We start from the raw sequence: 143,662 nt of genomic DNA, 5'->3' as shown, positions 1-143,662 counted from the left end.
TATGTTCTATTGTGAATAAAATATTGGCTCATGTGATTTGAAATTCTTTTAGTTTTCATTTTATTCAAATTTAAAAACGTCCCAACATTTCTGGAATTCGGGTTGTAATTTCAATTAGAATCCTGGTTCCAAATTCATAGATGTCAAGACATTCTACTGAGTGTATTAATAAGTTATCCTAAACATATTCAAGCCCTTCATCAAACATCAATAGCTTGTTTTGATATTATTCCACTTGGCAGAGAAAGCAGACATATCAGATTCAAGGGTGACCTGAAGCAAGCATTAGCAGTCTCTAGAATGCTAGCCCATATGACTCTGGGCTGCCATGTGACCAACCTGGGAGGAATTCGAACCTCGTTCTCCTGCTGTCTGAGACTTCTGGCATGTCTAGATACTTGGATCTCCTCTTCCCATGAATCAGATTCCTGCTTTTTGTATGGAGATAGAGCATTGAGGATGGCGTCACAGGCTATTGTCACCTGAAAGTTAAAGGGACATGTGAACATTATATTACAGCTGTTATATTGCTTAGTGTGATATTATGGAAGCCCGTTTCCGCCACTGAATAAAAAATAAAACAAGTTAATTATGACTTTTTATCTCGCAATTCTGACTTTTTTTCTCGCAATTGCAAGTTTATATCTTGCATTTCTGACTTTTTTTCTCGCAATTGCGACTTTTTATCTCACAATTCTGACTTTTTATCTCGCAATTCTGAGTTTTTTTCTCGCAATTTCGAGTTTATATCTCGTAATTCTGACTTTTTTGCTCGCAATTGGGAGTTTATATCTCACAACTCTGACTTTCTCGCACCATAGGAAACCACTCTCTGTGTAAGGCTTTGCAGTGCTTTGTTCAATTTGCACTATCAAAATGAACTAGATGAATGTTGCATAAAACATAAAAATGACTCATTATTCTCCATTTCTGTGTTTTGCGCTCACGGTTGGACAGTACCATTACCGCCGGGCAGGGTGCGGGAGGGGGGACGGCGCGCACAGCTTTCAGACACAACATTCTTCATTTCTTTATATTTCTGAGTTTGAGGCAGCTTATTTTATTATTTTAATAACAGCTGTCAAGTAAGAGAGTATTGTAACATGAGAGTGGATATATGAATGCACGCAGGTGGATTTCCTTCATTCTCACATAAAACGCACTTTCATCTCTATGTTCTTGCTCTAGAATTATCTTATCTCCTGTATTTAATGTTGTAAGATATCGACCAAGCAAGACATCCCGATGAAAATTTTAAATAAATTAAGGATTCATTATTTATTAGTTAGTATTAGTTATTATTTTAAATATTTTTTTTTAAATTATTTAGTCAATTATATATGAAGGGTTCAGATGCAAAAGCCTCTAAGTGCCATCTGAAATTTTCTTCTAAAATGAGCATTTTTCTCAGGCTTCTATGTTTATGTTCAGTTATTTCACTATAATGACAATGAAAAGAACCTGCAGGCCACCTGAGAAAAATGCTCATTTTAGAAGAAAATTTCAGATAGCACTTAGAGGCTTTTGCATCTGAACTCTTCATATATATATATATATATATATATATATATATATATATATATACATATACATACACAATAATAATGTAATAATGTTGTATGTATCTATAAGTTGGTCTCGTTCTGGTTGCAGTTCTGGCTGTAAACTAGGTAGTGTAAAATCTAAGAAGCATATTCAGGAAAACGTTTATGAAAATGTACAAACACAGGAAGCCTATAGCCTATATTCCAGATAAATGCCATCTAATTCAGGGATGCAAAATTCAGTTCCTTGAGGACCACAGCTCTGCAGAGTTTAGTTCCAACCCTGCTCAAAAACACTGTTATTTAAAAAACAAAAAAAACAATTCAGATTTATAGCTGAACCGTGTGTATTTGTGTTGATGCTAAACTTTGCAGTAGGCCTATAAAATGAGTTAGGCTACTATTATAGTATTATAGGATTATTATGGCTAGATGAAATAAAGCGTGACGTACAGAGTAGGCCTAGTGATGTTCTGGTTTGGCATCATCAGTAACAACATCTACTCGTAAGTCACTTAGTTCCTGAATGAAGTATTATGTTCTTGAAGGACAGTCGGATTCTGCTGTACCAGAACATAAAAGGATTTCTGGAAATAAAGCTGCCGATGAGCTAGCAATAATGGTGTTACAATAATACGTTTTTGACCTGATAGCTGCTAAATACAACATTAAATACAGGAGATAAAATAATTCTAGAGCAAGAACATAGAGATGAAAGTGCGTTTTATGCGAGAGTGAAGGAAATCCACCTGCGTGCATTCATATATCCACTCTCATGTTACAATAATACACTCTTTACTTGACAGCTGTTGTTAAAATAACGCGATAGTTATAGTGCAAATTGAACAAAGCACTGCAAAGCCTTACACAGAGAGTGGTTTCCTATGGTGCGAGAAAATCAGAGTTGTGAGATATAAACTCACAATTGCGAGAAAAAACGTCAGAATTGCGAGAAAAAAAGTCAGAATTGCAAGTTTATATCTCGCAATTGCGAGAAAAAAAGTCAGAATTGTGAGATAAAAAGTTGCAATTACCTTGTTTTATTTTTTATTCAGTGGCGGAAACGGGCTTCCATATGAAAACCCAGCAAGCTGGAAAGTAGTGCAGATTATTAATTAGATTTAAAAGCCTTGAAAATCCTGGGAATATAGGTTAGATAATGCAACTATTTTCTAGGTAATAAATATAAGTGCAGCAGCAGTAAGTAAGCACACCATGCAGTTGACAAATACAAAAATGTGTGTTTGGTTGTGTGCTACTATATGTGTTGTATTAATAACTGAAGTACAACATAAACTGTAAAAAATGAATCTTTTTGCATCATGTGTACTAAAAGAACAATATATCGACAGGTAATTACTCAAATATTTGAGATATCTGTTTGCACACTACTGTTAAAAAGTATGGGGTAGGTAAGATATTTCAGTGTTTTTGATAGAAGTTTCTTATGCTCACCAAGGCTGCATTTTTGTAACCAAAACAAGAGTAAAAACAGTAATATTGTGAAATATTGTTGCAATTTAAAATAACCATTTTTTCTTTAAAAACATATTGAAATATAATTTATTTCTGAATGGCAAAGCTGAATTTTCATTTTTATAGTCTTTACTGTCACATGATTATACTAATATGCTGATTTTCTGCTCAAGAAACTTTTTTTATTATTATCAATGTTGTGCTGCTTAAAAATGTGGAGAAATCGTGATTCTTTATCAACAAAAATTTTAAAAGAACAGCATTTATTTGATTTTTAATTTATAAACAATGTAAAAGTCTTTACTGTTTACTGTTTTATCAGCTGAATGCATTCTTGCTGAAAATAATAATTTTCTTTCAATTGAAAAAATCTGTCCAAACTTTTCAACGGTAGTGTATATTTTGAGAAATTCACAAACAGTACTGTGAAAAATACATATTATTTATTGCAAATATTTGTAGTAAATTTTGTGTAAAATAAGCTTTTGCCATCATTAAGAAATTATGTTAAAATGTATCAGTATTTTAAAAGCCATCAGCCAACTTGCTCTCTTGGTATCTTTGACCCCTAAAAAACCTGTATCACTAAAAAACATTAGACATGCTGTGTATTCAGGCAGCAATGACTAATAATTGTGCTTTAAAGCAAAAATAATTATAAGAATTTGGATCTAATTTAAAAAAAAACTTCTTTAAAACAAATGAAAATTAAATAGGAGTACAAAACTAAAACTCGTTATACTGCTACACCACATGACATCACTTCACACAATGAGAAGCATGAACAGTGAGTTTATAAAGAATAAGGTCATCTGCAGACAGAATAACATGTAATGACGTGACAAGCAAGCACTGAAACTGAAAGGCAGATCAGGCCTTTGGCATGCAGGGCACACAGGGCACATGAGCACACACACTCACTAACCAGTGCGGGCAACTCCTCAATATTTGGTAAAGGGATCTCAAAGTGGTCTGGAAATATGACAAGCTTGGCTTCATCTTCATACTCATAATCATCTCCGTTAAAATCACGGTTAAGCTCTAAATCTTCAGGAAAGGAAGCAGAGAGAGATATTTTTCATCGAGAGCTGATGGGATGATTGCACTCAAAACAAGTGCTTAAAATGTCCCCAAAAATTAATAAATAAACACATGATGAAATTGCACAAAATGTACACAATCAAACATAGATTTCTATTTATGTCTATCTTTTAGTATGTTCTGATGAAACATTTTCTTGAGCTCCCTTGATCTAACCACAAACATTCAAATCTGACACTAGAATGTATATCAATGTCTAATAAAAAGTGTATATTTTAGGGGCAGCAAGTTGTATTTTGCCTTTTTCAGGTTTTTAACAACCTTTTAAAATGGCTTTTTTACACTTAAATAGTCCTGCAATGCAAATTTTAGTCTCTCAATCAAAAAAAATATGTCATAAAAACTGCAAGTTTGATAGAGTTTGTCACATTTAAAGTTTTTTTCTGCATGATAACATGGCTACGAAAACTGACAGACTAAAGAAAACATGATCGCATATGTTTGTGCTCCAAGCAGACACATTATCCTTAATAGAACAGAGTTGTCTAAATGACATATTTGGGAAAGCATTGTGGGTTTACAAAATGACTGGCATCCTTTCTGACGTATCGCCTTCAACCAGAGAAGGAGGCGTTTATATTGATTGGATGCCTGAGAATAAACGGCCGTCTGTCCCCCACCTGCTACGTCACACCTCCAATGGCAGAAGTGTGTCAGCCTGGGGGGTTGATAGGGCACAGCAGCTGACAGGCATAGTCGGCCACTGTAAACCAACCCTCCATAGCAGAAGATTAGGCCAGGGCAAGCATGTGGCACTTTAGATTTAGAACGGTTACTAACTGCATATACAAATAAATTAGCTAAATTTAGCCCCAGCCAGTAATGTCTGAGACTGCTAAACATAAAAATACATGGTTTATTAAAAAGGGTTTGAGGTGGAAGTTTTAGTCTAGGATTTATTTATTTTTTTACTTTAAAACAGACTTACCTAAAAATACTTTTCCGTTCCTTCTTCTTGGTATGGCACCCCCTGCAGCACCTGTGGCTTTCTGTAATTAACATCAGGAAACAACATGGGTCATAAAACTGTAAAGTGCTTTGTACTCAAATATTTTTATATGTGACCTTGGACCACAAAACCATAAAAAAGGGTAATTTATTTATATCTATACATCATCTGAAAGCTGAATAAATAAGCTTTCCATTGATGTATGGTTTGAAAACCTGGGATCTGAGGGTGCAAAAAAATCTAAATACTGAGAAAATCGCCTTTAAAGTTGCCCAAATGAAGTTCTTAGCAATGCATATTACTAATCAAAAATTAAGTTTTGATATATTTACAGTAGGAAATTTACAAAATATCTTCATGGAACATGATCTTTACTTAAGATCCTAATGATTTTTGGCATAAAAGAAAAATCAATAATTTTGCCCCATACAGTGTATTGTTGGCTATTGCTGACTTATGACTGGTTTTGTGGTCCAGGGTCACATATGGTATTAATATGTGATGTGGATATTTTCCATATTTATAAGCAGTGCTGACAGAATCTGTTCCTTGTTTGCATGTTTGTTGTGGTGTATTTTAGTTCTGGTGTTTTGAAAATTTAATAAAAGAAAATCATAAAAGGAAACAACATGGGTAATAATGCCATGTGTGTCTATACTGAACAACAAATATTACTGAATCATGTTGCAAGTCTGGATAAAATCCAATTTATGTGCATATGAAAACTTGACAGTTGTGAATGATTATTCTGTACAAAGCACATAATGGTAAAATCAATTGATTGTAGAGTAAAGAGATTGTAGAGTAACGACTGAATGGGTAATGCTGACAGGCTTCTCATGTAATCCCAAGTATAAACAGCAAACACAAAAGCTACAGCAACAGGGCCGGCTGTTTCTGGACAGATCCAGACATGAAAATAGGAGCATTTAACCAGCACATCCACATTCACTTGGAAAGAACAAGAAACCATTACACAGTTAGGTTCCTATTCTAAATGACCAACAAATCAGTCATCATTAGGCCAGTGTATAGGAGCAGGCTGGGATTCAATAGAACTGCTATAAGGAAAGACTGTCATGGTAACATTCAAAAACGATACAATACCTTAAAATCTGAAGATTTCAAATCTATTATATTGAAGTTAGTACATACACTGAAAAACAATATAAATTGCTGTTTTAAATCATGCAGCACAGTTCAGTTTTCTTCTGTGTACCATGCTGTTTTTTGTTAATCTACCATGCTGTCTAGTTATCACAGAAAATAATTCTGACATGTCGCTCAGTTTGTGAAAAAGCTCAGAAAACACATTTTCTGTAATTATTGTAAATATCCAGATGTTCTTTTATTCTGCTTTTTCTTGCTGACATTTCCCAAGAGGGATAGCGCAGTAGACCCATGCTGGGCTCATCATTTATAAGCCAAAATGTCAAAACCACCCACTGAACAGCCTGTTTCTTTCTAAATTTGTGCTGAAGAACTGCCACATCAAATGATTAAACCATAACATTCAAAGATGCTTTCAAAAAAAAAACAGTTCTGAACATGGACATAAATTTTCTAAATCCAAACAGACCTCCTGCTATGCAGTCTTCATGAATTGTGTAAATTTAGGTATATGAGTATAGCAGACCTCTAAAACTTGAAGAGGAGGCAGGCAAAAGCCATCTGCAAGAAACGGAACTCACAATGAAGAGTGAAAAATATCTCTCTCAGGAACCCTTAAGTAATCATCTCAATACTCTTAGCTGCTTTCTAAATCCAACAGTCATCAATGTCTGCTAAATTTAATGTTTCCACATTTTTGGAAGCTATAAGAAAATAAAGTAAGACTAAAAGAGGACAAATCAAAAGGATGTGACCTCAACAAGCTACATACACTCTGACTGCAACAACTCATTTATAAAATCGATAATGATAATAATTGACTAATTTGATTGGCGATTAAATTTGTTTTTTGCACCTATGATAAGAAAACAAATTCTAAAATTAAATTCTACATGTAACACAAGTAATTGTATTTTTTATGAGAGCAGTAACTATTGTAATGGAATATAAACGTAATATGTTTAGATGAGTGAACATGTGTTCCTCTTACCTCATACCAGGTTTAGTCTTTGCTTTGGTTTTTCTTTATCATTTTCAATTTAGCGATTTTAACTTCTACTTTCAAATAGTAAGTAATCGGTTTAATTTTAATGCATACAAAGTTTAATTGCACATAGGTACACTCACTATATTTGTTTTCATTGCCTTCAAATTTCACATTGTTTGGAGGATAATGTTGATGTGAAATTTGAAATAATGGTTTAAAATTTATTCATATATATTTTTTAATAATTAATCTTTTTTCATCAAATTAATCAACAGTATAACTGTCAGACTAATCAATAATCAAAATAATGATTATTAGCTGCTACATACACAGTCCCAGTAGCCTAATAAGCACATCCGCATTGAATCTGCTGACAAAAGTCCAAAGAAAGATCCACAGATTTTTGCAGAATCAGAATATCTGTCGTTCACGATCCACACATCCTCCACCCCTTGCATGTTTAATAATTATTATTGCTAATTTGAAAATGCTTTGCAATACATGTTTAGTATTGTTGGCCTTATTTAGCACAACTTATTTTTAAATCTGTTCCACAGATTTCCTCTTAAAATCAGTGCAGTGCAATCTGCAAATTCTAACTTGACCTAATAAGATACTGGCCTCATCTGTTCTGGAAAGGTTTACTCATTAATGATATTATTTACTGGCACCTTATGTTTGTGGTAATACTTTTATGTTACTGGATGCACTAAATCTCTTTGTACACAAAAGATTAAGTCAAAAGTGTCAATTGCAAATTAACATTTACTGACAGGAATCCATCTTCAACAAGTGCTGCACTACATTACACCAATGAACATTAAATATTACTTTGTCTCTTTTGCTTTCTTTGTGTTGTTGGATACAGTTCAGTAAGTTTCCATAACGCATTCAATATGTTCAGGTTTCTTTAGAGTGTGGAATGAAACATATATTTACTTTTTCTGTCAAGTTTACAAAGAATCCAACAATAAAAAAAGCTTGGAAAATGTTCCATTGCCCTGTGTTGGAAAAAGTGCCAATTACCAATTGCCCTTCCATTGGACTATGGCTGAAAAACATAATAACATGTTTGGCTCTTGAAAAACTTACATATGTAATAAGAAAGAAACCCTTTGATTTTTTTTATATTTGGGAGGTGTTTTTAGACTTTGTTAAAAATGGAGATATTGAAGATGCTTTAGATGTGTGAAGTTATGGAATGTAAGAAGTGTATGATATTTTATTTTATCCTTTATTTTATTTTTTTAATTGATTGATTTATTTGTTTATTTATCTTTTTTTTATTTAACCTGTCTGGGGTAAGTTGTGGGGAAGGATGGTGTGTTTTTTTTTTTTAAAAACTTAATAAAGATATGTTATACAAAAAAGCTTGAAAAAAGTTTTGTCCTCTTCTTACCTCTTTCACATGTCGTTTTAAGTGCATGTACACACTCTGTCCAGTTTTACGGTAATGTCTCTCCACATGTTCTCTTCCGAAACCCAGGAATGAGTTCATACACACATACAGACCTCCTTCCGATTCCTAAAAATAATGAAACATGATTTAATCTAAGTCAAATGTAGCCAAGTAATTTTATACTTAATGTTAAATATAAATAATTAAAACCAACTGTACATAATGTACAATTTCATATTTCTAATAAGCTACATTTCCAAAACAAATGTGAACAAAACTACTATTAGAGATTAGACTGCTGAAGTCATAAACACCAACAAACACATACATGAAAAGAGAAAACACTTTAACAGCTTAACTCAATCGAAAACACCTGAATCCTTTTTACAATCTACAGCTTTTCATTTTAATGCAGAGTATCTGCTCTTTATTATTAGACATAAAAGTAGAATTATAAATAAACATCAAATTGCATAATTCTCAAAATAGTACCTTTTACTTTTAGGCTATAACTTAAATTACTACAGTAATGATGCTCTTTTTTCTTGCTGCAATAACATGACTTTTTGGACATGTGGTATCATGATATATATTGACGTAAACCACCTGATATCATCACTTGGTACAGCCACTTTTGGTGGCGCTTTTGGTTTTATATAATGGCAATGGCATAATGCTTGTTTATGCAAGTTATCAAAGTTGTTTTCAGTGGTGTTTTGTTCCTTTTAAATTGAAAAATTCATATAAAACAATAAGAAAAACTCTTTTCAAATCTTTTAGCAATAAAGAACAAACAAGTAAGCTTAATCTGAATCAAAACACTGAGTTACAGGGCCGGTGTGTGTGTGTGTTGGTTAGGGTGTTGAGGGCCCACCAGACTGAAAAACCTGTCACTAGCTTCTGGTGACACACGAGCTTGAACAGATAGTGTGTAAAAATAACTTGTCTTTTAGTCTGACATGATGAACTCCAAACAGCTGAGTCACTTTTAAAACTTTTACAGCTGGGAGCTAGTTGTGCACTTCACCCACATTTCTATAACGGTTCCCATCACCGCTCTCCAAATATATATGGTTATTATATATTATTTGTGGTCAGAGCTTGTACACTTGAATATGTATAACAACCAACATTGACCTGGATTCTTTTTATAGGTCATGGCTGCTTACTGCTTATAAGTGTACATTTAGGAAATCACAGTTTTCACATTTATCAAGCTACACAACACTCGTTCGTCTATTAGTGTCAAGCAATACAGTCTGATCTCAACAAGTTGATGGGAGGATGTCGAATGCATAAGAACGGGGAAATATTATTATTGCTTTGACACGCCTTTAAAACAGAGGACAGAAATGCTCTGTGATACAGACCAGCGTTCAGACTTGCAGTGTTATTTATGCTACCATTATACATCTGTAGCTCGTATAGCGCCATTTGAAGTAGGGAAACCTGGTCCCACTGTAAGATGCAAACACCCGTGTGTTATTTATTTATTTACTTCTGAAAGCTGTCACATAAGTTGAGCTGGAGAATGGTGGCCGAGGATCCCCCATCTCTCTTACGCGCTATACGCAGATTTTCACGTGTCCGGGAGACGCCAGTTGTTGTTTAGCGTTCATGCATGAAGTATTTGACATAATACTCACAGGAGAGTCGTAGGAAAAAGCGCATTCGCTCTTGAAAACCCTGTCTCCTGTCCTCGGTACTCTAATGGTGGGCATGTACGGGACCAGTAGCTCTCCCAGATCTGTAGCCATCTTCACATTCCTGCTGCTCGCACAACTATGAGCCTCGCTGGAGCAGCGTGTCAGGCAGAAGATGAGATGGGGCTATTTTTAAATCATACAGAACCGACATTCCTCATGGACCGAGGGATGTGACGACGAAAACATTGGGACATAGAGCGATGGAGGGTGGAGGGTGGGTTTAGGGGTGGGAAACAATGGGTGTCCCCTTGGACAAACAGACAATATTTCACATTATTCACCAAGTGGTGGCGTTTTCAGATCTACGTTCAGTGAGTTTGATGTGTTTATAATGGCAGTGAGTGGCATCAGTCTGCATGTAGTGTACTTCATACTGAATAACTTAACGTTATCCTTTTAATCTTTTAACAAGCATTTTTATGAAATATATGTATTATGTTGTCCTTTATTATTACTTGGTTTTAATTTCCATTTATTGTTAAGTATTTTATGTATAGGCCTACTAAATTTATCCTCTTTTATTATCATTATAAAATTAGCTTCATCTTTAATCTGTTATGTTAATTTAGGTATTTTTAAGTACTTGGTGCTTACTGTGATGTTTTTTATGAAAGGTGCTATAGACAAAAAAAATTGTTTATTTATTTATCATTGGTGTTATTATTATTGTTAATATTGCTGTTGTTATAAATTTTACATTGTGTCAAAGTTTTCTGCTAATTAAACTTTATGCAGTGTATCATTTAACCTACACTAAATAACTTTGCTCTTTCGATAATAACTCAGTAATAATTCTTATCTAAATTTTAATTTTTTAATTATAATATCAGTCAAAACAAAATATATTGAAATTGATGTTTTACAACGATAACTTTTTTTGAAATGCGTTTTTCTGGATTTTTTTGTTGTTATTCTGTCTTTCACTGTTCAAATAAACCTACCATTAAAACTATAGACTGATCATTTCTTTGTCAGTGGGCAAACGTACAAAATCAGCAGGGGATCAAATAATTTTTTTCCCCACTGTATATTAGGCTGAAGACAACAGACTGATATACAGTAGTCGGGTTGTTTGCTTGGAGAAAGAATTTATGAACTGAAATTTAATTTTATTCACATAATTCTGAAATTATCTTTTAACTGACCATATCTTGATGTAGTACTTCAGCACTTTACCATTATGGTTACTGGAAATTTCTGCTTCTAGTGTGACTGCAATAATAAAATTTTTGTAACATTTAGGTTTTGATTGCAATTGTTTCTTTGGTATTTGTTAACTTGAAAGCCTAAATGGCTTTCCTACTTCTGTGAAACACAAAATAAGAAATTATGTGTAATTTGTTTGATCTTTTTCATGAAAATACAAAGAACGGGGACAGGAGCTTTCAAGCTTCTATAAACATAAAAGCAACATTAAAGCAGTCAGTACGTGCTGTATTCCAAATCTTCTGAAGCCATACAATATATTTGTGCAATGAACAGCCTGAAATCAGTGAATGATGACATTTTAATTTCTGGGTAAATTCTTCAAGCAACACTCAATCGAATACACAAGATCAGTAACTTATTTATAATCATTAGTTTATTGGTGCCAGAGGCAAAAAAAAAGGAAAACGAAACATGATATTTTTCCATTTATAACAATACATTATACATTGTATAATGGCTGAATATTTTGGACAGGTATGCATGACCACTCCTAGTTATCAGGGGATGACTTGGGGCTGTGGTCGATGAGATTCTTATCAAGTGTCTGAATCTGGAACCAGGGTCCATCTCCCTTTTCTCTCATGTGTCGGCGGACGTCAAGTTGTAATTGTCTACAAGAAAAATAGAGGATAATAAATTAGAGATGACAAATTAGGCTACATAAAAACAAGATACATATCTGTGACCAGTCTACACAACAAAGTGCCTTCGTTGTTGTGGTACTGACATTAAATTGCATCCCAAGGTTTGACAATTCCTTCATTTTTTTTTTTACCCTACAGAAGTTTTTGCTATTTTCTTCTAATCTTTTAGTACATGATTTATTAATGACATTGTGATATTTCTTTACTTGAAGGCACCTCACACTTGAAATGAACTTACATATGGTGCGGAATGCTTTAGTGAGCAGAATTTTGAAAGGTCAATACAGAATGTTAAACTAGATAATCTAAACCTCTAGACCAGGGGTGGCGAGCCGCAGCCCTGCAGAGTTTTGCTTCAACCCTAATCAAACACCTGAACAAGCTAAATCAAGGTCTGAAGGGTTACTAGAAAGCTACATGCAGGTGAGTTTTGGGTTGGAGCTGAACTCTGCAGGGCTGCGGCTCCCCAGGACCGACGTTCGCCACCCCTGCTCTAGACCTTCAAACTTTGATTCTAATTTAATCAAAATAATTAAGGACACATACAAGTTCCACCTATTCTTATATTACAAATTAAAATATTTGGTAATAAGTAAGGCCCCGTTAGTTAAAGGGACAGTTCCAAAATGAAATTTCTATCTTTTACTCATCCTAAAGTTGTTCCAAACCTGTATGAATTTCTTTCTTCTTCTGAAAACAAAAGAAGAATTAACCAAACCATTTCCCTAATTTTTTATTATATGGAAATCAATAGGTACCATCAAGACTTTGGTTACAAATATTCTTCAACAATGTTCAGCAGCAAAACGAAATTCATACAGGTTTAGATCAAATTTGAGGGTGAGCATTTTTGGGAGAACTATCCCTTTAACATTTCTTAATGCATTTATTAAAGTTCACTAACAATGCCCAAAACATTTGTTACAGTATAATCTTTAGTTAGGTATTATAAACACAACCGTTCATAGTTAGTTCATGTTAGCTCAGGTCCATTAGATAGTATGAACAAATCCATCATTAATGCGATTTAACTTTAAACCGTTCCTTCAGGCCAAAATATCAGTCCATATTCCATAATGAAGCCTCCTCCAGTGAAAAAGTCCATCGCCTGTCGTCCTCTCAAATCAAGACCCATCAGCATATTTTAGAACTGTTTTGGACTGATTTTTTGTGCTTGATCTGTGCATATGTCTCTCCTGATTCAGATTAAATTACATTTTCACTAGAGAAAGCAATATTATGGATAGAGTATTTGCTTTTAGCAGGAAGCAGCAGTTTGAAGTAAAAAACATCTTAATGATGGTTTTGTTTATTACAAAAACACATCTTTTCACTTCACAATACATTTATTGATGAAATTAAGTCAAGTTAATTACTTGTGGATTATTGTGAAGTTTTTAGCAACTGTTTGGACTCTCATTCTGATGGCATCCCATTCACTGCAGAGGATCCACTGGTGAGCAAGTCATGTAATGCTAAATGTTTCCAAATCTGTTCTGATGAACAAACAAACTCATCTACATCTTGGACTGCCTGAGGATGAGTGCATTTCCAGCAAATTTTTGGATTAACTATTCCTTTAACTAATGTTAACAAAATGATACCTTAATGTAAAGTGTTTCAGAGTATTTAGGAAAATAAAAATCTAATTCTTAAAATATATATATATATATATAGGCCTATATGTCAATAAAACGTACACGTGTGCATTTTCTCATTGATCCCAATTAGCTGAATCATATAAAGACAGCTTACCTCATCTCAGCCTTCTCGGTCTCCATTTGGACAAGTGCCATCATTTTCTCATAGTCCTTCACTGGGCTGTCATAAAAGGTACGAGCAATCCAACGGGTGATGGGATGCTGAGATATAATGAAGACAACCAATGAAAGGAAAGACCAGAAGCATTTATGACAGCAGCGACACAATAAAAAAAAATTACAATTACAATGTGCAATTCTTACTGGCATATAAGGTGTATTTGATGTTTTTTATGCAGTTAAATTTTAGAATACCTTGTAGTACTCCCAGTGCTCTGGTTCGTAACCTTCAGGTATCTCCGCTAACTCAGATTCTCCTGTTTAGTGAATTGCAGATGTTACTGACATTATTCAAGTTATTATGGCAGGTACAGAAACTACAGGAAGAAAAACTGCCAGTTACATGAGAAATTTACCTATGAATATATTAACAAACGTCACAAGAGCTGCCACAGGGATGCCAGTGAGAAGAATGTAATATTTCTGGTGTAACAAAGCAAGAGAGGAGAGAAAGATTGGAAAAATATTTCGAATTATTATTTGAATAAGTATTATAAATAATATGCAACTGAAGCAAAGTATTTATAGCAAGTTTTACCAGCAGGTGAAGAAATCTTCTGTCATAGAAGTCAGTGGGCTTGATGATAAACATCCTTTTCCCATGGCTCCCATGACGGACAACAACTGTAAAAAAAACAAGGTTAAAATAGGTTTTTAAAACAAATAGCAAAAAAAAGGTCAGCAAGTCAACACACATTGCCACAGCATTACTGTCTGCAAAACACCCTTTTTATTCAACAGGAAGTCAAATATAATACAAAACTAATCTGAAGCAATAGTAACACACAGCTACAGCTGCAAATCCAACTGATAAGTCTGAAGTGGAAGTAAAACTGTTACATATACAATGAGGGCCAAAATACTGTGTTTGACTAACTTGGTAAATGAACTGCTTGCACATCAACACTTACAAGCACAACGGGCAGGAAACTCAAGAAATATTTTTAATCAGAAATTGTTACAATATGACTATGTAAAAACAGTATATTTACGTATATACATAGCTGAACAGCTGTAAGTTATGCGATAGCTATAGGAAGGTTACAGAGGGGATGGTTGTAGAGGCCAGTTGTTACACTTGACATGCTAAGCAAGCAAAGCAAGGTCACTGCTAAAAATAATCCTTCTCAACGGTCATATCGCTGTGTTTAGTAACAATAAATATTATTTACCTTGTTCTGAACGTGCAACAGTCCTGGAGAGCAGATTTGAAGATTGACATGTTCGTTTCAGCGGGTTTAACCGGGCTGTAAATGCAGCCGCCGTCCGCAGAATGCTCATGCCCACCATGACTGTTGATGCAGTGCGTGAACAAGGCCTTCACTGATTGGCTCATCTAAAGCAGAGTGAAGCCGTGTTGTCCATTCATACTTAGGGCAAAATAAAGGTTCGTAGATGGCGCTCAAAGATGGCCCTCAAAACAAAACAAAACAAAGCGATAAAAAATTAAATTAAATTAAATTAAATTAAATAGAATATAGGAAAGTAGACCATTTAAATGAATAAAATGTTAAAATGAGAACAGAGAAATTTATGAATGCCTGGTATATTATTCACATTGAGTAATTTACACTTCAGTTTGCTGAACTACTCTTATTATTATTCCTTATGGTTACAATATTAATAATAGTGCTTATAATATTAATTGGCTGAAATTCTGGGTCTAAAATTCTACAACAATAAAACCTATACATTTAGATATTTTATATGATCTTATAACCAAAAGAAAAATATGCTCGTTTAATAACAATCAACACTCGATACGTCTCAATTTTATGCTATTTTAAATAGCTGAATTTGTAGGGTAACCTTTTATTGTTTGTTTATATTGATGTATGCTGTGGTGCTGAACGTGGAAAAAAAACACGTTGGAACTTTTAACGTGGAGAAATGTGTTGTTGTTAATACTACTGTCCGGCAGGTGGCGCTGCATGCTTCCGTTCGTCGTTTCGTTTGACATTGTCAAGATGGCTGCGGCCTTAACGAGCCGCCTGACTGCCGCTGTCTGCAGACAATTTCAGCGTGTTGTTACTGTCTCTTCACACACACAGACTCAATATGCGACTCAAGCGTTCTCCAAATTTCATTCGTGTCAACGAAGGTATCTTTTTCTTGATTATATGTCGGGCTTAAATTTCAGTGCATCATGATAGTGTCTTAACCAGAATGAACGAAGCATGATTTAATATATCACCAATTAATGTGAACTTTTTTCATATCTGTCGGAATTTAGACAAATGTATGACTCGTGGTGGTTCAGAAGCTCCATGAATTACCGAGCACTCCACACATCCTGTGTCAGAAGAGGACTGGATGAATTCTTTGACCTGCCAGAGAACTGGGGTGAACAAACGGTTAAATCAGGTACCAGCAATATTACATACCATTTCACCTAAAAATTATTCTTTTCTTTTTTTTCCTGTTACTATAAGCTGTTGTCTTTGTCTCAATACAAGTGAGCTCCCTATCTAGACAGCATTATATCCAGTGCCCAAATATTCTGTCAAGATAAGAAGCCTACTAGGTTTTGAGATCCAGTCATATTTATCTACCATCTCACTCTTGATAATATATTGTGTTGATAATGATGATTTTTTTGTAACCTCAAAGGTGCTCCATGGACTGCCAAACAGCTTAGAGTGAAAAGTAATGAAGACTTACACAAACTTTGGTAATTGAGTAGTTTTAGTTTGAAGACTTTCAAAGTTAAAATTCAGTAAATATTAAAATACTATTTGTATTTTGCAGGTATGTTCTTTTGAAGGAAAAGAACGTGTTACTCACTTTAGAACAGGAGGCAAAACGACAGCGCCTTCCTATGCCCAGTCCAGAGCGCCTCAAAAAGGTATCGAATTGAATTGAATTTAGTTTCCTTTGATGAAATGATATAACCTTGAAAAAATGACTGTGGTGTTACTATGGTACAATAACCATACAGTACTTTGGTATACCGCTTAAAAGGATATTAAATAAAGACCATGTTCCATGAAGATATTTTGTAAGTTTCCTACTGTAAATATATCAAAACTTAATTTTTGATTAGTAATATAAAGACTTAATTTGGACAACTTTAAAGGCGATTTTCTCAGTATTTTATTTATTTGCACCCTCAGATTCCAGATTTTCAAATAGTTGTATCTCAGCCAAATATTGTCTGATCCTAACAAACCATACATCAATGGAAAGCTTATTTATTCTGATTCATTTCAGATGATGTATAAATCTCAATTTCCAAAAAATTGACACTTATGACTGGTTTTGTTGTCCAGGGTCACATATCATGGCTTTCATAAATTAACTAGCACAACTTTTTTCAACACTGATAATAAGAAATGTTTCTTAAACACAAAGTCAGCATATTAGAATGATTTCTGAAAGATCATATGACACTGAAGACTGGAGTAATAGCTGCTGTGGATTTAGATTTGCCATCACAGGAATAAATGATATTTTAAAGTATAATAGAAAACAGTTGTTTTAAATTATTGAATGATCAAATCTATTTGATCAAATGTTTTTCATAACCACTGTTCTGAAGGGACATATTGGCACAGCCTGCCAAGTTTTATCTGCTGTATTCTTGGTCTCATGATTCTCTTTAAGGAAATGACAGCCAGAAGCAGCTATGGGTCCTAAAGTTTAAACACAGGGTGAATCTGCGCCTGTTCTCTTCAATTTGTCAAGTGTACATGGATTAACCAATATTCCACTCTGAATTCTTCTAATAGGTTGAAAGGTCAATAAAGCGTCTTGACACAGTTGTGACAGAACGTGAGGATGCTCTGCGTTTACTACAGATGGGACAAGAGCGAGGTAGACCGGGCGAATGGCGCAGAAATGTTTTTGGCAAAACCTTCTGGTAAGCAAGTCAGATGAGTAAACGTTTTGCAGATTGTTCTCCTATGCACATCTATTTCATGTTTGTGTAATGTAACTTATTACAAGCACGTTTGTTCATCAGGTACCGTTTCAAGGAACATCCAATCCCCTGGTACCTGAATTCCAGATACAAAAGGCGGCAATTCTTTGAACCATCACATGTTGCCCCTTACACAAGGCAAGCCTCAGATTTTAAAATTTTTCCCCATCAGCGTAACAACAATTGTAACTGAAAAATGTATTTTATGGAATTATATTTTAGATAAGAATGCAAAAGTTTTGCATTCTTTGCAAGCAACTGCAAAGCGTCACGTGAACACAAAAGATTTGAAATGTATTTTTTTCCATCATGGGTCTCCTTAAAATAGTTATTTACATAGATGTTGACACTAATAAATGTTATTACATTATGTAAATGACAGTAATGTTTAACTCTGCTGTTCTGTATTTTAGGTTGAGCCTTGAAAAATACCTGAGGAGTAAGATACGGAGAGAAAAAAGAGAAACGAGAAACCAAAAGAGGCTTGCAGCAATGTTTTCAAAGAAGACTGCACATGCATAAAACCACTGACAAGACTTTTCGCATTTAATATTGTCTTTTCATCACGTCATTTTTTTTTCCATTTCTCCAGACGTTTTGGAGATTCAAAATATGTTGTACAGTCAAATAATAAATTCAAACCTGTAACTGAGACTGTTTTGTATGTATTTACCTAGTCATTTTTACATTTCATGTCTGAATGCGTAAATTATTATTACAAATCATTCTCTCTTTTGAATAACTTTAATAACTGTCTGAATAGACAAGTTGAAATGTACTAATTATTAGAACAAAAGTTTAAATACAAATGTGCACAATCACTACACTGACAATTTTATCTCTTTTAAGTAATATGAGAGAAATTTAGACCAGTTTAACAAAAAAAAAAAAGAAATTTATTCCCAAAAAAGCCCATTAATTGTTAAAAGCATAAACATTTGGTTTCCTGCAGTGCATTTTCTAGGAAATGGCAAAGTGGTGTAAATTAAAAAAACTCTTTCAACTGTTCTGAGCACTGATACATTTGAGGGATATAATTCCCATGTTCCAAAAGACATAACCTTGTCACTGGTATTTAAAATTATTCAGGTGGTCAGAAACATTTTTGTCAGTGGATATATGAAAATATTGTGTTGAAGAGTAGAAAAAAGTACAACCATGTCAAACTGTTTAAAATATGGTTTGTTTGCACTAAAAATAACAGTAAGTGTCCTTGTTAGTTCCTGAGTCCACTAAGAAGGCTTTTTCTACTAGGTGGTGTTGTGTTGTTTTATTTTTTTCTTTCTTCTCCCTCTGAAGGCAACCAGGTGTTGATGGAACTGGTTAAGGGCACTTCCTGTCAACACACTGTTTCCCACCTTCTTCATACTCCTGCTTTGAAATCCACATTTGCTGGAAAGTTCCCTAAAAGTAACACCACAGAGTCATAATTAATGTATCGTGTTGTTAGACTTAAATCAGGAGGTGAACATATTGACAGTGATATTAAAAAAACTAAATATTGATACTGTGCTAATACTAAAGGCTACATCTAATAATAAACAATCGTGCAGTTAAAATCTGATCCCGTGAGAGCCCTACTGAATACTACTTACCAGAGATGCAAGGATAGAGCCCCCAATCCAGGCGCTAAATCTGCGCTCCACAGTTGTGTTGTTGGCTATCAATTTCAAACGCATACTCTGCACAAAAGACACAGAACAATCTATGTTATCATTAAAAAAAGTAGCGTAGCAAATCAATATAAAGCAAACCAAAATGTGCCACTTACTGGTGGCGTCTTCTGCGAGAGCTCTCTGTTAAGTCTGTCTGTAAAGCCTTGGATGAGAGTGTTTCCTCCTGTAACTACCACACTGCCATACAGACCCTGTTAAAAAAAAAAAAAATATATATATATATATATATGGGAAGCATAATGTCACCTGTATTGGCATCAAAGACACAGGACATGTAGATGTACAGCAGAGTTTTAAAATCTTACTGGTCGAATGTCTATGTCACACATGCCAACGCTGGTGGTCACAACATGGCCGACTCCCAGCATGGTGTTCCCTGACAGACCCTGTGAACATGTTAAGTTGCCGTAAGAAAAAATAACAATATGAAAACATGACTTGGCCAATGTAAGAAGGATATTTCTTGCCTTAGCGTTTGACGGGTCAAAAAGACCCTCTGGGATCTTAAGTCTTTCAGCTCCGAAATCACAGTTGTACCCATTAGGCAGCTCATAATGAACAGTGGGCATCTGGGCAGCTACTCTGTATAAGACAAATTGTGACAATGTGGCATTTTTCTTTTTCCATTAAGATCATAAGCATTGCACATACCTAAAAGCTCAACTGATAAAGTTAACTATGATATATAAACTTAAAATGTTATATAACTACCGTTCAAAAGTTTAGGGTCAGTACAACTTCTCTTCAAGTCTCTTCTCCTCACTAAGCCTTTATTTATTTGATCAAAAATACAGTAAAATCAACAATATTGTGAAACACTGTTAAAATTCAGAATATTTTTCTGTCCTAATATACGTTAATAGACAATTCATTCCTGTGATGGCAGCTAAATTTTCAGCAGCCAGTACTCCAGTCACACATGATCCTCAGAAATCATTCTAATACATGGATACTGCGCTCAAGAACAGTTATGCTGCTTTATATTTTTGTGTAAACCAACATACATGGCAGAGTGGTACAAGGCATTTAAAATGAACTTACTTCAATTATATTACTTGCATAACCTTGGGCCCTAAATAAATCATATACAAACAAAAAAAATAAAGCACTAATGATGAGCATGGATGCTGAAAAAAATAGTTTTACTTTGGAAAAAGGCTCAAGACTGGGCTGTACATGGTCAAGTTACTCTTTGTACTTGAACTTGGAATTGTATTTGGAACACCTCTCTCAACACATTACACAAAATGAGGATATTAAGGGGATTAAAATGAGAGAAAACAAAATAAATGAACTTATGCGGACAATATTTTGATGTACCCATGGGAACCTACATATTCTTTACCTCAATTAATGCAATCATTAGAACAATTCAGAAAACTGTCAGGATATAAAATGAATATAGGTAAAACCCAGTTGCTTTCATATAACTATAGTCCACCAGAAGAAAATGGAATGGCAAGGGATGCATCATTATACCAAAATGCACCTATTTTCCAACAAATAAAAAGAAAGAAAGAAAGAAAGACACAGCAAGATGGAACTTAATTCCTTACTTCATTTTCAGTTCAAGGATTGAATCCTTTATAATTAACATGTTGCCCAGAGTGTTATTTCTATTTCAGACCATACAGATAGCGATTAACCAAAATCAACTTGATGAATGGGAAAAGATGTCATCAAGGTATATATGGCCAGGTAAAAGACCAAGGGTTCATCTTAAAACCTTAAACCTCTGTTTTAAGAGGCCCAGTGGAAAAACACTGAAGAAAATATATAAGAAAATATCCTTAACTCCCATACAGGCAATCCTAGCTGATAGCAACTTACAATATTATATAAATACTACTGATAAACCATGAGCAAAATATGGAAATTCGGAAAACTATTATAACAGAATATAAATCAGAAGGAAATCTAGTGCTTCTCAAATGGTGTGCATGTCAGATTTTATAACAAATAGATTAGATACTTGATTTAGGGACTGGACAGCTTAAGGAATAACAGTTCTATATAAAACATTAAAAGGAGATTTGCTACTCAGGTTTGAAACATGGGACTTCTATTGGTAACCTACAGATACAAGATTGTGAATATGAAGATGAATAATACAAAACGTGTAATAGATTTGCTTAGAAATGCCCATAACTTAAATATTAATAGTAGAATTCTCATGCATGTATAAAAATTGGTAATTCTGAAAACACATTCAACCTGTTATCTTAAAACAAAATTAGAGAAGGAAGGAGGGATTACTATATCTGAGGAAGAATGGGAAATGATGTGAAGGAATCAATGGAAGTGCACCAGTTCACAGAAATGGAAATTGAAGGCTGGAAAAATCTGCTAAGATATTTTGTTACACTCTCTCAGAAATCTCACTATGTTAGTAACACTGCAGTTTGCTGGAAAAATTGTGAGAACCAAAATATTTTTGGGGACTGTCCAGCTATCTTAGATTTTTGGAGAGAGATACACAATGCTTTCCAAGATATTTTTAAATGTGTATTACGCCTAGAAAGTAAAACCTATATACATCTACCGCAAGATTGAGGAAAAATACATAATTCATAAATATAATGTAGGTGGTTACTAAAAAGACTCTCACCAGGAAATGGTTTGGTTTGTCACAGGAAAGTCCAACTATAAATACATGGATGGAAATTACAACAAACATTTACAAAACGGAAAGGTAACAGCATTTGTTAACCAGGAACTAGAACAATTCACATTAAAATGTAAAAAAAAAAAAATGGGTTAACCATGAAACACCCCACAGGACTTATTTTACTTTCACAAGCTAATGTTTATAATGTATAGAAAGATCACTCCCTATGTACATTGTTCTTCTCTATGTGAATAATCTGATGAATACTACTCTCTGGTTTATGGTAAACATGAATGTATGACACACACAACATTTGAAATCTAATTGTTTACCCAATGTTGAATCTGAATAAAAAAATAAATGACGCAAAAAACAGGGTTTCTACAGATATGAACAAGTTAAATCTAAGACTTTTTAATACCACCTTATATGAAATTTAAGACCTAAACCTGTAATAGAAATATACATTATACATATGTAATATTTGTGTTTAATGTAAAAAGAAAACAAAATATCACTAGTCAAAAATGCTATTTGTTATTACGAGATACAGTGAACTTTTCATATCAGCAGACAATATTTCATACAAAATATTCCCACAAAAGTACTGCATCACCAAGATTTTTGGTGGTGTAAACAGTTTATTCTGAAGCAATATTTTCATCAGTGTTCTATCAGTTTTTACATACTTAAACCTACATATTTTTATTTACCTTTACAAAGGCCTATTTTAACCTTTTTAAATGTATGTATAATTTTTCATGTCAAATTATTACAATTTATCAATAAATTCAATATACACTATAGGGCCGTTACCAGTTAGAATAAATAATTTACACTGCAAAATTACAACTGCAATAAATAATGTTATGAGATTAATGTTGTAAAAACATTTATGAATATACAAAATGTTGGGGGATGCATACGTTAACATACTCAACCACCAGTAGGTGGTGGTAAATCACCTAATAGGCGAGTCATTGAGTCATTCAACCGATTCGTTCAAAACGCTGAATCATTCAGTAACAAAACACCACCAAGTGTAGCTTGGAGATTGTGCAATACTTCTTCTGTGATGTTTGTTTGGAACTATTCTCGTTGGTGAAATAGGACAAAACAGTAAATATTGTGTCTAAAATATAAGTACTTAACCAGCCTACTTGTTTATTGAACTAAAATAATTTGCAATCATAAGAATATTCCGCAAAAGAGCTCCCTTGCCATGGTATACTTAGCATTAACTATATAATGTTATGAATAAACTAAGCATTTTTCATTTTTACCTCAGCGTGCTTCTTCTGAGTTTCTTTATGTGTGCTGTTATGCTCGTTTGTTTTGAAGTCTCGCAAAGAGATACCACTATCCATAATCAATCACTGTTTATGCTGAATGTAATAAAATCAGAAGAATCATTCACGCGTTTCCTTTTAATCGGAAGGCTGGTCAGCTTGCTGTAGCTCGACCTTTATTATTATTGAAAATATTATATAAACAATGTAACTTAGTTCGGCCTGTATTCTGCTGCTGCAATTCTGTCTGATGACACAGTAACTACCGTGGGGCAAGAAAAAAAACAGACTGACAACAGACCGAAGATGTTTTATCAGTAATGTGACCAAAAATTTAAGACCCATCAAATCTGAATTTAAGACATTTTAAGACTTTTTAAGGACCTGCGGACACCCTTTTGATGAATTTACTGTGCACATGCTGAATAAAAGTATTGATTTCATTTATTTGAAAACTCACTGACCCAAAACTTTTGAACGGTGGTGGTGTATGAAAAGTAATTGAACTTACTGTTCATCATAGGGTGAATCTGACACCTGCAGCACAGAGGCCTGGAAATCTTGTATGACAGTCTGAAAAGACAGGGAGCAACAGTCATTACATAACACATGATATAAGTTCACTTCTAGTTTTGATCACTTACATTACACATATAGTTATGCCATGAACGGGTAACTTGAGGTAGTTTCTCTTTCTTCTTCCAACTGGCTGGAGATCCTTCACGAACTGAATCCTTTCATGACAAAACACTGACATTAATTTTTCATTGAACATTTTATCTACTCCCCATCACCTCAAAAATGTAATGAGCATCCCAACCTCCAAACATAGATGATAATGACTGAAAAGAATGAACTTGAGTAGTCCTCACCTTTGATGCAATCATGTACGGAGGCACTATTTCAACACCTAACTCTTGAAACAGTTCTCTACATTGCATACTCATGAAGTCACCAGCAAGAGGAGACTTTACGATGCCTGGAAGATCATAAAACATACATTATAGAGATATCAGCAACATACATAATATATTTTACATTACCTTATTAATCATAGATAAAATATACATAATGTACATTAATGTATATAATGTATATCGTGCACAATTCAACTTCAGCATTACAATATCTACAACAGTATATTAAATCACTCAGTTTATATTTGATGAATATTAAAAAAACAACACCAGTGTTTTGAATTACCTTGTTGCAGGACATAACCATCATGCACAGGAATAGCAGTTGTGTGTGTTGATCCACTATCTAACACTAAACCTGTGGACCGTCCATTGGCAAACCTGGAACGCTGAGTTAAGGATTTAACATTTCATTTATTTTCTATAGCCTATCAAGTATTTCTAAATTAGTTGAAATCTGTCTCAATAACTCATAACTAGAAAAATTCATTATAAAAAAATCCAATGGATTTTATTCATTTACATGTCTTTTCCAGGGCTATAATTTTCAATTTGTTTATTATGAATAATTTTCAAGTGTGTCCCAACATACAATAAATAAAAAAAATTAAAATTAGGATACCTCATATATCAAGAGAATCCTTTAAAAAAAAAAAGAGGTGTTGTGGGGATGATTTAATATAAGAAAAATCTTGTTGTTTTGGCTTATTTTAAATCATTTTAAGTCATCTTAAGGCCCCCTGGTTACAAAACCACTGATCTAAATGCAAGACACTGCCTTTCATAAAGATTTGGATTTTCAAATCTTCAGGCAGCCAATTAAAATAAAGGATACGCAGACAGGACGGCTGATTTACACAAGAAGAAAGCAGGAATGTTGTAATGCTCAAACATTAACTCAGTCAGCTTCTCTCTCTTTGCTCGTGTGTTCCACTGCAAGATGAACAAAACAAGATCACATGGAGTCGGCTGAAGCATCCCAGCAGATGGCAAGTGTATGATCCAATCTGCAGATTGGATTTATGTCCGAAAATCAACATACCGAGGCCTCTGACATCAGGACTGGATGCAGACTGGGCTCTGATTTGAAGTGCATTTTGTAGGTGTGATCTAAAATGGCTTGGAAACTGTCCCAGTCCTCAACTTCAGAGAAAAAAGGAAAATGTGTCTAAAACTTGGTTTTCATATGGGCTGCACAAATAATTCTGATTCTACTGGACATCTAATAATACTGGTTTTACAATATGAACTCCTGTTAGTTTAGTTTATAACAGATTAGTTCTAATGTATGACAAAAACATTTAAAGCTGTATTAAACTTTTATTGTTTTGATACTTGAAAATCACTTTCGACCCATTTAAAATAACTTACTCATTCCATTTTTGAGAGGTGACATGACCTCCATGCTTTCTCTAGGGACCCTGAGCTGGTTGGTGTCGATGTAGTAGGTGGTGCCACTCTGCTTTCCCTTCTCTCCATCGGTCTCCATTGGTGTACTGCCATCCTCCCGGTCCAAAGTTACACCAATCACAGTAGGAAAGTCTGCCTAGAATCCACAAAACAACTTTATGCTTAAAACACTCTTTTTTTCAGCTTTATCACCAAAATATGGATTCATATAACTGCTCACACCTTGGGACAATCCTCTCCTGCATATCCAGCTCTCACTGAATATGAGCCCATGTCAAAGACGAGAGCTCCAACTTCATCTGTGAAGGACAAATAAATGTCCAAAAAGAAACAGATGAGGATACAACTAAAACACACACACACAGCATCTATAAACTCTCGTAATAAAAAATGAGAGTCCGTTACAATGCGTAAATAGTCCACTACGCACTTAATATTTTATTTTCATTAACAGCGCGCTCAATATTCTACTGTATGCTTCATTCTACAAAGCATCTTAAACGTGGACTTTGAGCTCATTTTCACTAAATAAAAGAAATAATCAAGTCATGCTAGTTTGATGGCTAGCGAGCTCATAAACGTGGCGCACTCATTCATTTGATTCTCCCTCCAAAATCGTACTTACCTCCGCCATACACTCCGCCACTCATTTTTGCGGCTGGTCAATACTGACAGAAGACAACTGTTTGATTTTTTATTTTAAAATTGGGGATATCAAATAAGAACCGTACGATTTGTATTTTCACTATCACAACAAAGGAAACGAATCAGACATCTTTGTCTTGAGAGGATTATGGTGGCCTGTGGTTGAGGTGCTTTTAACAGCGCCACCAGTCGGCATGGAGGATGAAATGAGACTGAGGCGTAAAACTTCTTCTTCTTTTAATTTTATTGGCGGATGGCAAACCAACTTAAAGGTGCATTTACCGCCACCTACTTGATTGGAGTATGGGCAGCAGCTTCATAGAGAGGAAGGAGAGGAGAAAAAATAAGAAAAAAACACTCCAAAAACAAATTAAACTTATATTATCTATATATTTCTATTAAATTCTTTCACTTATCCCATTACTTTTCAAATAATTCATCAAGAGACTATGCATTTTGGACATTGTTTTCCCTAGCGTACAGAGTGTGAAATTATATTTGAAAGTAAATAAAAAAGTGTAAAATAGTGTTAAGCCAAAAAAGTAGGCTAATGAAGTAACCAATGAGGTAGCCAATAAAGAACAATGGAGTAACAATAACGTGACGTTTATTCACATTTTTCTAAGGCACTAAGACATCTTCTGTAACCTTTGTCCTGAAAACCATAGACATAATAAATACTATATTTATTATGTCTATGCTGAAAACTATTTGGCTACCTGAAATTGTTATACTTTTTGATTATAGTCTAGTATACCATGTTTTGTCTTGTCACGTTCTGTCAAGTTCATCCAGCTTCAGCAAAGAACAAATTAAAATGTATTGCTGATTTGGTGAGTGGTAACTAATGAAAATTCTCTTTAAAGAACCAATACAGATTAAACTGAAACTGATGTCATTGGCAGGAAAAATTGAGCCTGGAACATAATTTGATCAGCTCAGTTAAGTTGACAAAAGAGAAAAGATTTGTTATGATGATGAACAGATATGATGATATGATGAAGAAAATATTTTGAACTTTGACGTCTAAATGAAACTATATGGAGTAAACCAGGGTTTACCAGTTTACCAGGGTAAAATTATTCTCTTTTAGTAATATAAAGTACAAAACAATCCAAAATAATATTTGTTTGTTTGTTTGCTTGCTTGCTTGTTTTAGTTTTTTGTAATTGTTTAGTGTTTTGCAGTTGTTTATATAATCTAGTTCCTCGGAATGTAAACATTCTGTAGTTCAAAATAAATCAAAATATAAAAACAAACAACTTTGCTTTCATATACTTCATTTTTACTTTTATAGGTATATTTGTACTAAATATTAGGAAGAGCAAATGTTTTTAACCAATACCTTACACCTTTTATTTCATTTACTGTGTAGTAACAGGAAGTGTTAACTCAACACAGGTAGTAACTCAAAATGTTTTTTCTTCAAAAATAGATCAAACAAGATTATATAAACATATGGGGGTGGGGGGGGGGGGGGGGGATACTTTAATGTTCTTTCATTGTTGAAATTCTTAGAATCACTCCCATTCATCATGCCATTATTGTTCATCACCTATTTCTGTCCAAAAAATTTAGACATATATGTTGACTGACTAGTATGTCTAGAATCCTTGTGGTTGACATTTCTCAACCTTCGTACTATTGGCCTATTGTAACAATCCACTAGTTTAGTTATTTCATATATTTGTACTCCAGACAATGATTCATAGAATTTTGAGGGGAAAAAAATGAACACAAAGTTACTAATTCCACATTCTGAAAGTGGAAAATTTAAAATGGATTTGTAGAACAGCCGTTTTTGATTTATGAGTAAAATAAAGTCTTTGGTTATTAGTCATGTTTTCCAAGCTGCTTTCTGTCCCCAGATTCAGATCTCAGGGAGGCAGTTCTCAGGACTCACCTTTTTTCCCTCCATTCCTGGTTTTGGGGGACTGTTATGATTTACAGTTCCATTATTTGTTGATTATCTTTACATATATACATAAAAATATATTACATACAGAAACTCACAAGATGAATCAGTCACTGAACAGTATAAGGAAATAGTTTAGGGAAGTGTTCATTTGCATCACTTGCAAGAGCTCAATTCTGCAAAGAAATTTTAGTTTTTGTGTCTTCAATTCATGGAGAGATTCAATGAAGTTTAACTGTTGACATGAGTATAAAACAGAATGTTGTAGAACTATGAAAACGTTTAGCAATCATATATTTCTCATTTGCACAAACACATACAAACTTAATTGTACACATGAACTTTCATTGCTCCACATGTTATACACCACTCTGAAGGCTGAATGACTCAAAAGTAAATGGTATTTATATTTATTAAGTTGATAAATAGAGCAGAACACAAAAGCAGTTCTCTGAATGAAGTCACTGTGTCTAAATAGATGTGCTACATTCATCCTTTGTTTTTTTACAGCCCTGCATGGGCCCATTATGAACTGAGATGTCTGTGTCCTCAATCACATGGGCAGCTGTTATCAGTCTGTGGAGAAAACATCTTAAGCCAACAATAAATATTTAAACAGGGAAAAATATAATGATCTGCATAGATAAGTCAGTGGCTTGCATAGTTCTTCTGTCAATGCACACACAGTGGCTACATGAAAACTTTCTCACTTTATATGCGTGCTAAGAGGATGCGTTGTGCAGGAGGAAGTAGTGGTCAGCAAGGATGAGAACATTTTCATGTAGCAGTTTTACATTTTAGACAGGAAACAAACGCTGTTTTGAACATAATCAAATGTGGAAGGTGTTTGAATAAACCAATCGCTATCACGTTTTCAAGCTGATATTCTGATTTCACACAGGCTAAACGACTAGCCACAAGTAGGCAGCACATATAGGACTATTTCACAACAATCTACTTGCCGTCTTCTGTCCTTACATAAAAGCTGACATTATTTTTTAGAGTGGTTTTGATATTTAAATGCAGTTTATCACATCACCAATAGAAGAATGCTTGACATTTAATTATGTTTGGAAAAGAAGCTGAATAGGTGCACCTGGTCTGTGTATGCTTGTTTGCATATGTTGTACTTTCATCGGGGCCTTATTTGCATGACGATCTGGGAGGTTGTGTATACAGTCATAGTATAAAAGTAGAAAGACAATTCATGACTGTGATCATTTCAAATCTATTGGTGTACTAAAGTCCAAATAAAACTTTCAAAAAGTGAAACTTTAAATAATACCTAAATGGAGGACGCTAAAATGTACATAAACAATACTACATGAACAAATTGGTGATTATCAATCTTTATTCTCACCATTAAATAGGCCCATTTATAGTAAGAGTCATACTGTATTTACTATTACACTAGATGCTGTTAACCTGGGCTCAGTAGTTGCACTGTATCTGATAGTGTGATATTGTTGCTTTGGTATAGGCTACTTTATGTTTATTCTTATTAATAATAATAATTACGGTGGCTGTGTTGCAACTTCAGAAAACACATGCAAACAGAAAAAGCACCAGCAAAATAAGAAAACATCTTCATCAGTTTGACAGCACATGTGCTGCAAATACTTGCAACACAACCAAATACAAAACAAACTCTTCACAACACAAACAAATAAAGAAACGCGCTGCAAAAACCCAACCAAATAGACCTACAGAAACGCGCAAGTAGCTCAAACCACGACAAAATTACCTCAACAAAATTAAAATGAACTATGCTGTATATTTATATTTGCAACGTATGTGTACGCATACATTTTATTTATTCAGCTGTATGCATATTATTATTGTTGGTAAAATACAGTTTTTATGGAAGTAGGCCTATAACAACAACAATAATAAAAAGTATTAAAATAAAACGTGTAATTTAATAATAATAATAATAATAATAATTTAGGTTAAATTAAATTAATTAAAACGTTTATTGTTATTATTAATTCTACATGTAAAACAATATATTGTAAGTCTTATACTTCATGTGAGTGTACATCGTTGTGTACAAGGATTATTTTCAAAACTTAATTTTCTTTAGCACAACTGCAGTATTGCACCGAGTGCCCAGAATGTAGTGTCTGTCAAATCCACTGTGTGTCTCTCCTGAGTGACTAGTGAGCGCTGTTTATATGAGCTCGCACAGCTAACGTTAGAGAAACAGCAGCAGCAGGATGGCGAGCAAGGACACAACACAGAGTTCCCCACATCCAACACGAACAAAATCATCATGTGTTGGACTTCTACGCCTTTTATTTATTGCATTTATTCACGTGGCACAGGCGAATAAACAAGGTAACCTCTTGAAGCGTGTTGTGTGTTGTAGCTGGTTTTCGTGAGTCTGTATGGCTGTATACATACCGCGGCTTCACTGCAAGCTAATGACTGTTAGCTTCGAGCCTTAGCGCGTCAGCGAGCAAAATAAATATTTAGTCAAGCCTTATCCATAATATTGAAGTCACATGTCTAGCTAGGTTAGATGACATGTGGCCGCTCTTGCCGTTTTTATTTTCTTGACGTAAAGCTGCTGGATAATATTGCTCAGAGATATTAGTTTAGCTTGAGTATTGAAGCTAACAGGCTTAGTCATATTACATTAGCGAACACCTTAAACCTGGCTGAAGTTACTTTTACTCCTAAAAACAAAACAATGGATAATGTGTTAAAAACTCAAACCCAGTCAGGAGAGGTTATCGCCTTTGTAATAACTCGTTTAATGATTATGTTCACTCTCCACTGGTGACTAGTTCATGTCTTGGGATTGTTTTGGCTAATGAATGCCGGTTTAGCACAAGTTTTTCTCTATGAAAATAACGTTCATAATGTTTCAGACCTCGAAACATCATATTAAAGCAATGTCAAGTGGTAAAAGAGCGGAAGGTTGAAAGTAAAGTGTTAATGTGAGAGTTTTGTTTCTGAGGCCCAGTCTGTCAGTGACATGTCAAGTTGGAGAGGGAGGAGGAGGTGGTGACTGCATACTGCAAGTTCATGCAAGTTTTTACTATATTTCTTCGTGTTGCTCAAGCACAGTTAAATACAGTAGTGTTGTATGTCACTGGGAGTAATTAGTTGTTAAGCACTAAGCAGTGTGTTATATAGAAATTGTTGTCTGATTGCATTTGAGGGATTTAGCTTATTGAATAAAATTTTGAGGTTCTCAGACATGACACTGTAAAAAGTCTTATCAAAGTGCAGAACACTTGGTTGTGTTTACAAATGAAATAGACAGGGTGCTATGGCATAATCCAGATATCAACTGCTTGATGACCTAATAAATCCAGTGCTTGTTTATTTTTGACTATTTCTTGACTAGTTTATTACCTGTATTAAAATTACTCTCAATGCCAACAGACAATTAAAGGGTTACTTCTCCCAAAAATGAAAATCTGTCATCATTTACTCACCCTCATGTTTTGTGTGAACACAAAAGAAGATATTTTGAAGAATCTTGGTAATCAAACAGTTTTGGTGACTATTAAATTCCATTGTATGAACAAAAACACTGAGACGTTTCCAGAAAAAATTATAAGTTATACGGGGTAACATGAGGGTGAGTAAATGATTACACAATTTTTATTTTTGGGTGAAGCAACCCTTTACATATCAGTTGTCGTTGGTTGAACAATGTGGGCTTTTCTGTGACCAACGTCAATGTCTGTAGAATATTTTGACTGAAGCACAGTATGTAAAAAATGTTAAAACGCTGTGTTACACATTTTGTTGAAATCAGTCTCTTGGGCTGTCCTCTGTTCTGTGAGAGGTTTTTCCTCAACTATGCACTGTGGGAAACTTTGTATCAAAACAGTTAAAAAAAACATTTAAGCCCTTTTCCTCAGTTCTAGTGTTGGAATAGATACTGCGTTTTGGCTTTATAAGGAAGATTCATCCATTGACAAGATTGTTGGGAGATTTCACTGAGAGAAAACACAGAGGCAGCAATTAATCAAGCCTGGCCGATGACTTTTTATCACTACTTGTGTCATGTGTAGGTAGTCACATTAGTTAGGACACACCACGCTCTAAATGCTTGAGGGCTGTAGATCAGTGAAGGTGTGTGATCTTTGCCCTTCAGAGACAGCATGTTTCTCTTTTCCATAATCCCTGGATTACACTGCCTCTTTCGCCTGGACAGTGGGGCAATCCAATGGTGATTTTAGGGCTTAGATGTGTGTTTGCCCCGTTGTGAGAGTTTCTTATGTTGTTTGTTGTCAGAAATGATGCATTTTGATGAAGTCAAAAATCTAAAGCTTTTGGGTCGAATGATATCCATTTCTTACAAAGTCAGTTATCAGATCTTGCAATTGTAAGTTCAGTGTTTTGTTGTAAATGAGAAATACTTATAATGGTCTTTGCCAAATGACAGAGTAATAAACCTATTTCTCACTTCTTTTTCTTAGAAAGTACTAAATGGACCTAATAGCTACAAAGAGACCACACAGAGGCTTGAGCAGATGGGTTACTGCTCTTTGGGAAGCACGTGTGAGATGTTAAGTGTTCTCACTCTTCCCTCGAAATGAATGCACCACTATTTCATTTACTGTGTCAACCCAGTTATTGACTGGAGGGACTCACTGAGCACATAGAGTGTGTGTTTTTTTTCTTCTTCTTTTAAGTCAAGCAGGAATGTTTTTAATCTCTTGGTTCCTTCTTCCAATAAGACAAGAATTCAGTTATCAATGACCTCACACTAGGCATGTCAGTAAAGCACTGACTAGAAAATTAGCAATGACAAGCATGTGTGTATTTAGGAAGTTATTAAGTTGCTGTGATTGCAACAACAATGAATATCCCAAATGCATTATATACTATTATCAAATATAAAAATATATTTTTATATTTGATAATATAAAAAAAAAAAACTACAACCTTGCTGATTTAAATGATCATTTTCTTTATTCATTTTTACTTTCTGGTTGACTTCATATCTTATCGTGACATATGGTTCAGCAGTTACAGCAGTTGTAGTAGCAGATTTTGTGTTCAGAGGTCAGCACTTATTTAAAGTTGAAAATCAAAATGTGAGAAATATATTTCTCTTTTCCAAGATCTGTCTGCTCAACAGATGCCTGAGAGATGAGAAGGGAAATGGTTGATGCTTGATCGAGAGATGCTCAATTGCTGTTGCATAATTCTGTTCATGTGTGCAAGAGCACATAGTGTTCTAGTTCTTCAAGGCCTAGATCTCACTCAGCATTAAGGTCTATAGTTGAGCATGACTCCCAACGTTTAAACAAATGGTTTCGTTCCAGTGCTTCTGGGATTGAGTAGTCAGTGTCTCATGCGATAGCCTCAACTACAGTTGACTATAGGTATGTCTGTGTTTAGCTTTAAGGAATCCATCAAGGTGTGTGTACATGAGCAAGAGTGAGTTTCCGGAGTAACATGTTGTTTTTACTCATTCAGCAGCATATGGCTCCCTCCCACTGGTTCTCTACAAAGCCAGTGAAGGGTCTGAAATGCATTCCTCACAATACAATATCCATGATTGTCTTTTGACACTACTTGACTTCAAAAAAAAAAAAAAAAACTTTCTTTCTCTTTATTTATAGACTTGGTGTTGCGAGCACTTCCTCTGTCTGATTGCCTTTTCAAGATGAATCGCTTTGTATTCCCCAATTGTAAGTCGCTTTGGATAAAAGCGTCTGCAAAATGATTAAATGTTGGAATTTAAAACGTGTGTGTAGAAGCCACCTTAGTTGAAAGGAACACAAGCTTTCGCTGCATTTGTTTAGTATCCTATTAAATGATGTGGTATTGTTTGACCAAGCCTAAGTTTTAAGAACTCGAATTTCCATGAAATTTCACTATACAAGCTCTTCGAGTGTAGGCATTTGTAATATTGTAATATAGATGCTGGTCAGATCTTGGATGTTTAGAAAGTTTTAAACCTCTTTGCAGGTGGTTTTGTGCGTTACTTTAAATGAATCCTCTTGTATCTGTGGCTTTTTTAAGAGAAGTTTCGTGTAAATGTGGTAAGGTATCTCTTATGTATAAAGATGCTTTTAAAGGGGTCATATGACGTTGCTAAAAAGAATGTTTATTATTTTGTGTATTTGGTGTAATGCAATGTGTTTATGCAGTTTAAGGTTAAAAAACACATTGTTTTCCACATACTGTACATTATTGTTGCTCCTCTATGCCCTGCCTTTCTGAAACACGCCGATTTTTACAAAGCTCATCGTTCTGAGAAGCGAGGTGTGCTCTGATTGGCCAGCTATTCAGTGTGTTGTGATTTGGCCGAATACCTCAAGCGTGAGACGGAAATGTTACACCCCTTACCGTATTGTGACGACACAAAAACAATAAAATCCATTATAAGCGAGCCATTTGTTGCATCCAGTGAGGACATAATTGCTGATTATAATGACTTGTACTGTCTTTTTACGTTAGCATTACCATGTCTGCATTTGTGGTCGGAGAAACGATAAACAAAAAGCACTACTCTACACAGCTCAAAACTCGCGTTTGAATAGTCAGTGGCAAATTCTTTAAATAAGAAAACGTACTTGCAGTCTGTGAGTCAGAATCGCCAGACTGTCCTTGCAAAGTTGGAATTGCCCCACTTTATAGAAACAGTTTTTGAGCCCAGCTAGGCTACTCCCAGGTTCAGGAAATAGTCCTCCGTTAAAATCCGGTGCACACACTCGACTATTTGGGTTGAACTGTTCTGGAACAGTGTTGAAAATACAACTTAACCACTGATTTCTAGTTGTGTCCTCTTTTGGAAGCCAAAACAAAGTAGTTTCACTTTCACAACGAAACAGCATCTCCAGGACATAGTGCCGGCGGCAGCAACAATACTACAGCGAGAATAAAAATTTCTTTGCGTATACATTTGGGCAGTGTTGCGGATCACAGTTTTTCACAGTTTTACGGAATTCCAAAAACCTTGCAGCATTATTTTTTTATTTCTTGATTTCTTATGAGAAAAGCAAGAAAGAAAAAAAATAGAAATAATAATGCATGGCCTCTTAGGGCTTCTGTACTTTTTTTTTGACTGGATAGTAACTGAAATAACAATTGGGAAATTCCTTCTTTTTGTTTCACAGAGACCTATACTTGGCAACGGACTTGACCACACTATCGTTACGAATTTTTGTTATATATCGTTACGATAACCCATTGTTCCAGAAATATATAGTTATCTCGATATATAGTTATCGGCAATGCTGATGTATATTGCAACTCTTCCTGTTTTTGAGACTTTTTCGGTCTCAAAAACAGGGGTATTGCATTTATGCAGCCCACAGTTATTGGTTGATTCCGTCTTGCCCAAATAAAAAAAAATGATGGGAATTGGTCCAGTTGACACTCAACTCAAGATTTAATTAATGTTTGTTGATGAAATGGACTCTGCACCTCTCTAAGTTAATTATATGATGTAACATGAAGTGGTGTGGAAAGTGATGTGTGTTTTGTGTACCTCTGAAAGTGTATACGAGGGAGCGTGACTGGCCTCTATCACTATAAACTTCACTAGAGTTACAGAACTGCAGACTAATAATAGCACTGCAAGTATACTGTGAAGCCGAATATGAGAACTTAGCAGCTCTGGGAGGACTTGCCATTAGCCATCTGTTAATCTGTAAAAAATCTGCTTCTACTCAAAGGGCTTCTGATGTTATGTGTTAGTATAGGCGCACGAAAAAATTCATTAGGTGACAGTATGGATGTCCCTGCACGCGTTTATGGTTGACTTATGTATATTTTGTGCCCATACTTGTGCATTGACTGTCATCAGTGGTTTCCTGTTTGAAGGATATTGATTTTACATTGATAAAGCGATTAAAAAACCATTATAAAAACATCTGAAATCAGATTGAGGTAAACTTCATGTTGACCACATCCATTTCTGACATTTCCATTTCTGATTTGCTTGCTTTTTTGCTGTTTCCTGGCCTCAAAAACGTCTTCCAGGAAGCCGTGGCAACTATAGCTTCTCTAACACCGAAATGCATGAGACAGTAAAACTATACGTTTCTTCAAAGTCCTCAATTAAGAGCTCACTCGAGACAAATCCAGACAGTGAATGATCGCAAAATGACGGTAATGATTCCCTGTCTCTTCAGTCCTTTGTGTTGTCTGATGAGTAATTGTGTCCAAATCTGATACACTCCCAGAGAGCCTCTTACACACACTGGGAACTCTAATCATCAACCTGCATGGCATTGTTTGCAGATATCCAAACCTCATGGGAATTTTCTGTTTCTGTCTACAGCTTTCATACAGTCAGACAACATCCTGGAGGTACTACACTTTGGGGAAGGAGGCCTCTTGCAGGTACATTTTTGTGACTCTGATGGCTGATAGCATGAAGCTTGCATTGCAGTGTCAAGGCCATATGAAATTCCTCAAACACCATTTTTGGATGAGCTGTGACTACACTAAATACCACAAAGCTTGATGTTGTCAATAAATGATGAAAAAATTACTGTTGTCACTATTAGTGGATGATACTGGATTCCTTTATTTGAAAGGTAGTGAGACAATCCACAGAAAAGAGTTCAATTAAAAAAAGTTCTTACCACAGTTGTTCAATTTCATATTTTAATAGTAATATTACTATTAATTACCTTAATTTTATGTAAGTTATATAGTACATGCTCTGCTACCGAAATTGTAGAGTGTGATGAGATGTAGCACATCATCTTTTTTCTTCGTCTGAATACGTAAACATACAAAGCAAAGCATTTGATTCCGTCTGATGAACAAACTGATGATCTTATGAGATCTTAGGCCTAAATGATCTTGTTAAATCTGTGGGAGCAGTTATTCATTTAGCATCTGGGTAACTTACTGAACTGTTCAGTACTCAAAACGTACTGAACTTTGTCTAGTCTTACTTTCTGTGTCTGTAAGGGTTATGATTCTTATATCAGTATAATCAGTATAATTTATTTTTTTAAAATAAACTAATTATTATAATAGTATCATTTTGTGTATAGGCAGGCATGTTGAGGGTGGAACATTGTTCTTCCCTTTCTGTAGGAAACAATTATTTACACATAAAACAATTATTTAAATTAAGTTTAAGGTACAAGGTTAATGCGAGGTTTTGCAACAGCTTTAAAGGCTTTATCAATTCATATATTTTAATAAGTCTCTGTAAAGGCTTCTTTATCTTTTCTAGTACTGTATGTGTCATTCTTTGCAGTACTATTTATGGTTGATTAGGCTTTAAAAAGGTGTGACAGCCTTTAATTGCCCAATAAACTATTCTCAAATAATAGAAAATATCTAAGCCGTTTTTTTAAAGCATAGGTGTAATCGTCCCTTTGAATGGGACTCTGAACTCTATGATCTTAGTGGTTTTGTGAACATGTCAGTTTGGACTTTTGTTGAAATGTTGAGGTTTATAAATAGACTAGACTGTACTCCCCATCCGGCTGTTTCCATCTTATTTTAGGCCTACAAAAGTGAACCTCAGTGAGAACATCTCTAAGACCGTCTTCTGACAGTCTAACACAAACTCAGTTTACTCAAACAGAAGCCCATAGATATAGCAAGATCCTTGTCCAAAGGATAGACTTTAACAGTTTGGTTAGATGTGTTTGACCTAAACCGTCTGTCATTATAACCTGCTCTTTCTGCTTTAGATGTTCTGCATGTTAGTACTACTAACTTTTAAAGGCTAATTTCATTTCATTTCTTCTTACAGACAGAGTCTGATATTGATCTTAGCTCATATCGTCAAAAAAGGTAAGGTTTAAACTTTCATACACCCAGAGATTTTCTGCATGCATCGTTTTGTGCGTGCTTGGCCAGAGTCAGCATGTGGTTTATATTAGATTGTCCAAGAAACATTTGTTCAGTACTTAACGAGATATGTGAACTAAATATTCCCTCCTAAACTTTTCCTGTTCTCAAGGAACAACAAATGAGCAAAAAATACAAGCATCACAAGTTGTCATTTCGCATTTCAAATGATTTAATCTGATTCAGATACTCTTGGCAGTCATTGGCATTCGAAGAGAATTAATGAATCAGTGGATGAATGCATGAGCAGTGTGTCTTTGCTGTGGCATTTTAAGTACTTCAGCAGTGATTTTTACTCTTTGGATAAGTGGTAAATTAGGCAATTATCTTCAATCCTAACACCTCTCATAGCGAGTTTATGAAGTTACGCAACACTGTCTTTTAAGTTTGTAAGCAGAGGAACTCGTATGAAAGCAATGAGTCAGAGATGGAAAAGTTATTATTCTCTTAAAAGACCAGAGGAATTTTGATTTGCACATTTCTTTTTATAAGTTAAAGTTATTTCAGACTTGTTTTGAACTAATTCCAGTAGATCAACTTTTTTTGGTACCAGGTGGCCTATTAATTTGCTCAACCAGTCAAAGCTTTCCAGCTTGAGGGATTGGCCAGCCTACTTATCTGCATATACTAGCGGTGGCTGGATTTAATTGGCCGATTGTCTGCATTGACTCGTCATCTCAGCTGCAGGAGGACACACCCTTAGTCGACACCATCAGCATGTTGCATACAGCTTAGCATGCATGGCCAAGTGTAGCACAAGTGAGAAAATGAGGAAGCAAGCAAACGCTGTTTAGTGTATTTTTATTACAAAAATGTATAGCTTTGTGATCTAGTGCTAATAGATTTCGAGTGTTTCCTCTTTTTCTGATGGATAGACAGATTTTCTGTTGTTTTTTCAGACCTAGTATTGAACTTTGTGTCTACTGATAGTGGTGTTTTTATTGCAACTCTTCAGTTTTTTTTTTTTTTAAAGCACATCACCACACATACTGCAGTTGGGAAGTGGTTGACACTATTTTAGCTGTGTTAGGGACTTTGTTGCAGCCTTTTTTATTCGGTTTGTGCCACCAGACCAGTTAGGCTAGTTAATGCCTTGGCACTTTTTTTTATATTTGATCACAAGGCATTAACTGTATCTGATCACACCCCACTAAAACATTGCATGACACACTGACATGTTTTATGGCTCCTTAAAATGGCAAGTTAATCTGCTGTTGGTGTGGTTAACTCACACTTTAGCTCTCTTCTAGTTCATTTTAGCTAAACTGTGTCGCCAGAGGTCATGCTGACACTGTTTGAGTCAGGCTTTAAAATCATCCAGATTAGTTCATAACAGTGTTTGTGTTATCCTTAAGCTGCAGTAGAGAGATTCACAAGATACTGGCTTTATTTCTCTTGAACACATTGCTGTGCTACTTGATGTGCCACTTTCTGCTGTTAATCCAGTCTTGCTCCTATGAGACAATGTCTTTAGTCAAGCGGCATGACTAATTTGTCTGTCACTCTGACACTTTTTGAGAGTTTATTTTAGTGGTTTAATGTAATCTTTGCCTCGTGCAGATGTTTGGTCCTAGTATGAGTCAAACTGTTTTAAAATGTTACCCCTCTATAGCCCTATTCGGACGGGACTAGTTTTACAGGGGGTCGTTAGAGAAATGTGTGTTTCACAGACGTACTTGGTGATTTTAATCCCGTCCGAATCTGCCATGTCTGTGTTTTTCTCACACAACCTCTGTAATAATTCCAGAGCAAATTACCTACTGTTTTTCAGCAAACTCAGTGATCCTCTGAGAAAACTAATCCCGTCCGAATGCGATGTCTGTGATTGCCGGTGAGATTTTTTTTCACAATGCCTTTCCTTGTGTGTTTTGGCCAATGTGAATTACCGTAGACGCTCTTACCACGCTCATGTTTGATATATTTGCCTCCCGGCAAGGAAAAAATAAGTAAATAAATTTAAATTAAAAACAATAATAAAATCAAGAGTCAGATCATGTAAACTGGCTATTGTAATATCTGCGTCAGGTAACATTACTCGCGTTCATTTCTGCTCTCAATTACATAATGTTTTAATTTACATATGCACCTTTATGAAAATTAAACACGGGTTTACTACAAATAAATAACTAAAGTAAAACTAAAGCAACCACACATTAACATGGTTTTGCTGTACTTCACCATGGTATTTGTAGTAAAACTGTTATACTAATGGTAATCAATCCGAATGACACGCAATGCGCGCATACAGAGCGTGTGACCCCTGAAACGCCCAGATGTACAAAACAGACCCTCCCACCTCTGTAATAAACACAGAGATGTTAGTCCCGTCCGAATTGGTACATGAAAATCGCAGACGTCAGGTGATAAGAATCGAAACTCAAACGTAGTTTAGAAAACTAGTCCCGTCCGAATAGGGCTTATGAAAAACATTAGTTATACTGCCAATGGAGTGAGTGTGATGGAATGGATCTATTGTAGAGTTGCACTCAAATCAAAGTGTTGAGTCTGTTGTCTGTCTACACATAAAAAAAAAAAAAAAAAGATAATATTGTAACAGTAATTTGTTATAATATTGGTGTATGTTAAATTATACTATCCATTATCCATTTAATTATCTGTTATTGTTTCAATCAATAATTAAATAATAAGTGGTAATATTCATCATCAAATCAGGAAAAAAAAAAAAAAAAAAAAAAAAATATATATATATATATATATATAGTACTCCCATAAAATCAGCCAACACCTATAAAATCCATTTTATTTTTCTCTAAATTCCGTTTTCAGTTTTAATTCTTCTAACTTTAATGGTTAAATTAAATTTTATTAATCAAAAAGTAGTGTTGTCACGGTACCAAAATTTCAGTATTCGGTACCAATACCAATGAAAATCCACAGTTCTCGGTACCAATTTCGGTACCAAAGCAAAACACAAAAACATGCTAATTTAAAAAAACATTATTTTTATTAATAAAGTTAAACAAAAATAAACTGTACAAAAATCAACGGCATTATTTATGCTTATTTAAAAAAATTTCAAGTTTTTCCATAAGTAATAAAAGTATGAAAAAAAAGTTAAACAAGTTTCACCCAAATGTTTGTTATATTTCTACTGCTGCTGAAAAACAACTGTAAACTGTTGTCTGTTTTAGGGTTTGCTGTGGTGTCATGATCTTCCTCAGCCTGCAGCTGTAAAAGGAAAATATAATATACTTAAGTAAAGAAATAGGCTGAGTCTGACCAAATGCAACATTAGTTTAATGACAAAAGCCAAAATATAAAATATAACATTTCAGTAAATAAGAAACTTTGACTTTTATGATAAATTTAGATAAGATTACATATATTTTAAGACAAGTGTATATCAAATAGAAGGAAACTGTAGTATTAAAAACACTTTACAATAAGATTCCATTTGTTTGATAACATGACCTATCAATAAACAATAGCAATTATTCCTCTTGGGGTTAATTTCGAAATTTACTAATACATAAAATCAAAAGTTCAATCTATTAAAATTATTTAATGAACAAACATGAATGATCAAGTGTTTTAATTAAATAACATTCAAAAACATTAATTATGTAAAAATATATTGTTCACTCAGTGTAAGTTGATGTTCGATAATAATATGAAGTCATGTCAATGAATGGTATCTTATTGTAAAGTCTATACAGGAGATAAAATTTGACCGTACTTTCATTTAATCCAAAATGTGTACATATATAATTTTAAAGGGCTTTCAAAACCTGCTAGAGTTATCCAGCCAAGAATAACAACTGTTATGTTAAAAAAGACCAGATCTGCTTTTCTGACAGAAATATGGAATAATAATCATAACAGAAGATCTAAATATTAAATAGAAACTTGCCTGCTTGGACTCTTTCATTTGATCCGTGTGTCGGTCTTTAAAGTGTTTTGTTGTGTTTCCTCCTTCGCCTGAGGTCGCCATGTCTCAGTGCTTTTATGAAAAGAGCGCATCTGCGCACCTTTCAGATAGCGCAGCAGGAACCGGGTTGACCGGGTACTCGGTACCACCGGTACTAAAAGAAACCTGGTACCGTGACGTTTTTATTTTTTTTAGTACAGACTTGGTGACGAAGTACAAGGTCTTTTGACAACACAATCAAAAAGCATGTCTAATTAATTGAAATTATGAAACTTGCATTTTAAACAGTATTTTATTAAAAGTTTTATTTTTACCAAGTTCTGTTTTCCATGAATTTCCTTGATTCCATTTTAATGGTTTAATTAAATATTAATAATCAAAAACATCTCTAATTAATTGACTTTTCTGGTAAATATTCCTTTGAAAATAATGTTTTAATAATAATTGTATCATTAGTAGTAGTATTATAGTACTATTATTATATTAAGTAATATTTCTGCCATGGTTTCTTCAAGTTATACTGAACATTTAATTTGACAAGTTGCTGTGGAGCCCTTTAAGTTTCTGTTTGTATATGTATGTGAAGCAGGGCTCAACATTAAGGATTGTTTCTACTGATCGGGCCAGTGGTTCATATTTTTACTTGCCCTGCCAACATTTTCACTGGCCCTGCCACAAAAAATAAAATGGTTGCTGTTATCATTGTTTTTGATCTATGTTATCTTATATTCCAATAAGTAAGCTTATATGACACCAATATTTTATATACCAATGAAATTTTACAGTTCTTGATTTCAGTTTTGATACCACAGCAAAAACCACTAGCTATAAATAAATATATACTCAGGTGGAAAACCCATTGACCTTGGCGCACTTACTCCATATTGTACCTCAGATGTCAAGGATCTTGGTTTCTGCCTTGATAAGTCTCAAATTAGACAAACAAATTAATGCAATAGTTAGTACCAGTTTTTATCATATTCGTCGGTTAGCTACAGGTTTTGAAACTGCTATCCACGCGTTTATTTCCACACGTCTCGACTAGTGTTGTCACGGTACCAAAATTTCAGTATTTGGTACTGATACCAGTGAAAATCCACGGTTTTCGGTACCACATGCTAATTAAAAAACACACTATTTTTAATAATAAAGTCAATGAATTCATTCATTCATTCATTCAAACAAAAATAAAATGTACAAAAATCAATGCCATTCTTTATACTTCTTTAAATTGCGTTTCAAGTTTTTCCGCAAGTAATACATGTATGAAAAACAGTAAGTTTCACCCAAATTTAATTTGTCTTTTAATTAAATTTAAACACATTTTTAAACACTATTAAAATAAAAATATGGAAGAAATATTGCGTGTTTTTTTTTTTTTTTTTCAACAGTAGTAATAGTATCACATACATTCTACTAAATAATAGTAATATATTTCTGGCACAATGTCTTTAAGATAAAATGCCTTTACATTTCTGTGTGTAGCTATATGATATGACGCTGGTTTTACTCAAATGAAACGGTAAAATATCTGAATCGACTTTTGCGGCTTAATATTTACAGATACTAGTCCATGTCGCGATTTGATTTAAGTGTAATGACCTACTTTTGATTAATTCATCCAAACTTTGACAAATTCCGTGACACGCCGTGTTAAACTGTAAATTCCGTTTTTATTACTGGATTCCGAGATTCTGTCCGCGTTTTCTGCATCGCGGAAATCATAGGGCCGTACGCGTCAAGAACCAGGTTGACTGGGTACTCGGTACCACCAGTACTTAAAAAAAACCTGGTACCGTGACATTTTAATTTTTTTAATACCGACTTGGTACCGAAGTACCGGGTCTTTTGACAACACTAGTCTCGACTACTGTAATTCTTTGTATGTTGGGTTACCCCTCTCTTCCATTTCTCGCCTTCAAATGGTCCAAAATGTGGCTGCCCGTCAACTCACAGGAAGTCGCAAACGAGACCATATCACACCAATTTTATGCACACTGCATTGGCTACCAGTCCAATATTGAATCGACTACAAAATTCTATTATTTGTCTATAAATCTCTTAACAACTTAGCTCCGCGGTATCTCTCCGACTTACTCTCCATCTACAACCTGGCTAGGTCACTTAGATCCCAAGATGGCCATCTTCTGCGAATACCATGGTCTCGCCTGCAACGCAGGGGCGACAGAGCCTTCGCAGTAGCTGGTCCTAAGCTATGGAATAGCCTGCCATTATCTGTCCGAACTGCCTCCACTTTAGCCGAATTCAAATCTAGGTTAAAAACGCATCTTTTTTCTTGTGCTTTTAATTCTTCGTAATGTGTACCTGTTTATCTGTTTTTATCCTTACTGTATTTTACCTTACTTTGTACAGCACTTTGGCCAACAAAGGTGGAATTTAAACGTGCTCTAGAAATAAATTGAATTGAATTGAAAATATTCAAACATAGTTCAAACACTATTAAAGACAAGTGAACCGCCAGTAAATAAGAACACATGAACAAATTACAAGTACTAGCACAATTAAATATAGGCTTATAGAACAAAGATAGAAATTAAATGACGCTTTAGATTTTTAGATGTTCAGGTACAGAAATTGAAAAATCACATAAAATAACATTTTCTATCAATAGCATATTCTTCACTCTGCACCTTTATTTTTCATAGCCATTTGAGATTAGAGGCAACCACTGCATTTTAATGATGAATCAGTCAAAACAAAAATACGCAATCTTTGATTTATATTAGACTATATAATTTCAGAATCTGAAGCAAAAACAGAATGGTCTGACTTTAGCATTGTGAAATTATGCTGCATAAAACATTGCACGAAACAGCAGATGGGCTGAGATGCAATTTCACTCTCTGACAGCAGGTGGCGCTTAACAGCAATAATACAGCATTTCCTTGGTTACCACTGTTAAACACAGCAACACTGTGCATATTAACACTAATTTAAATGCGTTATACGGAGGCAAGATGAAAATAAATGTAAACTTTTCTGAAAACAGCCACTTCCACGGCCGTTTACAGACTAATTATAATAATAGCGTAATATTTCCACACAAATGGCATTTTGGAAAATGATTGCAGTGCAGTTTGTGTGCAAGCACAGAACAGAAGATAGTCTGAAATAGAACATAAAATGTCTGGTCGATCGGTGCATATGTACTCCACTGTATAAATTAAATATAGATGAATCATTGTTAAATCTACAAAGTTGCTTGGCAAGACGGGTATTTTGACAGGCTACTTTTGTATGTATTTAAATTGTAAACAAAACCACACATGTGCTAAGGTCATCCATTCATAGGTTCATCCATTCAAGCTTACCAGAGTTCATTTGGACCGCACCCGAGTGCGATTGGTGTATTCACACCTGCCAAAAAGATCCGCAACAAGGTGGAAAACACACTTGAGTTTGATTCAGTCGAACCAAACAAGACCGGTGTGAATACACCCTAAAACACTTCAGCCTCCCTGTCACTTTTTCCATGATATTTGAAATGACAAAATCAACAATTCATGCTTAAGCTATTTTTGAAATGAGTTTGCAACTGCATGCTAAAACACTTTTCATAGAACACCAATTTATGCCTGTTATCTGTTCAAAACGATGACAATACCTTAGGCCACATTTGTTGGTTACACCCTAAAATCACCCTGATATCTGACCTGAGGGACCATATCATTTATCATAGGATCATTTCATTATTTAGTCTGCCAACTGCAATATCTTGCCGATATACGAGGAGGGTAGCATTTAATGAAATATGGTACAATGGGGAGGGGAGTGGTATTATAGACTTCAGACTCTCAGAAAATGTATGTGTGAATGGTGTTTGATCCAACTCTGAGTCAAAGGCTTGCCCAGGAAGCATGTTACACCTGAACTTTTAATGTTTGGTGTAAACCTGATGCTTCCATGCCAGACAAAGCCTGTTTGTTACTGTGTATGTGTAAGTGTGGGTGTATCTTTCTTTTTGCCTGAAGAAAAATAGAGAGGCATCATTTGATCCTCGACAGGCCATGTTATGGTGTGTTTTTGGGGGAAGAGAAAAAAAGCACATTAGCTTCCAAGAAATAGTGTCTCTCACCGTCTCCCCCTCATTTACGGTATATCTTCTTTCTCTTGCAGTGCATCCTCTCAGCGGGGGAACAGCAGACCCATACGCTTTGAGCCTCCAATGTTGGACTTTCATGAACAGTAAGTCAACTCTCACTGGGTAGGTTTGACATTTAAAGCAGTGACAGCTCTGTCCTACAGTATCACATGAAATTGAAACATCTAAAACACATTTTCCCCCCTAATTTTTACGTAATTTTTCTAATTATTATGCATATAAACTGTAATTTGGAAATTAAAAAGACTCGTCACAACACTTACAGCATACAAGTGTAAATAAAAATAATATATTATAGTACACTGTTATAATATAATAATGTAATATAATAGATTTAATCTGCAGTTTTCCTGTGGGCTTAGTATCACTTTTCTAGTTTCAACTGAATGAAGGAAAACTTTTTTTTTTACTAAGTTCCTCAATAGCTTCGTATTAGAGCTATATATAACAAGCAATATATAATACTGTACACCGATTACAACATTTTCATAAGATGAGCTATTCTAAGAATCGCTGGATGGTTTTCTACAGAAGTATTAAGATATTTTTTGTGCACTTGAATGTAGTTGTGTTATTGCACTGTTGTTTTATGTAGTTTTGCATGTACTTTAGTATGTGTCATTTAAAGAAGCTGAGTGCCAACACCCATCCCTGCCTCATTAGATGCATTAGTTTTATTAGCTCACTCCCTGTGCAGCCAGCAGGTCAGGTGTTCTCAACAGCTTCTGACTCAATAAGCATCGTTTTCACAAGTGATCATTCCTATGCTCTATAAAGCCTTTAAATTTGTAGTTCGGAAGAGAATGAGCTTTTTTACACAAGGGTTCACTTGGGGATTTCTAATGGGTTTGTATAATAGCGGTGTTCGATTTATAAATAAAATGAAGTCTGTGGTTTATATCACTTAAAGAAACTTTGCTGTTTTGGTCTAAAATATAAATGAAGAAAGGCACCCATAAACAAGGGTGAACCCACTGTGAAATGTCTGTTTCAAAGTTTTGAAGAAGTTATTCTTGAGAGCTTTGTTTTCCCTTCTATGTGCCCTACATAGTTGTCATTTATGCATTTTGGAATGCACTATCAGTGTGTGGAGTTGTAAAACAAGCTTTATATATTGCCCTCACAAATAATGGGCGTATGAGATTTTTTGCCGGTGTTCTACCAGATAACTCTTACTTCACTCCTCTTTAACTTCCTATAGAATCATTGCACAGCCTTGATCAGGCCAATCTCTCTCACTAGCAGCATGCAGTAGAACCTCAGATAAATTTGCTCATTCATATCTTGTACTTTAATCTCATGCTGATAGCATGTTCAGTAAACAGTATATCTGACTGTTTAACACAAGTCTTTTCTATATTTTTGATTGAGAGAGAATTAGATTTTTAACAAATTTTGATTGTTTTTAGTACTTATTATACTTGTATGTACTTTCTTATTTATACTTGCGTATAGAGTGATAAATGGGAACGAGCCACCTCAGATGCTGAATAGATTTATTTATTTTTAGTTAGCCTGATTGTGTTTTAATTTAACACATACAGACAATTTCAAGGGTAAAGCTTTGTTCAACTCCACAACTTAATGTCACATACCATTCTGTCCTTTTCCTGGATGCTAAATATTTTTTTGTCTCTATCCATAGACCAGTTGGAATGCCAAAAATGGAAAAAGTTTACTTGCACAATCCAAGTTCAGAAGAAATAAGTTTAATATCAATATCAGCAACAACATCACATTTTCATGCATCCTTTTTTCAGAATAGGGTAAGTATGATTAAAAAATCATTTTTTTTTTTTATTGTGCAGAGGTACATTAAATTGTTAAAAAAAATTAATGTAAAAAAACTTTCAAATGAATACTGTTCGTATGAACTATTCAACAATTCAGAAAAAAATTATAATAGTTTTCAAAAACACATTAAGCAGCACAATTGTATTCCACATTGATAATAAATATTTTTAACATTAAATTAGCATATTAGAATGATTTATGAAGCATCATGAAACACTGAATACTGGCGGAATGGCTGCTGTATTGTTTTTCAGCATTTATTTCATATTTCACAGAATTATTTTTACAGTGTTTTTGATCAAATAAATGCAGCCCTGGTGAGCAAGTTTCATAAACATAAAAAAAATCCTGACCCCAAACTTTTGAATTGTAGTGTATTTATCACAGAAAGACTCAACTTTTGACCTACAAAGTACTGAGACAGTTGTGACTTCCTGTTCAAACCTAGAACAAAAGACAGTTTTAGCTTGTGTGCCAGCTGCTGGATGTGTGTGGTAAAACCTCATCATCTTGTTTGGCATGAGAGATGACATAAATAAATGTCTGAGCTCACACCAAAGCTCATTTGATGAAGACCTCAGTGAAGAAACCTCCTTGTTTTGTATATTTTTGATGTGTGGAGGGAGTCACTGACCATCACCCTTACACACATTCACGTCAGTAAAACAGCAGGACGTTGGCCTCACTGAAACTTCTAATTAAAGCTTTTAGTGTGTGTGTGTGTGCTCTCACTCTAGGCGGTTATAAATTAAACACATCCCACCTGTTCCTGACACCTGCATAAATCAGCTCCTCTCTGCCCTGGCTAATGGCTTGTGGCTAACCAGACTCGACATCAGCCGTCGTAAACTCAGTGTACTCTTAGGTACCCAAGGTTACAACCCGTTTTAAAATCCATTTTGGGTGATACATTTGAAATGGGATGATGCTAAAAACAAGCGTAAACTGGGTCCAAAGCATTTTTTTAGCATCATCCACTTCAGCCACGTTCAGAGCTAAAAACGTCACCTTTATGTTTAGATTCATGTAAGGAATATAAACATAAAAATAATGTGCCTATTTTGTATTTTAAATTACTTAAATTATTTGTTTGAAATAATTGCTTATATATATATATATATATATATATATATATATATATATATATATATATATATATATATATATATATATATATATATATATATATATATATATATATATATATATATATATATATATATCAGGGATACGATTATTATACGGATTTCTGTATTTTCTGACCTCTGAGGACGACCCATGTGATTCGCATAGATCCGAGTTTTTTCTTTTTTGATTGAAATCGCACAAATGGCCTTAAGCTATTACCTAAATAAACTGAAAAGATTTGTTTTCTAAAACATCATGGACAGAATGGTCCTGAGAGCGCTGCACGAGCTCGCGGTGCCATCTGCAGTACAATTACAAGCGTTCAGATGATTCAAAACGTGAATAGATTCAGTGCTGAAGCGTGTTACTCGACCCGGTGACTTTTTATGAATGGCGGTGAGAATTTGAAATTGCTAGTGCTGGAAACAATGATACCACTCAAACATTTGTATAAGATTAAAAAAAAAAAAAAAAAAAAAGAGAGACAAAATTTATAATTTTATTCATCATGCATGAAATTTGATAAAAAGTGAGTGAAGACATTTAAAACGATTTCTATTTAATAAATGCATTGACAAATTTAATTAATATATTTGATAAATGCAAATAAATGCTGTTCATTAAACTTTATATTTATCAAAAAGTCCTGAAAAATAAAGTGTACCACCATTTCCACACAAAATACGAAGCAGCAAAATAGTTTTTAACATTGATAATAATCAGAAATGTTTCTTGAGAGTCAAATAAATTGTAATGATTTCTAAAAGATCAAAACTGGAGTAATGATGAAGAAAATTCTGCTTTGCATCACAGGAATAACATTACATTTTATATTAAAATATTTTGATCAAATAAATTCAGCCTTGATGAGCAGAAGATATTTATTTCAAAATCATTAATAATTATGTTTCCAAACTTTTGGCAGGTACTTTAATAATAATAACAATTCTGTATACTTTACTATAATATATTATAGTACTTTATTAGTACTTTATTAAATGCTGCTTTTTATTTTTTACAGGACAATAGTATGTGTTATTACAATATAAGATATTTACTTTAATGTACTAAAATATATATTTTTAATAATAAGTACTGGGGGCGTGGCTTGTGGGCTGTGGGCTGATCACATACCTGATATATATTATTATTTTTTATTGATTTTTTTTTTTTTTTTTTTTTACAAATTTTATATTTTTATTTTATATTTACATTATTGTTTATGCACTTGTAACAGACTGACAAAGTGAGTTATATGTATGGAGTGATGTATGTAATCTTGCATAAATGTAACCTATTCCATCATTTATTTACAGATAATCCCACCTGGAGGCAACACCTCATTTGATGTGGTGTTTCTAGCTCGAGTAGTAGGGAATGTAGAAAATACCTTATTTATTAACACATCGCATCATGGAGTGTTTACATACCAGGTACATTTCATGCACTTATAAATGCTTGTTCTGTGTTTGGTGTACAACTATTAATGCAATGATCCTAAAAGGCTTTTGAATGCTTGTTTGATTTTAGGTGTTTGGTGTGGGCATCCCCAATCCCTACAGACTCAGGCCCTTTGTAGGGGCCAGAGTTCCAGTAAATAGCAGCTTCTCTCCACTCATAAGCATCTTCAACCCTCACAGTGAACCACTGCAGGTACGCGTAAAACTCCTCAGCTCAGAATAGTGCTCCTATTATATCATATTTTCTTTTACCAGTGGGCCATTTTGGCTGTTCGGCTAAATAATAAACGTGTCTGCATCATCTTCACATGTTTTTATGGTTTTAGGTTGTAGAAATGTACACCAGTGGAGGAGATCTACATTTAGAGCTGCCTACTGGACAGCAGGGTGGCACCAAAAAATTATGGGTTAGCGTAACTTTATTCACACTTCAGTGTGGTTGTTATTGTAAATCACTGTTGTGGTAGAATTTATTATTCTCATATGCAAAATATTTTTTGTGTTCCATAGGAGATCGCTCCATTCGAGACGAAGGGTGTGATGAGAGCCAGCTTCTCTTCTCGAGACGCTGACAACCACACAGCCTTCATCAGAATTAAAACAAACGCGTCCAATGAGGACGAGTTTATCATCCTCCCTGTAGAGGTTGAAGTCACCACAGGTCAGTTAAAGTAACCTTTCTTGATAACATTTGATCAATATTCTTTAGCACTGACTCATGGTTTGTGCATTTTCCCAGCACCTGGTATATACTCCTCCACAGAGATGCTGGACTTTGGTACGCTTCGATCGCAAGGTGTGCTTTCCCCCCCCACTTCATTTGATGGTAGTTTGGTAGAAAAAACTAAATTGTTTGCAGGATACTGATACTGTGGAAAAAAGTAACGAATCACTGTGTCCTTTCAACTTTACAGATCGACCAAAACAACTGAATTTGCATCTGTTAAATTCAGGAGCAAAAGATGTATCAATCATGGTAATTTGTGTCTTATTCACATGGCTACTTTATCGTTAAACATTTTGCAGTTGTTAAGTTTTTCAGAGGCTGTGTTTTGATAAAATTTGAAAAAGACAGTATAAATAGTAATATTGTGAAATATTTCCCAAAAACATCTTACTTTCCCAAACTTTTAAATGGTAGTGTAAATCTGGTATGGTTTTTGATTTAACCAGTGAATAAAATATCACTCGTAATGCTCGTTGTGTTTTGTGTTGTATAGAGTGTTAGGCCAACTCCGTCAAATGAAGCGGTCACAGTTGAGTTCAAGCAAATTACACTAAAAGCTGGAGAGAGCCGATATACCAAAGTTGCAAGTATTAGTTTTGATGGTAAGTACTGTCACCTTTGACCTCTTATATAGATTATCCCATCACACACCTCTCTGTAGTGATTTGATAGTTAGTAAATCAGGTTTTTATAAATAAGTCAAAAGTTCATAACGTTTCTGTAATAATCATGTGCATGTTGATTAGTGCAAAAAAGTCCATATTCTATGTAGACCTAGTAATAACTTGGTCTGGTGACATCAAAGCAATTGGAGTCTGTTTACAATGTTACCGAAGCCCTTGATTTATTTTAAGACATCAGTAGTTATTGTTTTACATGGAACAATGTTTGTTTACAGATATAATTACAGAAATGTTCATGGTGTTTGTTGGTTTTTTACATTCCAGCTTCAAAAGCAAGAAGATCAGACCAGTTTTCTGGAAAAATAACAGTGAAGGCAAAAGAGAAAAGTTACTCAAAACTTGAAATCCCTTACCAAGCTGAGGTTTTAGAAGGGTAAGATTTCTTCACCAGTTCACCAGTGTCTATACAGTTTTGTAACTAGCTCACAATGTATTTATGCACACTTTTTCCAGGTACCTGGGCTTCGACCACACAGCCACCCTGTTCCACATCAGAGACAGTCCTGTAGATCCAGTGGACAGGCCCATCTACCTCACCAATACTTTCAACTTTGCCATACGAATCCACAATGTGTCACTTCCAGAAGAAGCCAAGACTATGTTCAATGTAAGCAATTTTTTTCTAGCCTCTGGATGCGGGTAATCACATTTTTGTCAGCAGAAAACTTCTTTATAGTGTTGAATTAAAATATTGTTTTTTTTTTTTAACAGGTGCGTAATTTCAGCACACCAGTTCTTATCCCTCCCCATGAGTCCCGCTATATTTTCTCCCTTCTGTTTCGACCAGTGCGACCCTCCATCCACATCGACAGCAACATTCTCCTCATCACTAATGCTTCTAAATTCCACCTCCCAGTCAGGGCCTACACAGGCTTCTTGGAGGTATGTTAGAAACAGCCTACACGTGACAAAATGTCACTAATATAACCCAATTATGAATTTTAGACATTGTGAAATTTATTTGTATCCTTTTAGAGATTAATTGGCCATGATTTGTCTTTGCTTTCTTACTCAACAGCCCGTTGTTCTTCCTCCCTGTCTTCGAGAGCACATCCTAGACTTTGGTGTTCTTAGTGCTACAGATACCAGCAGTTTAGTGTTTGTGGTGGTCAACAGCAACCCAATTGAGGTACGAGGTCATCATGTTCAGTACAGTGTGACTTTTTGTCATTTGGATAAAAATAGAAGTTCTGTTTAAGCTTTTGAGACATTACTGGAGTGTGCAATGATGTAGATATGGCTTTTTTTCTATAAATAAATGATAGAGAATCATACAGATTATATACATTATAGAGATTTCTCTGTCCTTACAGTTGGAGATAAAGTCATGGTTGGTGACAGGAGACAGTCTGTCAATGGAGTTGCTTAACACAGAAAGAGGGAACCGAAGTATAGCACTGAGCAGAACACAAGAGCTCCAGAACACATCAGCCGCCCAGTACAAAACCGTAAGAGCATCTTTACCACTCCTTTACTGTCTGTTACCAAAACGTATACAGGTGCTGGTCATATAATTAGAATATCATCAAAAAGTTCATTTATTTAGCTAATTCCATTCAAAAGGTGAAACTTGTATATCATATTCATTCATTACACACAGACTGATATATTTCAAATGTTTATTTCTTTTAATTTTGATGATTAGAGCTTACAGCTCATGAAAGTCAAAAATCAGTATCTCAAAATATTAGAATATTTACATTTGAGTTTGATTAAATGACCATCCTTACAGTATAAATTCTGGGTATCTCTTGTTCTTTGAAACCACAATAATGGAGAAGACTGCTGACTTGGCAATGATCCAGAAGACCAACATTGACACCCTCCACAAAGAGTGTAAGTCACAGAAGGTCATTACTGAAAGGTGTGGCTGTTTACAGAGTGCTGTATCAAAGCATATTAAATGCAAAGTTGACTGGAAGGAAGAATTTGGGTAGGAAAAGGTGCACAAGCAACAGGGATGACCGCAAGCTTGAGAATACAGTCAAGCAAAGCCGATTCAAACACTTCGGAGAACTTCACAAGGAGAGAACTGAAGCTGGAGTCAGTGCATCAAGAGTCACCACGCTCAGACGTCTTCAGGAAAAGGGCTACCAAGCCACTTCTGAACCAGAGACAACATCAGAAGCGTCTTACCTGGGCTGTGGAGAAAGTCCTCTTTTCAGATGAAAGTAAATTTTACATTTCATTTGGAAATCAAGGTCCCAGAATCTGGAGGAAGAGTGGAGAGGCACAGAATCCATGTTGCTTGAAGTCCAGTGTGAAGTTTCCACAGTCAGTGATGATTTGGGCTGCCATGTCATCTGCTGGTGTTGGTTCACTGTGTTTTCTGAAGTCCACAGTCAACGCAGCCATCTACCAGGAAATCTTAGAGCACTTCATGCTTCCTTCTGTTGACAAGCTTTATGGAGATCCTGATTTCATTTTCCAGCAGGACTTGGCACCTGCCCACACTGCCAAAGGTACCAAAAGCTGGTTCAATGACCATAGTGTTACTGTGCTTGATTGGCCAGCAAACTCGCCTGACCTGAACCCCATAGAGAATCTATGGGGTATTGTCAAGAGGAAGATGAGAGACACCAGACTCAACAATGCAGATGAGCTGAAGGCCACTATCAGAGCAACCTGGGCTCTCATAACACCTGAGCAGTGCCACAGACTGATCGACTCCATGCCACGCCGCATTGCTGCAGTAATTCAGGCAAAAGGAGCCCCAACTAAGTATTGAGTGCTGTACATGCTCATACTTTTCATTTTCATACTTTTCAGTTGGCCAAGATTTCTAAAAATCCTTTCTTTGTATTGGTTTTAAGTAATATTCTAATATTTTGAGATACTGATTTTTGACTTTCATGAGCTGTAAGCTCTAATCATCAAAATTAAAAGAAATAAACATTTGACATATATCAGTCTGTGTGTAATGAATGAATATAATGTTAAAGTTTCACTTTTTGAATGGAATTAGTGAAATAAATAAACTTTTTGATGATATTCTAATTATATGACCAGCACCTGTATATGGCATAAAAGAGTAATTTGGACAGCATTACACCGGGCACAGCTTGTCTTTATGCTGGAATATCCATTAACTTAGAATAATAACCGTATCTCATAATAAATATAAGTATTTATAATCCACATACAAAATAGGGGACGCTGAGTAATGTTGAAATTTCATGCAAAATAAAGAACTGAGATGACATACTCTCCTACAATAAACATTGATAAAGTTTTATTTTATGAAACTGTTATGTATTATAAACTTTTTAGGATCTTTATGTCTGTGAAAATGTTGCAGAATTTAAAGATTGGAAATATAACTCCATACATGGCTATCTCAGATTGTACAGATTGTATTATATCTGCAGGCAGTCATAGGACTTCCGGTGGAATCTTTGCATGTCCGTACTTGTGGTAAAATTGCAGAAGTGTTGCAAGATTTGAGGTTTTGGGTTACTGCAAGCAAAGACATTATTTTAGACATTTTTCAAAGACCCAAAGGAAGGCAGTGTAAACCGAGTGGGCCAGTTCGCATAGAAATGTTTCAGTTAGACCACTGTCTTTTGTATAATTAACAATGAACTTACACTGGAGTATGTATGGGCATTTGTTTAGGAAAAGCGGGATGGCTACAGAACATGTAGGTGTTCATAACTCCGTATTTCATGTCTGTTTCCTCACAGGTCATTTTAGCCTCAGGCTACTACGCAGCGTTTAAAGTCACTTTGGTGGCAAAAGCTCTAGAGGGAATATATGATGGAGCCGTACATATTACAACAGACTATGAGGTATGTGTTTCATCCAGAAAACACTCGGTTACCTCTTTTCCACAAAAATGATGCTGGTTGTTGTGCCAGAGCTGGTGCTCAAGAAGGGAGATCTGTGAACCTGGGCACTTGAAATCAGTAACACCATTGATAAATGTATATATGTGCATGTGGATATATGGGAGTATGTAAAAAAACAAAACAAATAGAATGTTTTCATTTATAAATCAGTGACAGTGTTACCACACAGACCCATTTACATACCTATGAAAGTGGCATATTTTTAACACCACAATGGAAACAAATGAGCAATGCTTTCCAGGCCTTCAGTTTATCTGTGTCTATTTCAGATACTGACCATCCCTGTAAAGGCTCTCATAGCAGTAGGAACATTAAGCTGTTCACCTAAACAAATCATTCTTCCTCCTTCATTCCCGGTAAGTAAAATCACTTCTCTATCTTTTTTTTTAATCCTCAGTACCCTTTTGTCTCTATTTTTTAAATAATCATTCAAAATGTCCTGTTCTTTAATATTTTAAAGTAATGAAGAGACATGTAATGTGAGCATGTGTGATTCATCCCTGCTTTTACCTCCAGGCACTGTTTGAACACCACTCCCTGTGTCCAGTGCCATGTGCTAACATGACCTGTTTTGCAAACCACTGTTATTTTTAAACAACAACAGACCATTCATTAGGTTTAGAACAAATTTAGAATAATTTTTTTACTGTGTTTTTTTTTTTTTAATGTAGGGAAAAGTTGTTCACCAAGGATTCAGCATACAGAGTTCATTCTCACAGAAAGTAAGGCTTCAGCAAATTCGCTCTCTCACAGAGGATGTCCGGTTTTACTTCAAACGACTTCGCAATAACAAAGTGGATTTGGAACCTAGACGAAAGTCCAAGGTGCCAGGCCCAATTACAACACTATAATGCTATACTAAATCTACCCTCATTTAATTGCACCTGCCCAGAGTTTGCTCAGTTTAACTACAATAGTACAATGTAGAATCATTTTGGATGAATCAGTTGTTTTAAATCCTAAAAATTAATTTGTTTTTTTATCTTTTCCAGATAGCAAACATTTATTTTGATGCCAGCTTGCAGTGTGGTGATCACTGTTATGTGGGATTACCGTTTGTATTAAAATGTATGCTTTCTGTATCTCAGAGTCATTTTTCCTAATTTACTTGTTTTTTATGCATGTGTTTTCATTGAATACTCCTCGTGTGTGTGTGTGTGTGTGTGTTTTTTTTTTTTCTTCCTGCAGCTGAATCCAGGCCCCATGGTTTGGTTATGCAGGAGGACATATGGGACGCTGATGTAGATCTACATCAGCGGCTCCTGAAAAGATGGCGAGAGCTCAAAGAGCAATCAGGCCTTGAGTGAGTCTGATACATCTTGCTTCAAACCAGATTTAGATTATCATACAGTTAATGTATAGTATCTTTGATGTGATTCTCTTGTTTGTTTAGGGTTGAAGCTTTCTTTGAAGTGAACACAGATCTGCAGAAGAATGTGCAGGCCAAGATCTTAGCGCAGCTCACATGGCCATCGCTGGTCAACTCATCACAACAGATTCATTTTCCTCTCACAAACACCAACAGCTCATCGGTGAGTGTATACACACATCAACTCAGCTCACTTTAACACATTTTACCATGCTTAAGTCAACTATGGTATTTTCCCTCAAGTCAAATACATTGACCTGAACCTTGTGTCTTTGTAGGAAGAGGAAGTGATTCTAGAAAACTCAGCCGATGTCCCAGTCTATGTTCAGGTTCTTCCTTTGGCTCTTTACCCGAACCCCTCAGTGTTCACTGGCAGACTTGCTGACAGGTAAGGCACTTCCTATGCAATAAACCAGTTATAGATGTTATAGACCCCTGTATATGATGTGATGTGTTTTCATGTATGAAGACCTATTTATATTGTCTGTGAGAAATGTCAGTTTTTTTTGCAATATTGTGTAGCACTAATACTGATTTCATCTGATGTCTTTTTGCTGTTGTTCTTAAAGGTTTCCTTTAGGAAAGTTGTCTAACATCAACATTGACATGAATACACTGGAATTCCAGGTTTATAGAAATCATGTAAGTAACAAGGACATAAAATACATAAAAACTGTGTATTGTTACAATGTAGTTACATTTTGTTGTTTAATTTAATCAATTTTACTTCATTCTTCTACTTTCTAAAATTCCTTTTATGATATCTACCAAAATTAAGAATTGCTGTACAGTGGTTGTGGTGTATCTTTATGCTGCTAATGATTTCTTTATGTGTCAGTCTTCAGTGATGAAGAGTTCCACAGGATTTGTTGAAGGTTTAAGTCGGCCCTATGTATACAATATGCTCCTTATGCCTGGGGAGGTAAAGTCCTTCAACGTGAGGTTTAGACCCATCACCAATCACAGTGTCTCTTCTCTGCTAGTCGTCAGGTGAGCTTAGTTTGCCAACATGAACTCAGAAAATGGAATGGTGTGAGAGTACTGTTGTAAATTACCCTTGTCATGTTTGCTCAGGAACAACTTGACAGTAGTAGACTTGATCATGGTTCATGGTCAAGGCACCACAGAGAGTCTGAGACTGGCTGGTAAAACCCCAGGTCTCGGCAGCTCTCTGAGGTTTAAGCTCACCGAGGCATTTCTCAAAGACTGTTCAGAAGGTAATTGTCAAAATCAAATCAAATTTCAGTTGGTTTTATTGTTTTAAGCTAGTTTGAGATTCTGTACCTTTGTTTACGTACTATTTATGCTTACTAAATGTCTGTGTTACTCATTTCCTTAAGCTAAAGCCAAGGAACCAAACTTCACTCTTCGAAGGACTTTCAGGTTGGAGAACACAGGGCTTCTTCCAATACACATTCGATCTATGGAGATCAGTGGCAATGCTTGTGAGGGTTATGGCTTCAAAGTTCTCAACTGTGAAGAATTTGCACTCAAACCAAACTCTTCAAAAGACCTCGTCATACTGTAAGTGATTTCATGCTTACTTTAAGTACCAGTGCAGCACTGAGGTTTTCTGATTTCTATTGGTCAAAAGTTTGGAATAGCTATTATTATTATTATTGTTATTGTTATTATTATTTATAATAATTCTCTTATGCTTACCAAGTTTGCATTTATTTGATCAAAAAAGTTAGTAAAACCATTAATATTACAATTTATTTTAAGTTTTTTTTTTTTTTTTTGAATACATTTTAAAATGTAATTATCTTGATATTATCAATGTTTAAAACCATTGCTGCTTAACATTTTTAAAATGTTTAAAATGAGCACATCATACGATATAAGATATTTGTCAATGAGCTCAGGATCTGTTGAGGAGCATATTCTTCAACATCTTTTTGTCGTTATGCCCCTCCCCCCCACCCCCCCTTGAGCCTTTGAGCTGTGTTTATGGTCTGTAAAATAAGTATTTTAAGGATGGAAATGACATATTTTGATATTTGGGATATGGTCATTGCGCTACTTTGGGCTGTTTTTTACTGGTATGGGCTGGGGATGCACAATTAAAATGATGCAATAGTTGTGATCATTATTTTCCCCTCCATGATCATTCAGGCTTGATCAGGTGCAGTACTGACACTCAAATCAAGCACTCCGTAATCACAGGTAAACTGTTTGACCAGTCAGCTGTTTTAGGGCTGGGCGGTATATTGAGTTTGTACAATATATCGATATATTCTTTATAAACGATACGATATAAGGCAATACCGTTTATATCGATATAACATTACAGTTTGAAACGAGCGCATCTGAAAAATATAGCAGAGGACACAGACTGAGCTGCTGCGGATAAAGTGCATAATACAATTGGTTCTAAACATGTGACAAACTTTATATGAAGGGCTTTTAAAAAAAACACGTAAGATATAGAAGCCTATAGTTTTGTTTCAGTTTAAAACTGCTCTGACAGAACGTGTGCCGCTGACAGAGACTCGCGCTGTTTAATATGTTTGAGATATGCTGTTTTCCTAAAAACATAACTTACATTTCACAGGTATATTCTCCATCTGTAAATGTTAGAAAGCCATGGAAATATTTCCATTTTGCTGTCAGAAGTGCATGAGCCTTCTGCTTTGAGAATCTCTGCTAGACTTCACAGACTTCATTGAACGAGCGCAATGTAATAGGAGCGCAATAATTCTGACTAAAATATACATTTTGCTGAAATATTTGTAGTTAATAAACAATAAATGTGACACATGTAGAATTTTAAACCTACAAGTAAGTGTATTTGTATGATAGCACTAACTGTAAAGTGACCAAATGGGGTGTAATGGGGTAATCAAAACTCAATTAGTCTGTGCTTTTTTATTATTTTCGTTTTTAGTTTAGTAAATTTAAATTCTGCTTTAAAAGCATTATTTTTTTTTTTAGATTGCAATGTTACAATGTTAGAATGTAATGTGATTTTAGCCCTTTTTCAACATAATATATGCCTATGGTTACATTACGTTACATGGTTACAAAAGCGTAGAAAATACCGAGATATGAATTTTTGCTCATATCGCCCAGCCCAAAGCTGTTTGCAAACCATAGCTCTTTTGTAGAACACTTCTCATGACAGACAGTTATAAGAGTTGATGTTACAAATACATCTTTTGTAATTAATTCTTGTTTCTTGGGTTGCATTGGGTTAGTCACTCAATTAATTATCTTGTGCTTCGTTCCCACCCTTCTGAATTATGTTGCATTGATGAGGAGTTATCACAAAGACTGTTTAGTTGTTCTGTCTTACAGTCAATATATAGTAAATGTAAGTTAAAGTTTCGCCAATGTAACCGGTTAAAACTTAGAGTGGTGATGAGGTCTTAAAATGTATGTCTTTAAAAAAGGTCTTAAAAGGTATTAAATGTAACTCCATGATTCCTGTATATACCCTGGTTTAGAATGTTACAAAAGATTTCTATTTTAAATAAGTGCTGTTCTTTTATGTTTTTTAATTCATCAGAGAATCTATGTAGCATGTATCATAAGTGTGTCATGATTTCCACAAAAATATTAAGCTGTTTTCAACATTGACAATAAATAAGACCCTTTTTTAATAGAGTAGCAATAATTGAGCACCAAATCAGCATATTAGAATGGTTTCTAAATAACAGTTGGAGTATGATGATTAACACCCTTCTGTCTTGTGAATTCATACAGGTTTACACCAGATTTCACATCATCCAGAGTGATCCGGGAGCTGAAGTTGGTGACTGCGGGGGGTTCAGTGTTTGCATTTGTGCTGAATGCGTCATTGCCATATCACATGCTGGCAGTGTGTGCTGAGACCCTTCCCCGACCCAACTGGGAGCTCGAGCTCTACATCATCGTCTCCCTCGTTATGAGGTCTGATTTCTCATATCTGATCACCTTATGGCTAAGAAAGTCTAAACCTTGTCTTATAAACATTTCACAACCAAAGCGATGCCTTTGATTACACGGCACACAATTCTGATTTGTTTTTTTAATCTGATGTTTAGCATTGACTGTCCACACTGCTTTTTTGCAGTTTTATGGGGTTTCTCTCTGTAAAAAACAAACAAACAAAAAAACCTAGACTAAAGAAAGTCATGTTAAAGGGGTCATGAACTGAGAAATCAAAATTCCCTTGATCTTTTGATGAATAAGAGGTTATCGTGCTATAAAAACATTCTGTAAGTTTCAGAACTCAAAACTTTCTTGTTAGTCTAAAAACAGCTTATACTGAAGCCAGTCTGGCAAAATGACAAGTTGTGGAATGTGGCATTTTATGATGCAATAGTGTGGCTAAACACTGCCTCCGCAGAAGAAAATCAACATCTGCCTCTACATCACTGCCTGTTTAGCCCCGCCCACCGATTCGCGCATGTAGTAGGTAATGACAAGAGCGGCAAATGCGGGTCTGTGCAGAAACCAAACGATAAACTTTATATGATGTACTTTATTTTTAATGAAGTGTCAGACCGTGTCAGTAAGAACTTGGTCCTTTGTTCACTTCATTTTACCACGGATTCGCTTACAAACAAGGCACAATTCGACACGGGATTTTCAGAAAGTTTGAAACTAAAAGACGATGCTGTGCTGACTATATTGGATCTGATGTCGCACCACACAAGTGTGAGTAACTGTTTTCATTACGTGATCACTATTGCTTTGTCTGTTAAACAGATCATTTGATATGAGTATGTATGCGTTTTTAACCTAAATCACAGCAGTGTCCATCTATGAAGGATGTCGGCTGTCGAACATACAGAACTGTTAGCCAATCATAGCAGTGAGCGTTTACTTTCGATTCTACAATCCGCCACACCTATTCAAACAGAGCGTTCTAATGAGGGGGGTCAAAACAGGACAGAAAATAGCCTTACTTCTAAATTATGATGTTTTTTTTTATGTGAAAATCTTGATGACATTATAAGTAGACCTCAGAGAACAGCACAAAATAAAAAAACAAAGGCAGTTCATGACCCCTTTAAAGAAATGTTTACTATAGATATATTATGTAAATTGTGCATTGTGTTTTCTAATTCTTTTTAATGTATAATATTGCTATGTTTTAAACACGTGAGATTAATAACGCACTTGTCTCTCTTTCTGTGGATGATTAACAGTCTGATATTTCTCTAGCTCCATGTTCCTGCTGGTCATTGCTACTGCCTATCTGGAGGCCCAGGGAATATGGGAGCCTTTCAAACGACGGCTGTCGGTGGAATCCAACTCTCCCATGGAGACTGGAAAACCATTTGATCTCAGGGAAATTGTACGAATTCAAAGTGATGCTAAGTGAGTGAGGATTTTTTAATTTTATGTCCTTAATTTATAAAGAAGTGATCATTCTTATTTGATTCACATTTTATGTAAGATGTTTTACAAAATGCATTTAATCTGTTGCAGCTTGAATGATTTTGCCGACTCAAACCAGAACTCGACAAGAGGAATGTACGGGTCAAGTGTTGGCGGGCGGGCTGGGGGTCGGCAAGGTGGTCCACACTCCAGTTCCAACAGCAACGGTGTTCTGCCAGACAGCAAGCCCAGATCTGGTTCAGGCCGCTCTGGATCTATGCAACCGTCCTCCAGCTTTCCGCTTAATAAAGATAGTGGCCAAGGACTCAGCCAGCTGACTAATCGAAAGGCCCGGAGTTCCAAACAGCAGCAGCAGGGCTCAGGCCTCCTGGAGGACCTCCCGAGCTCGGGACCCTCACAGTCCAACAGCACAAGGGCCAACAGTACAGAGGAACAGGATTACAACCGACTCCTGGCAGCCATGGATAAAGACCTCGACAGGCCTGAGTCTCCTGCCATTAACGTGTCTTCAGAACACAATTCACAACAGTCTTCACAAAACAAAGGTAATAACAATATATCAGCATAACAATATAGATTAATTTATCATGCCAGTTGTTTGTCCCAGACGGCAGTATACTTTCTGTTTATTTACTTGTGTTTTTCAGTGCTTGAATCAAAAGGGAAAGTGAAGAATAAAACAAAAGCTCTTAAAAAGAAAGAGGAGAAAGAGAGGAAAACAAAGGGAAAGACTCAAGGAGAAGATTTAAAAGAGCCACTGGCAGACAATGATGACAGCTCTTCTACTACCACAGAGACCTCTAACCCAGACATGGAGGCCAATATTAAAGAGGTACATACACATGAAACATGCTAGACCCACCAGAGCAAATCCCAAAACAAACTTGCTCTAAAATCTTGCTCTTTAACTACAATTTGTCTTATTAACCAGGAGCCAGTGAAGGTGAAAGGAAAATCAATGTCAGTGGACAATGGAAAAGAAAGAGAAGAAATTACTCCCTCCCCCACTAAACCAAAAACTAAAAAACAACCAACCACAAAGAAGGAGAATCAAGTGGAAAAATCCAGGTTTGTTCAGAGCTCTGCCACTGAAGGTGATTTCTGTGTCACTAGGCCCCGATACTGATAGTGAAGAGGTAGGATATGTCTGCATTGTCATGTGCCACTCTGCTGGGAGCTGTGCTTAGATGAATATTTTAATACGTGCTGCACGCAATCCTCTCAATAATACAACAAACACACCACAATAATGACAGCAGTGAGAAAAGAGCAGTTAGGAAAGCATCTGATCATAGGGATATGAATATTCACCAGCTCTGCAATTCAGCACTCCAGTCAAGTCTTGTTTATTTATATAGCGCTTTAATAAAAATGGCTTCAAAATTGCTTTACAGTATTAAACAAAAAAAAGAGTTCACCTTCACTTTCAACTACACAGTATCTTTCCAGTGCATTCACAACTTTTCTGTAAAGAATACATTTTATGTCAAATAAAGTGGACCCCCAGAGCACATCCACCTATTATGTAAACATCATGGACCAATGGCAGTTTGACAAAGTTCAACAGCTAATAAGAGACGGGACATTCACGCTCTTGAGCTATTTCGAAATGTCAAATTGGACTCCAAATTAACTTTGGACAGGTTTTGTTCAAAAATGCAGCACACCTGTTTGTTCTTCAAGAGGGGTCTAAAATTTTATTTGAGCGACCCGAGGTTCCGCTAGTGACACAGAAATGACGCACTTCATCTCGAAGGCCTTGAGGTTTTCAGTGAACCATTCTAGAATGGTTAATCATCACTTTGCATCAGACTTGTATAGGTGATCTTCACCATCTCCATTATTACTCTCAATCTTTTTTTTAATATCAGTGTCTTCATTTTTTTCTATACAGCTCTCTAGAACTCCCTTACGTCACTCCCCTGGAAAAACAGGATAAGCAGCGCAAGACCTTCACCAAAACCCTCGCCAATACAGGAATTCACAGTGTCCCCAAACCACGAGCTCTGAGCAAACGTAAGCATCAGATTTCAGCTTTTCCACCCAACTTTTGAATCTCTGTTAACTCTAGAAACCATTTTGAAACCATTTTTATTCTGTCTGCCTGAGTAGTCAGTGGGAAGATGGGCGATGATCGGCCATCTCCGCTTGGAAAGTTTGTAGTCAATGGCTCCATGCAGGAACTGGGTCATAGCAGCGGATCAGAAGGAGAGAAAGAGTCCCCCCCACCAGAATGGGATGTTCCTCTCAAAACTGGCAGCCGTAAGCAATGAGTCTGGAAGCATAACATGGACTCCATTATGAGTCTGTTTGTTACTTTATGTTCTCTTATCTAAGTATCTAAATATTTATGTCATACGTTTTATTAGCAGCGGACAGTCTTCAGCAGATATCTATGCAGACCATGCATGCAGACCCCTTCCTGAAAGGCCCCAGTTCAGTCATGTCCAGAGCTTGTTCACCACCCCCGACCTCCCCTGGCCTGGTTGCCTCGTGGAAGCTATGGCAGTGTGCCCCACACCAGCAGGTAACTTTAATGGGCGTGCGCTTTAAAGTGCACGTAATAATAGAACACATTTGGGTAGGGCCTAAAATAACACTTTGCAAGTGCCAAATGTAAATAAAAATCAGCATTGGCGAGTATATGAAGAAAATGTTACTCCCCAGTTGGCTGGTAATTATTATTTTCTCATTAATTCTTACAATGCCCTAGAACACGACATAGTTTAGCACAAAAATCTAATCACAAAGACGCTTATAACGTGTTTGAAAATACAACATGCGCCAAGCATCTTCCCAAAATTGTAATAAGTGTTTATAAATCTGTCAAAAGAGAGGCATTTCAAAATATGTTTCCCTGTTTTTTTTTTTGCCAAAGTAAAGGTTTAACACTTGAAATGAAAGCGAAAACAACAATACATTTTAGAATTGTAATTGTACTGTTATATAAAATAATAATAATAATAATTTTCACAAAGTACTTTTAAAATTCAGTAGCATTATAGTGATCTTTTTGTGTATTTCTTTATTAATGTATTAATTATAGTAGATAAATAAAATAGTATTTTTAATAATAATAAATATTATTTTTTTTTATTTATAATTGCAATTAAGTGTGTTTCCCCAATGTTTTTTTTTTTTAATGAAATAATGCACATACAGTCTCATAACCGTTAAAAAGTATTTTTGACCAGTAAATTTGTGGCTAAATGTTAGTTTTAGAGCCTGCATTTGGGTTATTAGCATCAAGGCATTTCCTGGTTTTATCAAGTTTGTGCAGGAAATCCATGAGTGACATTGTTTTTCTTGTATATTTTTATAGCGAGGCTAATTTGAAGAAGGCTCCAGGGAATAAGCTCACCAAGTCGGCCTCTCTGCCTGGTCAAAATGGAAATCCAACTTTTGCAGCTGTAGCTGCTGGCTATGACAAAAGCCCTGGTGAGTTAGCATGTTAAATATAAAGATGATGTTGAACATGGATCAACTTGTTGTGGTGCATGAACAGGAAATTTGAGGTCACATTATTGAAATTTATTTTTAAAGTGTCCCTTGCCACAGATTTACACACAAAATGTTATACAAGTGGTGTTCTGTTGTTTTTATAGGTGGCAGTGGCTCAGCTAGTAAAGCTGACAGTCTGGCGAAGGTAACACTATCTCACATGACATCGGTGGAGAGTGATGGATCTGACAGGTGCAGTGGCTTCATAATGAAACATCAACTTAACCTTCTCTCTCATCTGTTTTACAAGTATATTTATAATCGTGAAAAAGATTTATAAAAAGATTTATAATCTTTTAGCTCTGGACTGTGGAGCCCAATAGACACCACCAGCAGCCCCAGTTTTGGACCGGTTAATGCTTTCTCTGCTTTTGGACCCAACAACCCACTTAATCTTTCTGGAGGTATACAAAATGTTAAATAAAATAAAAATAAATTTAATAAATTTTAAAATAAAATTGTATCCAATATTGTGGTACTTCTCTGGATTAGTTTTCAGAGGCATGACTGTTCCCAAGAGTTCAGAGCCCCAGCAGAGTTGGCCTGACTACACTCCAGTGTCCCCGTCCATCTGGGATACTGAGCCTAATAATTCCTGGGCTACCAGCACTGGATCTCCTGCAACTCCGACAACTGTAAGATATCGCTTCCTTGTTACATTCTCATGTCTCATCCAGATAGACACCTGTGATCCCAAAGAGAACATTAACACTAAGATCATGGAGTATCACAGAAATCACAGTGATGATATATCACTTTTTTAATATTAAGGTTATTTTCAGATTAATCTTGAACCATTACACACTATTGTAAATGTTTGGATCAGCGAGGTTTTTTTAAATACGGTACTTTTATTCAGCAAGGATGCATCAAATTGATCAAAAATGACAGTAAAACATTTATAATGTTACAAAAGTTTTCTATTCTAAATAAATACTGCTTTTCTGAACTTTCTATTCCATTGTGAAATACTCTACAAGCACACACCTGTGACCTCATCACATCAGTATTGCTGTCTGTTTTTTTGCTTGCAAACTGTTCTGCTAAACAATATTACAGTTTTGAATTTTTGATCAAATAAATCCAGCCTTGGTAATAATAAGACTTAATGAGAAAATGAGACTTCTCTCAAAAACAAAAAAAAAACTTTCTGACCCCAAACTTTTGAACAGTATTTTGTGTGTGTATATGTATATATATATATGTATGTGTGTGTGTGTATATATATATATATATATATATATATATATATGCTTCAGATTACCCCTGACTGTATATAAAGGTAGTTCTGCAGGTTATGAGATGATCATCTTTCTCTTTCTGCCTGTCTTCAGTCCATTTTGGGGAGTGCTCGCAGTCCCTGGTCCTTCAGCAGGTCCATCTGGTCCACTGGCAATGACTCCACCCTGCACTCCTTCAGTCCTCCTACCTCCTCCGCTCTCCCTGACTTGGTCAGCCACACTGCGCCGCCCACACCTGCCCCCAACGACATAGGCCGCACCTACAACCCCTGGAGCATGGGATGGTCTCCCTCACTCAATCGCTGGAACTCAGAGCCCTGGCCTAACAGCCCCGACAACAACAACGGCATCTGAGACACAACAGCCCACTGAGCAACAGAAAATGCAGTGGTTTCTAATCTTATTTTATTTTTCCTGGTTGAACAGTATGTTGAACACCAAGATCATTTTAATGATTGGAAGAAATCTTGAGTTGCAATGGTACAAATGTCCGCTGGAAACCCAGTGTTTCATTTACAAGTCCCCCTCAAAATACAATCCTATTTATTTTAGTGGGGTATCATAAAAATGCCTTAAGTTCAATTTTAGCTGACAAAGCGAACGAAAGATTGAAGACATTGGCTTAATGCTATTGCCCTGGTAGGGGTGTTTTTCTTTACCATTTTAGAGATTCCCTGTTTTGAGTAATACTGCATTGGAATTGAAGTATATGTTCCAGTATTACGGTATAAAAATGCAAGATGCAGTGTTACTCAACCTTAAAATAAGCACTTTGTGTAAAACCCCACTCCTACAATGCTGTCATTTTGGTTTAAGATGTTTTCATTAATTTTAGAGCATTTTCTGGCCATATTTGTTGGTTGATTTAACGTTCGGAAAGATACAAGCGGTTGCTGAGACTTCAATTACCACATTGATTTGAACCCCTCTGAGTGAAAGCCAAATCGTAAATGCATTCGGGATTCAGATTTTATTTTTATTTTAATTGCCCTCTGCTTAAAGTGAAAAACTTCATTTGCTGAAATTGGCTTTTAATTTGAGGGAGCTTAAAGAACTTGAAATGTGTTCTGTGCATCATTCATTTGTCACTTCAAAAGTGAATGTTTTGGTCACATTGGTTAAAATAAACATATCAGGCTGGAATATTGACTTCTTATTTTATTTCTGCCTAAATTAAAGGGATAGTTCACCCAAAAATGAAAACTGTCATTTACTCACCTCATCTCGTTTTAAACCTAGATTTACATTTTCAAAACACAAATATTTCTGTCCATGCAATGAACAGTTTGATGATTCAAACAGTGATAAAAATATTGTAAACAATCCATATAAATCAAGAAGTTTAATCCAATTCTTCTGAAAAGAGACCTGATCACTTTATATGATGAATAGAATTAATTTAGGCTTTTCTTCCATATTTAATCAATGAATGGTTAATATCAATTACTTTTATGACATCTTAAGCATTAAAATGTTTTAGTTGTGCAGATAGAACGAACGGAACTTTTATAGGTTTGGAATGACATGGAGGTAAGTGATTAATGACAAAATGTTTGGGGTGGAGTAACCCTTTAAGGGTTTGGAACGATATCAGTACAGGGTTAGTTGCACCAATAAAGTGCAAAGGATGCTACATTTGAAAATGGAAATCTTGTAATACAAATCTATTTCAAAGAAGCATTTCTATGCTATTTGCAAAGCTGCTTTCAGCATCAAGCTGAACTTTTTAAGGTCACATGTCCTCATCACAAAGACAAGATGGCCTTTCTTCAGTGTATTGGCTGGGTCCACAACCATCATGCCTCGTCCCAGTTGACCTTGTACCTCCACACGTACGGCACACTGTAAACTCTCTGTGATCACGCTGCTGTCCACACAAGCTGCCACAGCGAAGGCGTCGTAGGGTACAAACCCGTGCCCAAAGAGCAAATCTTTGTTGCTGATGCGAGGTTCTCTAGAGTAGGCCCAGCACTTGGAGGTTATCTTCTTCATGAATCGAGCAGCTGATGTATCCTGATTGACCAGCTCATCAAAAGACTCCTTGAAAAATTAGGCACACAAGTTAGTCAGGTCTAAAATATATTCATGTTAGAATGGATTTTGCTCACAATGGGCAGCTCTTACCCAAGATAGTTTGTTTCTGCAAGTGAACTCCCAGGTTGCGATGTGTGTCGAGCATGTATATTCCTCCAAAACTATATGAGCTGATTCGGCATCCAAACTAAAATTAAACTCTGCAGATGGTGTCAGATTTCCCTTGCCTGGAAAATGAACAGTGGTCAGATGAAGCTCTGTAGAAAGCGTTCTGATTGCAGTACGTGTCCTGACCTGTGCTGTTCTTGGCACTGCCTTGGTTTTTATGTAATACATAATCACTGACATGAAAAGTACAATTTCCTGCTATTTAAGGTGGCCAGTTTTTGTACTGCAGCTCATTTTCTTACCTTCCATGTTACCACCCATAATGTACAGATCCTTGAGTTTCTGAGGGAGGGTGGGATCTAATCTAACAGCCAAAGCCAAGTTAGTCAGTGGACCAAGAGCTATGAGTGAAACCTGTGAATGAGTAAACAATCAGGGCTGTGGAAGTGCATTCCATTGTCAACCACAAGATGGCAGCACAAAATTCAGCAGGAAACAAGCACTCCAACCCAGTGGTTCTCGCCCTTTTTGACTCCAAGGGCCCCCCTATTGTCAAATATTTGAATTCCCTTCAAGATATTTCTGACACTTTTGCAAGAAATGTCAATGCCTTTTTTTTTCTTTTCTTTTTTAAAAATTGAACTAAGAGTGGCAATACACTAAATTAACAAATAATTTTCATAATTGTTTCAATAACTAAACATTCTTCATGATTTACAATATATTACCAATGTCATTGAACTATGTCCTAGTTATTTGTGATTACAGGGTTTTTCGTTTATTTTATTAATTTCTACCAGATTTTAGAACCCTAATTCTTAACTAAAAAATGCCAGTTATTAAGAGAATAAATTAAAATAAAAATTTCAGCTGATAGCTTTTTTTTTTAAGCTGTTTTTTGTTTTCAGCTCGTCTTGTTGCTATGAGGGTACTACGATGTCTTTATGTAATTTTTTCCTAAACACTACGCAACAAAATAAAATGAAGAAATAAAATAATCAAAAAACCTTGGAAAAAAGTGAGTCCACAGTGCCTCAAAATTGAGCTTTAATTGAGAACATATGAACTAAGACAAAATGCCACAAAATGTTATCTTTGCTTACCGGGTTCTTTAATATTTCTTTTTATTAAAATGTTTAAATCGATATTCTAGAAATAAACAGAGTTATTAAATAGTTATTGCTTACCTCTCCCTGGTTTTCATTTACCAGTCTTATTAAAGCATGAACAGCATGCTCTTTCTGAATCTGCCCTTTCCAAATCTCAGAATTCTCCAGAACATCTCCAAGTCCATCTGTGCCAAAGTGATCTTTAAATCCTGTCACAGGTCCGATTAGAGGACCAGCAGACCCTTTATAAACTGGAATCTGAGGTCAAACAATGCAATCTTAACATTCACATTATATTAGGTCTTGACAGTTTTATTGGTACGGTTATAATTGCAATGACCTGGGTTTGTTGACAGACCGTCAGAACTCGCATCACATTCTGACACACATTATCCACAGCAGTGTTCCCAAAGCAGCAGGTGATGCCCAACACCTTCACACCACGAGCTGCCAGAGCAACTATGATAGCCAGAGCATCATCTATGCCACAGTCTGTGTCGATTATCAGCAGCTTCTGAGCCATGCTGGTTAGATTCTGGAAACATCAGTCTGGTAAGGACACTTAATCATACACAACAAAGAATACAGGGCTGGGATGTTAACTATGGAGATTAGTAACTAGTTGATTTGTAACTAACTCAGTACTTGGTTGCACCATTTGTTCTTAAGATGAGACACAGCAAGTAAGTCATAAGCTTTCTGTAAAGCAATGTGTAATCAAGTTGACATGAAATTTGACGTGATCTAAATAAAAGATTTGCATGATGTGTATATATAAAAAATAACAACAGACAACACAGTATAAATGACCATGAAATATATTCTCTAATGTATTTTCTTTTATTACAGTATCTATCTATCTATACAAACTTTTAATCAGGTCACTTTGTGCAGGTTAAATCTTAAACTGCAAAAATGCATATTCTAAATGCATAAGCCTTTGTACGTTTAACGGGGAAAACATTTTCAATAAATCGATTCATCAAGGAATCATTTGAGTTTTTAACCATACTTCATAAATTCGCTTTGCTCACCTACCCCGGGTTTGCACCTGCTTCAGTTCAGTTCATTGACAGGCGGTTCAGTCCACTTTTAAGACGACCACGCTCTACTTCCTCTGAAAGATTTTACCAACGGAGGTGGAGCGATCATAAAGACTATCTACATTTACAAAACTATGTGCCATAACATTAAATATTTCATACAGACATTCTAAAATATACATGTTATTATGTTAGACTGTTGTTTAGGCCGTTTAAATTCGATGTAAGAAACGTTTCCATTTGTTTTATGTGGTGCAACACCCCTGTGTTTGAGAGTGGGAGAGCCCGTTGAAACACAGCTAGGCAATCCAACAGAGAGGTCGCGCGGCGCAGTATAATTAATTTATTCCTGCAGAATTGGCCAGGTAGGTGCAGATTTACTCTTTTAGCATTTTTTTTTTTTTTTTTTAATGAGGGTTAAGTAAATATGGATAAATATTTGCGTCCTGAAATGACGTTTCATGTTCTTTCGAAGAGCCGGCTGATGCTGCTTAGCTATTACTCTCTTCATATGTCTGTATTATTTATACGGTGTCTTCGGTGGTTTAAACTTAAATTGCGGCGATTTATCTTGTAATCTAGTCCTGAAATCTATTGTTGCCTACCGACCGTCATCGATTAAGAATGACCTAAACAATGGTAGTGTTGACGATGATGATGGTGTAGGAGGAATTAAACCATGTGGTACGATGCTTTCATCTATTTACACGATGAAACATAGTTGGAAGCTGCTGTCAGTGTCAGCTGTGACTGGACCATTATTTTCATCCAATATCTATAGCAGTCTCTGGCCTAGTTTAGGACTATATAATCGTAAATAATCATGGTGATGGTGTCAACAGTGTCACACCACACCTTAGTTCACAAAAATCCACCATACTTTTATTATTGCAGGTATTTGTTTTTGTTTACATGAATGGTTGTAGTTATGTTCAGAGCTGGGTAGATTACTCACAAATTGTAGTCTGTTACTGATTATAGATTACATGGTGAAAACTGTATTTTGACTACCTTTTAGATTACATTTTAATCAAACATGTTTTAAACTTACCATCAAACCATATTGATATATAAAAAGCAAACAGAGAGAAAAATTATGTTCCTTGAAATATTTCTTTCTGCCTGTCTTTGAGAATATAATCAATGGAATGACACACGGCATTTTTAGAAAGGAAAATTTAAATGAGGAAAAAAAATATGTAATCCATAAAGTAACTGTATGAGTATTTTAAAATGTAATATATTCTAATTACAAGTACTTAATCTTGATTAAATAATCCAGAACTGGTTATGTTAGATCCATGAAAAAGTCTAAAATAAAAAAGTCATCTTAAAATATTATTGTGGTAATATTCTGTGGATCTGTGAATAATATGTGGATCTGTGTGGCATAACCAACATGCAGGAATCAGTTTTGTCATCTTGTGACAAGAAAACCATGAATAAGAGACACTCACGACTGTGAGAGGTGTATTTCTGCACTTGGCATAACTCTAAGAAAATTACTGATGCACACGTGTCTCAGAAATTAATTCAAATATGTTTGATTTCAAATAAATAAATAAAATAAAAACAATCACATGTATTCAAATTTGCAAGAAAAGTAGTTTAAAAATTTGAGGTTTGTTTGTTTATTTTTTTAAATTACTATTATTTAGCATGGATGCATTAAAACAAAATAAAAAAAATGACAGTACAGACAAATGACTTCTATTTCAAATAATTTTATTTATCAAAAACTCCTGAAAAATGTATGACAGAAAAACCTTATGTTTGCTTTTATTTATAATTTATTAATTTTAAATATTATAAATTTCTTCTTCTTATATCAGTTGCTTAGTATCTGTCTTTCTGTCTTGTTCTTAATTGTAGTCAGTGGATGAGATTCCTTCTTTGAGCTCTCGTCTTGGATCAAGTACGTCACAGCTGGAGCACATCTGTAGGTTATTCTCTTAACCATCATCCCAGTTCTCCGTTCAATGCCTAACACTGTGGAAAGTGAAGGCGCCAAGGTATCTGCTAGTACTGATCAGGAGGCCCCATCACAGGCCCCGTCCAGAGAGGATGAGCGTGAGCGCAGCTTTCTGAGTCCGATGATGCGTGATGCGCTGCGGGTACGACGGGCCTCCAGCGCAGAGCTCCAGCTTCCATGGACCTGCCCTGTAACACACTCCCGAGAGAAGTTCTACACCGTCTGCTCAGACTATGCGCTGCTCAACCGAGCCCGACCCATTATCACATCTGAAGATGCGCCACCGACCAATCCAGACACCACTTCATTAGTCAAGACCAGCGCTGCAACCCCTTCCCAGAGTCACTCAGGGGGGAAAAGTGTGTCTTTAGATGGGAACTGTGATATGGAGGTTGTGTCATCCAGCAACAAACCTGTGCTCGCCTGGGAGATTGACACCTCTGATTTTGATGCGGTTTTAACACGGAAAGCCAGAACAAGTAGGTGTCTTTCTAAAAAAAAAAAAAATATTAAAGACATCTGCACACTGTCATCTGGGGTTTTCAAACTGCAGAAACAGATCGAAATACTTTGAGAGACAAAAAAAATATTTAAATTATTATTTTTGTAAATTGTTTAATTAAAAATAATAATTTTTAGAGCTGTCAAATTTAACATGCACGTGTGTGTGTGTGTGTGTGTGTGTGTATATATATATATATATATATATATATATATATATATATATATATATTAGTTCTATTAACAATTTGCAGATTTGATAATTATTTATTTTATTCTGATAAGGTCAGTAGAATCATTCATTAAGATTCTATTGACAGCACTAATTATATATATATATACAGTGAGGAAAATAAGTATTTGAACACCCTGCTATTTTGCAAGTTCTCCCACTTAGAAATCATGGAGGGTCTGAAATTGTCATCGTAGGTGCATGTCTACTGTGAGAGACATAATCTAAAAAAAAAATCCAGAAATCACAATGTATGATTTTTAACTATTTATTTGTATGATACAGCTGCAAATAAGTATTTGAACACCTGTCTATCAGCTAGAATTCTGACCCTCAAAGACCTGTTAGTCTGCCTTTAAAATGTCCACCTCCACTCCATTTATTATCCTAAATTAGATGCACCTGTTTGAGGTCGTTAGCTGCATAAAGACACCTGTCCACCCCATACAATCAGTAAGAATCCAACTACTAACATGGCCAAGACCAAAGAGCTGTCCAAAGACACTAGAGACAAAATTGTACACCTCCACAAGGCTGGAAAGGGCTACGGGAAATTGCCAAGCAGCTTGGTGAAAAAGGTCCACTGTTGGAGCAATCATTAGAAAATGGAAGAAGCTAAACATGACTGTCAATCTCCTCGGACTGGGGCTCCATGCAAGATCTCACCTCGTGGGGTCTCAATGATCCTAAGAAAGGTGAGAAATCAGCCCAGAACTACACGGGAGGAGCTGGTCAATGACCTGAAAAGAGCTGGGACCACCGTTTCCAAGGTTACTGTTGGTAATACACTAAGGCGTCATGGTTTGAAATCATGCATGGCACGGAAGGTTCCCCTGCTTAAACCAGCACATGTCCAGGCCCGACTTAAGTTTGCCAATGACCATTTGGATGATCCAGAGGAGTCATGGGAGAAAGTCATGTGGTCAGATGAGACCAAAATAGAACTTTTGGTCATAATTCCACTAAACGTGTTTGGAGGAAGAAGAATGATGAGTACCATCCCAAGAACACCATCCCTACTGTGAAGCATGGGGTGGTAGCATCATGCTTTGGGGTGTTTTTCTGCACATGGGACAGGGCGACTGCACTGTATTAAGGAGAGGATGACCGGGGCCATGTATTGCGAGATTTTGGGGAACAACCTCCTTCCCTCAGTTAGAGCATTGAAGATGGGTCGAGGCTGGGTCTTCCAACATGACAATGACCAAGCACACAGCCAGGATAACCAAGGAGTGGCTCTGTAAGAAGCATATCAAGGTTCTGGCGTGGCCGAGCCAGTCTCCAGACCTAAACCCAATAGAGAATCTTTGAGGGAGCTCAAACTCCGTGTTTCTCAGCGACAGGCCAGAAACCTGACTGATCTAGAGAAGATCTGTGTGGAGGAGGCCAAAATCCCTCCTGCAGTGTGTGCAAACCTGGTGAAAAACTACAGGAAACGTTTGACCTCTGTAATTGCAAACAAAGGCTACTGTACCAAATATTAACATTGATTTTCTCAGGTGTTCAAATACTTATTTGCAGCTGTATCATACAAATAAATAGTTAAAAATCATACATTGTGATTTCTGGATTTTTTTTTAGATTATGTCTCTCACAGTGGACATGCACCTACGATGACAATTTCAGACCCCTCCATGATTTCTAAGTGGGAGAACTTGCAAAATAGCAGGGTGTTCAAATACTTATTTTCCTCACTGTAGCTGCCTACACTACTAGTCAAAAGTTTTTGAACAGGAAGATATTTCATGTTTTTTTTTTTTTAAGAATTCCCTTCTGCTCACCAACCCTGCATTTATTTCATACAAAACACAGCAAATGCAGTAATATTGTGAAATATTTTTACTATTTAAAATATCTGCTGTCTATTTGAATATATTTCAAAATGAAATTTATTCCTGTGATCAAAGCAAAATTTTCAGCATCATTACTATAAAGATCAGTATTTATCTGAAAGCTTTTGTAACATTATACACTATAGGGATGCATTTAATTGATCAAAAGCTTCATAGCCCACAGTGAATGATGATAAAGACATTTATAATGTTACAAAATATTTCTATTTCAGATAAATGCTGTTCTTCTGAACTTTCTATTCATCAAAGAAACCTGGAAAAAAATCTACTCAAGCTGTTTTTTTGAGCAACAAATCAGAAAAGGATCATGTGACTGGAGTAATGATGTTAAAAATTCAGCGTTGTGATCACAGGAATAAATTACATTTTAAAATATATTCCAATAGAACGCAGTTATTTTAAATAGTAAAAATATTTCGCTATATTACTGCTTTTGCTGTGTTTTGGATCAAATAAATGCAGGCTTGGTGAGCAGAAGATAATTCTTTAAAAAACATTAAAAATCTTACAGTTCAAAAACTTTTGACTGGTAGTGTATATATTTCAGGATGGGGATCATCTTGTTCGGGGATCCTTGCCATCAAAAATTTTGAAAACCTCTGCTGTAGACCACATATCACCTTTAAAAATATACTTTGAGGCTTATGAACTATGACAATAATGTTATTTTCAGTAAACTAATTATGAAATATGAAAAAAGTTTGAAAATATCAGGGTCATTTTAAATCTACAAGCTGTTAAGCAAAATATGCCAGAAAATGAGCTCTCACTGACCATCTGCTGTGGTTTATGTAACTCCAGCGATGGCCTCACTGACACAAGTGACTGTGTCACATGGTTTTCACCTCATGGTGAACAGACTATGTTTTAATTTGTAATTAATCCCAGATTTAGAGTTTATAGTCGGAATATATTGGAAGTGTGCCATCACTCATTACTTGATCAAAAGAAGTCTAGGGATGACTACAAGATTGCTGATCTGAGGAATCGTTGCCGAGACAAAGAGCACAGGGCAGATTTGGAATGATAATCATGCTCTCTACATATGTTTAATGAAGCTTAACATTGAGCCTGCCTTTATCCAAACTCTAGCTAAGCCATTCTTCATTGCATTTTAAGAATCTGCTTTATCCTAGTAGATATGTGAGTGTAAATTGAATCCGCATGAGTCTAATATATTACTTAGAATGTTATTAAAGGATTACTTCTGTGTTGTTTCTCAGGTAATTTAAAGAAATTCAACTCTAAGAAAATGAAATCATCTGACAGGCCAAGCAGAAACCTGCAAGATCTCCCATCGCAAGCTTCTCTGGAAGAGATCAAACAGAGAAAAGTCTTGGACCTCCGTAGATGGTAATACACTCACTGGAAAGAGAAATGAGACTCAAAAGAGTGCAAGTTTATGCATTAACAACTGTTCCCTCTGATGTTCTAGGTACTGCATCAGCCGCCCCCAATATAAGACATCATGTGGAATCTCCTCACTTGTCTCCTGTTGGAACTTTCTCTACAGTACTTTAGGAGCAGGCAGGTCTGTGTGTTCTTTACTGAAATGTATGACCGCATTCTTTATTTGATGACAATATTTCAGATGGTGGCTTATAAAAATTGTACATAGGGCTCCGATTTAATGCCAAAACTGTTCAAAAATATACAAAGGAAGAGGTATTTTTAGGAGCAAAAACAGCACATTCGTTTGATCTATTTTAAGATTTCTAATCTGGTCTGGTAGAAATTGCAAAGAGTAACCTTTAGTTTTTTTTTTGTTGTTATTTTTCAGTCTCCCACCTATTTCTCAAGAAGAAGCCCTGCACATACTTGGTTTCCAGCCTCCATTTGAAGATATCAAGTTTGGACCATTCACTGGCAATGCCACTTTGATGCGGTAAGATTACTGTATTTATTGCTTTTCATATAACAGTTTCTCAAAATGTGTTAAAGTGCCCATATTATGGGTAATGAAAGGTTCATATTTTGGTTTTGGGAGTCCCCAACAACAGGTTGACATGCATGCAAGGTCAAAAAATACTTTCATTTTCTTATAATATTCATTTATTTTTACCTTATTTGCTCAACGACTCCCAAACGATTCGTTCAAAGATTCATTTTTCCAAACCTCTCCTTTGCGTGATTCTGCGTAATTGGTCGATTTCATTTAAAGCAGTGTTTGTGAGCTTTTACCGCTCCAAAAGCGGCACCTAGTGGCAAAGAATGAATTTGCAGTTTCATTAAGACCAATGCGAAAATCCAAGTTTTCCCAGATCTGCGCACACGCAACAAGTGGGCGGGCCAGGCAATATGCTAATGTTTCATGTTGACATCAACTTGAAACAGCTTGGGATTCATTTTAAAAACAACTTGTTTCAATGATTCAGAGTCGACTCTTTCTTTTGAGAGACAATAACTTTATACACGGTTTACTTTCAGATTTAAAACTTTGCAGGATGTTTTCATTCACTTAGAGCTGTGTTACACACTGCATGAAAGGTGATTTTCAAAAATCCATAATAGGGGCAGTTTAAAATTCAAGCGATAGCTGAAAACTCATCTCTTTCGACACTATTTCACTTCATCCTAACTTTGGAAAAAAATAAAATAAAATTGTCTTCTCTTTTTATTCCTTCCCTTTCTAGCTTGTACTTATTTGAACAATGCCTGAAACTTGGTATTATGAGCACTTCCTGTGTCTGTTTGCCTCTTTAAGATGAATTGCTTGATGTATTCCCCAATTGTATGTCGCTTTGGATAAAAGCAATATGAATAAATGTAAAATTCATTAATACATACATTACTGTTAAAAGGTTTTAACAAATGAAATATTAGTACAATTCATAATAACGGTATTCTATAAAATAAAATGAATTTTATTCCTGTGATGGCAAAGCTGAATTTTCATCAGCCATTAACCCAGTCTTCAGTGTCACGATTCTTCAGAAATCATTCTAATATGCTGATTTGGTTCTTAAGAAACATTTCTTATTATTATCAATAATAATAAGAGTTGTGTTGCTTAATATATTTGTGGAAACTGTGATACATTTTTTTTTTTTTTTAAATGATGTAATAGAAAGTTCAAAAGAACTGCATTTTTTAAAATGGAATTTTGTCACATTTGACTAATTTAATGCATGCTTGCTGAATAAATGAATTATTTTGTTATAAAAAAAAACAACAACAACTCACTGATCCCAAAGGTTTGATTTGTCCTGTAAATGATCTGTTTTTATATTGCTGCAGATGGTTCAGACAAATCAACGATAATTTTCGTGTCCGGGGATGCTCTTACATTCTGTACAAACCTCATGGGAAGCACAAGACTGCGGGAGAGACAGGTGTGTGAATTTTCAATCATTTTTCATAAGAACAGAGGTTGCAGGAGCATATTGTTGTACAAATACACTTTTTATGTAGTTTGTTAAGCAGACAGTATTTTAAATGTAATGTCCAGTCTATAAATATTTCCTTAATCTTTATGTTTAGCTTTCTTTCAGATATAGTTTATATATTATAAGAACATATTATATTGTCAGTTGTAGAGCATGTTTATTCTTTATTCTAGCTGAGGGGGCACTGCTAAAGCTGACGCAGGGACTTAAAGACGAATCCATGGCCTACATTTACCACTGTCAGAATCACTACTTCTGTCCTGTGGGCTATGAAGCTACACCACTAAAAGCAGCCAAAGCATACAGGTATAACATATAGCAATTTTGGCTTTCATTTCCTGCTTAATTAGTTCAAGTTAAATGGTTATGGTTGTAAGAAATGTAAAATTTTTAATTCAGTTCATTTGCACTACCAAAACATACTTAAAATATGTATATAGTGTTTTCATTTTTTAAATGTTTTTCATTAAATGTAAAGTTTTTGTGATGTGTGTTTTTACATCACAGAATGACAAATATTTTCCAGGGCAAACACACACAGTTAGCTTTTCTTTTTTAAAGAAATAATTTAGGAAGGATGCATTAAATTGATCAAACATTTATAATGTTCCAAAAATTTCTATTTCAAACAAATGATGTTCTTTTGAACTTTCTCTTCATCAAAGAATCCTGGGAAAAAATGTGTGCTTTCATAGTCAAAGCATAGTAGAATGATTTCTGAAGGATAAAACTGAATACTTTGCATCACAGGAAATTACTAGTGGTGTCAAAATTAGCGCGTTAACGCAGGCGATTAATTTTTTTTCAGTTTAACGCGTTAAAAGTATTTAACGCATGGGGCGGGGCTACGGTTGGCCACCCCACTCAAAACGGCTGCTTCTGTCACTTTTTCTCTTGACAAGAAGTGCATTTATTCAGTCAGTCGCAGAACGTCTTTACGACAGCATCAAACGGGAGACGTTTCAGACGCGCGCTCCACTTCACTTCAGCGGCAGGCGCGAGTCAAACGAGCGCGGAAACGGTACTAGGCTCGCGCTCTTGCATTGCACGCACAAAGGCGCTGGCCGTAGCCTGTATTCTTTCATATCAAAGCGTGAAATAAACTACGTGCATGCAATGTCTTGGTCAGTTAAGTCATCATGAAGTTACCAAAAAGGCGATTAAAACTGCCTTAAAACTGTGCATGCATGTAATATATTTTATATGAGTCACATTTATGAACATGTCTCTGAAATAGTTTTCAAAAGTGTCCTGGAGCAGCCCAGCACTGTCTCCCTCATCTAACACACCCGATTCAACTCGTCAGCTCATCAATAGAGAAACAGCTCTCTTAAAGAAATAGCAGCCAAAATAACCTAATAACCAGCTGCTGTGATGTCTGTTCGTTACAGGACAAAAGAAAAAGGAGGAAATCAATAACTTTTATAGCTTTAAGGATTCATCTGTATTTAATTTAGAATTTAGTGTTTGATAACTTCAATTTCAATTTCTGTAGGCCTATATTTCTGCTGAAGGGCACAGGTAAATATGACATTTATTATAATGGGTTTATGTGAAGATTGTTTTAAGTTCACTTAAATTAGAAGTAATTTTTTTTTAAGTCTAATAAATGTTAAAATTGATAGCTCTCAATTATACTGTAATGTTGAATGGCTATCGTTCATAGTCTATATATAGCTATAGTCTACAGCCCGAAGGGCAGTTTTATAGAGAAATCAGTAGTATTGGTGTCAGTGATACTGTCCTTCAGTCATAAAAAAAGATGCCATTAAACAAATATTAAAAAATATACTGTCTTTGTTGTTTGTACATTAATTTGAAGATTGAATGTGAAATTACTGCAATATAAAAGTATATTTAAAAACGTTGTTAGGTGCGATTAATTTTAGAAAAATGTGCGATTAATTAGTTAGTTTTTTTTTTAATCGATTGACAGCACTAGAAATTCATTTTAAAATATATTAAACATTTTGTATTAATAATTTTTTTAAATTATTTTACAATATTCGTTTTTTTACTGTATGGTTTGATCAGATTAATGCAGCCTTGGTGAGCATATCTTATTATTTCACAAATGTTAAAAAGTCTTACTGACACCAAAATGGCTCAAAAATTTCTCAAACTGACCCTGGGCCACACTTATTGTGAAGCACCTGTATCATATTATGAAACATCATGAAAATGTAAACTATTAACCTCTACCATTTTATAAGACCCTACTCTAATCGAGAATGAAACTCGTTCATTTTTTCTTTATTTTTACAGGGGGCCTCTGCCGCTTAATGAGATGGAGCACTGGATTCTCATTGGTGAACCAAGCAGGAAACACCCTGCAATCCACTGTAAAAAGTATGGTTCATTTTATGGCATCGTAGTCCTTGTGAAATTATGAATAAATTATGATTCTGAATTTCTGTTTACAATTAGATGGGCAGATATTGTGACGGATCTGAACACCCAAAACCCAGAATACTTAGACATTCGCCACATAGAGAGAGGCATTCAGTATCGCAAAACCAAAAAGGTAAGGAACTTCAGGACTATGGAGATGGTACTTCTACAACAACCTGAATATTATAAAGAATTATGCGTTTAGGAATGTACGCTATGAAGTATAGAAGCCCTGCATCCTGATTTCTTCATAGGTTGGAGGCAATCTGCATTGCCTCATGGCCTTCCAGAGAGTCAACTGGCAAAAGTTGGGACCATGGGCACTGAATCTAGAAAATCTGAGGCATGATCTCCACCATCAGGCTCCAGAGCACAGAGGTCAAGCTGCGCCAGAGGACGGTTCTGAGGAGCGAGCGGTGAAACGTCTCGGCAGATCCCTCAGTACGGGGAACAAGCCTGAGAATGCCTGGAAGCGTTTGTCCAACACAGCAGAGTACAGGCACAGAAGCTCTCCAGACAGTGACCTAGATGAAGACATAACTGACTAAATCTAGTGTCCAACCCTCCTCCTGAAGAGCCAATTGAGTTTTCGACAGTTTTAAACAAGAATATTTACCTTCCCAGGTTGTTAGCAAGAGTGGAAAATTAGAATTGCATATCATAGATGAGGTTGCAAGCCAAATGGTGGGGTTAATGCTCCGGTAACCATAAGGATGCCCATAAGGAAGAAGCCATTTATGGAGGACGCCACAATTTTACAGCAAATTCCACAGCCCTCAGTAATGTTGCATTAAATTAAGATTAGAAATACTTAACAATGACTCTCTCTCTTCAAGACGTTGAGTCACGTCCTGTAGGTCAAAATGCTGCTTTCTTTAAACATATTGTGGATAAACTAATCATTAAATAAATGTGCAATTAACTGCACTAAAGGTGCGGTCACATTTACCATAGTTTGGCATATTTTCACAGGTGAAATCCAGCAATTTCATACAAGGGAGAAAGATTTCCCCAGTTTTTGCAGTTGGTCACGCCATGTTGACCCAACAGAAAACTGCTTGGTTTCTGTTGGGTCTGCGCTTCATAGATTGCTACACTATACACAGTGGACAATTTTTGCCCGCAAAATTTATGACCGCACCTTAAGTGTACCAAGAACATGAAGTGAATATTTGATTTTCAGATCAATAGCATCATTCCATTTCAGTTATATGCTATTTGGTGGATTTATATGCTACTGACGGTAGATCATTGGAGGACAGTATGGACTGAAAAATGACACTGTTCTTTATGAAGACTGGTTCTACTATTGTATAAACAAAAATGGCTTTATTAGTGTAAGTCTAAAACATACAAACTAAGTCAAGGTCATCATAAAGATATCAGACTGTTTAATAATGTGACCATTTGATATTTCAATGGATCTGATTGTGACATAGGCCAATAAGATGGTGCCATCTTATTGTAAATAGCAACTTGAAGGATTACAATCACGTTCTTTGTGAAACGCTGTGAGCTAAGCTTGCATGATTGCTTCCATGTCATGTGAATTGTGATTTGTTTTTCCTTTAACACAGCAACATCTAATGTATAAGGTTCAAATCATCACAAATCTCATACTCATGTGAATCTAGTGTGTTGGTATTACTTTTATTTATAAATAAAATATTTATACACCTTCTTACACATCACTGCATTATTTCAGAATAAACTAAATGATGTCATGGTGTTTGATGAGTCAGGGCTATACATGTAGCTGTTCTTTCAGCGCAGTTATATCAGCAGGACCAACACGGCAGCAGCCACCTAGTAAGAGAAATCAGCTCTCCGTGAGTCAGCGCAACTGGAAAGAATAAGTCATAGTATAAGTTTACAGTAAAGCTTATTTACTGGTACAAAACAATACCAACCAATCCACAAGGCCCCTTGTTCTTTCCAGTCGAGACTTAGTTTGGCAAATGACGTCTGTTTTTTAGTTTTCCATCTGAAATAGCCACAGAACAGACACTTACACAATCAAACTATTGAGACAAATCAGTAAATAAGTTCAGGGTTCTCACATGTTTTACATTTGTGATTATTGGATTATAATGTTTTTTATTTATTTATACTAACATTTTTTTTAAGGATCTTGTGCTCGCCAAAGCTGCATTTATTTAAAAAAATAAATATATATATTTTAAAAAAAAAACCTATAATATTGTAATATATTACGATTTAAAACAGCTGTTAGTCTATTTGAATATATTTTCAAATTTATTCATTCAATTCATGTGATTGAAAAAACTGAATTGGTTAACAGCCATACCTCCAGTGTTCATTGTTTTTCAGAAATCATTCTAATATGCAGATTTGGTGCTCAAGAAACATTTATCAATGTTGAAAACAGTTGTATGAAATTAGTTTTATTTTTTCGCAAATTCTGTTTTATTTATTTTTTCCAATTTCATTTTTTTTCCATTTAAATTTTTCTGGATTGCGTTTTTTTTTCCTTTTTAAATTTTGATGGTTATACAAAATTTTTGTTAATCGAAAAGCATTTCTAATTTATTGAAATCATGAAACTTACACAATTTAACCGCAGTTTATTAAAATAACAAAAATTTCAGTTTTAAGGCCCTATGAAATATGCTTTACTTTTTCTTTAATGAAATAGTTCAAAAGAACAGCTTTGATTTGAAACTGTATTTAGCTAAATAAGAGTATTTAAAAACATCAATCTGATCTCAAAAATATAAATAAAAGATGTAGAAAAAAGCAATTATTTAAGATAGGGAATATTTCTGTGATGAAACAATCAAATATAAATGTCCATGTTTTTTTCCAGGTCTGGAAATGATCATTTGAAAAAAACATAACATTTTTCAATGGAAACAAAAATACACGGACAAATAATTATAACTTTGTATTGTAACTTACTGATTAACCTTACCCTGTCTTGGGATCCCATTCTTCTCCACTGTTAGGATAGACCACCCAGCTCAAATCTGCTTTCTTGTGTGACTTGGCTGACTCCAGAAGCGGTTTCACTAACGGAGCGGGACAACAGTTCACCCCTACGGCCACCAGCTGTGAGGACTTACAAGCCACCTGAACAGCCTCAGAAAATTTCCTCCCGCTTGAAATATTATGAATGTCCTGAGACACATTAATTGCATTAATTGCAATGTCTAACTCACGAGCATAAACAGTTGCAAGTGTTTTATGAATTGAAATTTGTCATTAGACATCATAACATATAATGCAGTGTATCAGTCACCTTACAAGAAAAGGAAAGCCAGGCTTTAGCTTCTGGAAATTCTCTGAGTACTTCCACCAAAGCCTCCGCCTCTTTGAGACCTGGAATGGTCTCCATGGCAACAAGATCAGCTCCAGCTTTTACTAAGCACTGGATCTGTGGACGATGCCAGTCTTTCAACTCCTAGGACAAAAGAGAAAACATGCTCTTGAAATTCTTATGTGGTGGCGGCTTGGGTGGACAGAGAGCTTCATCCTGCATTACCTCCACTGTCATCTTGTCCTCATAGGCTCCTGTGTACTCTGACCCATCATGTAAAAACGCCCCATATGGACCCACTGAACCTGCAACCACAGGCTCTCTTCTGTCTTCTGGGGAAATTATTCATTTTTTAGATTCAATCGTAGCTGGTGTCTCAATTTTTTTCAGAAACTAGATAGAATTCATGATGTAGTAGAGTTAGACTTGCACACACCTGATACGGGTGAGTGAGACAAGAACTCACAGACTGTCTCTTTTGCCAGTTGAACCCCTGACATTATCATCTGCTGAGCCTCCTCAGGCCGGAGATCAAGATACTTCACAAATCCCTCAATGCTGGCCTGATATGTGGCTGTTGTTATAACATCAGAACCGCTTTGAAGATATCTATTAAAACAAGTTAAATCAATCATTCATCAAATATTAAATAGTTCTGGTCTCAGAATAGTACACACCACAAGATAATCGGGCTGATTGTGGGCCGATTTCTCCCCTTCCGACAATCCTAGGCAATGTCTCGATTATCTCGGTGGTTCTAAAGATTATCTTATCAGATTTTCCTGTGGTGTGAGGTGTGTTAAGAGTGACTGAATCTGCTCGGAAGATGGTCGGAGGCGCCCCGATCGCGAACCGTGAATATTTATGATCAGAAATCCTGATGTGTCGGGGGGAACCCCAAGGACACCACACACTATAGGAGCAAAACAGTTAAATCTAGGATTTTTTCCCCTCATGTTTGTGGTCTCTCACATTTTGAAGATCTTATAAGATTTACAAAATCTTTTAGTGTGTACCCAGCATTAGAAATTATAAAATTAAGATACATGTATGAAGAAAAATATAAATGTACATTCAAAACAATTAAGAATTAAGTCTCTTATGCCTACCAAGGTTGCATTTATTTGAGTAAAAACACTAATATTGTGAAATATTGGTCAAATCTACAATAACAGTTAGGGCCGTCCTTTGGGCAGTGCAACTGGTACGGTCGCACCGGGCCCCAGATATATATTTTTGTCCAGAATGAAAAGAAAACATTTATTTGAAATAGTATGGTGACGCATTGCTGCCAAACATATTATTGTTGTAATAATGAGATGTTATGTCATTTATGTCATCATTACAATATAATTGACTGGAAAAAATGTGTGTGGCAGTAATGCATCACGTCCGTAAAATAGAATTGTTTTGTCTTGAATAATTTTGTAATTCAAATGTCTTTACTGCATTACATTTAACACTTTTTAGCCTTTTGTTGTTGTTTTTCACTTAAATATTCCTGTGGCCTGCAAATCCACTATATTACAGCTGTCAGTCGATTAAAATATTTAATCTAATTAATTACATGATGTGTCAATTAATTAATTAAGAATTGTTGTGCGTCTGTGAGCAGCACCATAGACATATTTATTATGTCTATGAGCAGCACAGCGGTTTTTAGTTTCTGAATGAATCCGCGTTTTGATTATTATCTTCTATGTTCCAAAGTTTATGTTGGGCCGTTGTAACCTAAACATTTGTGTAATAAATTTTATGTTGAATCAAATCAAATATTTCTTTCTAAAGCTACTAATTGTAATGTCTAATTAATAATTTGTCATTATAACACAAAAATAGCATTAAATAATCTTTTGGAGTATTTTCAATAATAGCCAATGTAATTTGCGATTAATTAATAGACACATCATGTAATTAATTACAATAAATATTTAGATCGACTGACAACCCTAATATATATATATATATATATATATATATACATATACACACACAGACACACAATTTTGTTTTGTTTTTTCAAAATAAATAAACCAATGTATATATAATTAATATAGAGCAAAAATATTTGTTCACAAATATTTTACATCAAGTATGCCTAGTCACACTTCAGGCATTACATTAATCTTATTCCAGAAGTTGAAAGTTCATGGAAGTATTTTTTATGAAAGTTTTACCTACTTTATAAATAAGCAAGCTCCTTTTAGAAAGTTTAGACTTAAAGGTAGACATAATGTATGGTTTACCCCTGAATTGTCAAATTTATTTTGAGAACGTAATTTGGCTTGGTCTAAAGCCAGAAGTACTAATCTAAAGGAAGACTGGTTGGTTTTCAGACAATTGCGTAATATGTCTACTGCTGCAATTAGAAAAGCTAAGGTTGACTACTTTCTTTTAGAAACTTCGAATAATCTAAATAATTTGAAAACTTTTTGGAAAAATATTAAAAGTCTCATTGGAAGTAACTCAAATTCAGATTTTCCATCATGTATTTTTAAGGATTCATGTAAAATTGTGGATAAAGCTAAAATAATAGATTGTTTAAACGAACATTTTGTGGCCACTGCTACACTTCATGAGTCCAATAATTTGACCCGTGATAATTCCTCAACTGTTTACTCTAGTGTAAATCATTTTTAAGTAGACAAATTATTTTATTTTAACCCAGTAACAGTTTCAGAGGTTAATAAGGCACTTAAATCTTTAGATAGTAGGAAACAGGCTGGTCCAGATAAGTTGGATCCACATTTCTTAAAGCTGGCAGCTGATTTTATTGCGCCACCACTTTTTAAATTATTTTAAAACAATTTTTTTTTTTTTATCTTTCTTTATCTACAAATGAAATTTCTTCTATCTGGAAAACTGCTCATGTTCGGCCATTGTTTAAAGCAGGTGATCCAACTGTATTGAATAATTATAGGCCTATTTCGAAATTGTCTATTTTATTAAAGGTTTTGGAATCGCTTGTGAATGATCAATTAAAAGAGTTTCTATCTTCTAAAAATGCCTTATAAGAGTTACAATCCGGTTTTAGGTAAAAACATAGTACATCCACAGCAATTACAAAAGTATTAAATGATTTAATGGTTTCATTGGATAATAAAAACCATAGTGCTGCTATTTTTATCGACTTATCTAAAGCTTTTGATTCCGTAGATCATGAAATTTTGAAGCAGAGGCTACTTAGTGTAGGTTTATCAGTAAATACTGTTGGATGGTTTGTTAATTACTTATCGGATAGATCTCAATGTATAAATATAGAGGGACTCACTTCTAGTATTCTGAATGTATTGGCGTACCACAGGGATCGGTCCTTGGGCCATTATTATTTATTTTATATATTAATAATATTGGGAATAATCTCACACATTCAAGTTTTCACTTATATGCTGGCGATATGGTGATTTACTCATCTGCATCGACATTGGATCAGGCTCCGAGTTATCTTCAATCTGATTTTGATGCAGTTCAGCATACACTGAGCGATTTAAAACTCGTTTTAAATGCGGAGAAATCTAAACTTATGATGTTTACAAAAAGAAAGTCTGCACTTTCAAACTCATGCTCAATTACTACTCTTGAAGGTTTGGAGATTGAAATAGTATCCAAGTATAAATATCTGGGATTTTTAATTGAAGTTGAAACTGGGCCTTTTTTTTTTTCTTTTTGAGTCAAGTATTGTCTTTCTCTTGCAGCAAGGAAAAGATTGGTAGCAGCTACATTTTTGTCAGTGTTAGATTACTGTAATATCATATATATGCAGGCACCTAAGCATTGTTTACAGGCATTGGATTCAGTTTATCATGGAGCATTAAGGTTCATCACAAATTCAAAAGCCCTTACTCATCATTGTTTACTGTACTCTCGGTTTGGATGGCCGGCGTTGTCATCCCATAGACTTAAGCATTGGTACTTATTTATATATAAAATCATTTTAGGTTTACTTCCTTCGTATTTACAGCAGAATATCTTTCAAAAAGATGTAAAGAATTATGGGCTTCACTCACAAGACTATTATCTTTTAAGCATCCCTAAAGTTTGTACTAATATGGGTAAACGGGCATTTGGTTATGCTGCTCCATTTGATTGGAATCAATTACAAGTTAAGTTATGCTTAGAAGAGTTGGTATCACTAAATGATTTTAAATGTATTTTGAAGGATCTAGTTGTAGAGTCACCTGATTGTAAATGTTTTGAGTGATTTGTGTATGTTTCTGTGTATGTAAACTATTGTATTTTGTTTTATGTGTAACTAAATGTGCTGCCTATCTTGGCCAGGACCCTCTTGTAAATGAGATTTAAAATCTCAAGAGTTTTTAATTCCTGGTTAAATAAAGGTTTAATAATAACAATAATAATAATAATAATAAATTGACAACTCAGGTACAGAACATAATAAAGCTTGTAATTACCTGTAATGTACGTCCTTAATGGCCTGTGGGTTTGTATGCAAAATTCTTGCACTCCATAGTGGATCTCCCTGCAAACACAATATATGCGTGACTAAACTTGTGATTGTTTGACAATAAGTGTGTGTATTAGCACCTACCTGTAACTGAAATCCACTTGTTTCAAGTTCTGTTGCTAGACCTCCGTCTAAAATGAATGGACTGGGATTCATTTTGACTGCTGTGGTTCGTGGAAATACCTTTCAATTTTAAACCTCAACTAAACATTAAATCACTTTTTACGGCAAAAGACCTTTGTCTTACATTGTCACAGCGAAACTAGTGTCAAAGTCCACACCATAACAAACCCATGTGAGTGGCAGTTGGCGGTAAAAGTCAGAAACTACTACTTCCGGGTTACATTAAGACTCGTAAAAGCGCCCTAAACATCTATTTACTCACCAGACTTTAAAATCGAAATTAGCTGTATGTTAAAACACCACGCAATATAGTTACGAGTTCACAGGATGTATGGTTTATTATTTTATTCGTCGGTAGCCCTTTTGATGTTGTTGCTATGGTGATGGGACTTAACAGCGAGGCTAAAGAAAGACATTCAACCGTCTGTTAAACAACAGTCAGCAAATATTATCATCCGTTTAAAGAATTCAGACATGGTAAGTGGGAGACTATATTTTCCGTTGTTTAGATATGAGTAATAAAGGACTCACCTCATATGATCATGAATGTTTGTTGTGGTTTTGCTGTAACGTTAGTCGTTTGCTTTTTAACAATGTAAGTTTTTCCAATGAAAGAAACTCAAGTCACATAAACCAGTGAGATTAAATGGGTTGTCTGCACGAAATATAAAATACCATAAGTACATTCTCATGTAAACATCTCATGTAAACTGTAATAAAGCGATGCATTAAGTCATAGCAAGTGAAGAAGCAAGTAAACACACATCCAGGCTATTTTAATCCTAGTTAAATGAAGATAACGTTAATTCATAATCATTTACAAAGCAAAACAGTTTTGCAACGGCATAATTTGTAAACTAAAAGCTCTTGACGCACTGAATGCTCTCATTTGATATGCCACTAGATGTCAGCATTGGCCTCCTTGAGGTTCCTCGAGAAACAAAATTTTTCAAAAGAAAGCTCTGACTGAATGTAGTTTTGGCAGGTTTCATTAAGCTGCTTATCTGTTTTCCAACTGTATTTGAATACTAGCTGTCTGGCTTGAGGCTCTACAACATCATATTGAAGATGGAGGATGCCATTTTCCTCTGAAATTACAGATCCAGTTCAGTCAGAAGCTTTAATGCCATTAAGTGGAATGATATGCTTTTTTAGTGTCATTTGCTCAACAATCTAAACCTTGTTATTCTTTGGGTAACAGGATACTTTCACCATCATCTACTTGCTCTGTTGTGCTCCTACACTATGTTTATTTTCCAATTCACATTCTGTCTCCTTAAGTAGTGTACATTGATCCATCTCCATGCAGACAGCATGAAATGTTTGCAGTGATAGCATAGGGCAACAGCAGGTGTCTGAGAAAGTCTCAGCTTCCAAGAAGGGCTCTGAGAGGAAAGCCCTATTTTTCAGAGTGTTGGAGGTGGCAGATAAGCCCAGCTATTTCCAGTTCCATCTGGCCAGGATCATTAACCAGGAGTCTGTGATTTTGTTGTGCTGGAATGTTCATTTAGAGCCCCGTACCCCCTCAAAATGCCTTGATTCCTGCTTTCGTTCCATTTAGATAAAAAAAAAAAAAAAAGGGTTTTCATGATGCTTTCACTAAAGAACAACAACAACAGTGCTAATATTGGAGAGAAAGCTTTCCATATTTCTTCTTAGACGTACAGATGTCCTCAGATAACTTTGGCCCCAGGCAGAATGTGGAAATATAGCCCCTATGTGCGGTAGGGGGTGACTACCTGCTGAAATGTACTCTTTCAGACTGGAAAAATGCCACCAAACACTGCAGTAGTCTTGATCATGAAAGTGTAGGCTAGTGTTTTAATATATCAGTTGTTTCTGTCAGATTCTAGTTACAAAGCTGCACTGCACCACACTGCAAAATAGTGATTTTATTACTCAGTATTTTTGTCTTATTTTCATTACAAATAAATATCTAAACACTATTAAATCAAGATACATTTACATGAGAAGCAAATTGACTTGAGATATTAAGTCTTATTTTTTGAAGAAAAAAACCCCCCAAGAAATAATATCTGTCAATGGGGTAAGAAAAATAAACTTAATTCAGAGGAAGACAAGATTATTTTTCTTAGCCCATTGATATATTTTCTTGTTTTAAGCATAAACGTGGATACATTTTTCAGAAAACAAGTCTTAATATATATTTTATTGTTACTTTTTTTGGAAAAAGGCAAGTCACATAACGTGTAATGCATAAGACATTTTTAATTCATTGCTTTTCCAAACAACATTTACCAACAAAAAAAAAAAAAAGAAAGAAAGAAAAGAAAGAAGTCACAAGTCATTTTCCTTAAACTAAATGTATCTTTGATTAAAAAAAAAAAAAAAAAATACAGTAATAGAAAAATAAAGACAATCTTCCTAAGTAACATAATATTTTCAGTATGTAAATTATTTAATGTGCTGTGAGGAAAGATATGTCAACAGTCTTTCTTGCTGACTGGTATAAGGCCTCATATGAGAGGTGATAATAATCAATTTCAGTACAGCACCTGGAACTTTTAGCTTTGGCACAAAACATCACTGTGGATATCCTAATGTGACACTAATACAGCCTCCAGATGTGATTTATGGCTTTTCAGACCTGTGCCTCAGCGTATTTGTACAAAGAAGGCTGTTCATTGTCAATATTATCTCTGTCCCAGCTGACTGAGGGGTAAAAATAGCTCTTGTTTGGGGGAAGAGGCTCTGTTAGATTCAAGATAGCTCAATTACGTTTAAGGGATTCTCACTGAGTCTCTACGGTTTGATGAATGTGAAAGCATTAGCGTTGTGTTGCAGATGCACTAATGATCTGTTGTTAAATTAGTTAGGATAATGTGATGCCATGTTTAGGCTCAGTGTTGACATGTTGCCGCTATGAATTAGCAAGCATGCGGCCTGGAGGATGGATGGCACAGTGCCTAGAAATGTAACATTAAAGCACTGCCATTCTGATATATACTGATGATGATTATCTGCCAGTTATTATGTCAGTTATTATGAATATTAATGGATTTTATGAGTCACTGTTGTAGGCCTGCTGTTATTTGCTTGAGTTTTGATGTCCACTGATCAACAGTAGATTAACAGATCATTTCTTATCATCACATGGCCTCAGCTATATCGCCCTGAATCACAGCCTGTGCTGTGAATTTCACCCACAAGGTGGTGCTCTGTGGGGAACAAAGATCACACCAACATGCTTGCTCTCCATGTTTTGTTCAAGGGCACCTCTGAGTTGGTATCTAGGTGAAATCAGCCACCTAATAGTGAAACAACAGTCACACTCACAGAGATTTAGATGCTGTCTATTTTAATAACTTCTTACATACTTTGTTTTCAACAAATCCTGTATTAATTACTCGTGGAATCTTGGCTATGACAAATACCAAAGTCCCTTTTAGGGTATTTTATAGTATTTTTATATGTATTTTAACGCGTTTTTTAGGGTTGCAGTATATATATAGCATTTTTGTCTACCAGTTCTCACTATATACAAACAGTTGTCCACACCATATGCTACTATATATTATAATATTGTGTTGACTAAATTCATGTAGGTTTAGTCATCATAGGTATCTTCCTAATTTGCATGCGCTATTCTATGGTGTTTTGTAGTAATGGTGCAAATACAAACAATATGAAGTGCACTTTTTTATTATTATTAGTTTTGTTTTATTGCTTTTTGTTGGCAAACATGGCTGGACATGAAAAAAATACATTAACTCGTTAATATGGAGCTTTTTAGTGCTTGTCACTTTTTAACTTTGTGTGGAGTTAGGACATTGTGTTAGCATTTTAGGTTGTTTTGTTTTGTTTTATTTTCATTCTGATTCTGTTTTTAGTTGTATAAATATAAAGGGCCACTCTAATAATTTTCAGAACTACGGAATTTTTTTTATTATTCCATCTCCCTCAGGCCCCATGACTCAGCAATAGTATAAAGGACCCTCCTCATCACAGGGCCCCACGCAAAATTTCTGGGTTGCCTCTCTAATGAAGACTCTATGAATTTAAAATATATTATCTGTAGTCTATTGATCTATTGATAGTTTCTATATTTGTGCAGCCCTAATGTTTGCACAAGTATGTAGTGCACAGTTTCAGGAGCAGTAGCTCCAACAGCTGGATAATGTCTCCCCATTTGCAGCGAAGCTCCCCAGGGGATCAAAGGGCTCTGAACCTCTGACTCAGCATGTTAGCAGGCCCAGCTGCCCGTCTGTGTTGAGGGTCAGAGCACGGCTGTTGTGACTCCCTGTCCAAGCATGAGGGTCAGATCAGTGACATTCCCCTGCCGTGCCTGGCTTGACTGTGTGTTTTGTTGTGTGTGTTGTGTTATGCACAGGATGAGCGCTTTGCCTTTCTGGCTGAGTGGTACGACCCCAGCGCTGCTCTCCTGCGACGATACCAGCTGCTCTACTACCCTAAAGATGGCTCCGTGGAGATGGTGCGTTCCTATACTCAAATTTCAGATCCTGACTTCTAGCTATGTTTGAGATTTGTCCATTCACATGTATGCTTTTCTTGTATAGTTTGATATGAAGAACCAGCGCACCTTCCTGCGCAGGACCAAGTTTGATGAGCTTCATCCAGAGGATCTGTTTGTTGGCAACCGAGTGAACATCTTTTCCCGTCAGCTGAACCTCACAGGTTATGGGGATCAGTACACAGCCAACAAACTGGGCAGTAAGAAGGAGAGGTACTTTAATCCTGAACACCACTGCTGAGACAGAACTTGTCTTTCCAAACCTGTATGACTCTATTCTGCAGAACACGAAAATTATACTTTGAAGGATTTCTGTTTTATTGCCAAAAAAAGTGAGACATTTCTCCTGATATCCTCTTTTATGTTTCACAAAAGAAAGAAAGCCATAAAGGACTGGATCATCTTGAGGTGGAGTAACTGATGACAGGATCCCTTTATCCCTTTAAAAAAGTTCACACACACACACAAAATAAATTATGTTAAAAATAAAATTCATCAGTATGACTTATGCACTAAATCCAAATTTTCTGAAGCCATGCAATAGTTTTGTGTCATCATTTACTGATAATCCTCCCTTCCAGTAAGTTGTTATAGAGATCCAAAAATGGAAATTATATCATCATTTACTCACCCTCAGGTTGTTCCTAACTCAAGTTGAATGTGATTCTTTCTTCTGTTGATCACAAAAGTAGATATTTTGAAAACTGCTGTTAACTAAACAGTTGCTGGTAGCCATTGACTTCCATAGAGTTTTTTTTGCCCCCGCTGGCTACCAGCAACTGTTTAGCAACATTCTTTAAAATATTATTTCTCAACAGTTTCTCACTCAGTGAGTTGAAATGAACTAGATTAGTCCGATTCATTATGAATAATGAAAGTAGATTTGAAACAACATACATTTTTGGATCAACTATTTCCGGAACATCAGAAGACATTTTTAATCATCTTCATTTAGTGTGATGAATAGCTTATTGTGTATTACAAGAAAAAGTCATTAACAACCTTTTTCTGTTGTTTTCCCCTGTGGTCGCTCCTCCTTAAATACCTGCTAATATAATTTTTATGAAGTGATGATGAGCTGCTGCGTCCCCTACTAGTGAAAATCACAGAACAAGGATTACTGATTTAATGAGTCAACACTTCCTTTTCATCTCTTATATCAATCACATTCACACTGTTTCCCACGGCTCTTTCTCTCCTTTGAGATTCATAGTGGTGTGCCTTGAATATAAATTTGGGAAAGATTACAGAGGGACAGACTCGAGACGATATGCATTCTTCAAAGTGAATTTGAGCTGCCTACTCAAGTGACTGCTGTTGTTTAGTCAGAGCATCATATCTATTGCTGCGATAGCAATGTTATTTAATGCTTAGAATAAATTTTAAATATAATTTCGAATATTAAAGTATTCCTTTTTAAAGAAATCCTTTAGAATCGATATTAAAATGTGAAAAGGCTTTAAGATTAAAATGATGATAACTCCGTGAAAACCTTGTTCGATTTTTCAGTGACTTATTAATACGTTTATCATCCAGCCTTTGTAAAGTCTGACAGCAGCAGTTGTCGATTTGTGCTTCAAGTAATTGGCACCTGCTATGTGTTTTCCTTTGAGCTCTAAAATGTAAATAATAACAAAAGCTAAATATTCATGGTGCTGAATAGCTACACTACGGATGTGGTGTCTTTGTCTTAGATAGGCAAAAAGTGGCATCTTTGTCTTGCATGTTATACAGTGCCCTCCAAAAGTATTGGAACAGTGAAGACAAAATTGTTCTGTTGGCTGTGGAGTCAAGACATTTGCAAATATGATGAAAAGATGAATATGAGACAAAACTACAGAATGTCACATTTTATTCTTAGCCGTTACACATACATGTTTTACCAAATAAAAAGAACAGCACTTTTAGAGTTCATCCCACTCATTGATGTGAGCATAAGTATTGGGACAGTTGAACATAAGGCAGATATCAAAAATTAAAAGCTATTATTTAGTTGCAGATCCCTTGCGCACTATCACAACAGTCTGTGACCCATAGACATCACCAGACTCTTGGTCTCATCCTTTGAAATATTTTCCCCAGCCTTTAATGCAGCCAATTCCAGTTGTTGCCCATGCCATGACACCACCTCTGACATGCTTTACAGATGAGGCTGTATGCTTGGGATCATTGCAGTTCCCTTTTTTTCTCCACATTTTTGCTTTACCATCACTTAGATAAAGGTTCATCTTTGTCTCATTGGTCCATAAACACAGTTCCAAAACTCTTCTGGCTCACCTTTGTGCTTTTTTGCAAACTCTAATCATGCCTTTCTGTTTTTGGAGCTGGTCAGAGGTTTGTATCTTGCTGTGAAGCATCTGTAATTCTGTCAAAGTCTCCTGAGGACAGTAGATTGTCAGAGCATCACCCCAGCTTTCTGGAAGTTGTTGGTGATTTTACAGACACGTCTTTTAGGGTTCATTTTCACAGCTTTTATGATTTGTCTGTCATCAACTACTGTTGTTTTCTCAGCCGATCAGGTCATTGTTGTTTTCCAAACTCTTGATTTCTCCATGCCCTTTGTTTTTGCCATAGCTCTAATTGACTTCCTCTTTTCTTTTAGCATCCAAATTGCTTGCTTTTCTCTCAAAGTCAGCTCCCTCGTCTTCATCCTGGTTTGTGTGTGTCATCATGGAATGCAAGATTCAGAATGCAGAAGTAATGGATATAACTGATACGACACATGCCCTGCTTTTAATATCGGAAGAATTAATGCAACAGGACACAGCTGATCGCTTAGAAAGACCTGTGAGGCAACTGTTCCAATACTTATGCTCACATCAGATAGAGGGATGAAACTCTAAAAGTTCTGAACTTCTTAGCTGGTAAAACATCCGTGTGTTGAATCACCCAATAATAAAATGTCACATTCTGTAGTTTTGTCTTATATTCATCTTTTAACCATATTTGTAAATGTCTTGACTCCACAGCCAACAGAGCAATTTTGTCTTTACTGTTCCAATACTTTTGGAGGGCACTGTATATCTTTCAAAAACTTCTTCCCAATAAATCTCTAAACTTATGAAATGCTATGAAATATTAAATCTAGGGTTCCAAAATCCAATACATGCACACATACACACACTCACTCACTCACTCACTCGTTAAAACAAATTACTCAAAACAAATACCATTATAAATTATATAAGTTACAATTTATATCTTATTTGTTGATACTTTGGTTCATCTCTGGCATCCCTTCTTACTTTCTGATTTGCTTTTTATACTCATGTCTTGTGTCTTCTTCAGGACTTTGGCTATGATTAAGCCGGACGCTGTCACAAAAGTTGGCGACATTATTCAGATGATTTATGATGCCAACCTTATAGTCACAAAAGCCAAAATGACCAAACTTACATGGTAAGTCATTTATGTTTTAATAAACAAACTCAAGAAATAATGATATTGGCAGCAGTACTTCAGCAAAATTTCAGCAGTTACAAAGAAAAGGAGGCCGCTGGAATTCTTGTTTAAGTCAGTTTATGAATAATTATGTAAATGAGTTGTTTCAATAACCCTAGAGTGATTTCTCAGAACTTGTGATGGGTGGATTTGACAAAGTCACTTCTTCAGGAAAAAAAGTATATCACAGTAAAAACCACGCACTGCTTGCTCTAAACATTAATCTGTATATCACTGGCATGCATATGTTCTTCTCGGAGCCCCTGACCATTTTTAGCTCACACAGATTAAGTCAGGAATGAAAGATAAAAATGTTGCACACTCTGTGTTCTGTATTCTGAAATAATTTACAATGTAAAGCTACTGAGCATCTCATTAGTAGCTGCTTTTGCACAGTACCAGGAATGGATTACATTCACAGCACAAAGCAGCAATTATTAACTGAAGTAGTGAGAAAGGGACAGCGTTAGAGAAAAGAGGCCGTGTTTAAAGTTGCAGTTGCAGACGTTATTTCTTTGACCTGTTTTGTCAATGTCAATGTATGGTTTGTAAAAATTGTGGTAATATGGGCGCTGGTAGACTAAAAGTTAGAGATCTGTATCTATCATCTATCACAAAGACTGTGTGCTGGGGAGTTACTGAAGTCACAATTTTCACAAAGTTAAACTGTGCCCTTGGGCAAATCAGACCCGTGGATTTAACCTTCTGGATTTGACCCTCAGATTAGAGGAGTTGTTAGTAGTAAATCTGAGGACATTTTCAGGTGATTTCAGAGTAAAATGGCGTAGTAACCTTGTGTGTTCATAACTATAAATGTGGGTAATAAAAAGCACCATTCAGGATGAGCCAAGCAGAGCAGGGAGCTTTAAAATACAATATTAAGTTAACTTCAACCAAGGCTAAAATGAGCTAAATGTATTTTTGTTTCTCCAACATCAAAAACTAAGGTAGAATTATAAAATAATAAACTCTGTACATCAGTAGTTATTTTATTGCATTTGATATGTAAACATCATAACAAATATATGGAAAAAGAAAGCCCAAGACAGTGTTATTTTAGTATTACTGATATAATACTACATTTTTACTTAAATTTTAAATATTGTTTAATTTTGTAATTTTATGTGCTTTTGTCATTTTTATTAGTTTTTGTATTGTATATGGATTTAATTTATTCTTATTTCAGTTTCAGTATTTATATTATGTATTTTATTTCATTTTCATTACAATTCCCAAAAATATTTTTAATAGTTTAATGGTTTTAGTTTTAGTTAACAATTACAACATTTGCCCAACAACATGCAACATTAAAAAAAAAATATTCAAGGGAAGTCAGATAATTTTGTGTCAGTCATAATACCTTATGATTGTATGAGAAGGAATAACATTTGGAGATCTTTTGGATGTCTTTGTATATTTGTAGACACCCCATCGGCGCTAAACCATTTGACAGTAAATTAACATTTATGTATTTGGCTGAAAATATGATCCAAAAAGGCTACAGTGAATTTGAATATACGTTTTTCTCTATATGTCACTATACATGTGGTTTAGTGCCACATTTTTTAGGGAATGGAAAATGCTGAGGGTTAATCTTTCCTTTTCCTCTTGAAATATGCTGACATGGAGAGTTTCTCTGATAGACTGTGTTGTTTTAGCCTGGTCAGGTTTTGCTGCTTTAACCTTTCCTCAAAGTAGCAAGCAGCTGTTCATTGACAGAGACAGTCCTTGTTAGAGAATGAAGATGTGGAAGTTGTGTTAAGCATATTATCTTATTTCTTGGACTAGTTGACACGTCATCAAATTAATAAATGATAGAATTACAACAAATTGGTATGAAGATGAAAATTTTCGTTCCTTAATTTTGTATTCTATTTCACTATAGGAGTCAGTCAAGAGACGGTGGGGTTTGGAGATCACTTATTAACCCTGTGTTTTTTTTATTGCTTTCTTACAGGAAGCAGGCAGCGGACTTTTACACGGAACATCAGTCAAAGTCTTTTTTCAAGTGAGTCTTTCCTGAGTCAATGATTGACTTATATGTAAGGGCTGCTTTTGAAGGAGACTCTGACACCTGAACCTGATTGTCACAGTGACTTTGGCATGACTTTGCATTACACTGCATGTTTTTAACCGCAAATTCGATCATAAGCACCACAGAAAAATGTTGCTAAAGCCAATTGTCTTCTTCAACAACAGTAATTTGGTGCAGTTTGTGAGCTCCGGTCCCGTGATTGCTATGGAGCTGATGGGGGATGAGGCAGTGTCGACTTGGAGAAAAGTTCTAGGCCCAACCGAATCTGGTGTGGCACAAAAAGATGCAGTGAATAGTCTCAGAGGCCAGTTTGGTACCGATGGCACTAAGAATGCAGGACATGGGTCAGACTCATTGGCATCTGCTGCACGGGTAACAAAAAATCAACTGTCAATAGCAATTGATCAAGCCCACAATCTTCTGTTGATCTTTTTTTCCAGTGATATGCTAATAATGGCAAAGGAAATGATTGGGTTATGTGTTTTTAATTATAACTGTATAGGAGCTGGAGTTCTTCTTCCCTTCCACTACTAGTCACGGTCCCTCCAACACAGCCAAGTACTCAGACTGCACCTGCTGTATCATTGAACCTCATGCCATCTCAGAAGGTAAACCCACACACACACACACAGTGATATAATCATCATGTCTAATCAGGTGTCTTTGAAATAACCTATTATAGATGAGATATAGCATAGTTAATTATTTGCTATTTGTAATGTGCTGTTAGTAGTGTATTATTAACCCATCTCTGTTTATAAGTGCACATTATCATCAGAAGGACTATGACACTCCTGGTATGTCATAGCCCATCATTCCTGTCCTAGTTACTCAGGCTATATTCTCTTAAATGCTGGTCCAGGAGTTATTCTAATAGTGACTCAAAACCTTGCCACGCAACATGTGTGAATCCTTTGCCATTAGATCATATCAAGCTGTTTCACGCTGTTTTAGATGAAGGAAGCACATATTTGCTTTAGCCTCCACATTAACAGCTTGCTGCTTTCACATTGGGCGAGTAAGCAGCTTGGTGACGCATGGCAGTAGTGTAGGTGCAACTGCCAGGATTCCAGCATTCTGGAAATATCATAGAAATTTAAAACCAGACCTGGAAAAGTCATGAAAATTTCTAAAAAAAATAATTATATAATTTCCAGGTTATGGCTCTAAAATATGTTTGTACTATATTCTGGCATATATATTTTTGGTAACACTTTTATTTTAAGGTGTCCTTGTTACACATGTTACAGGTTTTTGTACAATAAATTATGCATAATTACATGCAAGTAACTCTAAGCCAAACCCTAACTGTATAATAAGTACATGTAGTTAATTAATATTACTCAGTTCTTAAATGTATAATTACACTGTAACAAGGACACCTTAAAATAAAGTGTAACCATATTTTCCATCTGGGAATGTAGCGTAGGTAGAGTGCCAAACTTGCTTAGGAGCCATAGTTATGGCTGTTATGCCATATTGTTGTGGCCTGTCGCTACAGAGCAAATTACTCACTCATTGTTGGAAAAAAGACATCTGTCAATGCATATAACCTGCATTTTTTGTTCAATAAATCTGATTGAATCCAGACATATTTGACTGTTTATTATATTCTGTTATGTTCAGTGTAGATTAATTACCATTTACCATTCAAGTAAATTAAACCAGGCCAATGAAGAATTTTAAAAACTACTCTTTCAAAAAACAATTTCTTCTGCAAAAAAAAAAAATCTCCTTTTCAAAGTGAACCCAAAATGAAAGGAGAATTTAAGTTAGCGAAAGTGCTACTTCAGAGTAGAGCTGGACAATATTTCAATATCAATATGTATCGTGATATAATTATTTTCAATAACAGTGATATGGTTTTTAAACACATTTCTGATATTTCGATATACATTACCAGTGTTTCCCATACATTGATTTATTTGTGGCGTTTGACTTCGTTGAATAAAGACGAGCACTGCACGTTTCAAAAAGCGGGTGATTTATATGAATGTATCTCTGAAGGGAACTGACTGTCTTCAGAATAGTTTTGATGGCATTTTTATTTTATCTGATAAAGTAGTGTTCATGAGCGGAGCTGCTTAGATTACAGCCATCACTGGGGAAACGCTCCGGTTACTCACGTAACCTCGGTTCCCTGAGATAAGGGAACGAGCATTACGCCGTCATTGACGACTGCTTTGGGGGAAACTCCGGTTTACTCTGTTACTGAATCCAGATTGGTTAACGTTTGTGTAACTTTCTTAAAAGTAGCATTAAGCAGATAGTACCTGCGTCAGGACAGGGACGTCCAAACTGTAGAATCTAATAAAGGTAGACCGTGATGACCAGCTGGCAGCCGCACAGATCTTCCCAATAGAGATTCCACTGGACCAGGCCCAGGAGGAGGCCATTCCTCTTGTGGAGTGGGCCCTCACACCTATAGGGCACTGTACGCCTGATGAGGCATAGGCTAGGGTGATAGCCTCTACTATCCAATGAGATAGCCTTTGCTTTGTGACCGGCAGCCCTTTAGAGCGGCCTCCAAAGCACACAAAGAGTGTTCTGACTGTCTAAACATCTTAGAACGCTCAAAGTATATTCGCATTGTTCGAACCGGGCATAGCAAGTTAGGCCCCTGATCACCATCCATTGCAGGGAGGGCTAGAAGGAAGATAACCTGGGCTCTGAATGGAGTTGTGAGCACCTTCAGTACATAGCCGCTGCGCGCCTGAAGAACGACCTTACACTTGTTGGGTCTGAACTCAAGACAGGAAGCACTGACAGACAGGGCTTGCAAGTCACCCACTTGTTTGACGGACGCTAGGGCCAAAAGCAGAGCGGTTTTGAGTGTCATGACCCTTAAGCCAGCTGTTTGAAGCGGCTCAGAGGAAGGACCCTTGAGGGCCCCAAGGACTATAGATAAATCCCAAGTCGGTACAGTCTTAGGGCGAGGAGGATTTAACCGCCGAGCACTTCTAAGGAACTTAACAACCAACTAATTTCTGCCAATAGTCCGGCCAGCCTCTGGAGAATGATTCGCCGCGATGGCTGCCATAGACCTTGAGCATGGAAGGGCCCCTTGTCCAGCAGCTCTTGTAGAAAGATTAGCACGTGGGACACGTCACATGAAATCGGATCCTGATTACGTGCTGAGCGCCAGTCGCTGAAGACTGGCCACTTAAGGGCATAGAGGCGCCGTGTAGATGGAGCTCTGGTCTCTAAAATGGTATTAGTGACTCTTGTTGGGAGTCGATCAGACTCCCGTCGAGCAGCCAGACATAAAGGCTCCACAGTTCCGGCTGGTGATGCCAAATCTTGCCCTGCGCTTGTGAGAGAAGATCTCTCCTCAGTGGTATTGACCACAGTGCTGCAGACAGCAACTGGATCATCTCTGGGAACCAAACTTGGTTCCTCCAGAGGGGGGCCACAAGGGAAGAGAGCATTCTGTTTCTTTGATTCGCCTGATAACCTGGGGTAGCAGGGCGATCGGAGGGAATGCATACAGACGGGTGTTGGGCCAATCGTGGGCCAGAGCATCCCGCTGCTTTGAAAAATAGGTTGGGCAGTGACAGTTGTCTTCGGAGGCGAAGAGGTCGACCTCTGCCTTGCCGAAAACTGACCAAATCATCTGAACCGTCTGGGGATGTAGTCTCCATTCCCCTGGAGCTACATTGTCTCTTGACAACATATCCGCTCCTTGGTTCAGTCTGCCCGGCACATGAACCGCTCGTAGTGAGAGGAATTCTTTCTGTGCCCAAAATAGGAGACGTTGAGTCATCCTGTGAAGGGGACGTGACCTGAGGCCGCCTTGGTGGTTGATGTAGGCCACCACCGTTGTGTTGTCCGACCGGACTAGGACGTGATGTCCCTTTAAAGCTGGCAGGAAGGTCTTCAGGGCCAGACATACAGCCATCATTTCGAGGCCGTTGATATGCAGGTCGTCGCTCGTAGGTCGTCCAGGAGCTGTACGCTGGATTGCCCTCGTGCAGAGTGCCCCAGCCTGAGCTGGAAGCGTCTGTCGTGACCACCTTCCTCCTGGAGGTTGTCCCCAGCTGAATGCCCAGCTGAGTTGTCCAAGGGGCCACAGCTTCGAGGCAGCGGCGGGTTACCTTGACATGAGTGCGGCCCAGGCGCCAGGCGTGGGACGGAACGCAGGCTTTTAGCCAATATTGGAGGGGCCGCATATGCAGCAGGCCCAGAGGTATGACTGAGGAGGCAGCGGCCATGAGGCCAAGCATCCTCTGAAATGCTTTGAGGGGACGCGAGGTCCCCAGCTTGAAAGATGCTGCCGCTCGCTGGATAGTCAGGGAGCGTTCCGGCGTAACCCAAGCCCGCAGTCTATGACTGTTCCCAGAAAGGACGCTCGTTGTCTGGGAAACAGAAAACTTGATTTTCAACCCTAAGCACTCTAGGTGGTTGAGCAACAACGACCTGTGAGCGATCAGTTGCCATTCTGAGTCAGCTAGCATCAGCCAGTCATCGAGGTAGTTCAATATGCGGATTCCCATCTGCCTCAGAGGGGAAAGAGCCGCGTCCATGCTCTTCGTAAAAGTGCGGGTTGCCAGGGACAGTCCAAACGGAAGGCTGTGTACTGATAGACCATTCCCTCGAACACGAATGTCAAGAACGGTCTGTGACGGGGTGCTATTTGGATGTGAAAGTAAGCATCTTTCAGATCCACAGACAGGAACCAGTCCTCGGGCCAAATTTGCGCGAGGATCTGATTCAATGTTAACAGTTAACATCCTGAATGGCTGTCGCATGAGGGCTCCATTCAGAAGTCTGAGATCGAGAATCGGTCTGAGCCCACCGTCTTTTTTGGGAACGAGGAAGTAGCGGCTGTAAAAGCCTGACTCGCTGTCCGCTAAGGGGACCGCTTCCACTGCACCCTTTGCAAGCAGTGTGTGCATTTCGGCTCTGAGAACGTGGGATTCGTTGTCCTGCACGAAGGTCTGCACCACGCCTATGAATGGAGGCAGCCTGTGAGCGAACTGGAGCGAGTAACCTCATTCTATGGTTTTTAGAACCCAACTCGACACTCCTGGGATGGCTTTCCAAGCCGGTAGCTGGGAGGCGAGAGGTTCTATTTTTATCAATGACGTATCGCCGCCCGCACGGGGAGAAATTACATTTGTGAACATCTTCGTCGAGGGCAGCTCGCCGTGTGGGGAGCTGGCCTTTGTGAGTGTTTTTGCCTTTAGTAATGAGTGCTCGCTGCCCAAAGGGGGAGAGCAAACATGTACGAGAGGCTTTACTGATGACAGTTCACTGCCAACAGGGGGAGAACTGACATGTGTGAGTGTAGGGAGAGGAAATTTGCTCTTTATTGTATGTGGGTCCGCTGCTTGAAACAGTCGCCGGGCTGGAGTGCAGTGACGCAGCGCTTGCGACGTCTTCTGTGCCTCGGTGAAGCGCTCCGTAAAGCCGTCCACAGCTGGACCAAAACCGGGGAATCGAGGAAGGTCATTTTCTCGGCATCCCTGATGTCCGTTAGGTTCAGCCACCGCCTGCGTCGTTGCCTTGGTAGTGCGCAGAGCCAAATCCGTGGCCGTTCGGAGCTCCGAGAACACGCCTTGATCTTGGCCAGACTCGTCCAAGTCACGGAGAAGTTTGGCCTGAAACACTTGGAGCACGGAAATAGTATGCAGGGCTGAACCGGCCTGGCCAGCCGCTGCATAGGCTCTGTTGGCAAGCATTGACGTCATCCTGCAGGGCTTTGAAGGATGCGTTGCCGTCTTCAGTCCATGGCTCGTCGGCGGAAGCAGGTGTGCAGCCACCGCCTCCTCGAGAGGGGGGAGCTTGGAATACCCCTTTTTCTCAGCGCCGTCAACAGTGGTGAGAGCTGCTGCAGTAGAGGGGTTCACATGCGCCGAGTGAGGAGCTCCCTAGGTTTTAGTGAGCTCCTTGTGGACCTCTGGCATGAACGGAGCAGGTCGCTGTCGTGAGGAAGGCTGACGATGACTCATGAGGAGCCACTCGTCGAGGAGGCCGGGGGCGGGCTCTTCCGGGGCCGACAACTCCAAGCCTAGTTCCTCCACAGCACGTGTGAGAATGCGAATCAGCTCCGAGTCTACGCTGGGCTGCTCAGACTGAGATAGAGGGGGAGCTTCGGGCTCTTCGCCGGAACACGCCCACTCGTCAGCATCAGATGCTGTCAAAGACACGGTCTCGTCGACGGCTATCTCCTCCTCAGACGTGCCGAAGGAAACCAGGCCACTCGCATCCAATGAGGGGCGCTGATCCTTGCGGTGAAGAGCAGCATAGAGCAGGTAAGCTTCTTTTTCTTCAGCTTCTTGCAGAGTCAGCAAAGAGATGGTCTCATCGCTGGAGGAGAAGATTCTGATGAAATGGCACTCTGGGCTGACTTATATAGCAAGACGCGGGCTCAAGCGACATTGATTTGTGTAGTTACACAAACGTTAACCATCATTGACGACACAACGGGAGTTACATTTTGATAGGGAACCGCTAGTTCAACCGCTCTCAAAGCACCTCCTACTGGCAGAGAATCAGATTCTACTCCGCTGTTTTCAACGTAATAATAAATGTTTTTTGAGCAGCAAATCACAATATTAGAATGATTTCTGAAGGATCATGTGACTGGAGTAGTGATGCTAAAAATTCAGCTTTGAAATCACAGGAGTAACTTGCATTTTAAAATATTTTCAAATTTGTTTGGATCAAATAAATGCAGGCTTGGTGAGCAGAAGAGAATTCTTTAAAAAAAAAAATCTTTAAAAAAACTTTTGACTGGTAGTGTATGTTAGCCTATAGTTTGAAGTTAAAGATATTAATAAGGTGAGTCTGAGATGTTAATTTGACAGTGATTTCACATTTCTTGTTTGTATGAAGGCTAAATACAAATAAAAGGTGAACATTAATATTAATACTAAAATATTATAGAGGTATTATTTATTTTATAGTCTCTCATAGACTTGGCAAATTCATTTTTCATAAGTTTGTAGGTACAGACATCTGTTGTGGGCATTCTTGGCAGTTTTTATGAGGCTTTTTTTAATAGTGTTCATATCGATATTGGAATTATATCGTATCGACCGAAATTAAGAAATATATCGTGATATAAATTTTGGCCATATCGTCCAGCCCTACTTCAGAGTCATTTGAACCTTTCGTGATTGTCTTCTCCTTGTGTAACTGTCTTCATTCCCTCCCGGTCTAGTGGTGTTTTGCTTGTTATATGTTGATGAGTATAAAACCCCCAAAGCCAGTGTGTACTCTTAACCAAGCCTTTGCTCCGGATTTGTCCAAATCCGTCTCCTGATCCCTGTTCATGGAGCATGCCGCCAGGGCACTGACCTGTGAAATCTCAAATCCTCTTGATAGGGCCGAGGTAGATATTTCACATAGTCGTCGTGGACTAAACAGGCCCCAAGTTGGTTTTGTACATTGCTGTGGGCTGATTAACTTGGAGGGAATGTTACACATAAACACACAGAGCCCCAAAAACAGACGAACACAAAAAATACGTGCTTCAAGACCTCTCGCAGTTTTGACACACATTATCTGTTGATTTTAAGGGTTTCAATCCTTCAATAACTTTGAATGTCCTTTTCATGTTGCATGTCTCACAGTCCATCAAAATAGTTCAAGAACATTCAGAAATGTCAGATTGTATTGAAAGAAGAACACTGAAGTCTTATGGTCTCTCTTTTTGCTTCTACCCAACATTATTTCGCCTGTTAGCAGCATTGCATCAACTCTCTATCAGTCACCCAATTTTCCATCCAATCGCACACCCACACTCATATTCCGGCTACCAACCTCCTGCAGTGCGTCTGCTCTTTAGACCTCCATCAAAAGTGCTGGCAACCAGTGATTTAAAGAGGATTGCAGTCCTGATTACCGTTTGATTGGAGGTCTAGAGCCCACCAGCTTTGCAAAAGGAGTAAATAAAAATAGCCAGTAATGAAAGTCCCTGCTGAGAGAGCGGCTACATGATTGTAATTAGACAGATTATGCAGCAACCGCTCTGTTCATTTGTTTTGGATAGTCATGTGGCTTGGTTCCCCTTGTGTTGTAACATTACTTTTGGATTATAGACTACAATAGCATGTTGTTCGCATCCCTCAACTGTATTTTCACTCAAAGCCAGTCTCTGTGAAATGTCGCATTGCATACGATTGGATTGTGTGATTGTATGTCTCGCCACAAGGCCGTCATCACCCATGTACATTTTGCCCTGAACCCTTATGAATTTTAGCAGCAGCACTGCATATATTTTAACAGCTTCAGTGTCACATGATTCTTCAGAAATGATTCTAATATGCTGATTTGATGCTTAAGAACTATTTTGTATTATCAATGTTGACATCGGTTAAGCTGCTTAATATTTGTGTGGAAACTCTGCTCCATTTCTTTTTCTCAGGATACTTTCATGAAGAGAAAGTTTAAAATAATAGCATTTATTCTGAAATATTTTTTGTAAAATTATAAGTGTCTTTACTAATAGTGAATAGAAGTATTCATTTCTTTCCAAAAAAAAAAAAGGTTTACTGACCCCAGACTTTTTAACTGTAGTGTATACTGTGGAAAATTGGCTAATAATGTCCCGTGTGTCTTTGTTTTGTTATATCATATAGCATGCATACTGTAGCTGTAGGTTAGCTAAAGGTCATATTTCTGTGAATTGTCTGCACCTGATGTATACTCCAACAAGCAGCATGCCATAATAAATGGGTAATGATTTGCTCAGACCTATTGTCCAGGGTTAGGGTCATATCACAGAGTTGTAGCACATTTTTACCTGCCAAATTTCTCTGTTCTTTTAATAGAATACAATGATTAACCTAGTGTGCGGTGTGAAGTGAGTTTCTCTAGATGGTTAATGTTGTCATCAAGGTCAGTGTGAAATGGCTTAAACTTTGGGCACCGTTCATTAATGTATTCTGAGATTCACGCCATATGGTTCAAAGTCTATAACACTAAAGTTAGCTGTAGCTGGATGCATCTGTAAAAGTCCAGCCTGTTGATATTAGACATTTAAAGCAGATTTGACTTCCTTTCAAAACTATTGGCCAAAGTCACTTTAACAATGTGAAGTTTTAAGCATTTGTAAATGTCCTCCAATGAAACGTCTCAGCTAAAAGAAAAGCAGTTTGATTTGTTTTGAACGAGCTCATGACTGGAATAGACAAATGTGTAGCCAGGCAGTGCTGATACCATTGCCTAGCAACAGGCCAGATTGTGTCTGGAAGCTGCTGTCAGAATTGGAACCTTTAGGGTCACCGGTGGTGCTGAGGGAGAGTTATGGATGTGTGAACATGTCATTTATGTTACAAAAGAAAATTCTCTAGGGCAGTTACTATGGTGCATGGGGAAATTATCTGTCGTATGGTGTTTACGCTCTATGTGATACCGCATTTAATAATTTCCCTCTATTTTCTTTTATGAAATTTTAAATATGGAAATGTTAAACAGGTTCTCTGTCCTTGCCCTTATCAATTATTGAAATACGAGTGAAATCACATTTAATTTGTGCTATGTAGTATTTGTCCTTTCTCTTAAAAATATGAGAGAATTGCTAAGCATTGCAATTGAATTATGGCCAAAAAAGATTCACAAAAAAAAAAAAATTAAATATTGCCTGAAACAAGTTACATGCTCTGATTGATTGAATATGTGCTTTTAGAAACATAATTTCAGTACTACTTACTGAAATTGAAACCATAAACCTCTAATTCAGTGCAAATACATATCCCACTGTGCCCTTTATTAATACAATCTCTCAGCACTCAGTCCAAAGGAGCAGACTTAGAAATTCACTCTCGTGTTATTGAGATCAAAGTCTGTCCTTTGAAGTCACTCCTTCATGATCTCGTGAACTGTTTGTTGGCCTTTAACTCTGCATGATCATATCGGTTAAACAGAAGGTCAAAAGTCTTACTTGCAACTTAACTGATGCAGCCAATGCAACATATATAGTTGTTTAACTGCAGGGACAGTCACCCTAGAGCAAGGGCACATAGTCGATAGAGCAGGATCACATGAGTTCCTAGGTCACTGCTACTTGGTAGTGAACTTGAAACCTTTGTGTTAGCATCTCAAATCCTTAATCATTAGACTTCCATCTAATGATTAGTCTGCTCTTAGAAGTGCAAGTTATTTCCAAAAACATCCATATATACCCTGTCCTTAAAGGGAAAACGGGTAGTCAATTTTGGGTAGTTAAAATATATACTTATTAGTATTATACACTTTGTTTATAATTGTAATATTCGTTTACATTTTTTTATTTTTTTATTTAATCTGTTAAACCTGAAAAAAATCCCTTCATTTGTACAATTACCGTATTCCACTATACTTTGCTATCCTTAAAGGAAAAGTGTGGCTTTTTGAGATGTTAAGATATGAACTTATTAATAGTACACATTTCAGCTTTAAATGTAAGATTTAATCTTTTTTTTTTTTAATCTGTTTTTATTATAAATCTTTAAATTATTTATTTATAAATAAAAATAAATGTATTTATTAAATACATTTATTAAATAAATGTATTATTTATTATATCTTCTGTATAATAGACTTTTTACAGTTTCATATGTGGAGAATACAGTTTTATGTGTGGTGAATGATTTAAAATACTTAAGTCTTGATGTGTGGTTCATTCTTGCATTTACAGTTATATATATGATTTAAAGAGATATTTGTAAAATGTTCAATTGTATTCAAGTCAGCTTTAAGTGAGCATCTTTCATTTTAAATGTTTTTTTTTTTTTTTCAGCATTGACAGGAAAAATCCTTAAGTCAATTATAGAAAATGGATTTGAGATATCTGCCCTACAAATGGTACGTATTTAAGTTCAATTTAAATCATATTTCTATTTTTAGCCAATAATGTTGCCTAGTAAAGAAACGCATTGAATGTTACAATTAGATTAAATGGTCACACTTTACTTTTTCAGATCCAATTCTCACCTTTAACAAACAATTAACTACGACTTTAGCCTCAATAAACTCCTAATTTGCTGCATATTAACAGTAAGTTATTTGTTAAGTTTAGGTATTGGGAAGGATTAGGGATGTAGAATATTGTCATGCAGAATATGTGCTTTATAAGTACTAATAAACAGCCATCTGTTAATAATATGCATGCTAATTAATTAACTAGTTAATAGTGAGAAATAGTCCCTATACTAAAGTCTTACCAATGAAGCTTACATATAATAGCAATACTTTTACAAACAGTATGTTCAAATAATAATTTTTTTTTTTTTTTAAAGAAAGATATACATGTTTTATGGGTATTAGAGCAGTTCTCTATAAAAGAACAAATGACCAAACTAATAGCAGACTAAGAGAAGTGAAAATAGAGTCTCTCTATGAACCAAGGGCAAACACAATTATGTTTCCCTCTGGTGTAACCTGACCCCGTCATCGACCATGCAATCTGCGACCAGATCAGTAGCCTCCCAAATCTCCAAATGAGTCCTCTGCTGACCAATTACAGCACAGCAGCTTTGCCACCTGACCCTGCTGAAAATAGTGTGCAGAGGATGCCCCTGGGCTAGAGGGGATCAATGAAGGTTTTGGTACTATTAGAAAGCATGTATGTCCAGGGCTGAGTTGGTGGTCTATAAAAAGAGTATCAGACAGTGATAATGATGTTTTGGAATAGTTTGCTTAGAGATTTTATCTCTAGTGTGTTGGATAACCCACTCAAATGGGTAATTTTCCAGTCAAATGATTAATACATTGATTTTGTTTGTGAAAATAAATATGATGTGATGATATGATTCCATCATTCAGGATAAAACAGCAAGAATAAGTCATTTATAATGTTATATCTTGATTTTTACTATATTCACTCCTTTTTACAATGTCCCTGTAAGTGGTACGTTTGTTTTTATTCAGTAATCAAAATCAAATAATTTGGTTTTATTACAGTTCAACATGGATCGAGTAAATGCTGAGGAGTTTTTGGAAGTTTATAAAGGGGTTGTAGCCGAGTACACTGTAAGTATATGTTGCTGCACTTTCTTCTATGATTTCAATTGGTCCACTAAAGAAAACATGCACCCGCTTTATGTTGCCATTTTAGTACTATGTACTGACATTTAAATTAATCATTTGATACAGTGCACTTAGATACTTGTTGATAGTCCAACTAAATCTGTCCCTGACCTTAACCATATCCCAACTCAAAGCGTGTTTGTGTTTTGCAATACCACATGAATACGGTAAGTACATTGTACCTAACAATTAATCTTTTTTTTTATATGAGTGCATAAAATGAAGTGAGCCAAAAGCATTAATAACCCCCTTATTTGTTATGGCTAGTATATAGTATAATCAATGCAAAGATCCATACAAAGAAGTTCAGTTTCTCTCTTAGCGTACATGTGATTCCAGTTATGTTTAATTATTCATTTAGAGAAGGCGTAGTCACCAATGCATGTCGTAACCACATGTGCACCTGTCCCCTGCAAACCTCTTTAAAATATATGAATACTCACCTCATGGCAATTTCCCTGTTCTGGACACAGTGTTACGTCACAGTACATGGAATTTGTACGTTGTACATTTGTACATGGTTCACGGGAACAACCTTCACATTCCTGTTGGCTATTAAGCTTCAATAAATCGCTCTCGTCTTTTGAATTTCAGCCGAATAGCAATCATTTATTCTGATAACGTCTGCACAAGTCTTTTAGACCAAATATAAGCCAATTTCGTTTCTGGGTCATTGAAGCCAGAGGCTATTTTGGAGTCTGTTGCCATGAAAACTGTCTCATCAACATACTGATTGCCTCACAGTCACCAAAACACAAGACTGCACACTGCAGGTGCAAAGTGCCCAGAAACACTTGCACTGAGCTTGCCGCTACTATAACAGTGTGAGTTTACACGTTGAGAGAGTGGGAACTAATGACAGTGTTCTGCAAAAATACATTATAAAGTCATTTAATTGTCTTACTCTGACTGCTGGAACAAAGCGCACCAGTGCCAAGCAGATCTTATCGTGATACTTTAGCACAGTTCAGTACAAAGAACAATTCCACAGGTCTTTTTTCTTTTACCAAGTCCTTTTTTTCTCTTCAATGATGGCTTTTAGAACTTGTGACGTTTCTGTGGAGTTATAATATAGTGAACACAGTGATCTTCCCAATATTGCATGATGTATTTTGCAACATGTTTCCATGCCATCACTCAATGACTCCTCCTCTTATTATGTAATGTATAGCAAAGCCTTTGGTAATAATTTTATAATAAACTAAATTATAATCTCCACTATAAGCATAAACCTTTTAAGAACATAAAAGGAATTACTTTCAAATACTCAATTTTATATATATATATATATATATATATATATATATATATATATATATAAATTCCCTGATATCATTGCTTCATGTCATTTCATTGTAACAGCACTGCTCATATTGGGTTGTGGAGGTTGTGGTTACATGCACAGTGACACTGCTAATGAAGTGTAGATTTCGAGTAAAATGGGGAAGTTCTTGAATTCCTCTTTATGTTGTAGTTATCTGTATGGCACTTTTTAGAACTGAGAGGTTCTTTGGGGAACCCAAAACTGTTCTTCCATGGCATTGCCATTTTTAACAGTTACTCATGCAGGCTACAAATAGTTTATGATAGTAATTTAATGGGTATATAGCATTTGCGATTTATGTTTTGTATATGTCAGAAATGTTTGATTTTGAAAAATTATATTTTGAAAGAACTCATACATTGTTTATCATGTCTTTGAGGTCTAAAAATGGTTAAAGCTGCCATTAAAAAAAAAAAAACTTCCTCAGTGCTGCTTATTATTTTTGAAATCTAAAATTAAAAAGTTGCCATTGTGAACACTGTAACTATATGTGAAAGTGGCTCATGGGCTGTTTAGTGGTCTGTGCATGATGGGCACTTCACATTCACATACCCCACAAAGATATACACGCCAAAAACAGAGGCCAACTCATCAAACCAGATTAACAGAGAATGAGAACTAGTCTCGTTGCAAATTACCTGTTCCAAGAACAATAGCAACAATTGTTTGCTTTGACATCCTTTAATTTATATATTTATTAAGAGGCACACTGGTAACTTGAGTCCTTCAGCTGCTCCAATGTCTTCCCAAGGTCTGTTCAGATAATAAGCTCTTTCATTGGTACAGGCAGGTAGACCGAGGGGAATCGTTAACTCTTGACTGCTTGTGTTGCAGAATATGGTGGATGAACTTTGTTCTGGACCTTGCATGGCCCTGGAGATCCATGCTACTGACGCACCCAGAACCTTTCGGGAGTTCTGTGGACCCGCAGACCCTGTGAGTAACAAGATGGTTCAGTCTTGTTATAATGTGTATTTATTTTCTTGGTGTTTCCCTCCAAAAGCTTAAATAATGTGTTTATACCCACAAGCATTACATTAATCGTTTCAGTTTTCTTTTTATATACTGTAACTACAATATATGAACAATTAACCTCATTATGACCTCAAGCTTTTATGAAAGTTATAACAGAGACTTAATGGTCCTTCAGTCTCTTGGACTCAGTGACCTCTTTTACCTTATGTATCATGTAATCTGTAGCACTCTGAAGGCATATCATCTGTACTCCCCGGTTAAAAAACCTGCTTTGTGTCTGCATCAGCCAGTCGAAATGTACACCACCATGAAGGTTTCGTCTTGTACGAAAGATTAGTCTGCCCACTCATGTTGCATGACGACTGTTTCCGCTCTAGGTGGCCACCATTCTGCCAATTGATTTCTACTACTGCCAGAGATAGCTTGTAAATTGCAGGTACCAGTCATGATGTACCATTAGATAAGAATTACAATCCTTGCTTCTTGGAGTCCTTGGGTTGGGGTTTATCGGCCTTACGCATGGTACTAAAAGGTTTGATAATAATGTGGACTTTGTCATTTTCATTGTGGTGCTTGCTCATGGTCCAGTTGGTTTCCTGTGATGGTAAAAACGTGGTTTAAGGGCTCTAGAGTTTAGTCATCTGGTCAGGGACCCAGTGAAATCAAATTGGAGTATTGTGACTTCAGTCTAAGTTTATTAGCTTTTAGGTTTTGTATATGTACTCATTGAGTTTATTAAATTTTATATCTGCTAAAAAATTTTTTTACATTTTTCAAGTATTATTATTAAAATAAACCATTTTTTAATTCATATTGCAAATTGGACATATGGGTGATATGACGTGAAATGTTTCTATTGACTAAATTTGAATGCCTTACACAAGCTGATTCCCACCCTCTAGATATTTGTGTCCTTTGAAACAAATGGCTTTGATATGCAAAACATGGCTGCAGTGTTTTGACCTTTACAAGGTCAAACTGGATTGCTCAATCATGGGTTCCAGAAAGAGCTCCACACTTCTCAATTGACAACACCGCCCTGGGACCTCCCCACGCTCTCTTACACACACACACACACATAAACATGGCACAGAGGGAAGGAGAGAGAGCGTGAGAGTGTGTGGTTGGTTTTTAAACACTCTGACAGGCTGTATATCAACATTGTCTGGTCACAACAGCAACACTTATTGTCTTATATCTCACGAGTTCTTTTAACCCATGCTCTTTATTTTGTCAAGTTCTCCTGCTTTCCCCCCTCCTTTTGTGCTGGATCTGTGGCTGCATGTCTGTGGTTTATAAACACTGCCAGTATGATGCATAAAACATAGTTATTATGTGTGTTTTGGTGAGATAACCTGGTCTATATATTGTACTGTAAACACTTTTTGATTGTTGTTGTGTATAAATGAGGGGTTTCCACCCATTCCTTTCCATTCTCCAAATCACACTAAACAAATGCGTGCTGAGCCGCCTTTTACATCCATTTATAAACTTATAAAAACATTGTAGTAGTGTTTAGACTGAATTTAGTCATTTATCTTAAATTGTAGCACAGCTCTTAACAGGGTATATCTTTAATCTATTTTTATTTGAGTTTTTTTTAGCACTTTAGCTTATTTTATTTGTCAAGGCAGCTTTTTTAAAATTTTGTTTACATTTTTAAAGTTTATCATCTAGAATTTGTATTTATTTCAGCCTTAAATTTCATTTAATTGTTTTATTTTTAGCTTTAACAACATCGGTACATTAGAAAGAGGACAGGAAATGGTGGGAGGTGTCTTCGTGCTATGACTCAAGCTGTATTTGAACACATCTTGCCTGAGTGTTACAGCTCTATTTTTGAGATAGCATACTAGCTTGCAAGGCCTTTATACTGAACTGTTCCAACCTGAACAGTTTTCTTCATTCTTAAATCAGTGAATGCAATAAATGTTTGCTAGATAAATTGTCTTGCAGTATGTTTTGTTGATGAACAAATTAATTTCAGATCGATGGCCAAATAAAGTAGCTAGAGTAGATATAGAGAGTTTTTCAACTGAGAGTATGTCATTACAGTTTCCAGGGTAGACAGCTCTATTGATTGTAATGGAAGAAATCTCATTATGACTGCATGCGTCCAGTGTCGACGCACCTAACTAAACTTTTTTGAAGTTGCATGCAGTTGTGTTTGTTGTTGTCACCTAGACTACAATGACATGTTTTCATTCGTGCATTCGGTCTGTAATAAGCCTAGTGAGAAAAAAAAAATGTATTAGGTTAGTTTAACAGTCCTTAAGATAATATTGCAGGATTGCATTAAAGGTCAAAAAAAAAAAAGTCAAAATTGATTTGCAAGCCGGATATTGGGATAAACCATTAACACTTTGAGACTCCAGGATTGTGTGAACAAAAGAAAGGGAGAACTATTTTCAGCATTGTTTGTGAAGGATTAGTTGTAGTTCATAAAGAGAGGATAATACTCTTCATCACTGTTTGAGTCTGAAGGCAGGCGTGTTTTTCTTTCATTTCGGCCGAATGTTTCAAAATCCTGTACAAACACAAAGATTACATTTAATTCGGGTTGGAATGTGTAAAGTTTTGTGAGATCTGGACAGGGCATCATAAAATTTTCTGACATCATCTTTTTCTGACATCTTCTGCAAAGGTGGGAGATGTGTATGATTTTTGGGGGGAGAGGTCAGTGTTTGATGACGAGGTTAGTCAGTCTACGTTCACTAACCACTCTTTTGCCTAGTGACCTCCAGTGGTTTTCCCACTGCTGGACACACAACGCCTTACCAAATTAAATAAATTTGGAAGGTCCATGAGAATAGTTGTAAAGTCTATTTTTTATTTAAAAACTGTATTGGGGAGCAGAAGCACAGCACGGTCCATCATGTGGTGGAAAACAAGAAACAGAGGTAGGAACATGTGTCTGTCTTTATGCCACTAACACTCTTAAAATTAAAGGTGCTTCACGATGCCATCAAAGGCCCTTATTGTCTAAATGGTTAACCTTTAACAAGGTTCTTTGTGACGAAAGAAAGTTCTGCAGATTATAAAAAGGTAAGAAAGAGATGGTTCTTTAAAGAACCTTTGACTGAATGGTTCTTTGTGGAGCCAAAAATGGTTCTTCTATGGCATCGCTGTGAAGAACCTTTTGAACACCTTTATTTTTAAGAGTGAACACTGAAGATTAACTTCATGTAACTTCACTTCTATGTTAAGGTATTTTACCAATAGTTTTTCAAGGATGTGTTTTCAGGAATGATATCAGTTGTGGAATACTGTACTTCTCATCACTTTATCATGTTGATAGAAGTGAAGAAGAGCAAGGGGATATGTGTGACAGTTGTGAAAAATTCATAATGGTGAATCCTGTTGGCTTTAAGATCTCCACTCAAGTCAAGTGTTGAGACTTTTTACCTTCCTTTTCCTGCTTGTTATGATTGTTCAGTGTAACCAGATTCTCTGACTCAAGTGTCTGTGTACACAAGGAAACAGTGTCTTTCTAGACAAAACTTCCTTGAACAAGTTACAAGGTTGTTTCTAAATGTGTGAAATTGTATTCTGCTGTTTTATTAGATCAGACCAACCTCGCAAAAGAATTAATTCACTGGTTCATGTGTAAATACCTTCTGTTATTTTCTGCCTTTCTGCATTCATTTACATTCTGTATGTGTCTGTTTGAAATTGATGAGCTCCAAGGCTGACTTTTGTCCAAGGTTGTACAGAAGAAATTAGCCATTTGTTTTCTGTGTGAGAACGCACTAAGGTCCTGTTCTCTTAGTTGTGCTTAAGTCTCATATGGTGTTAGAGTTCATGAATAATGCATTGTGCCGACAGATCGTATCAACTGACAAAGTTCAACTGAATGCCTGTCAATGACTGACTGGCTTTCAGCTCCAGGTGCCAAAATACCGAAACAGAACCTCCACTTGGAAACGAAGGTAACTTACTTGTAACATGGTAAACCTATACAGTGGGAATGTAACCGTGCCTGATTTGTCACAGACAATGGTGATAAGATAAAGGATTAGATGTTTGGACGCAGTGTTTGCCTACTTGAGGCGAGAGCATGTGCTCCTAGAGCATTTTGTGTATCCATGTCCTCCAATTGTATCAAAAGTAAACACAGTGGTTTATGGAGGCAGAATTATGTCTTTAATACAGCACTAAAGTGTAAGGTCAAGTTTGTGAATATTTTTTTTTTAAAGTGCCCTGAGCAGTTTTATAGGATGTTAGTAATAGTGTACTTGTTCTAGTATGGCTCTGTGTCAGTCAAGGCCTGTGTTGCCTGCTACAGAGAGAAACAAAGCACAATTGGTACTGTTGTCTCACGTGTCTTCTGTACAGTCTTGTTAGATCTGTCTGTGAGAAATTTGACAGGCCAACGTGTTATAGCCTGCAAATAAAGAGCAAAGGAAATTAGTAACAATGAGGTTTTTCCTGGATTAGGGTATTTGACAAGGTGTGAGTCACTGAAGTACAAATGACTGAATGTGCTGTAGATGCTTCTCTAATATTCAGACAAAATGCTGTTCAGAAAGGTCATAGTGTTTTTAGTAAGAGCAGTTGCTTTTTACTAACGTTCAATAGTTTGAGGATTGTAAGATTTTTTTTGTTGTTGTTGAAAGAGGTCTTTCATGCTCACCCAGGCTGCATTTATTTAATCACAATTTAAATATTCAAAATATTTAATCTAAATTGTAAATAGTGTTATAATTTAAAACAAATGTTTACTATTTTTATACATTTTAAAATAGTAGTTTATTCCTGTGAAGGCGAAACTGAATTTTCACCAGTTACTAGTCATTACTAGTCTTCAGTGTCACATGATCCTTCAGAAATCATTCTAAGATGCAGATTTCGTGCTCAAGAAACATTTCTTATATTATCAATGTTGAAAATAGTTGTGCTGCTTAATATTTTTGTGGAAATCTTGATATATGTTATTCTTTTGTGACATTATAAATGTCTTTATTTGTACTTTGATCAATTTAATGTGTCTTAGCTGAATAAAAGTGTTAATTTCTTTAAAAAAAGAAATATCTTACCAAACTTTTGAACGGTAGTGTTTTTACATAGTCAAAGTCCCTTGCTTTTATCCTAAATTGTGTTCAAATCATGAAAAAAAAAAAGCATTATTTCTCAGGCTGGTCCAGCTATTGTGCATTCAAGAGTAAATAAATAGGTCATACCTCTATGGAAAAACAAATTGGCTCTTTTAACTGTAAGGTTTTGAGTATTATGATTTATCCCATTTTCATCACCTTACAATGCATTTTTACATGGTGCATTGAATTTAATTTCAAAAGATCAAAATATCCATTAATATCTGACCTGGCCAAAGAATATATAAAATAAGTTCTTCCCAATGTTTACAAATGTATTCTGTCTTAATGTATGTTTTAATTGGAATTGAAATTGTAGTTTTAACAATTACATGCTTGATATTTAGTTTCATAAATAGGCTACCATATTGACCAAGTGGCTCATCTGTACCCATGGAAGAATAAATAGCTCTCTAACAGCATCATCCCATGTATATTTCCTGCTGTAAACCAAATTGTTGGTCCACAAACTAAGTTATTCAATCAGTCAGGGTTTAATTGTGATGTCAGTTGGTGCTGAGGGCTAGCATGTATCAGTGCTGTAAGCATGTGGCCATAAAGGCAGGGCCGTGGAGACCTGTAGTTACCATGGTGGTGCTCTCTTAGGAGGCTCCAGTGTCGTCCCACAGCATCGATTGCTGCTTAATTAAGGCCCTCTTACATCAGAGCGGCACCAGGAACAGGGATTGAGTGAGCCATGTGACTGGGACTGAACTGGAACTGCCTCGCACAGTCTGCCCATCATCCGCCACCAAATTAGCTCACAGCTACTCCCTGTATTTCCTAACATTAGGAAAGCCTGTTTTGGTTTGTTGTTGATGTTGTTGATCATTTTGCCTGTTGAAAATTTCAAAAATAGCTTAGCACTGTAGCCTTTGTTGTCATGCCTTTAAGTGTGCTCACATTAGCAACATTTTGAGGGGCAAAAAAGTTCATTGACACAAAAGTCACTTTCAAACCAAGCAGCTTTCTATTGGTCATTGCAGCAAATTTGAGCGAGTGACCAATTGCAAAATGTGTATCACACGAAATTCCCAGTCACATGACTTCATATTGAAATGCCTGGATTTCACCCGGAAAAAAAAATAGCAGATGAATGATAAATGCGATTGCACCTTTAACAAATGGCGACTTTGTTGCTTGCCATTTACCTGAAGCTTCTTATTCAAAATGTCTTCAAGTATGCTAATTACATGGACAATTCCCTTGCCACCACTTATGGTGAAGTGTTTTGCTCGAGGGCACTTTGGTGAAAGCACAATTGTGACGTCATTAATTCTCACTCATTTGGGACTAAAGGTTACCATCAGTTTTTCACTTAAACTGAAACTTGATATCTCAGAAACCTGTTATATTCCGAAACCAAATATATTTTTATGCTATTTGGTATTTTAAACCATGTGGTGTAATGGTTTGTGTGTTTAAAGACTGTATAGAGATAGGGCTTGGTTTGAAATGTTTGAACTGTTGGTGATTGGTCTAGAAAGGCCCATCTTGGCATGGTTGGGATTACAAAAGGACCTCTTAAATGAAAGGAATCTGGTGCTCGTTAATTAACATAGACACAAAGCAGATTAGCACATTGACTTTTTTAATAGCTGTGAAGTGAGAGCCTTCTGTGAAGGAGACACTGCAACCTCATTTAATACACATGGCTGTTTTTACAGGTAAGAGGCGGCATTGACATACACAGTAAACAAAAAGAGTCTGACCTTGGGACCAGCTGCAGTTTCAGCTAAATAAATACACTAAAAAATCTTAACTTTACAATCTAATTTACACTTCAGTTCAGCTTTTGGAGGGAATATTGTTTTTTCTTATGGTCACCAAAGCTGCATTTTTAATTTTTTTTATTTATTTTTTTTTTAAATCAAAGGCACAGTATATGTTACAATAAAACGTTTAAAATAGCCATTTTCAATTTTAATGTATTTTAAAATGTAATTTATTTCTGTGATGGCAAAACTGAATTTTCAGTAGCCATTATTCCAGTCTTCAGTGTCACATGATCCTTCAGAAATCATTGTAATATGCTGATTTGGTGCTCAAGAACCTTTTTTTTTTTTAATACTTAGAGTTAAAAAGAGTTGGGCTTTTTTTTGGAAACTGATTTTTTTTTTCAAGATTCTTTGATAAATAGGAAGTTCAAAGGAGCAGCATTTATTTAAACTATTAATCTTTTGTAATAATGTAAATTATTTATTGTTACCTTTGATCAGTTGAATGAATCCTTTCTGAATAAAGTTAATTTAATAAAAATATGAATTTCTTTACAAAAAAGTTTTAGGAAGAATGGAATGTTATGACAAAAATGAATACAAAATGTTAAGGATTCTGAACTATTTCTTGTAATTATTATGCTGATAATATAAAATGAAAAAATATATATTCAATTAGAAAATGCAAAATAAATAAATGATGCAAATGCTTTTGCATTTTGTGCTAGTGTTCTGTAGCATTTGGATGCGATAGGATCAGCTGACATTCTGATCAGGCACATACAGGGTTAAATACGAGGAATTTAAGTCTGGAACAGTACACTCCGCTAACTTGATCTGACACCCAGATTGTCTTTCACCCATTTGACCAACTAAGGCTAGTTTATCCATCTAGTGTAAATTTGTCTTTCTAAATTACAATTATTTTAGTTTTCAATAATTTGTGATGATTGCCAAATACTTTTAAATGGCACTGAGAGTCCTTTTAGTGCGAGAGAACAGATATCCACTGGGACATCTCTCTGAAAATGGGCCCCATTTTATCAGTGAACAGCGAGAGGAGGGTTTGTGAGGTAACCATTTTTTTTTTCCTCAGACTAAATAGACAGTAGTGTTACGTCAGTGTGTCTCTATTGACATTTACTTTATGTTCTGTGTGGTGGGGTGAGAGAGGTTTAGTGTGTATAGGCAGTGTGTCTGGCAATGGCCCTGTTTAGAATTCGAACACACACACACTATGAATGTTGACGTCAAACTGCAGCCGTCAGAAATGGATGCCGTCTCCAGCATGAGTATCTCGGTCATACAAACGTGTTGATTTAAGCACTGTTCCCAAAGGAGTTCCATGAGACAAAGAGGTAGTGAGAGGCGAAATTAACTCCCTTAGCTTGTTTGTTTCTAACCGTAGCCTGTAGTTTGTGTGTGACCATCAGTGTTTGGGCTTGGCAGGACTCATTACAGTGACATTCAGCTCAGTGGCTGCAGGTCACTTACGGGTAACTAACGCTATTATAGTGAGCCAGCTTTGCCAGGAATTCTCTCTGCATTGAAAATTAACCTCACTATAAACAAGTGTGTGTGTGTTTGCACGTGTTTTAAAAGTTCGGTTCCAGTCGGGCTAAAACAGTTTGGCTATTTAAAACAAAGTAAATGCTTTAGTTGTTTAGTTGCCTGATTAAGCCCTGTTAAGATATTTGTTAATGAAACATTCACTATTCAAAAGTTCAAGTTCAAAAGTTTGATTTGGTCAGTAAGATTTTTTTTTTTAAGCAAGCAATTATTTTTAAGCAAGGAGGCTTTACATTGATCAAAGTCAGTAAAGACATTTATAATATTACAAATGATTTCTATTTCAAATAATTGCTAGAAACTTTATATTCATCAATTAATATTTTTTCAAAAAATATTAAGCAGCACAGCTCTTTTCAGAGCTGAAAATGATTTTTGAGCACCAAATCTGCATATTAGAATGATTTCTGAAGGATCATGTGACACTAAAACTAAAATGGCTAATGTGATTTTCATCACATGAATAAATTACATTTTATTATAATATTATTCACAATATTACTGTTTTACTGTATTTGTGATCAAATAAATGCAGTCTTGGTGAGCATAAGTGACCAAACTTCGACCTCTTTCAAAAAGTATGGTGGCGGTAATACGGTAAATCAGATGGTAATACCATGGTACTTTGATGTTTATTATAGTACTTGATAAACTACTAATATATCATGTTATATATATATATATATATATATATATATATATATATTAGCACTTTTTTGGTTGCACATTATTTTAACGTGTCCTTGTTACAGTATAGTTATAATTCAAGTTATGTTTAAATTATATTTAAACATTTAAGTACTGAGTAATATTAAATACATGTACTTACTATATGGTTTGGGTTTCTTGGGCTTAGGGTTACTTGCATGTAATTATGCATAATTTTATTATTATAATAGTAAGTACATGTAATGTGTAACAAAGACACCTTAAAATAAAGTGTTACTCTTTTTTTCCTTTTTTCTGTACTAGCACCCTTTGTTACATTTGAATTTATATTTTTTTTCTCTTTTGTTGCCATTTAGTCTCATAACTGTTCGTAATTTTAAGAAATCTTCAGATATGTGTTAGTCATATGTGTTTGATCAAATGAGGATGTGCCTGTATCGTCACTCTGAATTGACTCATTACTAAGAAACGAACGAAGCTTGCTAATGTCTTTATACTTGTATCCATGACATCAGATTCTGTCTTGTTTTAAATGAATCAATAGCAGACATTATATCTAGATAAAACGAAAGAAGGGAAGGATTTCATTGTCTTCGTGCTCCTTTTCTAAGTCAACAAGATATAAGGATAATAACTAACCAGCAAGATTCTCTAAATATGCCAAAGCTTAAGGAAGAAAATGATATGTTACACACAGTGCTCTTTATTGAAACCAAAACACTAATTTTCCCTCAGACTTTCTCTCATGACAATGTGTGGTCGCTTAATACTCCCTCTTTGTTTGAACTGTGTGGTCCTCAGCAAGTTCCAGGCCACTGAAATGGAAATCCAAAGATCAAAATGGAGGTGACAAGATGGGTGTGGCTAAAGAAACCCAATTTATTTACATGTAGATAACGCTTCCCTCATGGGCGGTGATTGGGAGTTATATTTCCTGCTGGTAGAGATTAGCAGAGGACAGTAGAGCCGCCGGGGTTTGTGTCCTCGGGAACATTTCATTTCATCACGTTCCATTTTAGCCTTAGCCAGTTGGCCAGCTGAGCTCTGAATGAGAAGCACATGTGAGCGCGAATTAAAGTCAAGACCTGGTATTAGTCCAACATTCTGCTGAAAGGGCAGTGAAATATAAACTCAAAGTAAACTCAGCCAAGACCCCTTGAACTTCTGTCATGCTGTAGTGGCAGTGGAGGAGTATTTGTTTAACATTTGTGCACCTTTGTAAAGATGATCATGTATTTTTAAAATGGCTTATACCATTACACTCAACTACATGAGTTCATTTTGTTGCTCGTGTCTGAAGTCCTGACTGTGAGACTTTCATGTCTTGTATTCCTCTGCTACCGTTTCACTGTTTTTTGCTAGATGACAGCATGCCCAGAATGCTGAGCAGCCTGTTCTTTGCCAGCCTGGTGTTAATGTCAGGTTGAGATGAGTTTGACCAGAGAAAATAGCACAGAAGGTTGGGTTTCACACAAACAATGTCACAGTACTGATTGAACTTATTTTCATTTGGGATCCGCTGATATTTAAATTCTGTCCAACAAATAAACTGATAATTTTTTTGTAATTATGACTCACTCTCTGAAAAAAAGTGCAAAATTGTACATTGTTTGCCCTTAAAAGGTTAATAATAGTAACTTAAGGGTACAAAGGTACTACTCTGAGAAACTAATATGCACTTTTTAGGGGCTGATTACTTCCATTTTTTTTTTTTACCCTTATAGTCTTATTTTAATAAAAAAAAATGTAACTGTCATTTTAAAGGTGTGATTCACAAGATTTTAGTGAAATTTTGTGTGCACAAACAGGTCCATTATCAATAGCATAGATACAGGTGCATCTCAATAAATTAGAATGTCGTGGAAAAGTTCATTTATTTCAGTAATTCAACTCAAATTGTGAAACTCGTGTATTAGATAAATTCAATGCACACAGACTGAAGTAGTTTAAGTCTTTGGTTCTTTTAATTGTGATGATTTTGGCTCACATTTAACAAAAACCCACCAATTCATGATCTCGACAAATTAGAATATGGTGACTTGCCAATCAGCTAATCAACTCAAAACACCTGCAAAGGTTTCCTGAGCCTTCACTAGGTTTGGTTCACTAGGCTACACAATTATGGGGAAGACTGCTGATCTGACAGTTGTCCAGAAGACAATCATTGACACCCTTCACAAGGAGGGTAAGCCACAAACATTCATTGCCAAAGAAGCTGGCTGTTCACAGAGTGCTGTATCCAAGCATGTTAACAGGAATGGACTGAGGCTGGGGTCGAGGCATTGAGAGCCACCACACACAGACGTGTCAAGGAATTTGGCTACAGTTGTCGTATTCCTCTTGTTAAGCCACCCCTGAACCACAGACAACGTCAGAGGCGTCTTACCTGGGCTAAGGAGAAGAAGAACTGGACTGTTGCCCAGTGGTCCAAAGTCCTCTTTTCAGATGAGAGCAAGTTTTGTATTTCATTTGGAAACCAAGGTCCTAGAGTCTGGAGGAAGGGTGGAGAAGCTCATAGCCCAAGTCCAGTGTTAAGTTTCCACAGTCTGTGATGATTTGGGGTGCAATGTCATCTGCTGGTGTTGGTCCATTGTGTTTTTTGAAAACCAAAGTCATTGCACCCGTTTACCAAGAAATTTTGGAGCACTTCATGCTTCCTTCTGCTGACCAGCTTTTTAAAGATGCTGATTTCATTTTCCAGCAGGATTTGGCACCTGCCCACACTGCCAAAAGCACCAAAAGCTGGTTAAATGACCATGGTGTTGGTGTGCTTGACTGGCCAGCAAACTCACCAGACCTGAACCCCATAGAGAATCTGTTTCTGAGAAACAAGAGACCAAAAAATGCAGATGAGCTGAAGGCCACTGTCAAAGAAACCTGGGCTTCCATACCACCTCAGCAGTGCCACAAACTGATCACCTCCATGCCACGCCGAATTGAGGCAGTAATTAAAGCAAAAGGAGCCCCTACCAAGTATCGAGTATTTCACTAAAAATGTTTTTTTTATTGGTCTTATGAAGTATTCTAATTTGTTGAGATTTGGTGGGTTTTTGTTAAATGTGAGCCAAAATCATCACAATTAAAAGAACCAAAGACTTAAACTACTTCAATCTGTGTGCATTTAATTGATTTAATACACGAGTTTCACAATTTGAGTTGAATTACTGAAATAAATGAACTTTTCCACAACATTCTAATTTATTGAGATGCACCTGTATGTATGAGGCACATCTCACACAGAAGTTGCTTTCTGTTCGTCAATGTGGCAAATTCGTGTGACCAACTTGAATATTAGCAAAATCTGTGTGGGAAACTTTTCCGCCAACAAGAGAAACTCAGTCATTTATTCCTGTTGGAATGATTGGATTTCCCTTCTGAAATTTTGAGTAACAGATAGTAAATGAGACTGCCCCTTAATGTTTCAAGTGAAAATTGTTGCTTTCATTTTAGCACTAGAATTTCATCAATTTTCAACCAGCTTTGTATTCCCAGGCTGTTGTTGTAAATAAGAGTGAGTTGCCTGGTTAAATAAAGGTTAATAATAGTTACAATGTTGGTAGTTCTGTAAATAAACAATGTGGACTCTTTCTCCATGTTACCTCCACTCAAATATCCTTTTTTATTTGTCAGAAAAAGTCCACTGGATGACAAAATGACAGATTTTTGACAACTCCAGGGCTTTTGTAAAAACTACAAATCAAGCTTCCACATTTTGGTATTCTCGCCCACAGACTAAAAGCAAAATTGCATTATGGGTGTTGAAGTTTTTGGCAAAAGAAGAACGGGTTTTTCTATTTAGCACCTCTCTTTCTTTCTTTCTTTCTTTCTTTCTTTCTTTCTTTCTTTCTTTCTTTCTTTTATTAACAGCCCATCTTGTCAGTGGTGAATTTTCACCCAAAAATGACAATTGTTATCATTTACTCAGCTCCATGTCTTTATAAACCTATACAAGTCTCTTTCTTCCACTGTACACAGATGTTTTCAAGAACCAAACAGTTGACAGTAGCCACTGATTTCCAGTGTTTTTTTTGTTTTTTTTTTGTGCATACTGTGGAGGTCGATGGCTGCCATCAAATGTTCCGTTAACAACATTCTTAGGCCCCGTTTACACTAGTGCGTTTTCGATTTAAAACGCATAATTTTTGCTACGGTTACACCTATCATTTATACTCTGGTGTTTTTTCGAGGTTGAAAATGGAGACTTTTGAAAACGCTGCAGACCCCGTTTTAGTTTGAAAACTCTGAGGTTGCCTTTCATTGTAAACGGACCAAAACGGAGACTTTTGAAAACGATGGCGTGGCTGCCCATATTCGCACTGCGTATCCTTGACAACCATGTAAACAATAACATCATGCTCATTATTGTACCCAATCTATGGCTAGATTCCCCATTCGACCGCTCCAAGCACGCAGACATGCCGCCATCTAAATAATAGGGAATCTACCTATACATATCTATGGTTGTACTTGCATGAATGGTCACGTGACATGCGTTTTCGGTTGTGTAGTGTAAAAGGAGATCGTTTCTGAAACTAAATGAAAACGGGGATCGTTTCAGAAAACGCCGTTTTAAAACAAAAACGCACTAGTGTAAACAGGGCCTTAAAAACATCATCTTTTGTACTCAACGAAGAAAGAAACTCGTACAGTTTTGGAACAACTTGAAAACGAATATATTTTGAAGAATTTCGAAGAACCAAACGTTTATTGGTCCCTATTGACTTCCATAGGGAAAGAAACACTATGGAAGTCAATGGGGATCGTCAACTGTTTGATTACCAGCATTCTTCAAAATAACTTATTTTATGTTCAACATAAGAAAGAAACTGATACAGGTTTGGAACTGCATGACGGTGAGTAAATAATGGTAAACTTTTCATTTTTGGGTGAACTATCCCTTTAAGTTTGAGTTTAAGCCGAAATTGTTTTTTTTTTTTTTTTAGTTTTTGTTTTATGAAGCTGGTGTTTGCAGTAATGTGAACAAGCACGAGTGAGTAACCTGATTCCCTGTATAGAATGTGATGTGATGTTATGTGATCTTGCAGCAGTGTTGAGCACGAGTAAACATCGCAGCACATGCGTCGTCACCTGTGCTTTTATCCAATTGCTCTACCAAGGAGACCCTGTTCAAAGCATATGCTCCATTGTTCTTACTGTAACCCATCACAGAGCTGTCATCTCGATATGTGTTCTGTTTCCACACAGGAAATTGCACGCCACCTTCGGCCTGCCACTTTACGAGCACTCTATGGCAAAAACAAAGTGCAGAATGCCGTTCACTGCACCGACCTACCGGAAGACGGGATTCTGGAGGTGAGCTCAGGCAAATTTCATTCAAATGTTATGCAAGAGCCACACAGTCACGTTTTGTATTCAGTCTCGTTTTGAGGAAGTTTGTTCGCCTTCAAAAATATTTCTGGATCCCACAAATGCTTATGAAGCACAGAACAAAATGGCATCCAGGTCTCATGACTGTCCACAGTGGGCAGACCCACAGCCCGGCTCACAGGAAGGGAAGCAGGCGGGTAGAGTCGGTTTGGTAGATAGGGGAGAAAAAAAAGCCATTGTTATGCCAAGGAGTGGGATTGGCCCGGTGGACGTCATTGTTGTGCACAACTCCTGATCTGTCCAGCCTCCTAGCACAAATGGCCCCTTGTTAATCATTTGCCTGCTGACCGACTCAGCCATGACATTCCAAGAGCTCGGGCCTCACAGAGGCCCAGCACAGACGCCGGCTGCCGTAACAGGCACAATTCAGGGAAAGTCAATTGTTTGAAAGTAAAACAAGCTGGTGAGCTGATGCTCAGGCCTGATGAAGTGCTAAAAGTGCTTCTCAAATTAACACAGGTTTATTTTTTTTAATATAAGACATTGTAATTTATTAAACACTCTCATAAGGTGTGTCCCAATTCACATACTTCTATTCTATGCCATTTTTTAGTAATAGTGTGAGTAGAAAAAAACTAAGTGTGAAATATTGGACTCTTAATGCACTTAAAAGGTCAGTTCACCCAAAAATGAAAATTCTGTCATTATTCACCCTCATGCTGTTCCAAACCCGTAAGACCTTCGTTCATCTTCAGAACACAAATTAAGATATTTATTTAAATATATATTTTGAGGCTTTTATGCCTTTTTTATTAGATAGGACAGTTGAGAGCAGACAGGAAAGTATTGGGTGGAGGAGGGGTGGGGGGTCAGCAAAGGTCCTGGAGACGGGAATCGAGCTCGGGTCACCGTGAGCACAGTTGTGCTATATGTCAGCGCACTAACCACTAGGCTATCGGCGCTGACAAATTAAGATATTTTTGATGAAATCAGAGAGCTTCCTAACCCTGCATTGATGACAATGCAACTGAAATATTCCCAGGCCCAGAAATGTAGTAAGGACATCCTTAAAATAGTCCATGTGACATCAGTGGTTCAACCATAATTTTATAAAGCTATGAGAATACTTTTTGAGAATGCATGCATTATGGTACTCTCGATAATGGCTGAAGACGGAGGAGAAGAATTGTTAAAATAAAATTATTATTTTTGTTTTCTTTGCGCACAAAAAGTAAATTACTTTGTAAAATTACGGTTGAACTACTGATGTCACATGGACTATTATAATGATGTCCTTACTACGTTTCTGGACCTGGGAACATTTCAGTTGAATTGCTCTCTATGGAGGGTCAAAAAGCTCTTGGATTTCATCAAAAATATCTTAATTTGTGTTCCGAAGATGAACGAAGGTCTCACGTGTTTGGAACAACATGAGGGTGAGTAATTAATGACAGAATTTTCATTTTTGGGTGAACTATCACTTTAAATCTGGGATAAACTACATGACTTTTAAAATCTGAACAGATTTGCTTACAGATTAAAAGTAGTTATCATAAACAAATGTCTAGAAACTAGTGTCTATACAGATTACAAATCGGGAGGAAAATTCTGTACAAACATTGTGTAGTGTATATCGTCTGTCACAGGTTTCCATACAGGACTCCCATGTTGGATGATTGGATGACAAATTCATACATCAGACAGTACATAGTGCATTTATAGTGTGTATTTTTGTCTTGGTTTTGACCTTTTGTCAGTGTCATTATGGAAGCTTGGAATGAATTGTGGTAATTTCTGTTTTTCAGGTCCAGTATTTCTTTAAGATTTTAGACGGGTGAAGCAACCATGAGAAACATCTGTCCAGCAGTTATTTAAATAAAGACCACTTGAAAGACAATACCTCAGTTGTCTGTCCATTTATTTCTTCTTAGGTCTTACCAAGATTTAAATAACATTACAAGAGCAAATTCAACTCTTGACAAGTGTTCTGGTGTCCAACAATGACTTTTAAGAACTTTAAACAACAAAACAAAATATCCTATTACATGGGGTACTGCTTTGCATCTGATAGGTTTCTAACCTTTGACCAGTGACTTTGGTTTTTGGATTCATACATTACACTTTCTCCTGCTGAAAAAATTGTACAACTGCATAAATATAAAATTCTTCCACCATGAAAATGGCTAAAACATTCATTAGAAAGTAACACCACGTCATGTGATGTCTCCAAAACAAAACAAAAAAATATTAAATGCACTGAGTTGCCATGGTGACCACTGGCCACTTCAGTCCTCCAGACTAGACACACAGTTCTACACTTAATAGTAAAGGAAAATAAAAGCCTTACACAGAATTGTCATTAGCCCCAGTTTCCCAAATTGCAAGATGATCAAATAAAAAGTCAAATGGTGATGTAAAAACATATTCCCCACAATCATGGAAATTGGAAAGAAAAGGAAAGAAAGGTTTGAACGGAGTGCAGTCACTTACACACACACACACACACAGACCTGGGGAGTTCAGAGCGTACCATGCCAGTATTTTCAGTTTTTAAGTAGACGAATACGCACATTCACACTCAAACTCTCTCTCTCTCTTTCTCACACACACACACACACACACACACACACACCTTGGACCGCTAAGGCTTTCTCACATAAGACAACAGAAATGACAACATGGCTTGGAAAGGACCATCGTATGCGACTACAGCACTGCACACTCCATAAAATATAAAGAGACCACACTAGGCAGAAATACTCAGGGGACAGAAACACTGCTCGCTACATCAGTAGTGGAATTATAATTTACAGTAATAAATGAACGTCCCATGGCTCACGGAATATTCGCATTTACAGTAGAATAAATACTTTGCTATTGCTACTCTTCCTGTAATTTACATTCTAACCCTAGACATGCAGAGAAAGCTAGTGTAAAGCGTTCAGATTAAGTGTAGGTCCCGTATGTTATGAAACTTTGTTCAAGACTAGTTGTCGTAGTTGTTTTTCCAATTGAATTTGTACTTGTCTTCGTTTATTCATCCGAAATTACTGTGTTTTGAAATGGGCAGAATAAAAGTGCTATTTTCATAGCTAAGGTCATGAGTTGATGGTGATTTTGATGTCAAAACGTCCCTGATAACGGTCCTTCTCGTTGTAATCGATGTTCTGTCCGAATACTTTACACTCTATGCGCATTTCGTGATTCGGAGTGATGTTGTGGAACTTGATGGCCACCAGAGGCTGGAGGTAATGGGGCTGTAGCAGCTTTCCGTAGTAAGGATAATACTGGAGGGGGAAGCCAGCCCCCACCCCGAAGTACTCGACCTGTCCGAGATGTTCTGCGTCCTCTTCTCTCTGTTGACAACAAGAATAAGTATTAGATCAATCTCTGGAGCACTACAGCGCATGGAACATCACTGTGTATATTTCCTTGTTTAGACTTCACTGGAGAAAAAGATTAGGGATACAGTGATATTCAAATTCTAGTATAATAAAGCGAGTAATTCTAATGCTACTACTACTAATAATTAACAAATGCATTCCTATAGCCAAGATCATGTGTTCGATTCCAAGGAAAAGCTAGAACTGATCAAATGTAAATCTCTCCCTTGAATGCAATATATATGTTGCTTTGGATTAAAGCATCTGCCAAATGCATAAATCCAAATCTGTAATTATACTACAACTGATATTTGATACTGTTTTGTCTAAATAATGTTGTAATATCCTGTATGAAATATGATGGATATTCATTTTGCTCAAGATTACATTAAACTATGTTATTAAATGTTAAATGATGGTAATCTGAATGTAAAAACTAATCCAGTGTATCTCTACACAAGAATGCCATTTTATCAAGATGCTTGCCTTGTTTGTGCAGTGGATTGGAATCAGATTGCCCTGAACGTTAGGGCGGATTGGTTCAGGGATACTCTCATTTGAAGCTGGAGGCTGCGGAGAGAGAATGGCAGTGTATTATAATCCCAATATTAAGGTAAATGTTCGCAAGCACCTGGTGTATATGGCAATCAAGTAGGTTAATATTGATGGCATGATCGTGAATCAAAATGTTGGATAACTCACCCGTGGCCTGAAGTTCACAATCCTATTGAGCTTAACAATGAGGCAGGGTTTGCCTTCTTTAAAGCCGAATTTGTCATCTTTCTTTCCTGAGCAATCCTTCAACCACTCTCTATCGAAGCGGCAGGCCTTCCTCACACCGTCATCGCTCTCCAGATCTCCACGCTCAATATAGGATCGGGGTGTCGCTGAACATGAAACGCATTAAACCTTATTACTGACTAATACAACTGTATTTGCTTGTCATTAAAACAACAGTGCACAGGCATGCAGGACAACAAAATGGGTCAAATAAAGCCCTAATTGTCTACCTAAGCTAAATCGTGACCTGTTGACTTGTGAATGAAGATCATATGACAGAGCTGGGGAGTGATGTACGAGTTCAGCTGACCTACTTAATAATACAGCTAAAAGCTTGGGTTTATTGAGACATATATATAGCGTCAAGATAATCTTAGAACTTGTACCTCCACAGTCTTCAAATTTGGTGTCATCGTTCTGGTTTTTGCTGTCATATGCTTTCAAAAACTCCTTAATATTATCCACATATGCACTGTAAGTCTTATTATCGTTCATGGAGAAGACGAATTCCGCTTTGTCCGGGCGTGGGGAGTGTGATAAGCCTGTAAGTAAAGCAGAAAGGTTAAATGTGGCCCAACAACTGGTGTTAACCATAAAAATGAACATTTAGAAGAGTGATTTTCCCTCCAGCTACGAGAGCGGAGAATGCCCAGTCCATTCATTGTCATGGAAGTTTGCTATTCAGATTCCCAGCTTGGCAGTAATTTTCCACCAGCTCAAACGTACGGCCAAAGCGGGGCGTGGTGTGAGCAGAGCCAGCAGAGGAGAACAAGCAAACGGAAACTTTATATTGTATTTAATGCCAGTTTTTGTTTCAACAGACTGGTAATGTCCTTCCGTGCATGTGGTCCAAAAGAGGAGCTTCTGGCTTGCTGCACATGGGAAATGTACGTGGACATTGTTTAATACACTTTTAAGACTCCGGTTAGAGCCTGCGAGAGTCTCCCAGCCTTCCCCCTCCTCCTCTCCACAACCTCACGTGCTTCTGTCACACAATGGAAACTTTTAGCCTCTGAGAGGGAGGCGGGACTTGAACGCAGGCATGGTGTCTTTTCTTCGTCCGGCCTTCTTTGCAGCAAATAGCTGCACACCATGGTGATCTCCACTTCATTCCTACTCGTGTTATTTCTTTTTAGACTTCAAGGGCCGCCTCTCTTAAAGGGGAAATGGTTCTTCTTGGCAGAGGCGTTTGTGTTTGGGGCCTTAACGAAGACAGATAAATGTAATGCCAAGGCGGGAGTGTGCACTATGCAAACATTCACTGGCATGGCTGGTGTGGCGAATGGCTGGCAATGGAGCAACGGACAACCTAACAGGGATTATGGAAAATGCAGTGTACAATGCTCTCCACTGTTTCCTTTTTTTTCCGTTTTTAATTGCGAAACATTCTTGTTTGTGCAAAACAAGCTTAGCCATAAACCCTGATCCTGTTGTAAACTACTTCAAAGGTATATTTGAGTGCTGATACCACCAACCCCGACTGAAATACTACAAGACATACCAGTTCAAAGACATGCAGTGTGTAGATGCGGAACAACTATGCTGTAAGAACCCAAACAGGAAGCCTCGTCAGACTAGCCGGGAGTGTGAAGGTCAAAATGGCTTTCTGTGTGTCTCTCTCCTTCTCCTCCCTCACACTCCTACCATCTCCACCCTCTCTCTCTGAGGTCAGACAGACCTTTAGAGCTGCCGAAATGTCACAGGGCTTGCAGAAACAAAATTAACTTCCAGCGTTATGGAATAGTTTGAGCGTGTGTATACAAGAATGTCCCCAAAACAGGTTGTTCTTTGCATTATTCCATATTGCAGCCAAAGAATAACATGTATTGTTCCTGCTGCTTCAATTACTTGTAAAAGCAAGTAAGGCAAGGCCTCTTGTGAATCTTGTCAACCAGGTAACAAACAAATCTCAGAGTTTCAAGTGCACTTTAAAAGGAGGTTTACTACATAAATGTAATGCAGAACAAGACATAAATACATTGTTCATATTGTGTATGAGATGGCTTCCATGTTAGTCAAAATCATCAGCTACACAACAACATTCTCACAACACAATCATATGTCGTACTTATCAAAAATCCTTCCAGTCAAAACTTTTAAAGTACATGTAGTTCATTCTGTATCTCTTCGGTTTGGTGATTCATTCTCACAGCGTTTATGTACAAATAGTACCCAACCTCTGAACATTTTTGGGCATGTATTATCTTTGGCATCAATGAATTTGGTTCATTACCTGGAGGTGCAACCCTGTCCTGGTATGTGGGCTTGTAGTTGCTGAGAGTCAGGAGCATGGCCTGGATGGTGCCAATGAAAATTCCTGCCAAGCAGCCATAGAAGATTACGTAGAAGATGAAGATTTTGACTGCAAAGGAAAATATATAGCATGAAATCAACAGGATGTTTCAGAGCACGTACAAGAAGAAAATGACATTGACTTTCCACAAACGGCGCTTATGTAAAGGCGCTTAAATGTATCCACATTCAGTCTTGTTTTGAAGAGCATTTAAGTATGTACAATGACAAAAATTGAGAATTTAAAGTATGCATGAAATAAAATTTCCCTCTATTTTCAAAATGCATGTTATTGATCTCATTATGAATGATTAATCCATGCAAGTTTTATTTTTATACCTAGTAATTTTAATAAAAATGTCATAACTAGATCTTCCAGCAAAATTTTTTACAATCACCTGCAAGTTTGCATTTAGATCTGCTTCCATTTAGTCAGCAATTAATGGATAGAATCAATTCCCAACCTAACACTTTTGTTTATTCGATAATCCATTTCACTCAGATGTACATTTAGAAGAAAAGATCTCTCGCTACTTTAGTTTCACCGTGACTTTAAAGTGACAGAGCACCACGGACTAAACCAGTGATACTCAAATCCGGCTCGCAAGATCCACTTTCCTGCAGAGTTTAGCTCCAACCCTGATCAAACACACCTACCTGTGATTTTCTAATGATCCTGAAGACACTGATTAGCATGCTCAGGTGTGTTTGATTAGGGTTAGAGCTAAACTCTGCAGGAAAGTGGATCTCGCAAGCCAGATTTAAGGATCCATGGACTAACTACTAAGAATAAAGAGTAGCTAGTCAACTGTCTGATGAGATACTCGTGTAACTCATGAAAATCAAAATTAAAATGATATTATTATATAAATGAATTCACAATTCTAATAAAGAATTCACATTAAGCAAGGTTTCATAATTCACAGTTCTCTTTTTTCAGATCATTTATCTGATACACACTGACTGAGTCTTTAATTCAGTCTTATTGATCTTCTTTTTTCTTTTTTTTTTTAAACATACATGTATCTTAGGCCCTCTTAATTTTCCAAGCTGAAAAAGCCTTTTGAACCCAGTCATTTCATGCAAAGTTGCTAGTAATTGTGAAACAACCCAAACTTTCCTGACTGAATTAACCGCGACAACAGCTTCAGTCAAACTCACACATTACTCGTAAGACAAGCTCGCAGAACTCACATGTCCCTGTGTGACGCAACAACAGAATGCGACCCACAGAATAGCATTCCTGTCTGTCAGTTACTGTGCTAGTCTGTGGGCTTCATTGAAAGCGGCCCCCAACAACCACTTCAAACCAGTCCCCACCGAACACAAGGGTCAGTTTGTGCGTGTGTGGATGACGGGGTTATACTTCCTTTCCTTCGGCCCTGCCAATAAAACCTTGCCGCCTCTTAAATCTACAGGAAACACATTCAAGTGTGAATACAGTCCCACAAACAATGGTTTCACGTGTTGCACTCTCAGTGTGGGCAGAGAAAGAAGCTTGTCCCTGAGGGTATAAATAATAGATGTGTGTTTTAAACTCTTATGATGCTTTAAAAGCTTATTAAACTCACATTCAGGAAGATAGAGAGTAAGGATGCCAACAGTAAAAGTTAACAATACAACAGCTATTAACTATGCCCTTCAGTCTCTCACTTCGTTCTCTTCATTGGTTTCACTAAAATAAGTAAATAGTGTAAAACAATACATGTTCGTGAGTCATGCAAAGTATTTGCGGGCAGCTCCTTGACATAATAAAACGTTCCATAAACAACTATGCAAACAGAAAGATGTTAAATAGATACAACAAAGTCAAAAGCTCCTCTTTAAATGAATAAGTGTCTTAATGAAGTTATATGCGTCAGTGAAAACGCTTCCTCTATTGCTAGCCTCCACTAACTCGTACGGTTTGTTTGGATCGCGTTTGCAACATTTTTCAAACCACACAAACTATAATACTCATAAAATTTTACATCTTTGATTTTAAAAGCACTTTACGAAACTTGCCGCAGACATTTCTGTTAATTTTAAAGTGTAACTTCAAGCACACCGAGAGAGCCTAAGTTAACGTTAGCTGGCTTAGCTACATGTGACTGGCTCACTCATGATACTCCACATGTGTCAGACTCAACCCAAACCTCAACCATGATATTTCCCTCCGTTTCAATGCATAACTACGTATTTCATTTAACCTATCGAGTCTTAATGAATATTAAAGTATTTATTATAATGCATGGTTACTGGATAATGTAACTTTTTAATAACCGGCATTTGGAAGTGAAGTAAATGTAAACACAAGTTAATCTTACATCAGGAGGGCAGCGATAAACACGCATGTTAAAAACTGATAAAACTATCAGCTACAGATGTTTTCCCGCTTTAAAAGCATACATTCAACTGAGACACTCATGCAGATAAAATTTACAAAGCAAGCAGGAAGAGGAATCAGTATATCTGTATAAACAATTAATATTATTACATTATCCCTAACTGTAGGCCATAAACTAGACCAAATTACTTTGAGTCACCTTGAGGACAGAAAATACTTATTTAGTCACCTGCACAAACATGTTCATGTCATTTGTTTATGCCTGACACTTGCAGCTTTTATGTAATTTGACTCTTCACTGTAAAAAATAGTGTTTTCATCCATGTCACAATAATTATACTCGATCTGTTGGTGTTTGAACTCGATGTTCTTTAGTGATTGACAGACGTAAAATGAAATGATCACTGGATGTTGTAACTTTTAAACCATTTTGATTCCCACTAAGTAGCTATTAAACTTAAGTTTTTACTTTTAGAGGCTGGAAAATATTATCAAATTGTCCTTCAACTACTGCTATACTGACCATTTCAGATGAGTGACAGTCTCTTTCCTAAACAAAAATAACATCCGTATCACGACCTTCAGAATGACCTTTTCGTTTCTAAACACCTTCAGCACGGAACCAAGCTTTAACATTTAATTGAACCAATCGATCAAATATAAATCAGTTTGTGTTAAACACTGTTTTCATCTTTTTCCATTCAGTTGCCATTTTCACCACCTTGTGGTTCATTACGCGTATTATTCACTGATCCGTTCATCTATTACATGACTATAACTCGTTTCTATCGGCACACTCTATGCACTAGGACATCGCTTATCCGTTTGCCTAATTTTTTATGAGAATCTCTTAATATGATAATCTGATTATAATAGCAAACCGCCACCGCGAGGCGTTTTTTTCCCTTCGAAAACGAAAGTCACGACTCAGTCGGATCAAACAGGTGTTGAGCTTTTTCCAAAGTCAGGAAACACGCTGTAGCCGTTTCTCCTGTCTCTAACGTTGAGACGTATCATTATTAACATCGAATAAAGGAGAAAAACTAGTTTAATCCAAGAGAAGAAGCGCTGATGGAACAATCTTGAGAACACTTACACCAACTGCCGCCTGTGCGTCCTAAAAATTCCTTCTTTTCAGAATTCCAGATAAAGCTCTTCCATCCACCATCACCATCTTTATTTGCAGACATTTTCGGTATTTAGTTCCCTTTTTGGTGGTGTTTGAGTGGGCCTTATGGACTTCAAAGCGATGTTGTCCCCTTCCTTAATGTTGTAAAAAAGGACAAAGTCGTACCCGGTACCTTTGCTTGTACTCACTCAATATATAGTCGGGGCTTGGCTCCGCCCATCGGCTCTTTTAATAAGTTACCTTCAAAAGAAGGAGGGCAGATTCGGACCAATCACAGACCGACTAGCTTTTGCGTAACAACTCGTAAACTGGGGTGGAATTCATGCTCGCATGAGCAGTTCAGTGCTGTTTCTTTCAAACTCTGAACTGTGTTCTTTACCTCAAAATGACAGATTACCTTGTCTTAATACCATAAAATAATGGCATATGTAAATCCACCTGCATATCTGACTGCTTGAACGACAATAAAGTACAAAGGTGCTACCATGATTTTTTTTTTTTGGACATGTAGGCCTACCCTATTGTTGGTTTTTTTTGAACATGTACCATGGTACAGTACCATGTTATTGTTGGAAGTACCTTAGAGTACCATATAAACACCATGCTATATGAATTTCATGTCAAAATACTATGGTACTGCTATCTGAAATCCATCACTGCACCATGGTACTGCCAAACTACTTTTTGCAAGGAGATAAGTTGTTGTTGTAAGAAGTTAATCAGAAAACAGTTTAAGTGATCAAAATACTTTTATAAAAGAATATAATTTACTCATGTAGCATTCATGAAAGTACAGATGGCGCTATGATACAAAGCACATTTTCTTCACTTTGTAGGTTTTCATTCGGTGATAGAGATCAAATGTGTATAGACATAAATGTGTATGTGTATGTTGTTAAGGGGAGGAAACATTTTCCCGATGACCTGTGGAAGATTCAAGTTCAAGTATGTGATCTGTGCTCCATTCAAGGTCATTTGTGGGAGGCAACAGAAGCAGTGAGTTGAACCAACCTACACCAAGCCTGTACACATGCACTGAGCCATAGAGTTTCAGTCTCTCAATAGGGTATTTGAGAATATATGTCATTTCACTTGTTTTTCTTTCTCATAAATCATAGACAAGCTTCAACAAGTGTCAATCCTTGCAGTTATTAAATCCTGCACACTGGGATTACTGGTTCTCTCTGTGGTTTTGGGGGTCTGTTTAACCCCAAAACTTCCATACATTACAATTACATTGAATTAATCAGGTAAATGTAAATATGAATGTGCAAGTAATTCCAAAATGTGATGTTTAAACAGTGTATGCTTAAATTGCAGCATCTTTTAATAAATCATCAGCAAATAGGTGCATGTAGCCTATTGTTTTTATGGGTGTGGAGCTTCAAACATGTGCACACAGGTGCTTCAACTGGGCCTCCTGTAATCCATATAATTCCTTTCACTGCCATAGATTTCATTATGGCTTTTGAAGCATAGCCCAAAGGACTTTCATTGAGAAAAGAATAAATGCGTCATCACTGAACTTCTATTATAACGGTCAAAGTTGTGAATAAGCTAAAATAACTGATAGGTTAACATAACATCCTTATTCCCATACATTTCCATTTGTAATTTTAAAAGAGTAGTTGACCAAAAATGTAGGTCTACATGTCATCATGTAGGTCTACATTTCGTGCATTTTTTTTTTTTTTGTTCTGCGGAAAACAAAGAAAGATATTTAAAGAATGTTTCAACTATTTTTGTCCATGAACCAGTATAGGGTTCAAGGTTATTTCAGATAACTTAGACTAAAACTGAAACTAAAAATTAAAACCACAATCAATCGATTAATAAATATGCATTAACTGAAAAAAAAAAAAAAAACTTTTACTTAAGCTACTTTTTTTTTTTCAGTTAAAAAACTTTTTATAATAAAGATAATACAAAACTATACTATAAAGAAAAACACACACATTAGTAAAAACTTAGTTAAAAAAAAAATAGATAAAAATAAAAACCTCAGTTATGCTAAAATAACACCGGTGGAGTCCAAAACAACAATGAGCCCCACTGACTTTTATTGCATGGATAAAAAATACCCAGTTTGTGTGTATGTGTTCTGCAGAAAATTGAAATGCAAAAAAGGTTTGGAATGACGTTAGTAAATGATGCAAAAATTTACTTGAGAAGATACGTGACATAAACATCAACACATTTCTGAAGTCCTGCTGATGCTTCCTGGCTAGTAAGAAGGAAAAGGCTCTGTATTTACATAGATCAGGCTATTGGCAAGTCCTCTGGGAGGTGCTGCATTCCAGTATAGGTTGCTGATTGAATGTGGCATGCGCATGAACTGCCAGACCCCAGTTCATCAACAATGTCATACCTGTGCAGCGGCACGGAATGATGGCATGCTTCTTGAACAGAAGGCATACGTGCTCGTCTGTTCCCCGTCCCTTTGACACTAACTAAACTTTCAACTTCAAAACAACTCTTTACAAGCTGACAAGCTGAGGTGTAGATAGTGTGTTGAGCCCTTTGATGCCTATTCTTAGTCGTTGCTTTTTTCAGTGCCCTTTCTCTAACAGCCAGTGCATCATGGAGTACCAGGAGTGTTTTCTTGATTTGTGCAGAACACAGTTGTGATCCAATTAAATATATCTAGCCTGATAGTCTCAAAGGCTGCCTGGAGCTCTTGACGTTTTGAAAAGCATGAAGTTCGTGGCCTCTTTTGTGTTTATCTTAGCAATGACACTGGTTCACATTGCCAGTAGAGTATAGATGGTGATAAGGGGTTTCCCCCTGGCCTCTAATATGCCTGGGAAGGATATCTCTCAACCTCAGCTGACAGCGGTGCGCACTGCAGTGACAGCAGTGTCAAAATTCAGTCGTGTAGATGTAAGAGTTACAGTAAATGACAAATGGAGGGTGACAGAGCTTTGTGATGTTGTTATTTGTGCTTATAGTGCATCATTAGTTTTCCAAGGTAATTAGCTGTCATGAGCTCAACACTTATAGAATGAGAGAATTAAGACTCAGAAAGAGTGCTACATTTAGCATACTTTTTAAATATACTTTGAAAGATTCCTTATAGGTAAAACATTGCATCATGATTGTGTTTTGGTGGAGCAGTAGTGTGTCATACCACCTCTGTGTCATATTTACATAGAGCCTTTGCTCTGGAATGCAACTGGAAAAGGCTGGGAAAGGAAGCATTTTGTGTATTCTAATGACTAAGAATAATAAAATAACCACATTTATCATCTCAGAGTAGCACATCTAGAGTGTTTAAATCACTAGTTGCTCCACTGACCAGTAGGGTTTATGTGAGTGAGCTGAAACTGGCTTTGTCCAGTGTAAACAGTGAGGGGAATATTGTATCCTCTTATTATTTTCTGTACACATGATGAGCAACCAAGCTGGTTATAACCTCTAAACTTTATTTTTTATTCACAATTATTTATATTGATTTTTTTTTAAATCTAAAAATACATTGTGCACATTAAAAATGCACTTATTTGGTAAAGCAATCATATTCACAAAGTGAGAATAGAGAAAACAAAACATTTTAATTATTGCCCTTGTGGAAAACATGATACTTGTTTCAGGATTCTTTGATGAACAGCCTCTTTATGTCTTTATTGTAGCTTTTGATCAATTTAATTAATCCTTGCTGAAAATTTTTTTTCCAAAAAATCTTATTGACCCCAGATATTTGAATTGAATTTACTTATAGGACTAGATGAATTTGTGTAGTTCACCATGTCTTAAAGCACTGGTTTGTCTAATGAAGTCTGGTTTGTCTTATTTATTTATTCAGAACTGTCTCATTTATTCTGTGCTGCTTTGTTTACTGCTGTGTGTTTCATCTGCAGCCACGTTAGGACAGAGTATGAGTGCAGCCCTGCAGTCAGGATGGCCTTTATGAGTCTTATAGGGAGAAGTAATGTACCCTATAATGTGCACGTACCAGTATCTCTGTATAACAAATTACACCTAATTGCTTTATGCATGAGTTGCACCAAAGTTTATACTGCACAAACTGGGTCCAGAATTTGAAAGTCTGGGATTCAAAATGGAAATAAATATAATGTTTTAGGATTTGGAAAAGAACAACAAACCCCTATGGGTTAAAATTAAACAATTCATAATATTAATTTGTTAATTTAATACGGAAGCTTGTTTTCAACACAGGAGATATATATAACCGTAACTGAGATTTATTTCTCACAATTATGTTTATATCTCACATTTTTCTGAGAAACAAAAAGTCTGATTTATGACAAAGAAAGATCTTAACTCACAATTCTGAGAAAAAAAGTAACAATTAAAGTCAAAATTTTTTCCATGGTAAAAAAAAAAAGCAGAATTGTGAGATGCAAACTCCTTCTTACAAAAAAAGGGGGGAAAATTTGAATTGTAAGATATAAACTCAGAATTGCAAATACAGAAATCAGAATTTTGAGTTTATAAAACATATTTATTTTTTGAAAAATCATATTTAAACGGAGCAGAGCAGGAAGCTTTTAGGTGCCACTAATGTAGCTGTAGTTTCTGTCACGTACATTTATTCTACTCTCTCGCCTCATGTTTCTGCCAGGTTGTACTGGAGCCAGCGGGTCAGCGGGGTGCCAGACCTCATCTCCCCACACACAATTAGAGGAGAGATCTAGGAAGTGATGAAGAGACAGTCAACCCAGCGCAGGCTCCCAGTGAGGGACACAGCCTGAGGGAAGTGTGGGCCAGACTGACTGCATAATCAATATCACTCCTGCTCCAAAAATGGCACGCTATTTGCTATATGCGCTGTGCTATGCTATTTGCCATCACTTATTTTTAAATAACGTGCGCATTTATGTGTGAGCTTGCAATTGAGGGTGATGCGATTAACCTTGTGAATACACTGTGCCATGTAAATACTGTAAAAGTGTGCATAGGCTACTGTTGCAAATGAATCTGTTTTTGTTGTTATCCATGCATCTGAGTATAATGAAATAAGAAACTGAAAGCACACCTGTCAGTTTTCTCTCAAAGATTATCCACCATCTGATAAACTTTGTGTAAGTGAGGAGAGTGATTCACACAAAGCTAATGTAACATCATATTAAGGGTGAGCAGATTTTGTGAGCAGGTTATGGATATTCAGTCACATTGAATCAGAAAATCAACACAAACTGTGTCACTATAAATCACTGGAAGTTAAACAAAAAATCTTCTGCTTTGGCAGATAGGCTCACTTAACTTCACAGGCTCGCAGGCTGCTCCACAGTGACATGTGAGAGAAACAAAAGTCAATATTGTGCTTTCAAAAGTGCTAGTAAAACGATTGGTCTTGACGTTGAGGTAACCCACACCCCTCTGTGGTGTAAGCCACCAATAGGTGGAGACCACATAGACTCCACC

At 36.4% G+C, this 143,662-nt stretch overlaps 10 protein-coding genes across 17 annotated transcripts in view; 4 read left to right on the top strand and 6 right to left on the bottom strand.

Moving 5' to 3' along the window:
* The window catches only part of usp13 (ubiquitin specific peptidase 13), a 32,836-nt gene extending 22,379 nt beyond the window's left edge, over nucleotides 1-10,457 (bottom strand). For 3 of the 4 annotated variants that reach the window (XM_058778925.1, XM_058778926.1, XM_058778927.1), the window contains exons 1-5: nucleotides 10,214-10,457; nucleotides 8,568-8,693; nucleotides 5,050-5,110; nucleotides 3,946-4,067; nucleotides 340-482 (exon numbers count right to left, since the gene is read on the bottom strand). In XM_058778925.1, the coding sequence (XP_058634908.1) occupies nucleotides 340-482; nucleotides 3,946-4,067; nucleotides 5,050-5,110; nucleotides 8,568-8,693; nucleotides 10,214-10,324 (563 nt within the window). In that variant the 5' untranslated portion in view covers nucleotides 10,325-10,457. The remainder of the gene's footprint in view (nucleotides 1-339; nucleotides 483-3,945; nucleotides 4,068-5,049; nucleotides 5,111-8,567; nucleotides 8,694-10,213) is intronic. The other variant, XM_058778924.1, reaches the window with a different exon arrangement.
* A 1,380-nt stretch (nucleotides 10,458-11,837) lies between these two features.
* Nucleotides 11,838-15,293, bottom strand: ndufb5 (NADH:ubiquinone oxidoreductase subunit B5). Its single transcript, XM_058779260.1, has 6 exons — nucleotides 15,119-15,293; nucleotides 14,485-14,570; nucleotides 14,303-14,369; nucleotides 14,142-14,203; nucleotides 13,882-13,988; nucleotides 11,838-12,093 (listed from the first exon to the last, which is right to left on the bottom strand). Exons 1-6 carry the CDS (start codon nucleotides 15,234-15,236, stop codon nucleotides 11,973-11,975), a joined length of 561 nt encoding a protein of 186 aa, XP_058635243.1. The 5' UTR covers nucleotides 15,237-15,293; the 3' UTR covers nucleotides 11,838-11,972.
* A 575-nt stretch (nucleotides 15,294-15,868) lies between these two features.
* On the top strand, nucleotides 15,869-18,519 carry mrpl47 (mitochondrial ribosomal protein L47). The gene is made up of 7 exons (XM_058779792.1): nucleotides 15,869-16,047; nucleotides 16,180-16,310; nucleotides 16,557-16,617; nucleotides 16,695-16,791; nucleotides 17,675-17,805; nucleotides 17,908-18,003; nucleotides 18,279-18,519. The coding sequence occupies exons 1-7, from the start codon at nucleotides 15,878-15,880 to the stop codon at nucleotides 18,385-18,387; spliced, it is 795 nt and encodes a 264-aa protein (XP_058635775.1). The 5' UTR covers nucleotides 15,869-15,877; the 3' UTR covers nucleotides 18,388-18,519.
* On the bottom strand, nucleotides 18,511-26,597 carry actl6a (actin-like 6A). Its single transcript, XM_058779791.1, has 14 exons — nucleotides 26,391-26,597; nucleotides 25,988-26,064; nucleotides 25,727-25,901; nucleotides 25,398-25,498; nucleotides 25,191-25,288; nucleotides 24,642-24,736; nucleotides 24,311-24,417; nucleotides 24,083-24,172; nucleotides 23,950-24,011; nucleotides 20,009-20,123; nucleotides 19,847-19,927; nucleotides 19,637-19,732; nucleotides 19,461-19,547; nucleotides 18,511-19,269 (listed from the first exon to the last, which is right to left on the bottom strand). The coding sequence occupies exons 1-14, from the start codon at nucleotides 26,413-26,415 to the stop codon at nucleotides 19,189-19,191; spliced, it is 1,290 nt and encodes a 429-aa protein (XP_058635774.1). The 5' UTR covers nucleotides 26,416-26,597; the 3' UTR covers nucleotides 18,511-19,188.
* Nucleotides 26,598-30,490: 3,893 nt separating this feature from the next.
* tmem131 (transmembrane protein 131) lies at nucleotides 30,491-68,357 on the top strand. The gene is given in 42 exon segments (XM_058779017.1): nucleotides 30,491-30,662; nucleotides 36,586-36,647; nucleotides 38,026-38,066; nucleotides 46,150-46,218; nucleotides 47,781-47,901; nucleotides 50,374-50,490; nucleotides 50,588-50,710; nucleotides 50,844-50,924; nucleotides 51,028-51,178; nucleotides 51,257-51,313; nucleotides 51,432-51,493; nucleotides 51,738-51,846; nucleotides 52,192-52,300; nucleotides 52,381-52,534; nucleotides 52,639-52,809; nucleotides 52,946-53,056; nucleotides 53,241-53,375; nucleotides 55,611-55,715; nucleotides 56,045-56,131; nucleotides 56,447-56,599; nucleotides 56,768-56,843; nucleotides 56,964-57,078; nucleotides 57,169-57,307; nucleotides 57,423-57,532; nucleotides 57,714-57,786; nucleotides 57,983-58,134; nucleotides 58,219-58,361; nucleotides 58,485-58,668; nucleotides 60,850-61,035; nucleotides 62,296-62,451; nucleotides 62,563-63,017; nucleotides 63,120-63,304; nucleotides 63,404-63,540; nucleotides 64,367-64,488; nucleotides 64,585-64,734; nucleotides 64,842-64,950; nucleotides 64,952-64,999; nucleotides 65,795-65,910; nucleotides 66,078-66,165; nucleotides 66,274-66,377; nucleotides 66,466-66,608; nucleotides 67,308-68,357. Coding segments are annotated over 42 exon segments (5,391 nt in total). The 5' UTR covers nucleotides 30,491-30,541; the 3' UTR covers nucleotides 67,569-68,357.
* A 2-nt stretch (nucleotides 68,358-68,359) lies between these two features.
* On the bottom strand, nucleotides 68,360-71,582 carry si:ch211-201h21.5 (uncharacterized protein LOC555526 homolog). 2 transcript variants are annotated; one of them, XM_058779021.1, is made up of 6 exons: nucleotides 71,504-71,582; nucleotides 70,806-71,000; nucleotides 70,544-70,723; nucleotides 69,659-69,770; nucleotides 69,339-69,475; nucleotides 68,360-69,254 (listed from the first exon to the last, which is right to left on the bottom strand). In XM_058779021.1, exons 2-6 carry the CDS (start codon nucleotides 70,986-70,988, stop codon nucleotides 68,898-68,900), a joined length of 969 nt encoding a protein of 322 aa, XP_058635004.1. In that variant the 5' UTR covers nucleotides 70,989-71,000; nucleotides 71,504-71,582; the 3' UTR covers nucleotides 68,360-68,897. The 2 variants fall into 2 exon arrangements, with proteins under 2 accessions (XP_058635004.1, XP_058635005.1); XM_058779022.1 differs by having other exon boundaries at nucleotides 71,500-71,540.
* Nucleotides 71,583-71,739: 157 nt separating this feature from the next.
* Nucleotides 71,740-83,527, top strand: LOC131542374 (basic immunoglobulin-like variable motif-containing protein). The gene is made up of 10 exons (XM_058779018.1): nucleotides 71,740-71,873; nucleotides 73,381-73,959; nucleotides 77,290-77,419; nucleotides 77,502-77,597; nucleotides 77,847-77,951; nucleotides 79,304-79,398; nucleotides 79,626-79,758; nucleotides 81,718-81,801; nucleotides 81,880-81,976; nucleotides 82,098-83,527. The coding sequence occupies exons 2-10, from the start codon at nucleotides 73,488-73,490 to the stop codon at nucleotides 82,389-82,391; spliced, it is 1,506 nt and encodes a 501-aa protein (XP_058635001.1). The 5' UTR covers nucleotides 71,740-71,873; nucleotides 73,381-73,487; the 3' UTR covers nucleotides 82,392-83,527.
* zgc:172121 (uncharacterized protein LOC337599 homolog) lies at nucleotides 83,514-89,808 on the bottom strand. 3 transcript variants are annotated; one of them, XM_058779023.1, is made up of 8 exons: nucleotides 89,670-89,808; nucleotides 89,533-89,600; nucleotides 85,557-85,729; nucleotides 85,346-85,452; nucleotides 85,103-85,264; nucleotides 84,776-84,981; nucleotides 83,754-83,827; nucleotides 83,514-83,649 (listed from the first exon to the last, which is right to left on the bottom strand). In XM_058779023.1, the coding sequence occupies exons 1-8, from the start codon at nucleotides 89,739-89,741 to the stop codon at nucleotides 83,588-83,590; spliced, it is 924 nt and encodes a 307-aa protein (XP_058635006.1). In that variant the 5' UTR covers nucleotides 89,742-89,808; the 3' UTR covers nucleotides 83,514-83,587. The 3 variants fall into 3 exon arrangements, 2 of the variants coding, with proteins under 2 accessions (XP_058635006.1, XP_058635008.1); XM_058779025.1 differs by having other exon boundaries at nucleotides 85,346-85,449; XR_009271710.1 differs by having other exon boundaries at nucleotides 83,583-83,649; nucleotides 84,763-84,981.
* A 113-nt stretch (nucleotides 89,809-89,921) lies between these two features.
* nme7 (NME/NM23 family member 7) lies at nucleotides 89,922-143,151 on the top strand. Of its 2 annotated transcripts, XM_058779019.1 has the most exons (12): nucleotides 89,922-90,185; nucleotides 94,060-94,161; nucleotides 94,247-94,413; nucleotides 97,489-97,599; nucleotides 99,599-99,649; nucleotides 99,841-100,048; nucleotides 100,179-100,284; nucleotides 110,403-110,467; nucleotides 111,566-111,634; nucleotides 113,850-113,951; nucleotides 128,245-128,352; nucleotides 130,173-130,264. In XM_058779019.1, exons 1-12 carry the CDS (start codon nucleotides 90,183-90,185, stop codon nucleotides 130,203-130,205), a joined length of 1,125 nt encoding a protein of 374 aa, XP_058635002.1. In that variant the 5' UTR covers nucleotides 89,922-90,182; the 3' UTR covers nucleotides 130,206-130,264. The 2 variants fall into 2 exon arrangements, with proteins under 2 accessions (XP_058635002.1, XP_058635003.1); XM_058779020.1 differs by lacking the exons at nucleotides 128,245-128,352; nucleotides 130,173-130,264 and adding an exon at nucleotides 142,860-143,151 and having other exon boundaries at nucleotides 90,046-90,185.
* atp1b1a (ATPase Na+/K+ transporting subunit beta 1a) lies at nucleotides 130,269-138,459 on the bottom strand. The gene is made up of 6 exons (XM_058779026.1): nucleotides 138,245-138,459; nucleotides 134,764-134,892; nucleotides 132,917-133,072; nucleotides 132,453-132,637; nucleotides 132,237-132,320; nucleotides 130,269-131,723 (listed from the first exon to the last, which is right to left on the bottom strand). The coding sequence occupies exons 1-6, from the start codon at nucleotides 138,336-138,338 to the stop codon at nucleotides 131,466-131,468; spliced, it is 906 nt and encodes a 301-aa protein (XP_058635009.1). The 5' UTR covers nucleotides 138,339-138,459; the 3' UTR covers nucleotides 130,269-131,465.
* Nucleotides 143,152-143,662: the final 511 nt, after the last annotated feature.

Source organism: Onychostoma macrolepis, chromosome 06 (genome assembly GCF_012432095.1).
Source record: "Onychostoma macrolepis isolate SWU-2019 chromosome 06, ASM1243209v1, whole genome shotgun sequence".
In the NCBI taxonomy this organism is placed as follows: domain Eukaryota; kingdom Metazoa; phylum Chordata; class Actinopteri; order Cypriniformes; family Cyprinidae; genus Onychostoma; species Onychostoma macrolepis.
This window is presented reverse-complemented; position numbering and strand designations above follow the sequence as displayed.

Coding starts and splice junctions, on each gene's coding strand:
- mrpl47 (XM_058779792.1), top strand. CDS start 15,878: ATGCTTCCGTTCGTCGTTTCGTTTGACATTGTCAAGATGGCTGCGGCC. Junction 16,048..16,179: donor TTTCATTCGTGTCAACGAAG/GTATCTTTTTCT, acceptor GTCGGAATTTAG/ACAAATGTATGACTCGTGGT. Junction 16,311..16,556: donor TGAACAAACGGTTAAATCAG/GTACCAGCAATA, acceptor GTAACCTCAAAG/GTGCTCCATGGACTGCCAAA.
- zgc:172121 (XM_058779023.1), bottom strand. CDS start 89,741: ATGAATCCCAGTCCATTCATTTTAGACGGAGGTCTAGCAACAGAACTT. Junction 89,601..89,669: donor CAAGTGGATTTCAGTTACAG/GTAGGTGCTAAT, acceptor TTGTGTTTGCAG/GGAGATCCACTATGGAGTGC. Junction 85,453..85,556: donor GTCTCACTCACCCGTATCAG/GTGTGTGCAAGT, acceptor TAATTTCCCCAG/AAGACAGAAGAGAGCCTGTG.
- ndufb5 (XM_058779260.1), bottom strand. CDS start 15,236: ATGGTGGGCATGAGCATTCTGCGGACGGCGGCTGCATTTACAGCCCGG. Junction 14,571..15,118: donor TGTTGCACGTTCAGAACAAG/GTAAATAATATT, acceptor TTTTTTTTACAG/TTGTTGTCCGTCATGGGAGC. Junction 14,370..14,484: donor GAAGATTTCTTCACCTGCTG/GTAAAACTTGCT, acceptor TTGTTACACCAG/AAATATTACATTCTTCTCAC.
- si:ch211-201h21.5 (XM_058779021.1), bottom strand. CDS start 70,988: ATGGCTCAGAAGCTGCTGATAATCGACACAGACTGTGGCATAGATGAT. Junction 70,724..70,805: donor CGGTCTGTCAACAAACCCAG/GTCATTGCAATT, acceptor GTTTGACCTCAG/ATTCCAGTTTATAAAGGGTC. Junction 69,771..70,543: donor TAAATGAAAACCAGGGAGAG/GTAAGCAATAAC, acceptor ACTCATTCACAG/GTTTCACTCATAGCTCTTGG.
- nme7 (XM_058779019.1), top strand. Junction 94,414..97,488: donor CTGGGCAGTAAGAAGGAGAG/GTACTTTAATCC, acceptor TGTCTTCTTCAG/GACTTTGGCTATGATTAAGC. Junction 111,635..113,849: donor GGGTTGTAGCCGAGTACACT/GTAAGTATATGT, acceptor CTTGTGTTGCAG/AATATGGTGGATGAACTTTG.
- actl6a (XM_058779791.1), bottom strand. CDS start 26,415: ATGAGTGGCGGAGTGTATGGCGGAG. Junction 24,418..24,641: donor TGGTTATGTCCTGCAACAAG/GTAATTCAAAAC, acceptor ATGATCTTCCAG/GCATCGTAAAGTCTCCTCTT. Junction 20,124..23,949: donor GATTCACCCTATGATGAACA/GTAAGTTCAATT, acceptor TGTCTTATACAG/AGTAGCTGCCCAGATGCCCA.
- atp1b1a (XM_058779026.1), bottom strand. CDS start 138,338: ATGTCTGCAAATAAAGATGGTGATGGTGGATGGAAGAGCTTTATCTGG. Junction 133,073..134,763: donor GGACAGGGTTGCACCTCCAG/GTAATGAACCAA, acceptor CTTTACTTACAG/GCTTATCACACTCCCCACGC. Junction 132,321..132,452: donor TTGTGAACTTCAGGCCACGG/GTGAGTTATCCA, acceptor CTCTCTCCGCAG/CCTCCAGCTTCAAATGAGAG.
- LOC131542374 (XM_058779018.1), top strand. CDS start 73,488: ATGCCTAACACTGTGGAAAGTGAAGGCGCCAAGGTATCTGCTAGTACT. Junction 77,952..79,303: donor GGCAATGCCACTTTGATGCG/GTAAGATTACTG, acceptor ATATTGCTGCAG/ATGGTTCAGACAAATCAACG. Junction 81,802..81,879: donor CCTGCAATCCACTGTAAAAA/GTATGGTTCATT, acceptor GTTTACAATTAG/ATGGGCAGATATTGTGACGG.